The following is a 144,179-nucleotide window of genomic DNA, read 5'->3' on the forward strand; positions in this document are numbered from 1 at the left end:
CCTATACTTAAACCTACCCATCTCCACCCCCTAGATGTGGATCCAATCACGCCCCCTGGATGTTGTTGACTGCAGCGAGCCCTACTTGCACCATCTTGCTAATGACATATGTTTATTAATATACAAATAAACCTTGCAATGACATCCCAACGAACAAATGATCTGAATGACACAGTTGGTGTAGGAATTGTTATTGAGCAGCAGATGGCGCAATAGAGCACTGTGTCAAAAGCTTCGCCTCACTGCTTCAGAAGCTTCGTTCGGCACATCTCTAGATGAAATGGAGCAACATAGTGTTGGCCCAGATCCGGCCCACATCTGGCCCATGTGAAATCCATCTTCTGGGCCGACACTGCTTGCTGTCTGGGTTAAATTGTTACTCTTAATTTGGTTTGGATGTTTTCTGCATTTTCTAGTTCGGGGAACAGACACAGTCTCTATAGTGTGATATCTAGGTGAAGGAGTCTCTATGTGCTGAGAATTAACTGACTTCTGACTTCTGTAAATGTCTTTACTGTCACTTTTGAGCAATTTAAAGTATCCTTGATGAAGAAAATTAATTTCTTAAAAAATAACAAAACAAACAAAAAAACTTTTCAATGATAGTGTGTCACAGTTTCCACAAAAATATTGTGCAGCACAACTGTGTTCAACATTGATAATAATCAGAAATGTTTGTTGAGCAGTAAATCAGTATATTATTATGATTTCTGAAGATCATGTGACACTGAAGACTGGAGTAATGATGCTGAAAATACAGCTGCAGATCACAGAAATACATTACAGTTTAACACATATTCACATAGAAAACAGCTGTTTTACACTGTAATAATATTTCAGTGTTTTAATGTATTTTCCATCAAGTGAATGCAGCCTTGGTGAACAGAAGAGACTTTCAGAAACATTAAAACATCTTAATTTTTCCAAACTTTGACCAGTTGTGTGTGTGTGTGTGTTATCTGTTAAAAGTGAAATCTAAGAGCTAGCATACCGTATTCAACAGAAGAGAGTATATGGTCTTGGGCAATGACGCTAAAATATCAAGCGATTGAAATATCACCTGTCAATAACTGCAGTATTTCTAGGACCCAAAGCAGAAACTGAACACACCTGTGAACAGCCTCGCTCACACTTCTGCACAGAACTGCAAGATTGAACTGAAACAGGAATAAAAGCCTGACACGTGTTCGTCTGAGACGGAGCCCAGCATGCAGATGTGAACGGGTCAGGACCAGAGAAGAGTGTCCGAGAGGATCATGAGCGCCTGTAGATGATCAAGATAATGTCTGACAAGATGAGCTCCACAGAAGAGGAATATTCCAGCAACGATGCACACCACACTGCCAGAATCACCCAAGAGTTTCTGAAGAAGAGAAACGTGAAACCTGGCCAAGTATGTCACCCGACTTCAACCCTTTGGTCTTCTAAAGAGAAAGACAAAACAACAAACCTGTGAATCTGTGCATAATGATGAAATCCTCCACGCTGATGAGTGTCATCCAAATAAACAATATGCTGCTGTTCAGCTGAGAGCTGCAGGTGATATGACATATGAGTGATGTTACACAGCTGCGTCCTCTCTTCTGTGTGTTGGGCAGTAACGCATTACAGTAATAATATTACGTTCCCTGGTAAGTAACTAGTGTAAGTAATTACTAATTCAATTTAAATATTACAGTTACTATCCAAAAAAGGCTAGTTACTTTTTTGTCACAATTGCTAATGATTTAAAATTCCAAAATTCAATCATTTAAATCAAGTTAAATCAAATTCATACAGCCATTAATTTTATTTTTGTAGTGAGAAAGGATGACAAAACCAAACGTCGTGTTAATTTGGTGTGCCAAGAATCCCAAGATGTTTGCTTGGTTCTCCCTGCTGCAGAGTTTACTATGTTGCTGCTCTATTAAATAACAGTTGTTTAAAATATTGTGGCTTGTCATCAGCTTGAGCCAGCTGTAGTTTTATCTGTAACTTTCATGGATTCACAGGCTGCAAAAAAAAAAAAAAAAAAAAAAAAAAAATGCAATGCTCAAATTTTTAGTGTGTAAAGGAAAGTAACGTAACTAGTAGTGTAACTAATTTCTGTTGGCTGGGAGTAATAAATAAAATAATAATATTACATTTGAAAGGAGTAACTAGTAATGAGCAATATATTAAATTGTTTTGCCTTATGGACTACAAGCCATAAAACTTAATTTTTTATTTAATTTGATGAGGTGGCGAGGTACATTTCCTACATTGTGTTACGCGTGCGTGTGTGTGTGTGTGCGTGTCTGTGATTGTGTGCCCGTGTGTGTGTGCATGTGTCTGTGTGTGTGTGTATGTGTGTGTGTGTGTCAGGAAACACTCTTAGAGTCCTAAATTTAGGACTGACACCCATTATTTTAAAGATTTTCTTTCCATTTTGTGAATGCAGGCCCAGGTTTGTAGAAATGTGTCTCTGCATCAGTGTCTCAGCAATGGATGCTCTGCAGTGAATGGGTGCCGTCAGAATGAGAGTCCAAACAGCTGATAAAAACATCACAATAATCCACACCACTCCAGTCCATCAGTTAACATCTGGAGAAGACCAAAGCTGAAACACATCCATCAAGGTGTTTTAACATGCAAACTGAACCAAGAATAAATCCAGCTCTGTTTATTCTGTTCTGGCAGGCCAAATGCTGGAGATCTAGGTCTAGTTTAAATTCTGGTCTCGAGTAACAGGTTTAACAGCATGTTATGATTAGAGTCTGAATCATGTCCACTTTCCGTCCAGTCAAACCGCTGTCCCATTGAACTGGCAGTGAATCAAAACAGCAGAAGGAATTAAACGTTTACTTGTGTCTAGTCTTTAATTAGAGAAGGTGGAGTCTTCTTTTCTGTTGCTGGACAGAGCTGTTGAATCTGGACGCTTGTGATCCTGTGGTCTGTGTTTGGTAGATGGAGGAGCTCGGGAACATCTGGATCGCAGTGTCACCTGGGTCACTACGGAGCTCTGGACCTCATATACACACACACCGTGATGGACATGACAAAGGTGATTGATTAGAGCCGTCCTGCAGCACGTGATCAGAAACTCAAGTCAAGAACATGCTTCTCTGTCTTCAAAGGAATTCATGGTGGAGAAAGCAGACCTGGAGAGGAGAGCCATGAGACTGATGGACAGCAGCACTGCGACGGTCAAGAAGAAGAGCAGGAGCGGAGCGCTGACCGCTCTCCAGACGCATCCATAGATCTCCAGCAGTACACACAGCTCATTAAATCTGCTCACACTAATGCTTCTGATCACACACTCAACTCATCACAAGTGCTCTGGATGAATGAATGAATAAAAGACGCAGCGCATTAAAGAGTTCATCAAACACTCCTGTTCAAATGTTTTTATTCTTCAACATGAAAAATAACCGGTTTATCAGAAACTCTGTGAAATCATTTCAATAATGATGATTTAATAAAGGCAGTGTGATGTTTCAGTTGAATCTACAAGTTTACAAGTCAGCCTTCGACCATCCAGAGAAGAAAATCAAAGGACATGAGAGTAAATGCTTCAGGTGAAATGCCACAAGTAGAAAAATGGACAGATTAACGCAAAACAAGTCATTAAAATGGAGCGAAATAAAGGGGAATGAATTCGCAAATTTCCCTCAAGGAACTGATATTCAATTAAGTTCTAAAGTGAAAAACTTTATCAATGCAACAGTAAAGTTCTTTAGTTCATTATAAATAATCAGGTCTGTGTTTGCACTAAATCTTTAATGGCAATCCTTTACAGATGAACTATGTGTGCTGATAATAGAAACCACTATAGATAAGTCTCTGACATTATAGAAAACTGACATTACATCCATAGAGATATCATTAAATGTGCCATAAAGCAGTGTTTCCCAGCCCTGCCCCTGGAGATACACCAGCAGCACAAGCGTCTGTCAGAGTCTGAGGAGATCAGATCTGAGAAACACTGCCTGCTTTCTGCCACTGCTTTAAACATCCCACCCAAAGCAAAGCTGCATTATCATCACAATGCATTTAAACAGTACTGAAAGGCTGCGGTCAGCGCTGGAGTGTGTCGCGGCTCAGGCTGGCCAGTGCCGTGTCGGCCGGGGCGAGGGGCAGCTGCAGTTTCCCCATCTGTGTGGGGTATTTGGTCTTCATCTGCGCTGTGAACACCGGCTGGGAGATCAGCTGCTTCAGCTGCTTCTTCAGGCTCCTGATGAGCTTCTGCTTCTCCCGGTCCTCCTCCTCCTCACCTCCTCCTGCAACACAGAAGCAGAGCACATGAGCGGGATCCGGCTCGGAGCATGAGGAAGATGAGCGGAGCAGCTCGTACCCATCAGTAGGTCATCATCCACGTCGATCTCCAGCGCCTCGGACGCCTGCCGCACCCACGAGTTGTGCTGCTTCTCCCGGCTGTGGAAGTACTCCATCTTCTCGATCTTCCTGGCCAGAGTCACGCGCTCCTGCAGAGGACAAACACACGCACCGCTGGTCATCATCACAGCTCACGTCATCACGAAAGCTCTTGGACAATACGCTGAGGGGTCATGTGAAGCGGTCTTATCTGTGACCCTAGACCACAATACCAGTCTTAACTCGCTGGGGTATATCTGTAGCAATAGACAACAATACATTGTATGGATCAAAATTATCCATTTCTCTTTTATGACAAAAATCATTAGGATATTAAGATCATGCTCCATGAAGATATTTAGTAAATTTCCTACCGTAAATATATCAAAACTTCATTTTTGATTAGTAATATGCATTGCTAAGAACTTCATTTGAACAACTTTAAAGGAGATTTTCTCAATATTTAGATTTTTTTGCTCCCTCAGATTCCAGATTTTCAGATAGTTGTATCTCAGACAAATATTGTCCCATCATAACAAACCATACATCAATGGAAAGATCATTCAGTCAGCTTTCAGATTATGCATAAATCTCAATTTTGAAACATTGACACTTAAGACTGGTTTTGTGGTCCAGGGTCACACATATTTGAAGGAACGGCGTAAAGAGAACAAGGACCCATGATTTTTAGAAACACATGATGTGCACTGATAAATCAATCAGAATAAACACCGATATTTCATCATTTCAAAGTTGATTTCATGGTGACTTTAGGTGTGCAGAGTTGAACTCCAATAGATCCGTTTCACAACAATCTAGAGAAGTGTTTTATATTGGTATTCTTTAAGTTGACTGTAGATTAGCATCACTGTGCTTTTATCAGACATTAATTAGAAAAGAACTAGAACACACTCCTCTCTTCAGACTGCCGTAATCTATCGTTTACTCTTTTGGAAAGCTGATTTTTTTTTTCATTTGTTGTTGAGGCAAGTGTGAATGTAAATATGATATTTATTATAATGTGATTTCATAGATCTTAGTTTCTCTGCTAATGTGCAATGGCTGATGACAGACGTGTGTAAAAGCATCTTCATATCCTGGCTGGTGTTTTAACATCATGCTATTTTCATGACGAGGAACAAGTTAAAATAGTATTAAAGAGCAGTTTAAAAACCTCAATCAGGTTTCTAAAGTGTGTTTCAGATAAAAACACTGCGGTAAGATCTAATTCCCTAAGAGAACCTAACCAGCACAACTGAATAGAGTAAGGGACGAGGATCTTCATTTGAGCTCGTGTGAGATCCTGGAATATCCCATTCAGCTTTCTGTGTATTTATATGATAACTCTACAGTTTTATCCTGTCACTTTAAATGCTGGAGCTCTGGATTCTGATTGGCTCTCACTAATGCTCAGTGATGTGGCTATGGTTAGAGCTGCGCTGGTACCTTGATGGCGCTCATGCAGTGGCTCTCCACGGGGAACACAGGCAGGTCCTCGCTCTTCCCCAGGGTCCTGCAGATCCTCCTGAAGTTGATCAGGTCCTCGGGGCCGATGAGCAGCAGACTCAGACCCTCTCTGGCGGCGCGGGCGGTGCGTCCGCTGCGGTGGACATACGTCTCAGACGTGCGAGGAACCTGGAGCCCAGACAGAGACACATTCACATTTAGCAGACGCTTTTACCCACACACACTTACAGATGAGGACAATAGAAGCAATCAAAACCAACTAAAGAGCAATGCTACACAAGTGCTGTGACACGTCTCCGTTAGCCCAACACAGCACATACAGCAGGGGGTTTTCATATACATATATAACACATCTATATATATATATATATATATATATATATATATATATACACACACTCACATACACACACAATTATCTCTTTATTCTCTATTTAACGCCATGCCAGCATCAAAGCTCTTTTCATGGTGATCTCTGAATAAATTATACAAAGTATACAATTAACAAAAGGTTATAAAAGACATTTCAGATGTACACTAGACAAAAATTCTACAATACATTCAGCTAATACATAACTAAACCAGTTAGACACACCTCTGAATAAAACCGCTGTCTATTCACATTAAAAGCAGGACTATCCAATAAAATGTGTTTCATGTATACAAAGAAAACAAGTAGATAGAATAGAAAAAGAGTAGAGCACGCTAGTGTTAGAGTTTTTTTAAAGAAAACAAGTAGTTAGTAAATGAATAGAGTGAAAGTCTAAAAGGGGCAAGTTTATTTTTTTAAGAATAGAGTTAGAATAGAGAGTGCTAGAGTTCGAGGGGCAAGTATAGATGGAAGAGATGTGTTTAGCAGATTCTTGAAGATCGGGTCATTCCACCAGCAGGGAAGAGTTCATGAAAAACACCAAAGAGCAGGATGTGATCAGAGCGGAGCGGGGGTGTACCTGATAGTGAATGACGTGCTGGACGCCGGGGATGTCCAGGCCTCGAGCAGCGACGTCTGTGGTGAGCAGCACACAGCTGAGAGAGGACAGAAACACACAAACCTCATCAGATCCAGATCACCCATGATCCCATCTGCACACTAACTCCTGCCTCTACAAGGAATACCAGTTATACTTGACCAATATTATACGACAGACTTTATGTAAACAGTTCTGTTGTGCAGCGTCTTATTTGACAAAAAAGAAAAAAATGCAATGTTTTGTTGTAGATCATTAGATTTTCATTTGAGTACACTTTAATAGTTGATTAAATTGTTAAACGTTTTATTAATTCATTCCAGTAGACGACATTTTTTAATGATAAATTTGGTTTTAGTCATAAAACACAGAATCCAGAAAAATTAAATTTCCAAAATTGATCACAGATTTTATAGAACGATTCTCAATCCAGCAGCGGAGTCCTTATTCATCTTCAAGAATCTGCTAAAACACATCTCTTCCATCGTTACTTGCCCCTCTAGCACTCTCTATTCTAATCTCGTTTTCTTTATTTATTTTTAATAAAACACATTTGATCCTTTAAAACTTGCACTCTTTACAATGCTTGCTTTCGTTTGAAAAAAGAGACCCTCAAACACCGTAGTTCTGTAGTCTGTTTCTATTCCATCTACTTGTTTTCTTGTATTAAACCCCTGCTGCGTGTGCTGTGTTGGGCTAACGGAGACGTGTCACAGCACTTGTGTATCGTTGCTCTTTAGATGGTTCTGATTGCTTCTATTGCCTCATCTGTAAGTCACTTTGGATAAAAGCGTCTAAATATAAACACATTTCACGGGCGCTAAATGAAAGAGCATCTTACCCTGTGGCGTAGGCCTAACAGTCGACTACAAGATTTAGTCAGTTATTGGCAGAAACACTCAAGCGTGAATAGGCTACTTCCTCAGACATGAAACATGTAAATATCTACAGGAAGCTAGAAACATCTCCTTGATTACAAATACTCTCTGAAGGTGCAGTCATGCTGAGTCTGCATCATCTCTGCGGCTGACCATGACTCAGAAAACTACTTCAATAATTTAATTAACTTCACGGGGAAGTCGTGGCCTAATGGTTAGAGAGTTGGACTCGTAATCCAAAGGTTGTGGGTTCGAGTCTCGGGCCGGCAGGGATTGTAGGTGGGGGGAGTGAATGTCCAGCGCTCTCTCCACCCTCAATACCACGACTGAGGTGCCCTTGAGCAAGGCACCGAACCCCCAACTGCTCCCCGGGCGCTGCAGCATAAATGCTGCCCACTGCTCCGGGTGTGTGTTCACGGTGTGTGTGTGTGTGTGTGTGGATTTGTTCACTACTCACTGCTGTGTGTGTGCACTTGGATGGGTTAAACGCAGAGCACCAATTTCGAGTATGGGTCACCATACTTGACAATACGTCACGACTTTACTTTACTTTACTTTAAATATCTCCTGGCTATTTTCCAAACACACAGTCATTTCTCATGTCTCAAGTAATCACACGTTTAGTCAACTACTAGTCGACCAGATGAATCTTTCGTCAGGAGCAGCCCTACTGTGGGATTTATTGTGAATAAACAAGTTACATTTTACATTTCCCTCCCTATTAATAGTAAAAACAGTGGTGGCCAAAATGATTCAAACACTAGTATCTTCAGCAGCTAAAAGTGGTGTTAAGTCAGTTATTTCTATCTTTTCCTGTAGTGTGTCAGAAGGAAATATCTGTTTTTTGCCATTAATAGTAATAATCCAGTGAGATCTGATCTGATCATCATCAGTCTGTCTGCAATGACATGAAGAAACAGAACAAACTGAGACAGACTTTGCAGGAGGTTTCTTGAAGCGTCTCGGAGACTCAGTTCTTCTGGATTTAGTCTCAGTTTGTTCTGTTTCTTCATGTCACTCCAGACAGACTGATGATGATCAGATCAGATCTCTAAAATCACTGGATTATTACAGTTAATGGCAAAAACAGATATTTCCTTCTGACACACTACAGGAAAAGATAGAAATAACTGACTTTAACACCATTTTAGCTGCTGGAGATACTATTGTTCTGATCATTTTGGCCTCCACTGTAATGATCATGACTAATACTGATATGGAAAAACAGATCACGCTAGTGTTTTGGACTGATGATGGCTGTTTTTGAGTTCCCTCACCTGTCCTTCTCAGCGAAGCGCTCCAGGTTCTTCAGCCGCTGCTTCTGGTGCATGTTAGCGTGCAGCGGCAGAGGAGCACAGTCCAGGATCAGCAGCAGCGCGCTCAGACGCTTGATGCAGTCGATGCTGTTGGCGAACACCATGCTGCGGCCGGGATACTGCAGCAGGAAGTAGTACAGCAACAGGTCCTTCTCCTCCTTGGTGCAGCTGATGCGTGTCTCCGTCAGCGTCTCCACCGTGGCCTGCTTGCGAGTCAGGTCGATGACTTTGGGCTTGTCTTTGATGCCCACCTTCTCCATGAGGAGCTGCAGTCTGCTGTGCTCGCTGCTCTTGCGCTTCTTCTGCTGCAGACGCATCGGCAGGCCGTGCTCCAGCGTCAGCGTGGCCGAGAACACAAACGTCTGCCTGCTGGGGTTAAACTGGGAGGTGTTGAGCATCTCCAGCAGGTTCTGCAGCTCTGCGAAGTGGCCCTTCTCCACCATGCGGTCGGCCTCGTCGATCACCAGACACCTGAGGAGATGCACCAGATGCAGACAGCTGAGAACACGGCACAGATCAGGGGATGCGCCACACAGACTTTCTTTTAAAGATATTTGCTTTACATGCTCACTTGTAGTTACTTCAAGGTATTTTTAAAAATATTTTTTATTACCTTATGTCCAAAACTGTCATTTTTTTCACAAAAAAAAAAACAAAACATTTTTTAACATCTTGTTGCAACATTTTACAAAAATCAAGATTGAATATATTTGATCAAAATCCCATGTTATAAAAGATGAAGTGCTATTTAAGACAATACTGGCTGATTAGACCTAAAACGCTAAATATTTGCCCTCTCTCTCTTCACCGTTCCCACATCTGACCTCAAATACATTAAATATTTCCCTTTTTAGACAGTTTTTGAAGTAAAGATAAAGAAAATACTATACAAAACTTAAGATTACAAAATAATGTTATTTCAAACAGAAAACAAGATTATTTAGTTTACCCCATTGGAAGATTATTTAGCCTGTTTCAAGCAAAAACGCATTTAATTTTGACGTTTTTTTCTGAAAACAAGACAATAAGACAAGACGATAAGGATTTTCTAGACAAGTAAAAAATACTTGTCTAGAAAATCCTTATCGATTTAAGAATTGTTAGATATTTTGGCTGGAAACAAGACAAAAGCATTTTTTGCAGTGTACACTCATGAGAGTAAATAACGTTGATATCAACTTTGATGTCTATGGTAGCGAATAAAATACAGCAAATAATAAACCACTGTATTCCACTGAATCATTCATTCAAAACACTTTTTCATATTTCTCAGACACCTTCAACGTTTCTAACATTATATCACAGTTTATTCTCTATAGTTTAGAAATGGTAATAAAATATGAGAAGTCAGAGTTGAACTGCGTCAGAACAAATTCATCTTGATAAAGTCAGATCACTTTGTGGAAAGAGGTTGCATTAGCAATTAAAGAAAAACCTCTTCAGCAAAGCATGCTCTGCTCAAAGTGTCTGAATCATTTTTGATCCTAGATTTTACTGCTAGTCCACTGTATGAAGAATCTTTGGGTATAATATGTCACAGTCTGCTTTATTTAGCTCTCCTCACTTACAGAAATGAGCTATAGAGTCCTGCACACTAGTAAAAATATCAAAAAATATATCTGCTGTCTGAATCATTTTGGTTTGACTGTATATATATTGTGTGTGTTTAATAATGAATTGATAAACACTTAAATAGACAGCAGCAATAATATTTAGTCAAGCATGATTTAGTTTGGTTGGGAATGGTGGTGTTTATCTGGTGACGGAGCGGAGCGTACCGCAGCTGGCGCAGGTTCTGCAGGTGCGGCTGCTTCTCTCGGATCATCTCCCACAGACGACCCGGTGTAGCGATCACGATCTCCGGCCGGCGCATCAGAACCCGCTGCTGCTTCTGCGGAGCCATCCCTCCGACCACGACTGCCGTCCTGACCCCTGCTCAAACACATGACCATCAGCTCAGAACCAGACCACGCCTAATGCACATAACCTGCTTTCGGACACTTCTCACTGGCTGTGTTTACATGCACAAGCTGTGTTTCAGTCAGACTGAATTCATTTCGACTGATGAATCTGAATGTAGTGTTCACATGAACGCTAGATAAAGTGATCAGGTTCATGATTGTGTTTACGTCACATGCTTCATATCATGCGCACAAATATAGTTTCCCCCACTGTTTGCACATAATAACCACTCAACTACATGGTCTCTTTATTTGTTTTAAACAGCAGAATTAAGATCTATCCATTTCTGGATAAATATGACATATAAACCGTTGTGCGTGCTGCTCATATTTATGACGCAGTCGTCTGAGGAAGAGAATCTGAAACAAGGACTGGTGGGAGGTTGTCCTGCTCCACTTCACAGACGCCGAGTGAAAGGAGAGCTTTATAAGACAGGACGTTCATTTATACAGCTCTTTATTCGAACAGCTCGTTCTGCATACGTCATTATGCTATTTCTCCATACGCTAGTGCATCCTTTCAGCTTCGGGTTTCAATCCGATCGAGTGTTTACATGCGCTCCCGATCTTATTAGAAAAGGAATCAACCACCCCTTTCAACCGGATCGATTAAGGTGTTCACATGAAGGCTTTTCAGTCCGATTGAGCCGTCAATCTGATTACTGACGGATTATTTGGTTGCATGTAAATGTAGCCAATGATTGGGGTTTCTACTGTATTTAGTATTTACGTTAGCTGTTCAGGTAATATCAATGTTAAGACTCATTTGTGGTCAAAATTAGATTTCAAATTCAGCCAGAGCTATAGAAATGTCTTATTTAAGGGGATCAAGAGGAGACGTGAGTCAGGACGCTCTTATAAAAGAAGCATCATCATTATATTCGTGTTTATCAGTGCACACTGACCGGCGAAGCGGGCCACAGCGTCGATGTGGTGTTGGACCTGAACGGCCAGCTCTCTGGTGGGAGTGAGGATGAGGCCGAGCAGCGGCGGCTGCTGTGTGTTCCTCTGTGTTTGACCTGCTCCTTCCTTCTCCTTCTCCTCTTCTTCCTCAGCAGATGCAGCTCCGCTCTCCTCCTGCGGCTCCTCACCGTCTCGCAGATACAGGCTCTCCACACGCGTCTCTGTGTCATCGGCTCCGGTCGTCTGCTCGCTGGAGGATGCTTTCCTCCACTCCAGGATGCTGTGGATCATGGGAATCCCGAAACACAGCGTCTTCCCGCTGCCTGCAGACAACACACACACAAGCTGAGAATCACTGCCAGGGCTAAAAAAGGATATTAAGATAGACATCTTTAACACTTTTTGGTTTACAGGCATGCAAGCTTTGTGGGGAAATACAGGGAAAAAAGCAGTAATTATTTAAACTGTTCCCATTAATGCACAATGCATGCTGCATATAACGCAAGTCAACAGATTTGACTAATAGAGCTATCAATCTCTGTAGAAATAACAATGATGCTGTCATCTTTCTGAAGTCATTTCCACCCTCCTGTAATTTGGCTCTGAATCTCAGGTGAAAACTGTTATTTTGACACCTCAGTTTCTCAGTTTGTTCTGTTTCTTCATGTCATTCAGACAGACTCTAACATCTCACTGGATTATTACTATTAATGGCTGAATGAATGTTTCCTACTGACACACTCCAGCAGAAGACTTCAAACCAGTTTTAGCTGCTGATATACTAGTGTTCTGATCATTCTGGTTGTATTCATGCATTTAATAATCTAGTGTTTTCTGAAGTGAAGGCTCAGTAAACAGACAGCAGAGAGCGAGTGTGCTGGTGTCGGTCAGCGATCTCTCACCGGTCTCGGCCGCTCCCAGGATGTCCAGTCGGTCTCTGATGGCCGCCGGCAGCGTCAGGGCCTGGATCGGAGTCGGGGCTGAAAACCCCAGAGCGCTCAGGGCAGTTAACACCGGCGCAGGTACGAACAGGTCCTTCCAGGCCGACACGTCTGCGCTCGCACCCTCGGCTGACCGGCTCCAGTTCCTGCTCTTCTTCTGAGACGGAGGTGGCCCGCCGGGCTCGGACACAGCTTCTGCTGCATCTGCAAGCGCTTTCTTCTTCTTCTTCTTACGTGGCTTCTTCTTCTTCTTCTTGGACGGTGTGTGTTGTGTGTCTGGAGTCAGATCAGGACTCTCGTCCTCTGAATCCCGCTCGGCTTCCACCATCTCCTCCAGAACAGACATGTCCTGAGGTTCCTCGTCCGCATTGTGTCTCTTCTGCTTCTTTTTCTTCTTTCTTTCAGGTTTTTGTTCAATATCTTCCTCTACAGGCTGCAGCTGCTCTTCAGCAGCTTTTCTCTTCTTCTTGGCTTTGCTGGTGGTGTTTGCGGGACCCTGCGTGGTGTTGGTCTTCTCCGGCTCCACCAGCGAGTACTCGGTCAGCTCCTCGAAGCACACCAGACCGTCCAGACCATCATCAGAGAACAGACTGGGGTCCACATTCACCGCCTTCCACTGGCCCTGCACCACCACCCCTCTCTTGGAGGAGATCAAGCGAGGCTTCTTCACCTTCATCTTCACCTTCATCTTCTCCTGAAGAGACAGAAACAGATGCGTTCTCATTTCACATCTATGACACTGATTCTGTTGTTGTTTGACCCCGGGTGTATTTGCTATCCTGGACCACAAAACCAGTCATAAGGGTCAGTTTTTTCAAAATTGAGATTTATGCATCATCTGAAGCTGAATAAATAATCTCTCCATTGATGTATGGTTTGTTATGATAGCACAATATCTGGCTGAGATACAACTATTTGAAAATCTGGAATCTGAGGGAGCAAAAAAATCTAAATATTGAGAAAATCTCCTTTAAAGTTGTTCAAATGAAGTTCTTAGCAATGCATATTACTAATCAAAAATTAAGTTTTGATATATTTATGGTAGGACATTTACTAAATATCTTCATGGAACATGATCTTAATATCCTAATGATTTTTGTCATAAAAGAGAAATGTATAATTTTGATCCATACAATGTATTGTTGTCTATTGCTGCAGATATACCTGTGTTACTCATGACTGCTTTTGTGCTGCAGGGTCATATATATATATTGTAATGTGTTGATGTTTGTTTGTATTTATTAATAATTGATGTTGATCACTGAAGAAATGCCACAGAAACAAATTGCGAAAGGACAATAAACTTACTAACATGGTTCAGTGATGATAATACGATACATAATGCACAGCATAATTATTTACACCGGTTTCTATATCTCAGCATAAAGATCAAAGAACCGAATTCTGCGCAAAACCCAGGTTACATCAGTGTATTTACATCAATCAACAACATGCGCAAACTATTACATTAGACTAACCCCACTCTGATAACACGTGACTCATATCAACACGAGTATTTTACAATATTAATAGTGTAAATAAAGCTAAAGCTTACGTTACGTTAAACAGCAGCAGCCGCTCACACACACGCACAGCACGAGGAGGCGGCCATGATGGACATGACGTCAGAGAGAAACACCAATCACAGAGACTGTCCTGAGCACGTGGTAGTGACGGCCGCTTTCGAATCACTGCTTCGTGAAGCTTCGACACTTTAGTGAGTCATTTGTTCGGAGCGCGTCCAAGGTCACGTGATTTCAGTAAACGAGGCTTCATTACTGACCTCGGATCAGTTTCATCAGTTTTAGACATTTTTATGAGACGTTCGTTTAATTAAAAGGATGAGAAGTAGTTAGTTTCTTACTGGCCTCTATATACAAGCTGTCCATAAAACAAAGCAAGCCCTTCAAATTAATATCAAATATTTTAAAAACCACATGTATAACGTTACACTTCATATTTAATGGTATTTCATTATTATTTTTATTGCATTTTATGTATTATACTTTCAATAAAACATTTGCCATGGGGTTTTAAAAGCCGTTTTTATGCATGTTTTAGCCTGAGTTCTGACCAGCAGTCGTGCTTCGAATCACTGAATCATTTCCTAAGTATTTGATTCAATAGATTCGAAGCTTCGAAAAGGTCCGTTTCTCCCATCACTACCACGTGGAAGCACTCTGATGTTTTCCAGTCCTATTTTATGTACAATTATTTACTTGGAGAGAAAAAAGAAACAATTTAACTAAAAATAACAAACTAAAATAAATACAATAAATGGGATAAAGTGTAATGCTAGGGAGCGCACACTGTATCTTCAAGTTTATTAGTTTAAATCTAACCTAAATCCTTATAATGAAATCACATACGACTATAATAGCTCTAGCACTTACGAAAATTGACCATGGTTTTATTATAGTAAAGTTGTAATAACCATGTTTTTTGGCATATTGATTACCATTTAACCACAGTATCAGTTTTACTAACAATGGTTAGAGAAAAACCATGAGGCTACCTTGGTTTAACAATAGCAACCATGTTCTTTTTTATTTCTGTGGTAAATGCATGGTTAATTATGGGATAAGGAATATCTTTAACAGCAATGGGTGAAAGAACAGCGCAGATTGTTATCCTGAATCCTTATTGGGATTACATTTTTCCATATTTAAATCTATTACATTCACCGTTTTCTATCTAAAATATAAGCGGAAAGTGTTCATGAAAGACTGAATATTATTCGTCATCCTGTAATAAGTCGACTGTGATTGGTCCCTCTGAAGAGCGATGAGAAAAGTAACACCAGACAGTAAAATAAAAATACACCGAGATGGAATCTGCAGTGATTAACCTACACTAATGCTACACTACACATGCTCAGGCTTTATAGTGTTTTATTTTATTATTATATAGCAATTCAAGTGACTGTGTTCCAAAAACAACAATCTCACTTTGATAAGTTCCTACTTTAGCTGCAATACAGGCTTCAAATCTGACTAAAATATGACTGTTCAGACTGAAGTCTCATTGCAAAGCATTGCAGCTGTATCTGATTTAGGACCACATGTGTAATCAGATCAGATTGCAAAAGATAAGACTACATGTGGTTTGTGCTGAACACACAAAAACTCAGAGTTATTGTCACTTCAGGGCCACTTGTGCGGGCCGCTCCAGAGTCCGGTCTCTGCTGCTTTACTCTCGGCGTTACTCTTGGTTCATGCAGTCGCTCGCCCATGAAACACATTTATGAAGCTCCTAACTATATTAATGCCAGCTCTGAAATCAGCAGATTGTTGGGGACTTTTGAAAGCACTTTCACTCTCCAATCACATCACTTATAGTTGACTGAAAGATCTAGTAGGGATGACCGATTGCAAAGGTGGCATCCTATCACAGTGCCAAGCTCTTCACAATTACCCCTTTTTTCCCCACAGTTGTTAAAATATAAATGCAGACTGCATGGCCAGTGATTGATTTTTTTACACCTGTGGCAATGGGTCTGATTGAAACACCTGAATTCAATAAACAGCTGTGTTTCAGTACTTTTGTTCATAGTGTACAGTTGAGGTCAAAAGTTTGCATCCCCCTTTCAGAATCTGCAAAATGTTATTTTACTAAGAAAGATCAGACAAAATGCATGTTATTGTTTATTTAGTACTGACCTGAATAAGATATTTCACGTAAAATATTTTTGCATATAGTCCACAAGAGAAAATAGTAGTTGAAAATGAGCCCGTTCAAAAGTTTACATCCCCTTGGTTCTTAATACTGTGTTGTTAGCTGAATGATCCACAGCTGTGTTGTTGTTCAGTGATAGTTGTTCATGAGTCCCTTGTTTGGCCTGAACAGTTCAACTACCTGCTGTTCTTTAGAAAAATCCTTCAGCTCCCACAAATTCTTTGATTTTCCAGCATTTTTGTGTATTTGAACCCTTTCCAACATTGACTGTATGATTTAGAGATCCATCTTTCCACACTGAGGACAACTGAGAGACTCATATGCAGCTATTACTCAGTGATGCTCCAGAAGGAAAAACCATGCATTAAGAGCCGGGGGGGGGGGGGGGGATATCTTCTGTAGCTTCTGAAGGGCAGTACTAAACGAAAAAATACAATATTTAGGCAAAATAAGAAAAATGTACACATCTTCATTCTGTTCAAAAGTTTTCAACCCCCAGCTCTTCAGGTCAGTACTAAACAAACAATAACATGCATTTTGTATGATCCCTCTTATTTTGGTAAAATAGTAAACATTTTGCAGATTCTGAGAGGGGGATGCAAACTTTTGACCTCAACTGTATATATGATTGAAAACCACATTTGGAAGTGGCTCAGAATGGATGCACAAAATTAAGTGTGTGTATATGAGGATATTACCACTGACAGGATGATTGATAGGTTGGTTTATGGCGACAGACTGCATGTAACTATTAACTCATTTTATGATGTGGTAGTATGTCCCAAAGCCTCTTTGCTCCTCAATTTCAAACTCAAAAGTATCCACCTTTTTCTTCTTTTTATTGCATAGTGTATACAGGCGGATTGTGAGGCAGCCTGAATGCAGGCCACGTGATTCTGACACAGTGTTGAGTTTGCTGATGACAGCGCTGTTAACGTCTAAACACTAAGAAGATGCTGACTGATTCAGTAGAGGCATGCGAGCCCTTCTCACCTGTGACCGTCAGCGGAAATAAAGTAGACAGACTGCAAACATCACTATTTCCTCACTTTATTTCTTACAATACAATGTGCTTATCCACACAGTGTTTACCCAGTGCACAATGTGTGTGTGCCTGGTAATGTTTTCTGTCTGAAGTATCACTCTGTGCTGCTGTGCTGGGTGTTTCTGTGCGTCTCCAGTCAGTGTTTGTGTGCTTCTTCACAGCTCAGTTCTGTGTGGGGTCAATCACTCTGCCCATGAACAACAGGCTAGAAGTAGCTTCATGGTACAGAAAGAAGAAGAAGGGCCTGTTGACGATGAAGGTGGCTGGCAGAGAGTAAGCTGTGATTCCCACTGATGTGGCCGAGGCCGCAGTCGTGCCCTTCTCATCCACCTCGACAACGGCTTTATGCAGCACCTGCACACACACACACACACACACACACACACACCAGATGAGACCTCTGCACAATCTGACTTGGCTGCAGCAGAACAAACTAATGGTTTCGACTGGCCAGAGGAGAACTGGTTTCTCCCAAGGTGTTTTTCTTCATTCTGTCACCGATGGGAGTTTTGGTTCCTCTGGCTTGCTTAGTTGGGGACATTTAATTTCCAGCGATATCGTCAACTTGATCGCACAGATACTATTAGAACTGAACTGAGCTGCATGATGACATCACTGAATTCAACGATGAACTGCCTTTAACTGAAAATTGAGTGTTTACTATCTTCCTTCTGCATTATTGACGCACTATTTTCTTATTTGATACTGTAAAGCTGCTTTGACTTTAAAAGCACTATATAAATAAAGGTGACCACACACACACACACACACACACACACACACACAGAGCCGTCAGCGGCTGTAATGCAGTCACCTGTGAGACTCTCAGATGCTCGTCTTTGCTCAAACCCGTCAGGTTGGCTGAATGGAGGAAAACGCTGCTGATGCCCAGATGTGGCAGGATCTCATGCAAGTCATACGACTGCTCCATCTTGAACTTGGGCAGATGAACCTCCGTTTTGCTGAGAGACAGTACAACATGTATAAAAGTAAATCATGATGTTTGAACTAGAGGTTAAATAAAGAGTTCCACCAAATATGAGCTTTCATTTATTCTCCCATAGGTCTTTCCTGATAACAGAAACAGCTCATAGTGTGATGTTTGAGTCTTGCACCACCGTCTAATGATGCTTTGACTCTTTGAGATGACCTTATCTCATCAGTTTCATTCACAGATATGATACTGATGTGGTGAAAATGGTCTTTGTTTTGTGTTTATCAGGGTTTTGGAGGAACGTAAGGGAGAGTAAATGCTGACACACACACTAATAGAGTGCAAAGTAAAAAGAAGCAGCTCTTCAGCCAGAAGCACGCTGTATGATTTCTAACAGTCCTTCATGATTATTGCTTGTCAGACTGTTTGAACATGATCCTCGTCACACTGTGGGATCTCAGTCGTCATCAGTGTGACTGTACGACAGTAAAAGCATGTATGCAAGAAGACTCGTTCTGAGTTTTAAGTGTTTCCATGTCGCGTCCAATGATGGCGAGCCACATCCACACGCAGAACTGAAATGGTGGCTAGCAAATGAAAACAATCTCTAGTGTTCATTTTAATCATGGCATAACGAAGACGATGTGTGTGGAGCAAATATTTTGTTGTCGTTGCACTAATTGCATCATTAGTTGAATTAGCACATATGTCTGCAAGATGTCTGTTAAAGACTGCTTTATCTAGAAAGCATCTGCTCTGCACAAACATCTGAAAACATCTTTAAGATGTCAGGTTTACATACATTCTAAATCATAAACATCTTAAAGACATTTTCTAAACATCTATTTGCCATCTGATTGGAAAGTTGTATTTGAAATATATTGCAGATGAGCAAACACTCTAAAAATACATCTTGCAGATGTAAATGCAGACATCAAATAGACGGTAAATAGGACATAAAATTAGTGAACAAAAGGGGCTTTCGTACCATGTAGTTCTAGGACCTAGCCAGCAGGGTGGCTCTTAGAGAACCAATTTCTCTCTCGGGCCGTTTTCTTGCTTTCATTCGCACCGGCAGCAGGAAATCTCAAGCGACCGACAACGATGTCTTTATTCACGGCATTTACAAACATCAACAACCAGTGAATGGAGAACGCTGAGATCGGAGCTGTTGTTGTTGTGTGTCGTGGGTTTCATTGTGATAACGGAGATGGAATGTAAACGCACAGTTTCCGTGATTGAAAGAGTATATCAAAATTTGATTAAATCTCCTATGACAACTTGCAGTGTTACATATCATCGAGGCTGAGAAAAGAACACAATGCCACAGACAACAGGTAAATGCTGTTATCACAGTTTTCATGATCGTAGAGTACATATTATTACACTGCTTTTTAAAAATGCCAGGTAGCCGGTGTTTCGTATGTGTTTGGAGCGTTTCATCAGCGTACATTTACTCCACTGATAGTTCCTATTGACATTATTGTCCAGCGAAACAAGCACTCTTTAGAATAGTCTTTGAGAACTTCTGTTAGCTCTGTATGTTTCTATGGCATCGCTGTCTATGAGTAATTTAGCTGGTAAAGTGGATTTATGTATTGTAGAGTTAACAAAAGTTATCGTGAGCACTGTAATGTTTAAAGCAAATGTCTTAACAAATGTCAGTAAACCAGTAAGATTTTACAATCTTAAATCTGTGAGGTCACTGTGGAAATTCAACTGGAAGACAGAAGACTACAAACGCAGCGCTAAAAAGGGCTACATGAGGTCAATAGGACTGTTTTAGACCCTACTCTGAGGTAGGAGCTAATTTAATTCCCCCAAACGGAGTTCCTAGAACTAAATATGTTCCTAGTTCCTGCGGTGCGAACACGCCAAAAAAGCGGGAACTTCCACAAATAGTTCTAGGAGCTCTGAAAAAGGTTCCTCCGGTGCGAAAGCCCCTAAAGACTCCAGATTTTGGACTAATATCTTTCAGGATTTGCGAATGGAGGCCAGTATCATACAGCGTGCACCGGCTGAAGGCTGCGGCTCACATGCGTCTCATGTTTTTGATCCAGCGGTGGAATCGCTCGGCACTGATCTCGTCGTCGATGGCGGTGTAGTCGGCCGCGGCGTCAGGAAGGACGATGAGCAGCGCCACCCCGCCGCGGTACGACAGACGCAGCACTCGAGCGCGCAGCTCGCTGTCTTCAGCCGTGGAGAATCTGTCCTCCTTCACCATCATGGGAACTTGAACGATGTTGTACTTGTCCACATAGAAGCGACTCATTTCTGTGCTGTTGGGGTCGAAGGGACGATCCCAGTCACCTTGAGAACAAAGAGTTTTACATCAAATCCCAGTTGTTTAAAGCAGTGTTTCCACATGCATAGAAACCAGGGCTGTGTTCTCTCTGGAATCAATTCTGAGCATAGATTTTAACAGCAGATGGCGCTCTATTCTAGTTTTTATCCGCACACTCAAATGCTGATGAAGAAGAGCGCTGAAGAGCGTTTGTGTGTTCGGCTGAGTCTCTAATCTCACCTCAACTCAGAATGCTTTTATGACGCCAGATTAATGTAAACGCAGCCCACAGTGAACACTCTTCTAATTCGCTTCAACCTTTTTGAATTTTATGAATGATTATTTTAGGTTCAAGTGTGTGTAAGGATTTGGAAGCAAGCAGAGTACAGCTGTTTCTAAAGCATGCAGCCCCATCTGCTGTCCACAACTAAGCTCAGAATCGACTCGAGAAAGAATCGCCATGCATTCGGAAAATCTCAAAACCGATGCAGTCATTTCTCGATTCGCGATGCATCGACTTATTTTCCCAGGCCTAATAGAAACTCACCCTGAAAGAAAATGGTGTTGAGGAGCATCATGTGTGTCAGCGGCTCGATGCTCGTCACCATTTCGTTCACTTTGCCGCCAGTCTTTCTGCTCACATACTCGTTGATGGTTCTCTTGCTGAGCTCTGTCTTACTGAAATCCACATTGTTCACATCGGCACCGAAGAACGTCTTGATCTGATCGCTGAAGGCTCTCTCGACGTTAAAGCGCTCGTCTACGAAGAGTGCCGTGCCCTGCTCCATGTGCAGTTTTCCGTCCTGCGAGATGTTCTTCTGTAGCTGCTCAAAGAGCCTCGGGATGAGCGTTGCGTCTCCAGTCCTGTCTAGAGAGTCCAGATTCAGTCCCTTCATCATCTGACTGCGCGTCGAGCCCTTGGCGGCCAGTAAGAGCGTGGCGAAAGATGTGGAAATGCTCAGCGGCGAGAAGATGATGTTTTTGTCGTGATAACTTGATATCTTGCGATAGAGGTTCATGGCAAAGTCAATATTTTTGAAGGCCAGATCCGTGACATCAGGAGTTTTGGTCTCTTGACTTTTAAGAACGCACAGAAAACCAGAGGAATAAATGAGGGTAAACAGCACCCTTAACTCCATTTCCTAATCGTTTTTCAAAAATACTTTGACCTGAAGATACAAAAAAACAACAGCTTATATTGAGTTTGAATTATTCTAGAGAAACATTGCTTCATATTAAGAAACACAAGGACCTGCAATTCATCACTCTTCCCTCTGTTCTTTACTGAAGGATTTCCATAAGTACCAACAGCAACAAACATGGTGGCAAAACACTGAACAATAAAATGAGCCCTAACATCTGAAAATGTAAACTATAAACACACACATAAAGTAACATGCATACTCACTGACAGGCTGCAGTGGAAGATCTTTTCCCGTCTGTTGTGTTCTGACTGTTTGCAGAGACAAAGTTCAGTGTGCATTAGAGATTATCTATTAACAATGAAACAATTTGAGACCTGCCTGAAACAGAACAGTGATGGCAGATCACCAGGTTAATCGCACTTGATTGAGTTTCAGTTTTGATGAAATCTTAAGTACTTTATTGAAAGAATGATTGTGGATCAAGATTAGGATGAGTTTGTTTCTTCATGGGAACAGAAATGTTGGAGAAATGTATCACTCCATCACTTGCTCACCAATGGATCAGGTTTGAATTTAAAAGGTCTCAATAATGTACAGTATTTGTTTCTTACAAACGCAGCGTTTGTCTTCTCCAGATGTTAACTGATGGACTGGAGTGGTGTGGATTATTGTGATGTTTTTATCAGCTGGACTCTCATTCTGACGGCACCCATTCACTGCAGAGGGATCCATTACTGAGCATTTTCAGCAAATTAGTTCATTACAGTTATCTACAGGTCATCAACTTAATAGAACAGTTCAGCCAAAAATGATTCCGTTATCATTTACTCGCCCTCAATTTTACATAGTCAGGACAAATCACAGAGAAAAGAAAATGTTTGACTTTGTACATTGTGTATTCTTTTTTCTTTAAATATTTTTTTGTATATTGTTATTTCATATTTACTTATCCTATTTTTATTCTTTTTATTATCTGTGTCTTGTCACGGTCATTCAGTTTGTACTGTGGAAGCTTCTGTCACTAAAACAAATTCCACATATGTGTAAACATACCTGGCAATAAAGCTCTTTCTGATTCTTTCAGTTGGATATGATTTTAATGTGGGAATGTTTCATAGTTTTGACTGGTTTCTGGGAGTATAATTTTGACAGTACATCTCTCCGTCATGTTTACTTGTACACTGCCGCATCTGTATGACGGCATTCAGACATATTCATTCTTCTTCTTTCCATCGTGAATGAAACTCCAGCGCTAAATGCTGAAGGAACATCTGATGTCTTCAAGAGACTCACAGAATCAGAATATTCCACAGAGAAGAAACAAACAACATCCACTCAGGGGAAAAATAAATGTTTTTATTTAAGAAACAATAAGTGTATATAGGAGTGCAAGAATAACCAGTCACTTAAAAACTATTGCTGAATGTGAAACGAGTTCAGAAACGCTGCTGTGCCACCAAAAGTATGAAATTATAGAAAAGAATGTGAAAACCAAAATCACAACATAGATCCAAAAGAGCTGCTGCCTGCCAACAAATGAGGGACGACTGATGAACAACTAAAGCAAGTGAAGGTCTGAATCTGTACGATGACTGAACTCCACATCAGCATCTGCCCTCACTGTGCCATCTACCTAGGGCGCGTCACACGCCGCTCACCAGTGATCAGCAGAAGTTCTTCACTACAGTCCACAGAGAAGAAGAGCAGAGAGATCCAGTAACCCCAGTGAAGCCCAATGGTCCCAGAATACAGGAGTATTCGCTGTAGCGCTGACAGCTCCCTCCTCACGCCGTAGTCTCGCTCGTGAGTTCGTCTGAGCCGCGGTCTGAGGAAGAGGAATGAACCGGGGAAACGCTTCCCTTTCACCTCGTTCAACTCAAAGAGGAGAAGCGAAGCTAAACGAATGTCCCTTTATTACACAGCAGGACCCGATCGGTCCAGGGCAGTTCTGAGAGGAGATGTGAGTCCTATCATTCCCAAAGAGAGGTCGGGTCGAGGGCATTCAGGGCGTCTGTCACCGGCGCTGATGGACCGTCACTGGTTGGGTTTGGTCCCGCTGTCCTTCCCTCCATCTGCAAAACAACATCATCTGCTGAGCAGCGCAGATCCCAGACAGATTCATAAAGCACTTCTCCACAGCAGTCGTCTGTAATCAGGATGATGATGACAGACAGAATCTCTCTTACCGGCGGAGCTCCTGTCGTGAGCGGCGGACTGAGCTTGCTGCCTGTGAGGAGATCAGACCGTCATCATTACTCAGAATACAGTAACGCTCTGGCACTAATTACTTTTCCTGATAATGCAGTAATGCAATGTGCTACACTTTAAATTGATGTCATTTGATTACAGTTCCTAATGTCAATAAATTTACGTTACTTAAGTTACAAATGTAAAACATGTAAATATCATGTTTTGTGCATCAGTATCCCCTTTAATAAATCAGAACGCGAGCTAAAATGCAGACGAGTCCTACAACATTTAGATGCAATGAAAGGTTTCCTATCATATTTCAAAATGTTGCAATCAATTTCACATATTTTAGTCTGGCATTATAGATTGGGAAAAGTTCAACTATTAAATGTGTACAAGTTTGTCACAGTAACACTAATATAAGTTTAAAAAAATGACTCATCAGAATCCGCTGGATTAAGCCACGTCGCATCGCATTCTTCTTCTCAGGTAAATACAAGGCATAATTCCTCACAGCGCTTCTTGTTCCAAAAAAACGAAAAGCAGCCAAGATGAACTTAATGAATCTTAATGCTTCGTTTACGGAGGTGATGTGGGAGTTTACATGTTCACGCGTCTCAAGCCTGGTTTCGCGTGGATGATTATCTTATAGAGCAAGATGCGCATGGGCGTGACCACATTATAGGTGAGCTAAGACGGGAAAGACTGTACCTCACGTTGCTTTTAAACAAATTACTTTATAAGAGAATTTTTGTTTTGAACATTACTTCATTTAAAAGTAGACACTTCAAGCTTTCTTTAGATATAATTCTCATTTCTGTGTGTCAAGTATTCGCTGAGTTTTTGTTCATTTTAGTGATGCATTTCCGAAAGATATTCGCAGAGACTGAGAATGCAGAAAGCGCATCCTATTTGTTTTCTTTATTTTACAAAAGCACAATATTTTGTTGGTATTGTGAGTGTACACAAATAAAATAACTTTTACAGTTTCAAATGATGTAGTACTCTTATCTGCATGATCAAAAATTACAAAACATATGTTTATTCTTTTTGCTGTTATCAGGAAAAAAATGCAAGTGATCGTTCAAGTTGCTGTTTTGAAAATTAAGTAATTCTTCAGTCAATATTAAATTACTGAAAGAACTGAGTTTCACTTTGCAGTGTATTTTTTAGGTTTGAAAAGTAAACATGAAAGTAACTTGAATGGAATTAGTAATCTGATTACTTTTTTAAAAGCAATGATCAGTAATGTAATCAAATTACAAGTTAAAAGAATTAATTAGTAATTTGCAGTCGATTACTTTTTTTGAGTAACTTGCCCAACACTGCTCAGCACTGACTGATCACACACCATCACAAACACACAGCGCTCACCTGTCGAAGTAAGCCTGTCTCCTCCTGCGCAGCTCTTCCGCTGTCAGTGCCTCCTTCTCGCTGCTTCCCGATTCGTGAGACGAGCCGGCCGTCACAGTGGCGCTGGGGCTTCTATGATCACTGCCACCTACAGCCGTTAAAGAGCGAAAGAACAGCAGATCAGAAAACGGCTCTATTCTGACCTGAAGCACGGGAGAGGATTGTGAGCTTTAGATCTGCACTGTTTCTAGTGGTGTGAACGAATAAGTGTTTTTCAACACATCTCACGAAAACACAAAACACTAAACTAGATATTCTGAGATTTTAATGAAGGGGTCATTCCGTGTAAACTCAACACAGCCACACCGAGGAGCACAAGCCTGAGCCCACCGCTTACGGAAAGCACACGCCCGCCACGCCCAGCGAGCCATCGCGAGAAAGAGTAACAGAGCCGAGGGATGCCCCGGAGCCAGAGCCTGACATGTCAGACCAGGTGCGAGAGCCGGCAACTGTGCACGCTACGGGGGATGAGACAGTGGAGAGCGAGGGCACGGAGGAGATACTTAAAATACTTTTTTTCTGATGTACCCAGTCTTCCATCAACATCTGCCTGTCTTGTTACGGCCATGGAGGCCATTTATGAGCTCCCTGTCTGTCCTGAACTGTCAGCCTGTCATGAATTACCTGTCAGTCCCGTCATGACCCACACACCATCTTTAACCCCCTGAACATCCTGAACTCCCGAACATGCCTCCCTTTCCCACCACCTCGGCTCCAGTCCTCACCATCGCCTCCGCTGTCTCCTGGCAGCCCCTCTGCTCACCCTAAGCCCACCATCTGTGTGGTGGGATCACCGTGGGTCTGCCAGTCACCATCGGCATTGTGGCTGGAGGATCCCTTGTCTCCGCCTCCAGCCTCTGAGTCCTGGACTATGCATCTGCCCATCGACCCAGCCGTTCCACCATGGCTCCTAGCTTCTTCCTCTCTGCTGTGGCCCATCAGTCCACCAGCTCCACCGGGCTCCCTTGGTCAGTCGTCGACCATTCGCCACCTAGGGACTCCACTCCTCCGGCTACACCTCGTCCCTCCAAATCTGTCAGGCTCCTCCTTCCCTCCGGCTCCACCACAGCCTTACAGATCCCCGCATCCGCCTCGGTCACTGGAGCCATCTGCTCTGCCTTGGCCCTCTGGAACCTCCTCGTCACCCTGGCTCATCGGCTCTCCGTCTCCGCCTCAGGCTCCACTGACTGACTGCTCCGCCGTCGTCGGTCGGCCCCCTGGAGTCGGCTTCACCGTGGGTTGCCTTCATGGCTGCGGCTTGGGTCCCTCCTGTTTCCTCCATGGCTCCTCCCTCTGTTGTCACCATCCTGCCCCCTGTTCGTCGTCCTCCACCAGAATTTTCTGCCTGCGTTCCTACCAGCCCTGTGCCGTCCCCTGTCACCATCCGTTTGCCCTTCTCCTAAGTCCCCTCCATCCCTTCTTTTGTCTCTGCGGCGCGAGGTCACGCCTTCCGAGAGGGGGGACGAACTGTGGTGTTTTGTAATGTTTTTTTCTCTCATGTTCTCCGTGACCTAGTTTTCCCTCATGTTTGATTGTGTCATTACATTCAGGTGTGCCTCTTCATTTGCTTTAGTATTTAAAGTGTAGTCTGTCCTGTGCTCTGTCGTCCAGTATTGTGAATGTTGCCCCTACATGTGTCTCCTGCCTGCCTTCTGTGAATTACCCTTCTGTGGATTTATTAAAGAATATTTGACTTTATCTTCATCTTTGTGCATGTTTTATAAACCACATTACGTGACAATAATAAAATAAAAATAATAATACTAAATAAAAAAAATATGAATATAATAAAAATTCAAAAATGCAATTAGATGTGTTTCCCCAGAGTCTTCTGTCTATTTTTGTAATGAAAGAATGCACACACCTGACGTGTGTTTCTCACCCTGCATGCTGAGCTGAATGGCTCTGCGTAGGTCGGCCTCCTCGTCCTCCACCTCCATGTCCTGTCTGCTGAGAGCCAGAGCCTTCCTCAGCTCCTCCTCATCCTCATCCAGCAGCACTTCATCTGCGGTGTGTCCGGGGTCTGATGCCTGCTGCACTGACATCCTGATCAATGGCACATGCTCAAACCCATCAGTGACAGCCGGACGTGAGCGGGGCTGTGTGTGCATCACATGCTTCTCTTCCTCTGTGTCATGCATTGAAATCATTTGATGCACACACAGCCGTGGATTACTGCTCACATATTCAACCCTCCTACTGTGCTGAAATTATGTATACTACATTTGTGTTGTGGGTCACATTGACATTTCCATGCAATTTTCCAAAAAACAACACTACGAAAAACACAAAAGTCATGTTTTTACATAAAACCCCTATTGTTGCTTGTCAGAGACTAAAATATAAAATATGAAAAATTATGAACTGCTATTTTGTTAAAATGATCTGCACAGCCACAAATTAAAAACTTTATGACTACTGAGGTGCAAATGACTACATATAGAGTATAAATCATATCTAACATTTGTAATTGGTGTAAATAGTACTTACTGCTATTTGTAGTTTGTGTAAATAACCTCTACATTTTCTTATGTCTGCTTCTCAAACCCTTGTGAAGGGAAAATGGGTTTATCACACTTATTTTAAACATCTGCAACAGACTAGTGACTCAGATCTGAAAACGTCCTTTCACAGACTTTTTGACAGTGAAACTCAAAACAGCGAATTCTCCATTTACTGTACGAGTCTTCCAATTCAAGTAAACTTTGAGTGTTAAGTTTAATGAGTTCTCATTCATTTCATATTTTAATGTTTTACAAGCTACAATAAACTCTTAGCTGTTTTTTTAAAGTGTTGATTTCTGGTGAATTGTATGGAAAATGATGGGGCTCAATTTGACCTCTAACATCATCATAGTCACCAAAATTTGTTCAGCCTTTCAAACATATATCTGTTGCAACTCTGCATGCACATTCATGAGCAAGAAGAAATAAATACTTTAACGAGTGTTTCAAGCTGTTTACAATTTGAACTGCTAATTATTTTTGTCCCTCTTTTGTAAAGGTAACTGAATGTGGGTCATACTGACCCACCACACAAGAGGAGGGTGAAGATTCTTGTCTTGTTCTGTATGTTGTGTGATGATGGTCAGTGCACCTCTGGGCCTCGTCCTCTCCGATCAGCTTGGGCCGCTGCTGCTGCTCAACTCGCATGATCCGCAAAATCTGATCGGCTTCACACTCCGGCAGGCTTCCCCGGATCACAAATATGGAATAACCTGCAGAGACGTTCAGCTGAGCTCAATTTCCAGCATCATCACTGCGAAATTCATGTGGATACACCATGAAAAGTGTTTTACCTTCCTGCTGTAGCTGCGCTAAGAAAAGAGCCAAGTAAGTGTCTGATATGAGCTCCGGTCCGGTCAGCAGAGAGTTTAGATTAAACCACTAGATGAAGAGGGAGAAACAGTTCATAAACTCGAACATCATCTCACACCGACTCAGACTAATACTGTGGGTAAAACATGTACCTGTTGTCCCAGCTTACGCACCGTAAACCAGTGCTCCTTATAGTTACATATAAAGGCCTTCTCATGTCTGAAAGCAAACATGAAGAGAATGAACGGTCACACAATCATTGGATAACAGGACTAAAGATAAATCTCTCAAAAAGACTCACATGGGATCGATCTGTAACTGCTGGTACTCTCTGCTGTTGAAGAGAACGATCTCTAAACCCCAAACCCCTAGAGCATTACTGATCACCTGCAAAACACAGCACATCCAATCAAAACACCATCAAAACACAGCGCATCCGCTCAAAACACCATCAAAACACAGCGCATCCAATCAAAACACCATCAAAACAAAGCACATCCATTCAAAACACCATCAAAACACAGCGCATCCAATCAAAACACCATCAAAACAAAGCACATCCATTCAAAACACCATCAAAACACAGCACATCCAATCAAAACACCATCAAAACACAGCACATCCGCTCGAAACACCATCAAAACACAGCGCATCCACTCAAAACACCATCAAAACACAGCACATCCACTCAAAACACCAACAAAACACAGTACATCCACTCAAAACACCATCAAAACACAGCGCATCCATTCAAAACACCATCAAAACACAGCACATCCACTCAAAACACCATCAAAACACAGCGCATCCATTCAAAACACCATCAAAACACAGCACATCCACTCAAAACACCATCAAAACACAGCACATCCAACTCAAAACACCATCAAAACACAGCACATCCACTCAAAACACCAACAAAACACAGCGCATCCAATCAAAACACCATCAAAACACAGCGCATCCGCTCAAAACACCATCAAAACACAGCACATCCATTCAAAACACCATCAAAATACAGCACATCCACTCAAAACACCATCAAAACACAGCACATCCACTCAAAACACCATCAAAACACAGCACATCCACTCAAAACACCATCAAAACACACTACATCCATTCAAAACACCATCAAAACACAGCACATCCAATCAAAACACCATCAAAACACAGTGCATCCATTCAAAACACCATCAAAACACAGCACATCCACTCAAAACACCATCAAAACACAGTGCATCCATTCAAAACACCATCAAAACACACCATCAAAACACAGCACATCCATTCAAAACACCATCAAAACACAGCACATCCAATCAAAACACCATCAAAACACAGTGCATCCATTCAAAACACCATCAAAACACACCATCAAAACACTGTACATCCATTCAAAACACCATCAAAACACAGCACATCCAATCAAAACACAGTGCATCCATTCAAAACACCATCAAAACACACCATCAAAACACTGTACATCCATTCAAAACACCATCAAAACACAGCACATCCAATCAAAACACCATCAAAACACACCATCAAAACACAGCACATCCACTCAAAACACCATCAAAACACAGCACATCCACTCAAAACACCATCAAAACACAGTACATCCATTCAGAACACCATCAAAACACAGCACATCCGCTCAAAACACCATCAAAACACAGCACATCCAATCAAAACACCATCAAAACACAGTACATCCATTCAGAACACCATCAAAACACAGCACATCCGCTCAAAACACCATCAAAACACAGCACATCCGCTCAAAACACCATCAAAACACAGCGCATCCAATCAAAACACCATCAAAACACAGTACATCCATTCAGAACACCATCAAAACACAGCACATCCGCTCAAAACACCATCAAAACACAGCACATCCGCTCAAAACACCATCAAAACACAGCACATCCGCTCAAAACACCATCAAAACACAGCACATCCAATCAAAACACCATCAAAACACAGCACATCCACTCAAAACACCATCAAAACAGCACATCCGCTCAAAACACCATCAAAACACAGCACATCCGCTCAAAACACCATCAAAACACAGTACATCCATTCAGAACACCATCAAAACACAGCACATCCGCTCAAAACACCATCAAAACACAGTGCATCCATTCAAAACACCATCAAAACACACCATCAAAACACACCATGAAAACACAGCACATCCAATTAAAACACCATCAAAACACTGCACATCCAATCAAAACACCATCAAAACACAGCACATCCACTCAAAACACCATCAAAACACCGCACATCCGCTCAAAACACCATCAAAACAGCACATCCGCTCAAAACACCATCAAAACAGCACATCCACTCAAAACACCATCAAAACACAGCAAATCCACTCAAAACACCATCAAAACAGAGCACATCCAATCAAAACACCATCAAAACACACCATCAAAACACAGCACATCCACTCAAAACACCATCAAAACACAGCACATCCAATCAAAACACCATCAAAACACAGTGCATCCATTCAAAACACCATCAAAACACACCATCAAAACACAGCACATCCAATCAAAACACCATCAAAACACTGCACATCCAATCAAAACACCATCAAAACACAGCACATCCACTCAAAACACCATCAAAACACAGCACATCCGCTCAAAACACCATCAAAACACAGTGCATCCATTCAAAACACCATCAAAACACACCATCAAAACACAGCACATCCAATCAAAACACCATCAAAACACAGCACATCCGCTCAAAACACCATCAAAACACAGCAAATCCACTCAAAACACCATCAAAACACAGCACATCCAATCAAAACACCATCAAAACACACCATCAAAACACAGCACATCCACTCAAAACACCATCAAAACACAGCACATCCACTCAAAACACCATCAAAACACAGTACATCCATTCAAAACACACCATCAAAACACAGCACATCCACTCAAAAAACCATCAAAACACAGCACATCCACTCAAAACACCATCAAAACACAGCACATCCACTCAAAACACCATCAAAACACAGCGCATCCACTCAAAACACCATCAAAACACAGCGCATCCACTCAAAACACCATCAAAACACAGCGCATCCATTCAAAACACCATCAAAACACACCATCAAAACACAGCACATCCAATCAAAACACCATCAAAACACACCATCAAAACACAGCGCATCCACTCAAAACACCATCAAAACACAGTACATCCATTCAAAACACCAACAAAACACAGCACATCCAGTCAAAACACCATCAAAACACAGTACATCCATTCAAAACACCATCAAAACACAGCGCATCCACTCAAAACACCATCAAAACACAGCGCATCCATTCAAAACACCATCAAAACACACCATCAAAACACAGCACATCCACTCAAAACACCATCAAAACACAGCGCATCCACTCAAAACACCATCAAAACACAGCGCATCCATTCAAAACACCATCAAAACACACCATCAAAACACAGCACATCCAATCAAAACACCATCAAAACACAGCACATCCACTCAAAACACCATCAAAACACAGTACATCCATTCAAAACACCATCAAAACACAGCACATCCGCTCAAAACACCAACAAAACACAGTGCATCCATTCAAAACACCATCAAAACACAGCACATCCGCTCAAAACACAGCACATCCATTCAAAACACCATCAAAACAGCGCATCCATTCAAAACACCATCAAAACACAGTGCATCCATTCAAAACACCATCAAAACACAGCACATCCGCTCAAAACACCATCAAAACACAGCACATCCACTCAAAACACCATCAAAACACAGCACATCCACTCAAAACACCATCAAAACACAGTGCATCCATTCAAAACACCATCAAAACACAGCACATCCGCTCAAAACACCATCAAAACACAGCACATCCGCTCAAAACACCATCAAAACACAGCACATCCGCTCAAAACACCATCAAAACACAGCACATCCGCTCAAAACACCATCAAAACACAGTGCATCCATTCAAAACAACATCAAAACACACCATCAAAACACAGCACATCCAATCAAAACACCATCAAAACACAGTGTATCCATTCAAAACACCATCAAAACACACCATCAAAACACAGCACATCCACTCAAAACACCATCAAAAGAGCGCATCCACTCAAAACACCATCAAAACACAGCGCATACGCTCAAAACACCATCAAAACACAGTACATCCATTCAAAACACAGCACATCCACTCAAAACACCATCAAAACACAGCACATCCGCTCAAAACACCATCAAAACACAGCACATCCGCTCAAAACACCATCAAAACACTGTACATCCATTCAAAACACCATCAAAACAGCGAATCCGCTCAAAACACCATCAAAACAGCACATCCACTCAAAACACCATCAAAAGAGCGCATCCACTCAACACACCATCAAAACACAGCACATCCACTCAAAACACCATCAAAACACAGCACATCCGCTCAAAACACCATCAAAACACTGTACATCCATTCAAAACACCATCAAAACAGCGAATCCGCTCAAAACACCATCAAAACAGCGCATACGCTCAAAACACCATCAAAACACAGTACATCCATTCAAAACACAGCACATCCACTCAAAACACCATCAAAACACAGCACATCCACTCAAAACACCATCAAAACACAGCACATCCGCTCAAAACACCATCAAAACACAGCACATCCACTCAAAACACCATCAAAACACAGCACATCCAATCAAAACACCATCAAAACAGCGCATCCACTCAAAACACCATCAAAACACAGCACATCCGCTCAAAACACCATCAAAACACTGTACATCCACTCAAAACACCATCAAAACAGCGCATCCACTCAAAACACCATCAAAACACAGCACATCCGCTCAAAACACCATCAAAACACTGTACATCCATTCAAAACACCATCAAAACAGCGAATCCGCTCAAAACACCATCAAAACACAGCACATCCACTCAAAACACCATCAAAAGAGCGCATCCACTCAACACACCATCAAAACACAGCACATCCACTCAAAACACCATCAAAACACAGCACATCCGCTCAAAACACCATCAAAACAGCACATCCGCTCAAAACACCATCAAAACACCGTACATCCATTCAAACCACCATCAAAACATAGCGCATCCAATCAAAACACCATCAAAACACAGCGCATCCATTCAAAACACCATCAAAACAGAGCATCCGCTCAAAACACCATCAAAACACAGCACATCCGCTCAAAACACAGCACATCCGCTCAAAACACCATCAAAAGAGCGCATCCGCTCAAAACACCATCAAAACACAGCACATCCGCTCAAAACACCATCAAAAGAGCGCATCCGCTCAAAACACCATCAAAACACAGCACATCCACTCAAAACACCATCAAAACACAGCACATCCGCTCAAAACACCATCAAAAGAGCGCATCCGCTCAAAACACCATCAAAACACAGCACATCCATTCAAAACACCATCAAAACACAGCACATCCACTCAAAACACCATCAAAACACAGCACATCCGCTCAAAACACCATCAAAACAGCACATCCGCTCAAAACACCATCAAAACACTGTACATCCATTCAAAACACCATCAAAACAGCGCATCCGCTCAAAACACCATCAAAATACAGCACATCCGCTCAAAACACCATCAAAACACTGTACATCCATTCAAAACACCATCAAAACAGCGCATCCACTCAAAACACCATCAAAACACAGCACATCCACTCAAAACACCATCAAAAGAGCGCATCCACTCAAAACACCATCAAAAGAGCGCATCCACTCAAAACACCATCAAAACACAGCGCATCCACTCAACACACCATCAAAAGAGCGCATCCACTCAAAACACCATCAAAACACTGTACATCCATTCAAAACACCATCAAAACAGCGCATCCACTCAACACACCATCAAAACACAGTACATCCACTCAAAACACCATCAAAAGAGCGCATCCACTCAAAACACCATCAAAAGAGCGCATCCACTCAAAACACCATCAAAACACAGCGCATCCACTCAACACACCATCAAAAGAGCGCATCCACTCAAAACACCATCAAAACACTGTACATCCATTCAAAACACCATCAAAACACTGTACATCCATTCAAAACACCATCAAAACAGCGCATCCACTCAACACACCATCAAAACACAGTACATCCATTCAAAACACCATCAAAACACAGCACATCCACTCAACACACCATCAAAACACAGCACATCCACTCAAAACACCATCAAAAGAGCGCATCCACTCAACACACCATCAAAACACAGCGCATCCACTCAACACACCATCAAAAGAGCGCATCCACTCAAAACACCATCAAAACACAGCACACTCAAAACACCATCAAAACACAGTACATCCAATCAAAACACCATCAAAACACAGCGCATCCGCTCAAAACACCATCAAAACACAGCACATCCACTCAAAACACCATCAAAACACAGCACATCCACTCAAAACACCATCAAAACAGCACATCCGCTCAAAACACCATCAAAACAGCACATCCACTCAAAACACCATCAAAACACAGCACATCCACTCAAAACACCATCAAAACACAGCACATCCGCTCAAAACACCATCAAAACACAGCACATCCACTCAAAACACCATCAAAACACAGCACATCCACTCAAAACACCATCAAAACACAGCACATCCACTCAAAACACCATCAAAACAGCGCATCCGCTCAAAACACCATCAAAACAGCACATCCGCTCAAAACACCATCAAAACACAGCACATCCGCTCAAAACACCATCAAAACACAGCACATCCGCTCAAAACACCATCAAAACACAGCATATCCACTCAAAACACCATCAAAACACAGTACATCCATTCAAAACACCATCAAAACACAGCACATCCAATCAAAACACCATCAAAACACAGTGCATCCATTCAAAACACCATCAAAACACACCATCAAAACACTGTACATCCATTCAAAACACCATCAAAACACAGCACATCCAATCAAAACACCATCAAAACACACCATCAAAACACAGCACATCCACTCAAAACACCATCAAAACACAGCACATCCACTCAAAACACCATCAAAACACAGTACATCCATTCAGAACACCATCAAAACACAGCACATCCGCTCAAAACACCATCAAAACACAGCACATCCAATCAAAACACCATCAAAACACAGTACATCCATTCAGAACACCATCAAAACACAGCACATCCGCTCAAAACACCATCAAAACACAGCACATCCGCTCAAAACACCATCAAAACACAGCGCATCCAATCAAAACACCATCACAACACAGTACATCCATTCAGAACACCATCAAAACACAGCACATCCGCTCAAAACACCATCAAAACACAGCACATCCGCTCAAAACACCATCAAAACACAGCACATCCGCTCAAAACACCATCAAAACACAGCACATCCAATCAAAACACCATCAAAACACAGCACATCCACTCAAAACACCATCAAAACAGCACATCCGCTCAAAACACCATCAAAACACAGCACATCCGCTCAAAACAGCATCAAAACACAGTACATCCATTCAGAACACCATCAAAACACAGCACATCCGCTCAAAACACCATCAAAACACAGTGCATCCATTCAAAACACCATCAAAACACACCATCAAAACACACCATGAAAACACAGCACATCCAATTAAAACACCATCAAAACACTGCACATCCAATCAAAACACCATCAAAACACAGCACATCCACTCAAAACACCATCAAAACACCGCACATCCGCTCAAAACACCATCAAAACAGCACATCCGCTCAAAACACCATCAAAACAGCACATCCACTCAAAACAGCATCAAAACACAGCAAATCCACTCAAAACACCATCAAAACACAGCACATCCAATCAAAACACCATCAAAACACACCATCAAAACACAGCACATCCACTCAAAACACCATCAAAACACAGCACATCCAATCAAAACACCATCAAAACACAGTGCATCCATTCAAAACACCATCAAAACACACCATCAAAACACAGCACATCCAATCAAAACACCATCAAAACACTGCACATCCAATCAAAACACCATCAAAACACAGCACATCCACTCAAAACACCATCAAAACACTGCACATCCAATCAAAACACCATCAAAACACAGCACATCCGCTCAAAACACCATCAAAACACAGTGCATCCATTCAAAACACCATCAAAACACACCATCAAAACACAGCACATCCAATCAAAACACCATCAAAACACAGCACATCCGCTCAAAACACCATCAAAACACAGCAAATCCACTCAAAACACCATCAAAACACAGCACATCCAATCAAAACACCATCAAAACACACCATCAAAACACAGCACATCCACACAAAACACCATCAAAACACAGCACATCCAATCAAAACACCATCAAAACACAGTGCATCCATTCAAAACACCATCAAAACACACCATCAAAACACAGCACATCCAATCAAAACACCATCAAAACACTGCACATCCAATCAAAACACCATCAAAACACAGCACATCCACTCAAAACACCATCAAAACACAGCACATCCACTCAAAACACCATCAAAACACAGTGCATCCATTCAAAACACCATCAAAACACACCATCAAAACACACCATCAAAACACAGCACATCCAATCAAAACACCATCAAAACACTGCACATCCAATCAAAACACCATCAAAACACAGCACATCCACTCAAAACACCATCAAAACACAGCACATCCGCTCAAAACACCATCAAAACAGCACATCCGCTCAAAACACCATCAAAACACAGCAAATCCACTCAAAACACCATCAAAACACAGCACATCCAATCAAAACACCATCAAAACACAGCACATCCACTCAAAACACCATCAAAACACAGCACATCCAATCAAAACACCATCAAAACACAGCACATCCACTCAAAACACCATCAAAACACAGCACATCCAATCAAAACACCATCAAAACACACCATCAAAACACAGCACATCCACTCAAAACACCATCAAAACACAGCGCATCCATTCAAAACACCATCAAAACACAGCTCATCCATTCAAAACACCATCAAAACACAGTACATCCACTCAAAACACCATCAAAACACAGCACATCCACTCAAAACACCATCAAAACACAGCGCATCCATTCAAAACACCATCAAAACAGCGCATCCATTCAAAACACCATCAAAACACACCATCAAAACACAGCACATCCAATCAAAACACCATCAAAGCACACCATCAAAACACAGCACATCCACTCAAAACACCATCAAAACACAGCACATCCACTCAAAACACCATCAAAACACAGTACATCCACTCAAAACACCATCAAAACACCATCAAAAAACAGCACATCCACTCAAAACACCATCAAAACACAGCGCATCCATTCAAAACACCATCAAAACACAGCGCATCCATTCAAAACACCATCAAAACACACCATCAAAACACATCACATCCACTCAAAACACCATCAAAACACAGCACATCCACTCAAAACACCATCAAAACACAGTACATCCACTCAAAACACCATCAAAACACAGTACATCCGCTCAAAACACCAACAAAACACAGTGCATCCATTCAAAACACCATCAAAACACAGCACATCCAATCAAAACACCATCAAAACACACCATAAAAACACAGCACATCCACTCAAAACACCATCAAAACACAGCACATCCACTCAAAACACCATCGAAACAGTACATCCACTCAAAACACCATCAAAACACAGTACATCCGCTCAAAACACCAACAAAACACAGTGCATCCATTCAAAACACCATCAAAACACAGCACATCCACTCAAAACACCATCAAAACACACCATCAAAACACAGTACATCCATTCAAAACACCATCAAAACACACCATCAAAACACAGCACATCCACTCAAAACACCATCAAAACACAGTACATCCATTCAAAACACCATCAAAACACACCATCAAAACACAGCACATCCACTCAAAACACCATCAAAACACAGCACATCCACTCAAAACACCATCAAAACACAGCACATCCACTCAAAACACCATCAAAACACAGCGCATCCACTCAAAACACCATCAAAACACAGCGCATCCACTCAAAACACCATCAAAACACAGCGCATCCATTCAAAACACCATCAAAACACACCATCAAAACACAGCACATCCAATCAAAACACCATCAAAACACACCATCAAAACACAGCACATCCACTCAAAACACCATCAAAACACAGCACATCCATTCAAAACACCATCAAAACACACCATCAAAACACAGCACATCCAATCAAAACACCATCAAAACACTGCACATCCAATCAAAACACCATCAAAACACAGCACACCCACTCAAAACACCATCAAAACACAGCACATCCACTCAAAACACCATCAAAACAGTGCATCCATTCAAAACACCATCAAAACACACCATCAAAACACACCATCAAAACACAGCACATCCAATCAAAACACCATCAAAACACTGCACATCCAATCAAAACACCATCAAAACACAGCACATCCACTCAAAACACCATCAAAACACAGCACATCCGCTCAAAACACCATCAAAACAGCACATCCGCTCAAAACACCATCAAAACACAGCAAATCCACTCAAAACACCATCAAAACACAGCACATCCAATCAAAACACCATCAAAACACAGCACATCCACTCAAAACACCATCAAAACACAGCACATCCAATCAAAACACCATCAAAACACAGCAAATCCACTCAAAACACCATCAAAACACAGCACATCCAATCAAAACACCATCAAAACACAGCACATCCACTCAAAACACCATCAAAACACAGCACATCCAATCAAAACACCATCAAAACACACCATCAAAACACAGCACATCCACTCAAAACACCATCAAAACACAGCGCATCCATTCAAAACACCATCAAAACACAGCTCATCCATTCAAAACACCATCAAAACACAGTACATCCACTCAAAACACCATCAAAACACCATCAAAACACAGCACATCCACTCAAAACACCATCAAAACACAGCGCATCCATTCAAAACACCATCAAAACACAGCGCATCCATTCAAAACACCATCAAAACACACCATCAAAACACAGCACATCCAATCAAAACACCATCAAAGCACACCATCAAAACACAGCACATCCATTCAAAACACCATCAAAACACAGCACATCCAATCAAAACACCATCAAAACACACCATAAAAACACAGCACATCCACTCAAAACACCATCAAAACACAGCACATCCACTCAAAACACCATCGAAACAGTACATCCACTCAAAACACCATCAAAACACAGTGCATCCATTCAAAACACCATCAAAACACAGCACATCCACTCAAAACACCATCAAAACACAGTACATCCATTCAAAACACCATCAAAACACACCATCAAAACATAGCACATCCACTCAAAACACCATCAAAACACAGTACATCCATTCAAAACACCATCAAAACACACCATCAAAACACAGCACATCCACTCAAAACACCATCAAAACACAGCACATCCACTCAAAACACCATCAAAACACAGCGCATCCACTCAAAACACCATCAAAACACAGCGCATCCACTCAAAACACCATCAAAACACAGCGCATCCATTCAAAACACCATCAAAACACACCATCAAAACACAGCACATCCAATCAAAACACCATCAAAACACACCATCAAAACACAGCGCATCCACTCAAAACACCATCAAAACACAGTACATCCATTCAAAACACCAACAAAACACAGCACATCCAGTCAAAACACCATCAAAACACAGTACATCCATTCAAAACACCATCAAAACACAGCACATCCGCTCAAAACACCATCAAAACACAGCGCATCCACTCAAAACACCATCAAAACACAGCGCATCCATTCAAAACACCATCAAAACACACCATCAAAACACAGCACATCCACTCAAAACACCATCAAAACACAGCGCATCCACTCAAAACACCATCAAAACACAGCGCATCCATTCAAAACACCATCAAAACACACCATCAAAACACAGCACATCCAATCAAAACACCATCAAAACACACCATCAAAACACAGCACATCCACTCAAAACACCATCAAAACACAGTACATCCATTCAAAACACCATCAAAACACAGCACATCCAGTCAAAACACCATCAAAACACAGCACATCCAGTCAAAACACCATCAAAACACAGCACATCCACTCAAAACACCATCAAAACACAGTACATCCATTCAAAACACCATCAAAACACAGCAAATCCAATCAAAACACCAACAAAACACAGTGCATCCATTCAAAACACCATCAAAACACAGCACATCCGCTCAAAACACAGCACATCCATTCAAAACACCATCAAAACACAGTGCATCCATTCAAAACACCATCAAAACATAGCACATCCGCTCAAAACACCATCAAAACACAGCACATCCGCTCAAAACACAGCACATCCATTCAAAACACCATCAAAACACAGTGCATCCATTCAAAACACCATCAAAACACACCATCAAAACACAGCACATCCAATCAAAACACCATCAAAACACAGTGCATCCATTCAAAACACCATCAAAACACACCATCAAAACACAGCACATCCACTCAAAACACCATCAAAAGAGCGCATCCACTCAAAACACCATCAAAACACAGCGCATCCGCTCAAAACACCATCAAAACACAGTACATCCATTCAAAACACAGCACATCCACTCAAAACACCATCAAAACACAGCACATCCGCTCAAAACACCATCAAAACACAGCGCATCCGCTCAAAACACCATCAAAACACAGCACATCCACTCAAAACACCATCAAAAGAGCGCATCCACTCAACACACCATCAAAACACAGCACATCCACTCAAAACACCATCAAAACATAGCGCATCCAATCAAAACACCATCAAAACACAGCGCATCCATTCAAAACACCATCAAAACAGCGCATCCGCTCAAAACACCATCAAAACACAGCACATCCACTCAAAACACCATCAAAACACAGCACATCCGCTCAAAACACCATCAAAAGAGCGCATCCGCTCAAAACACCATCAAAACACAGCACATCCGCTCAAAACACCATCAAAAGAGCGCATCCGCTCAAAACACCATCAAAACACAGCACATCCACTCAAAACACCATCAAAACACAGCACATCCGCTCAAAACACCATCAAAAGAGCGCATCCGCTCAAAACACCATCAAAAGAGCGCATCCGCTCAAAACACCATCAAAACACAGCACATCCATTCAAAACACCATCAAAACACAGCACATCCACTCAAAACACCATCAAAACACAGCACATCCGCTCAAAACACCATCAAAACAGCACATCCGCTCAAAACACCATCAAAACACTGTACATCCATTCAAAACACCATCAAAACAGCGCATCCGCTCAAAACACCATCAAAATACAGCACATCCGCTCAAAACACCATCAAAACACTGTACATCCATTCAAAACACCATCAAAACAGCGCATCCACTCAAAACACCATCAAAACACAGCACATCCACTCAAAACACCATCAAAACACAGCACATCCGCTCAAAACACCATCAAAAGAGCGCATCCACTCAAAACACCATCAAAACACAGCGCATCCACTCAACACACCATCAAAAGAGCGCATCCACTCAAAACACCATCAAAACACTGTACATCCATTCAAAACACCATCAAAACACTGTACATCCATTCAAAACACCATCAAAACAGCGCATCCACTCAACACACCATCAAAACACAGTACATCCACTCAACACACCATCAAAACACAGCACATCCACTCAACACCATCAAAACAGCACATCCGCTCAAAACACCATCAAAACAGCACATCCACTCAAAACACCATCAAAACACAGCACATCCGCTCAAAACACCATCAAAACACAGCACATCCGCTCAAAACACCATCAAAACACAGCACATCCACTCAAAACACCATCAAAACACAGCACATCCACTCAAAACACCATCAAAACACAGCACATCCACTCAAAACACCATCAAAACACAGCACATCCACTCAAAACACCATCAAAAGAGCGCATCCACTCAAAACACCATCAAAAGAGCGCATCCACTCAAAACACCATCAAAACACAGCGCATCCACTCAACACACCATCAAAAGAGCGCATCCACTCAAAACACCATCAAAACACTGTACATCCATTCAAAACACCATCAAAACACTGTACATCCATTCAAAACACCATCAAAACAGCGCATCCACTCAACACACCATCAAAACACAGTACATCCATTCAAAACACCATCAAAACACAGCACATCCACTCAACACACCATCAAAACACAGCACATCCACTCAAAACACCATCAAAAGAGCGCATCCACTCAACACACCATCAAAACACAGCGCATCCACTCAACACACCATCAAAAGAGCGCATCCACTCAAAACACCATCAAAACACAGCACACTCAAAACACCATCAAAACACAGTACATCCAATCAAAACACCATCAAAACACAGCGCATCCGCTCAAAACACCATCAAAACACAGCACATCCACTCAAAACACCATCAAAACACAGCACATCCACTCAAAACACCATCAAAACAGCATATCCGCTCAAAACACCATCAAAACAGCACATCCACTCAAAACACCATCAAAACACAGCACATCCGCTCAAAACACCATCAAAACACAGCACATCCACTCAAAACACCATCAAAACACAGCACATCCACTCAAAACACAGCACATCCACTCAAAACACCATCAAAACACCATCAAAACAGCACATCCGCTCAAAACACCATCAAAACAGCACATCCACTCAAAACACCATCAAAACACAGCACATCCACTCAAAACACCATCAAAACACAGCACATCCACTCAAAACACCATCAAAACACAGCGCATCCATTCAAAACACCATCAAAACACACCATCAAAACACAGCACATCCAATCAAAACACCATCAAAACACACCATCAAAACACAGCGCATCCACTCAAAACACCATCAAAACACAGTACATCCATTCAAAACACCAACAAAACACAGCACATCCAGTCAAAACACCATCAAAACACAGTACATCCATTCAAAACACCATCAAAACACAGCACATCCGCTCAAAACACCATCAAAACACAGCGCATCCACTCAAAACACCATCAAAACACAGCGCATCCATTCAAAACACCATCAAAACACACCATCAAAACACAGCACATCCACTCAAAACACCATCAAAACACAGCGCATCCACTCAAAACACCATCAAAACACAGCGCATCCATTCAAAACACCATCAAAACACACCATCAAAACACAGCACATCCAATCAAAACACCATCAAAACACACCATCAAAACACAGCACATCCACTCAAAACACCATCAAAACACAGTACATCCATTCAAAACACCATCAAAACACAGCACATCCGCTCAAAACACCAACAAAACACAGTGCATCCATTCAAAACACCATCAAAACACAGCACATCCGCTCAAAACACAGCACATCCATTCAAAACACCATCAAAACACAGTGCATCCATTCAAAACACCATCAAAACACAGCACATCCGCTCAAAACACCATCAAAACACAGCACATCCGCTCAAAACACAGCACATCCATTCAAAACACCATCAAAACACAGTGCATCCATTCAAAACACCATCAAAACACACCATCAAAACACAGCACATCCAATCAAAACACCATCAAAACACAGTGCATCCATTCAAAACACCATCAAAACACACCATCAAAACACAGCACATCCACTCAAAACACCATCAAAAGAGCGCATCCACTCAAAACACCATCAAAACACAGCGCATCCGCTCAAAACACCATCAAAACACAGTACATCCATTCAAAACACAGCACATCCACTCAAAACACCATCAAAACACAGCACATCCGCTCAAAACACCATCAAAACACAGCGCATCCGCTCAAAACACCATCAAAACACTGTACATCCATTCAAAACACCATCAAAACAGCGCATCCGCTCAAAACACCATCAAAACACAGCACATCCACTCAAAACACCATCAAAAGAGCGCATCCACTCAACACACCATCAAAACACAGCACATCCACTCAAAACACCATCAAAACATAGCGCATCCAATCAAAACACCATCAAAACACAGCGCATCCATTCAAAACACCATCAAAACAGCGCATCCGCTCAAAACACCATCAAAACACAGCACATCCACTCAAAACACCATCAAAACACAGCACATCCGCTCAAAACACCATCAAAAGAGCGCATCCGCTCAAAACACCATCAAAACACAGCACATCCGCTCAAAACACCATCAAAAGAGCGCATCCGCTCAAAACACCATCAAAACACAGCACATCCACTCAAAACACCATCAAAACACAGCACATCCGCTCAAAACACCATCAAAAGAGCGCATCCGCTCAAAACACCATCAAAACACAGCACATCCATTCAAAACACCATCAAAACACAGCACATCCACTCAAAACACCATCAAAACACAGCACATCCGCTCAAAACACCATCAAAACAGCACATCCGCTCAAAACACCATCAAAACACTGTACATCCATTCAAAACACCATCAAAACAGCGCATCCGCTCAAAACACCATCAAAATACAGCACATCCGCTCAAAAGACCATCAAAACACTGTACATCCATTCAAAACACCATCAAAACAGCGCATCCACTCAAAACACCATCAAAACACAGTGCATCCATTCAAAACACCATCAAAACACACCATCAAAACACAGCACATCCACTCAAAACACCATCAAAACACAGCACATCCACTCAAAACACCATCGAAACACAGTACATCCAATCAAAACACCATCAAAAGAGCGCATCCGCTCAAAACACCATCAAAACACAGCACATCCACTCAAAACACCATCAAAACACAGCACATCCACTCAAAACACCATCAAAACACAGCACATCCGCTCAAAACACCATCAAAAGAGCGCATCCGCTCAAAACACCATCAAAACACAGCACATCCGCTCAAAACACCATCAAAACAGCACATCCGCTCAAAACACCATCAAAACACAGCACATCCAATCAAAACACCATCAAAACACAGTGCATCCATTCAAAACACCATCAAAACACACCATCAAAACACAGCACATCCACTCAAAACACCATCAAAAGAGCGCATCCACTCAAAACACCATCAAAACACAGCGCATCCGCTCAAAACACCATCAAAACACAGTACATCCATTCAAAACACAGCACATCCACTCAAAACACCATCAAAACACAGCACATCCGCTCAAAACACCATCAAAACACAGCGCATCCGCTCAAAACACCATCAAAACACTGTACATCCATTCAAAACACCATCAAAACAGCGCATCCGCTCAAAACACCATCAAAACACAGCACATCCACTCAAAACACCATCAAAAGAGCGCATCCACTCAACACACCATCAAAACACAGCACATCCACTCAAAACACCATCAAAACATAGCGCATCCAATCAAAACACCATCAAAACACAGCGCATCCATTCAAAACACCATCAAAACAGCGCATCCGCTCAAAACACCATCAAAACACAGCACATCCACTCAAAACACCATCAAAACACAGCACATCCGCTCAAAACACCATCAAAAGAGCGCATCCGCTCAAAACACCATCAAAACACAGCACATCCGCTCAAAACACCATCAAAAGAGCGCATCCGCTCAAAACACCATCAAAACACAGCACATCCACTCAAAACACCATCAAAACACAGCACATCCGCTCAAAACACCATCAAAAGAGCGCATCCGCTCAAAACACCATCAAAACACAGCACATCCATTCAAAACACCATCAAAACACAGCACATCCACTCAAAACACCATCAAAACACAGCACATCCGCTCAAAACACCATCAAAACAGCACATCCGCTCAAAACACCATCAAAACACTGTACATCCATTCAAAACACCATCAAAACAGCGCATCCGCTCAAAACACCATCAAAATACAGCACATCCGCTCAAAAGACCATCAAAACACTGTACATCCATTCAAAACACCATCAAAACAGCGCATCCACTCAAAACACCATCAAAACACAGCACATCCACTCAAAACACCATCAAAAGAGCGCATCCACTCAAAACACCATCAAAACACAGCGCATCCACTCAACACACCATCAAAAGAGCGCATCCACTCAAAACACCATCAAAACACTGTACATCCATTCAAAACACCATCAAAACACTGTACATCCATTCAAAACACCATCAAACTAGCGCATCCACTCAACACACCATCAAAACACAGTACATCCACTCAACACACCATCAAAACACAGCACATCCACTCAAAACACCATCAAAAGAGCGCATCCACTCAACACACCATCAAAACACAGCGCATCCACTCAACACACCATCAAAACACAGCGCATCCGCTCAAAACACCATCAAAATACAGCACATCCACTCAAAACACCATCAAAACACAGCACACTCAAAACACCATCAAAACACAGCACATCCGCTCAAAACACCATCAAAACACACCATCAAAACACAGCACATCCAATCAAAACACCATCAAAACACACCATCAAAACACAGTACATCCATTCAAAACACAGCACATCCACTCAAAACACCATCAAAACACAGCACATCCGCTCAAAACACCATCAAAACACAGCGCATCCGCTCAAAACACCATCAAAACACAGCACATCCACTCAAAACACCATCAAAAGAGCGCATCCACTCAACACACCATCAAAACACAGCACATCCACTCAAAACACCATCAAAACATAGCGCATCCAATCAAAACACCATCAAAACACAGCGCATCCATTCAAAACACCATCAAAACAGCGCATCCGCTCAAAACACCATCAAAACACAGCACATCCACTCAAAACACCATCAAAACACAGCACATCCGCTCAAAACACCATCAAAAGAGCGCATCCGCTCAAAACACCATCAAAACACAGCACATCCGCTCAAAACACCATCAAAAGAGCGCATCCGCTCAAAACACCATCAAAACACAGCACATCCACTCAAAACACCATCAAAACACAGCACATCCGCTCAAAACACCATCAAAAGAGCGCATCCGCTCAAAACACCATCAAAACACAGCACATCCATTCAAAACACCATCAAAACACAGCACATCCACTCAAAACACCATCAAAACACAGCACATCCGCTCAAAACACCATCAAAACAGCACATCCGCTCAAAACACCATCAAAACACTGTACATCCATTCAAAACACCATCAAAACAGCGCATCCGCTCAAAACACCATCAAAATACAGCACATCCGCTCAAAACACCATCAAAACACTGTACATCCATTCAAAACACCATCAAAACAGCGCATCCACTCAAAACACCATCAAAACACAGCACATCCACTCAAAACACCATCAAAACACAGCACATCCGCTCAAAACACCATCAAAAGAGCGCATCCACTCAAAACACCATCAAAACACAGCGCATCCACTCAACACACCATCAAAAGAGCGCATCCACTCAAAACACCATCAAAACACTGTACATCCATTCAAAACACCATCAAAACACTGAACATCCATTCAAAACACCATCAAAACAGCGCATCCACTCAACACACCATCAAAACACAGTACATCCACTCAACACACCATCAAAACACAGCACATCCACTCAACACCATCAAAACAGCACATCCGCTCAAAACACCATCAAAACAGCACATCCACTCAAAACACCATCAAAACACAGCACATCCGCTCAAAACACCATCAAAACACAGCACATCCGCTCAAAACACCATCAAAACACAGCACATCCACTCAAAACACCATCAAAACACAGCACATCCACTCAAAACACCATCAAAACACAGCACATCCACTCAAAACACCATCAAAACACAGCACATCCACTCAAAACACCATCAAAAGAGCGCATCCACTCAAAACACCATCAAAAGAGCGCATCCACTCAAAACACCATCAAAACACAGCGCATCCACTCAACACACCATCAAAAGAGCGCATCCACTCAAAACACCATCAAAACACTGTACATCCATTCAAAACACCATCAAAACACTGTACATCCATTCAAAACACCATCAAAACAGCGCATCCACTCAACACACCATCAAAACACAGTACATCCATTCAAAACACCATCAAAACACAGCACATCCACTCAACACACCATCAAAACACAGCACATCCACTCAAAACACCATCAAAAGAGCGCATCCACTCAACACACCATCAAAACACAGCGCATCCACTCAACACACCATCAAAAGAGCGCATCCACTCAAAACACCATCAAAACACAGCACACTCAAAACACCATCAAAACACAGTACATCCAATCAAAACACCATCAAAACACAGCGCATCCGCTCAAAACACCATCAAAACACAGCACATCCACTCAAAACACCATCAAAACACAGCACATCCACTCAAAACACCATCAAAACAGCACATCCGCTCAAAACACCATCAAAACAGCACATCCACTCAAAACACCATCAAAACACAGCACATCCGCTCAAAACACCATCAAAACACAGCACATCCACTCAAAACACCATCAAAACACAGCACATCCACTCAAAACACAGCACATCCACTCAAAACACCATCAAAACACCATCAAAACAGCACATCCGCTCAAAACACCATCAAAACAGCACATCCACTCAAAACACCATCAAAACACAGCACATCCACTCAAAACACCATCAAAACACAGCACATCCACTCAAAACACCATCAAAACACAGCGCATCCATTCAAAACACCATCAAAACACACCATCAAAACACAGCACATCCAATCAAAACACCATCAAAACACACCATCAAAACACAGCGCATCCACTCAAAACACCATCAAAACACAGTACATCCATTCAAAACACCAACAAAACACAGCACATCCAGTCAAAACACCATCAAAACACAGTACATCCATTCAAAACACCATCAAAACACAGCACATCCGCTCAAAACACCATCAAAACACAGCGCATCCACTCAAAACACCATCAAAACACAGCGCATCCATTCAAAACACCATCAAAACACACCATCAAAACACAGCACATCCACTCAAAACACCATCAAAACACAGCGCATCCACTCAAAACACCATCAAAACACAGCGCATCCATTCAAAACACCATCAAAACACACCATCAAAACACAGCACATCCAATCAAAACACCATCAAAACACACCATCAAAACACAGCACATCCACTCAAAACACCATCAAAACACAGTACATCCATTCAAAACACCATCAAAACACAGCACATCCGCTCAAAACACCAACAAAACACAGTGCATCCATTCAAAACACCATCAAAACACAGCACATCCGCTCAAAACACAGCACATCCATTCAAAACACCATCAAAACACAGTGCATCCATTCAAAACACCATCAAAACACAGCACATCCGCTCAAAACACCATCAAAACACAGCACATCCGCTCAAAACACAGCACATCCATTCAAAACACCATCAAAACACAGTGCATCCATTCAAAACACCATCAAAACACACCATCAAAACACAGCACATCCAATCAAAACACCATCAAAACACAGTGCATCCATTCAAAACACCATCAAAACACACCATCAAAACACAGCACATCCACTCAAAACACCATCAAAAGAGCGCATCCACTCAAAACACCATCAAAACACAGCGCATCCGCTCAAAACACCATCAAAACACAGTACATCCATTCAAAACACAGCACATCCACTCAAAACACCATCAAAACACAGCACATCCGCTCAAAACACCATCAAAACACAGCGCATCCGCTCAAAACACCATCAAAACACTGTACATCCATTCAAAACACCATCAAAACAGCGCATCCGCTCAAAACACCATCAAAACACAGCACATCCACTCAAAACACCATCAAAAGAGCGCATCCACTCAACACACCATCAAAACACAGCACATCCACTCAAAACACCATCAAAACATAGCGCATCCAATCAAAACACCATCAAAACACAGCGCATCCATTCAAAACACCATCAAAACAGCGCATCCGCTCAAAACACCATCAAAACACAGCACATCCACTCAAAACACCATCAAAACACAGCACATCCGCTCAAAACACCATCAAAAGAGCGCATCCGCTCAAAACACCATCAAAACACAGCACATCCGCTCAAAACACCATCAAAAGAGCGCATCCGCTCAAAACACCATCAAAACACAGCACATCCACTCAAAACACCATCAAAACACAGCACATCCGCTCAAAACACCATCAAAAGAGCGCATCCGCTCAAAACACCATCAAAACACAGCACATCCATTCAAAACACCATCAAAACACAGCACATCCACTCAAAACACCATCAAAACACAGCACATCCGCTCAAAACACCATCAAAACAGCACATCCGCTCAAAACACCATCAAAACACTGTACATCCATTCAAAACACCATCAAAACAGCGCATCCGCTCAAAACACCATCAAAATACAGCACATCCGCTCAAAAGACCATCAAAACACTGTACATCCATTCAAAACACCATCAAAACAGCGCATCCACTCAAAACACCATCAAAACACAGCACATCCACTCAAAACACCATCAAAAGAGCGCATCCACTCAAAACACCATCAAAACACAGCGCATCCACTCAACACACCATCAAAAGAGCGCATCCACTCAAAACACCATCAAAACACTGTACATCCATTCAAAACACCATCAAAACACTGTACATCCATTCAAAACACCATCAAACTAGCGCATCCACTCAACACACCATCAAAACACAGCACATCCGCTCAAAACACCATCAAAACAGCACATCCGCTCAAAACACCATCAAAACACAGCACATCCAATCAAAACACCATCAAAACACAGTGCATCCATTCAAAACACCATCAAAACACACCATCAAAACACAGCACATCCACTCAAAACACCATCAAAAGAGCGCATCCACTCAAAACACCATCAAAACACAGCGCATCCGCTCAAAACACCATCAAAACACAGTACATCCATTCAAAACACAGCACATCCACTCAAAACACCATCAAAACACAGCACATCCGCTCAAAACACCATCAAAACACAGCGCATCCGCTCAAAACACCATCAAAACACTGTACATCCATTCAAAACACCATCAAAACAGCGCATCCGCTCAAAACACCATCAAAACACAGCACATCCACTCAAAACACCATCAAAAGAGCGCATCCACTCAACACACCATCAAAACACAGCACATCCACTCAAAACACCATCAAAACATAGCGCATCCAATCAAAACACCATCAAAACACAGCGCATCCATTCAAAACACCATCAAAACAGCGCATCCGCTCAAAACACCATCAAAACACAGCACATCCACTCAAAACACCATCAAAACACAGCACATCCGCTCAAAACACCATCAAAAGAGCGCATCCGCTCAAAACACCATCAAAACACAGCACATCCGCTCAAAACACCATCAAAAGAGCGCATCCGCTCAAAACACCATCAAAACACAGCACATCCACTCAAAACACCATCAAAACACAGCACATCCGCTCAAAACACCATCAAAAGAGCGCATCCGCTCAAAACACCATCAAAACACAGCACATCCATTCAAAACACCATCAAAACACAGCACATCCACTCAAAACACCATCAAAACACAGCACATCCGCTCAAAACACCATCAAAACAGCACATCCGCTCAAAACACCATCAAAACACTGTACATCCATTCAAAACACCATCAAAACAGCGCATCCGCTCAAAACACCATCAAAATACAGCACATCCGCTCAAAAGACCATCAAAACACTGTACATCCATTCAAAACACCATCAAAACAGCGCATCCACTCAAAACACCATCAAAACACAGCACATCCACTCAAAACACCATCAAAAGAGCGCATCCACTCAAAACACCATCAAAACACAGCGCATCCACTCAACACACCATCAAAAGAGCGCATCCACTCAAAACACCATCAAAACACTGTACATCCATTCAAAACACCATCAAAACACTGTACATCCATTCAAAACACCATCAAACTAGCGCATCCACTCAACACACCATCAAAACACAGTACATCCACTCAACACACCATCAAAACACAGCACATCCACTCAAAACACCATCAAAAGAGCGCATCCACTCAACACACCATCAAAACACAGCGCATCCACTCAACACACCATCAAAACACAGCGCATCCGCTCAAAACACCATCAAAATACAGCACATCCACTCAAAACACCATCAAAACACAGCACACTCAAAACACCATCAAAACACAGCACATCCGCTCAAAACACCATCAAAACACACCATCAAAACACAGCACATCCAATCAAAACACCATCAAAACACACCATCAAAACACAGTACATCCATTCAAAACACAGCACATCCACTCAAAACACCATCAAAACACAGCACATCCGCTCAAAACACCATCAAAACACAGCGCATCCGCTCAAAACACCATCAAAACACAGCACATCCACTCAAAACACCATCAAAAGAGCGCATCCACTCAACACACCATCAAAACACAGCACATCCACTCAAAACACCATCAAAACATAGCGCATCCAATCAAAACACCATCAAAACACAGCGCATCCATTCAAAACACCATCAAAACAGCGCATCCGCTCAAAACACCATCAAAACACAGCACATCCACTCAAAACACCATCAAAACACAGCACATCCGCTCAAAACACCATCAAAAGAGCGCATCCGCTCAAAACACCATCAAAACACAGCACATCCGCTCAAAACACCATCAAAAGAGCGCATCCGCTCAAAACACCATCAAAACACAGCACATCCACTCAAAACACCATCAAAACACAGCACATCCGCTCAAAACACCATCAAAAGAGCGCATCCGCTCAAAACACCATCAAAACACAGCACATCCATTCAAAACACCATCAAAACACAGCACATCCACTCAAAACACCATCAAAACACAGCACATCCGCTCAAAACACCATCAAAACAGCACATCCGCTCAAAACACCATCAAAACACTGTACATCCATTCAAAACACCATCAAAACAGCGCATCCGCTCAAAACACCATCAAAATACAGCACATCCGCTCAAAACACCATCAAAACACTGTACATCCATTCAAAACACCATCAAAACAGCGCATCCACTCAAAACACCATCAAAACACAGCACATCCACTCAAAACACCATCAAAACACAGCACATCCGCTCAAAACACCATCAAAAGAGCGCATCCACTCAAAACACCATCAAAACACAGCGCATCCACTCAACACACCATCAAAAGAGCGCATCCACTCAAAACACCATCAAAACACTGTACATCCATTCAAAACACCATCAAAACACTGAACATCCATTCAAAACACCATCAAAACAGCGCATCCACTCAACACACCATCAAAACACAGTACATCCACTCAACACACCATCAAAACACAGCACATCCACTCAACACCATCAAAACAGCACATCCGCTCAAAACACCATCAAAACAGCACATCCACTCAAAACACCATCAAAACACAGCACATCCGCTCAAAACACCATCAAAACACAGCACATCCGCTCAAAACACCATCAAAACACAGCACATCCACTCAAAACACCATCAAAACACAGCACATCCACTCAAAACACCATCAAAACACAGCACATCCACTCAAAACACCATCAAAACACAGCACATCCACTCAAAACACCATCAAAAGAGCGCATCCACTCAAAACACCATCAAAAGAGCGCATCCACTCAAAACACCATCAAAACACAGCGCATCCACTCAACACACCATCAAAAGAGCGCATCCACTCAAAACACCATCAAAACACTGTACATCCATTCAAAACACCATCAAAACACTGTACATCCATTCAAAACACCATCAAAACAGCGCATCCACTCAACACACCATCAAAACACAGTACATCCATTCAAAACACCATCAAAACACAGCACATCCACTCAACACACCATCAAAACACAGCACATCCACTCAAAACACCATCAAAAGAGCGCATCCACTCAACACACCATCAAAACACAGCGCATCCACTCAACACACCATCAAAAGAGCGCATCCACTCAAAACACCATCAAAACACAGCACACTCAAAACACCATCAAAACACAGTACATCCAATCAAAACACCATCAAAACACAGCGCATCCGCTCAAAACACCATCAAAACACAGCACATCCACTCAAAACACCATCAAAACACAGCACATCCACTCAAAACACCATCAAAACAGCACATCCGCTCAAAACACCATCAAAACAGCACATCCACTCAAAACACCATCAAAACACAGCACATCCGCTCAAAACACCATCAAAACACAGCACATCCACTCAAAACACCATCAAAACACAGCACATCCACTCAAAACACAGCACATCCACTCAAAACACCATCAAAACACCATCAAAACAGCACATCCGCTCAAAACACCATCAAAACAGCACATCCACTCAAAACACCATCAAAACACAGCACATCCACTCAAAACACCATCAAAACACAGCACATCCACTCAAAACACCATCAAAACACAGCGCATCCATTCAAAACACCATCAAAACACACCATCAAAACACAGCACATCCAATCAAAACACCATCAAAACACACCATCAAAACACAGCGCATCCACTCAAAACACCATCAAAACACAGTACATCCATTCAAAACACCAACAAAACACAGCACATCCAGTCAAAACACCATCAAAACACAGTACATCCATTCAAAACACCATCAAAACACAGCACATCCGCTCAAAACACCATCAAAACACAGCGCATCCACTCAAAACACCATCAAAACACAGCGCATCCATTCAAAACACCATCAAAACACACCATCAAAACACAGCACATCCACTCAAAACACCATCAAAACACAGCGCATCCACTCAAAACACCATCAAAACACAGCGCATCCATTCAAAACACCATCAAAACACACCATCAAAACACAGCACATCCAATCAAAACACCATCAAAACACACCATCAAAACACAGCACATCCACTCAAAACACCATCAAAACACAGTACATCCATTCAAAACACCATCAAAACACAGCACATCCGCTCAAAACACCAACAAAACACAGTGCATCCATTCAAAACACCATCAAAACACAGCACATCCGCTCAAAACACAGCACATCCATTCAAAACACCATCAAAACACAGTGCATCCATTCAAAACACCATCAAAACACAGCACATCCGCTCAAAACACCATCAAAACACAGCACATCCGCTCAAAACACAGCACATCCATTCAAAACACCATCAAAACACAGTGCATCCATTCAAAACACCATCAAAACACACCATCAAAACACAGCACATCCAATCAAAACACCATCAAAACACAGTGCATCCATTCAAAACACCATCAAAACACACCATCAAAACACAGCACATCCACTCAAAACACCATCAAAAGAGCGCATCCACTCAAAACACCATCAAAACACAGCGCATCCGCTCAAAACACCATCAAAACACAGTACATCCATTCAAAACACAGCACATCCACTCAAAACACCATCAAAACACAGCACATCCGCTCAAAACACCATCAAAACACAGCGCATCCGCTCAAAACACCATCAAAACACTGTACATCCATTCAAAACACCATCAAAACAGCGCATCCGCTCAAAACACCATCAAAACACAGCACATCCACTCAAAACACCATCAAAAGAGCGCATCCACTCAACACACCATCAAAACACAGCACATCCACTCAAAACACCATCAAAACATAGCGCATCCAATCAAAACACCATCAAAACACAGCGCATCCATTCAAAACACCATCAAAACAGCGCATCCGCTCAAAACACCATCAAAACACAGCACATCCACTCAAAACACCATCAAAACACAGCACATCCGCTCAAAACACCATCAAAAGAGCGCATCCGCTCAAAACACCATCAAAACACAGCACATCCGCTCAAAACACCATCAAAAGAGCGCATCCGCTCAAAACACCATCAAAACACAGCACATCCACTCAAAACACCATCAAAACACAGCACATCCGCTCAAAACACCATCAAAAGAGCGCATCCGCTCAAAACACCATCAAAACACAGCACATCCATTCAAAACACCATCAAAACACAGCACATCCACTCAAAACACCATCAAAACACAGCACATCCGCTCAAAACACCATCAAAACAGCACATCCGCTCAAAACACCATCAAAACACTGTACATCCATTCAAAACACCATCAAAACAGCGCATCCGCTCAAAACACCATCAAAATACAGCACATCCGCTCAAAAGACCATCAAAACACTGTACATCCATTCAAAACACCATCAAAACAGCGCATCCACTCAAAACACCATCAAAACACAGCACATCCACTCAAAACACCATCAAAAGAGCGCATCCACTCAAAACACCATCAAAACACAGCGCATCCACTCAACACACCATCAAAAGAGCGCATCCACTCAAAACACCATCAAAACACTGTACATCCATTCAAAACACCATCAAAACACTGTACATCCATTCAAAACACCATCAAACTAGCGCATCCACTCAACACACCATCAAAACACAGTACATCCACTCAACACACCATCAAAACACAGCACATCCACTCAAAACACCATCAAAAGAGCGCATCCACTCAACACACCATCAAAACACAGCGCATCCACTCAACACACCATCAAAAGAGCGCATCCACTCAAAACACCATCAAAACACAGCACACTCAAAACACCATCAAAACACAGTACATCCAATCAAAACACCATCAAAACACAGCACATCCACTCAAAACACCATCAAAACAGCACATCCGCTCAAAACACCATCAAAACAGCACATCCACTCAAAACACCATCAAAACACAGCACATCCGCTCAAAACACCATCAAAACACAGCACATCCGCTCAAAACACCATCAAAACACAGCACATCCACTCAAAACACCATCAAAACACAGCACATCCACTCAAAACACCATCAAAACACAGCACATCCACTCAAAACACCATCAAAAGAGCGCATCCACTCAAAACACCATCAAAAGAGCGCATCCACTCAAAACACCATCAAAACACAGCGCATCCACTCAACACACCATCAAAAGAGCGCATCCACTCAAAACACCATCAAAACACTGTACATCCATTCAAAACACCATCAAAACACTGTACATCCATTCAAAACACCATCAAAACAGCGCATCCACTCAACACACCATCAAAACACAGTACATCCATTCAAAACATCATCAAAACACAGCACATCCACTCAACACACCATCAAAACACAGCACATCCACTCAAAACACCATCAAAAGAGCGCATCCACTCAACACACCATCAAAACACAGCGCATCCACTCAACACACCATCAAAAGAGCGCATCCACTCAAAACACCATCAAAACACAGCGCATCCGCTCAAAACACCATCAAAACACAGCGCATCCGCTCAAAACACCATCAAAACACAGCACATCCGCTCAAAACACCATCAAAACACAGCACATCCGCTCAAAACACCATCAAAACACAGCACATCCACTCAAAACACCATCAAAACACAGCACATCCGCTCAAAACACCATCAAAACACAGCACATCCACTCAAAACACCAACAAAACACAGCGCATCCAATCAAAACACCATCAACACACAGCACATCCGCTCAAAACACCATCAAAACACAGCACATCCACTCAAAACACCATCAAAACACAGCGCATCCAATCAAAACACCATCAAAACACAGCGCATCCAATCAAAACACCATCAAAACACAGTACATCCACTCAAAACACCATCAAAAGAGCGCATCCACTCAAAACACCATCAAAACACAGCACATCCACTCAAAACACCATCAAAACACAGCACATCCACTCAAAACACCATCGAAACACAGTACATCCAATCAAAACACCATCAAAAGAGCGCATCCGCTCAAAACACCATCAAAACACAGCACATCCACTCAAAACACCATCAAAACACAGCACATCCACTCAAAACACCATCAAAACAGCACATCCGCTCAAAACACCATCAAAACACAGCACATCCACTCAAAACACCATCAAAAGAGCGCATCCACTCAAAACACCATCAAAACACAGCACATCCACTCAAAACACCATCGAAACACAGTACATCCAATCAAAACACCATCAAAAGAGCGCATCCGCTCAAAACACCATCAAAACACAGCACATCCACTCAAAACACCATCAAAACACAGCACATCCACTCAAAACACCATCAAAAGAGCGCATCCGCTCAAAACACCATCAAAACACAGCACATCCACTCAAAACACCATCAAAACACAGCACATCCACTCAAAACACCATCAAAACACAGCGCATCCGCTCAAAACACCATCAAAACACAGCACATCCGCTCAAAACACCATCAAAACACAGCACATCCACTCAAAACACCATCAAAACACAGTGCATCCAATCAAAACACCATCAAAACACAGTACATCCACTCAAAACACCATCAAAAGAGCGCATCCACTCAAAACACCATCAAAACACAGCACATCCACTCAAAACACCATCAAAACACAGCACATCCACTCAAAACACCATCGAAACACAGTACATCCAATCAAAACACCATCAAAAGAGCGCATCCGCTCAAAACACCATCAAAACACAGCACATCCACTCAAAACACCATCAAAACACAGCACATCCACTCAAAACACCATCAAAACAGCACATCCGCTCAAAACACCATCAAAACAGCACATCCACTCAAAACACCATCAAAACACAGCACATCCACTCAAAACACCATCAAAAGAGCGCATCCACTCAAAACACCATCAAAACACAGCGCATCCGCTCAAAACACCATCAAAACACAGCACATCCACTCAAAACACCATCAAAACACAGCACATCCGCTCAAAACACCATCAAAACACAGTACATCCAATCAAAACACCATCAAAACACAGTACATCCACTCAAAACACCATCAAAACACAGCAAATCCACTCAAAACACCATCAAAACAGTACATCCAATCAAAACACCATCAAAAGAGCGCATCCGCTCAAAACACCATCAAAACACAGCACATCCGCTCAAAACACCATCAAAACACAGCGCATCCGCTCAAAACACCATCAAAACACAGCGCATCCGCTCAAAACACCATCAAAACACAGCGCAGCCGCTCAAAACACCATCAAAACACAGCACATCCGCTCAAAACACAGCACATCCATTCAAAACACCATCAAAACACACCATCAAAACACAGCACATCCAATCAAAACACCATCAAAACACAGTGCATCCATTCAAAACACCATCAAAACACACCATCAAAACACAGCACATCCACTCAAAACACCATCAAAAGAGCGCATCCACTCAAAACACCATCAAAACACAGCGCATCCGCTCAAAACACCATCAAAACACAGTACATCCATTCAAAACACAGCACATCCACTCAAAACACCATCAAAACACAGCACATCCGCTCAAAACACCATCAAAACACAGCGCATCCGCTCAAAACACCATCAAAACACTGTACATCCATTCAAAACACCATCAAAACAGCGCATCCGCTCAAAACACCATCAAAACACAGCACATCCACTCAAAACACCATCAAAAGAGCGCATCCACTCAACACACCATCAAAACACAGCACATCCACTCAAAACACCATCAAAACATAGCGCATCCAATCAAAACACCATCAAAACACAGCGCATCCATTCAAAACACCATCAAAACAGCGCATCCGCTCAAAACACCATCAAAACACAGCACATCCACTCAAAACACCATCAAAACACAGCACATCCGCTCAAAACACCATCAAAAGAGCGCATCCGCTCAAAACACCATCAAAACACAGCACATCCGCTCAAAACACCATCAAAAGAGCGCATCCGCTCAAAACACCATCAAAACACAGCACATCCACTCAAAACACCATCAAAACACAGCACATCCGCTCAAAACACCATCAAAAGAGCGCATCCGCTCAAAACACCATCAAAACACAGCACATCCATTCAAAACACCATCAAAACACAGCACATCCACTCAAAACACCATCAAAACACAGCACATCCGCTCAAAACACCATCAAAACAGCACATCCGCTCAAAACACCATCAAAACACTGTACATCCATTCAAAACACCATCAAAACAGCGCATCCGCTCAAAACACCATCAAAATACAGCACATCCGCTCAAAACACCATCAAAACACTGTACATCCATTCAAAACACCATCAAAACAGCGCATCCACTCAAAACACCATCAAAACACAGCACATCCACTCAAAACACCATCAAAAGAGCGCATCCACTCAAAACACCATCAAAACACAGCGCATCCACTCAACACACCATCAAAAGAGCGCATCCACTCAAAACACCATCAAAACACTGTACATCCATTCAAAACACCATCAAAACACTGTACATCCATTCAAAACACCATCAAAACAGCGCATCCACTCAACACACCATCAAAACACAGTACATCCACTCAACACACCATCAAAACACAGCACATCCACTCAAAACACCATCAAAAGAGCGCATCCACTCAACACACCATCAAAACACAGCGCATCCACTCAACACACCATCAAAAGAGCGCATCCACTCAAAACACCATCAAAACACAGTACATCCAATCAAAACACCATCAAAACACAGCACATCCACTCAAAACACCATCAAAACAGCACATCCGCTCAAAACACCATCAAAACAGCACATCCACTCAAAACACCATCAAAACACAGCACATCCGCTCAAAACACCATCAAAACACAGCACATCCGCTCAAAACACCATCAAAACACAGCACATCCACTCAAAACACCATCAAAACACAGCACATCCACTCAAAACACCATCAAAACACAGCACATCCACTCAAAACACCATCAAAACACAGCACATCCACTCAAAACACCATCAAAAGAGCGCATCCACTCAAAACACCATCAAAAGAGCGCATCCACTCAAAACACCATCAAAACACAGCGCATCCACTCAACACACCATCAAAAGAGCGCATCCACTCAAAACACCATCAAAACACTGTACATCCATTCAAAACACCATCAAAACACTGTACATCCATTCAAAACACCATCAAAACAGCGCATCCACTCAACACACCATCAAAACACAGTAGATCCATTCAAAACACCATCAAAACACAGCACATCCACTCAACACACCATCAAAACACAGCACATCCACTCAAAACACCATCAAAAGAGCGCATCCACTCAACACACCATCAAAACACAGCGCATCCACTCAACACACCATCAAAAGAGCGCATCCACTCAAAACACCATCAAAACACAGCACATCCGCTCAAAACACCATCAAAACAGCACATCCGCTCAAAACACCATCAAAACACAGCACATCCGCTCAAAACACCATCAAAACACAGCACATCCACTCAAAACATCAACAAAACACAGCGCATCCAATCAAAACACCATCAAAACACAGCGCATCCGCTCAAAACACCATCAAAACACAGCGCATCCGCTCAAAACACCATCAAAACACAGCACATCCGCTCAAAACACCATCAAAACACAGCAAATCCGCTCAAAACACCATCAAAACACAGCACATCCACTCAAAACACCATCAAAACACAGCACATCCGCTCAAAACACCATCAAAACACAGCACATCCACTCAAAACACCAACAAAACACAGCGCATCCAATCAAAACACCATCAACACACAGCACATCCGCTCAAAACACCATCAAAACACAGCACATCCACTCAAAACACCATCAAAACACAGCGCATCCAATCAAAACACCATCAAAACACAGCGCATCCAATCAAAACACCATCAAAACACAGTACATCCACTCAAAACACCATCAAAAGAGCGCATCCACTCAAAACACCATCAAAACACAGCACATCCACTCAAAACACCATCAAAACACAGCACATCCACTCAAAACACCATCAAAACAGCACATCCACTCAAAACACCATCAAAACACAGCACATCCACTCAAAACACCATCAAAAGAGCGCATCCACTCAAAACACCATCAAAACACAGCACATCCACTCAAAACACCATCGAAACACAGTACATCCAATCAAAACACCATCAAAAGAGCGCATCCGCTCAAAACACCATCAAAACACAGCACATCCACTCAAAACACCATCAAAACACAGCACATCCACTCAAAACACCATCAAAAGAGCGCATCCGCTCAAAACACCATCAAAACACAGCACATCCACTCAAAACACCATCAAAACACAGTGCATCCAATCAAAACACCATCAAAACACAGTACATCCACTCAAAACATCATCAAAAGAGCGCATCCACTCAAAACACCATCAAAACACAGCACATCCACTCAAAACACCATCAAAACACAGCACATCCACTCAAAACACCATCGAAACACAGTACATCCAATCAAAACACCATCAAAAGAGCGCATCCGCTCAAAACACCATCAAAACACAGCACATCCACTCAAAACACCATCAAAACACAGCACATCCGCTCAAAACACCATCAAAACACAGCACATCCACTCAAAACACCATCAAAACACAGCACATCCACTCAAAACACCATCAAAACAGCACATCCGCTCAAAACACCATCAAAACAGCACATCCACTCAAAACACCATCAAAACACAGCACATCCACTCAAAACACCATCAAAAGAGCGCATCCACTCAAAACACCATCAAAACACAGCGCATCCGCTCAAAACACCATCAAAACACAGCACATCCACTCAAAACACCATCAAAACACAGCACATCCGCTCAAAACACCATCAAAACACAGTACATCCAATCAAAACACCATCAAAACACAGTACATCCACTCAAAACACCATCAAAACACAGCAAATCCACTCAAAACACCATCAAAACAGTACATCCAATCAAAACACCATCAAAAGAGCGCATCCGCTCAAAACACCATCAAAACACAGCACATCCGCTCAAAACACCATCAAAACACAGCGCATTCGCTCAAAACACCATCAAAACACAGCACATCCACTCAAAACACCATCAAAAGAGCGCATCCACTCAAAACACCATCAAAAGAGCGCATCCACTCAAAACACCATCAAAACACAGCGCATCCACTCAACACACCATCAAAAGAGCGCATCCACTCAAAACACCATCAAAACACTGTACATCCATTCAAAACACCATCAAAACACTGTACATCCATTCAAAACACCATCAAAACAGCGCATCCACTCAACACACCATCAAAACACAGTACATCCATTCAAAACACCATCAAAACACAGCACATCCACTCAACACACCATCAAAACACAGCACATCCACTCAAAACACCATCAAAAGAGCGCATCCACTCAACACACCATCAAAACACAGCGCATCCACTCAACACACCATCAAAAGAGCGCATCCACTCAAAACACCATCAAAACACAGCACATCCGCTCAAAACACCATCAAAACAGCACATCCGCTCAAAACACCATCAAAACACAGCACATCCGCTCAAAACACCATCAAAACACAGCACATCCGCTCAAAACACCATCAAAACACAGCACATCCACTCAAAACATCAACAAAACACAGCGCATCCAATCAAAACACCATCAAAACACAGCGCATCCGCTCAAAACACCATCAAAACACAGCGCATCCGCTCAAAACACCATCAAAACACAGCACATCCGCTCAAAACACCATCAAAACACAGCAAATCCGCTCAAAACACCATCAAAACACAGCACATCCACTCAAAACACCATCAAAACACAGCACATCCGCTCAAAACACCATCAAAACACAGCACATCCACTCAAAACACCAACAAAACACAGCGCATCCAATCAAAACACCATCAACACACAGCACATCCGCTCAAAACACCATCAAAACACAGCACATCCACTCAAAACACCATCAAAACACAGCGCATCCAATCAAAACACCATCAAAACACAGCGCATCCAATCAAAACACCATCAAAACACAGCGCATCCAATCAAAACACCATCAAAAGAGCGCATCCACTCAAAACACCATCAAAACACAGCACATCCACTCAAAACACCATCAAAACACAGCACATCCACTCAAAACACCATCGAAACACAGTACATCCAATCAAAACACCATCAAAAGAGCGCATCCGCTCAAAACACCATCAAAACACAGCACATCCACTCAAAACACCATCAAAACACAGCACATCCACTCAAAACACCATCAAAACAGCACATCCGCTCAAAACACCATCAAAACAGCACATCCACTCAAAACACAGCACATCCACTCAAAACACCATCAAAAGAGCGCATCCACTCAAAACACCATCAAAACACAGCACATCCACTCAAAACACCATCGAAACACAGTACATCCAATCAAAACACCATCAAAAGAGCGCATCCGCTCAAAACACCATCAAAACACAGCACATCCACTCAAAACACCATCAAAACACAGCACATCCACTCAAAACACCATCAAAAGAGCGCATCCGCTCAAAACACCATCAAAACACAGCACATCCACTCAAAACACCATCAAAACACAGTGCATCCAATCAAAACACCATCAAAACACAGTACATCCACTCAAAACATCATCAAAAGAGCGCATCCACTCAAAACACCATCAAAACACAGCACATCCACTCAAAACACCATCAAAACACAGCACATCCACTCAAAACACCATCGAAACACAGTACATCCAATCAAAACACCATCAAAAGAGCGCATCCGCTCAAAACACCATCAAAACACAGCACATCCACTCAAAACACCATCAAAACACAGCACATCCGCTCAAAACACCATCAAAACACAGCACATCCACTCAAAACACCATCAAAACACAGCACATCCACTCAAAACACCATCAAAACACAGCACATCCGCTCAAAACACCATCAAAACACAGCGCATCCGCTCAAAACACCATCAAAACACAGCGCATCCGCTCAAAACACCATCAAAACACAGCGCAGCCGCTCAAAACACCATCAAAACACAGCACATCCGCTCAAAACACCATCAAAACACAGCACATCCGCTCAAAACACCATCAAAACACAGCGCATCCGCTCAAAACACCATCAAAACACAGCGCATCCGCTCAAAACACCATCAAAAGAGCGCATCCGCTCAACACACCATCAAAACACAGTACATCCACTCAACACACCATCAAAACACAGCACATCCACTCAAAACACCATCAAAAGAGCGCATCCACTCAACACACCATCAAAACACAGCGCATCCACTCAACACACCATCAAAAGAGCGCATCCACTCAAAACACCATCAAAACACAGTACATCCAATCAAAACACCATCAAAACACAGCACATCACTCAAAACACCATCAAAACAGCACATCCGCTCAAAACACCATCAAAACAGCACATCCACTCAAAACACCATCAAAACACAGCACATCCGCTCAAAACACCATCAAAACACAGCACATCCGCTCAAAACACCATCAAAACACAGCACATCCGCTCAAAACACCATCAAAACACAGCACATCCACTCAAAACACCATCAAAACACAGCACATCCACTCAAAACACCATCAAAACACAGCACATCCACTCAAAACACCATCAAAAGAGCGCATCCACTCAAAACACCATCAAAAGAGCGCATCCACTCAAAACACCATCAAAACACAGCGCATCCACTCAACACACCATCAAAAGAGCGCATCCACTCAAAACACCATCAAAACACTGTACATCCATTCAAAACACCATCAAAACACTGTACATCCATTCAAAACACCATCAAAACAGCGCATCCACTCAACACACCATCAAAACACAGTACATCCATTCAAAACACCATCAAAACACAGCACATCCACTCAACACACCATCAAAACACAGCACATCCACTCAAAACACCATCAAAAGAGCGCATCCACTCAACACACCATCAAAACACAGCGCATCCACTCAACACACCATCAAAAGAGCGCATCCACTCAAAACACCATCAAAACACAGCACATCCGCTCAAAACACCATCAAAACAGCACATCCGCTCAAAACACCATCAAAACACAGCACATCCGCTCAAAACACCATCAAAACACAGCACATCCGCTCAAAACACCATCAAAACACAGCGCATCCACTCAAAACATCAACAAAACACAGCGCATCCAATCAAAACACCATCAAAACACAGCGCATCCGCTCAAAACACCATCAAAACACAGCGCATCCGCTCAAAACACCATCAAAACACAGCACATCCGCTCAAAACACCATCAAAACACAGCACATCCACTCAAAACACCATCAAAACACAGCACATCCGCTCAAAACACCATCAAAACACAGCACATCCACTCAAAACACCAACAAAACACAGCGCATCCAATCAAAACACCATCAACACACAGCACATCCGCTCAAAACACCATCAAAACACAGCACATCCACTCAAAACACCATCAAAACACAGCGCATCCAATCAAAACACCATCAAAACACAGCGCATCCAATCAAAACACCATCAAAACACAGTACATCCACTCAAAACACCATCAAAAGAGCGCATCCACTCAAAACACCATCAAAACAGCACATCCGCTCAAAACACCATCAAAACACAGCACATCCGCTCAAAACACCATCAAAACACAGCACATCCACTCAAAACATCAACAAAACACAGCGCATCCAATCAAAACACCATCAAAACACAGCGCATCCGCTCAAAACACCATCAAAACACAGCGCATCCGCTCAAAACACCATCAAAACACAGCACATCCGCTCAAAACACCATCAAAACACAGCAAATCCGCTCAAAACACCATCAAAACACAGCACATCCACTCAAAACACCATCAAAACACAGCACATCCGCTCAAAACACCATCAAAACACAGCACATCCACTCAAAACACCAACAAAACACAGCGCATCCAATCAAAACACCATCAACACACAGCACATCCGCTCAAAACACCATCAAAACACAGCACATCCACTCAAAACACCATCAAAACACAGCGCATCCAATCAAAACACCATCAAAACACAGCGCATCCAATCAAAACACCATCAAAACACAGTACATCCACTCAAAACACCATCAAAAGAGCGCATCCACTCAAAACACCATCAAAACACAGCACATCCACTCAAAACACCATCAAAACACAGCACATCCACTCAAAACACCATCAAAACAGCACATCCACTCAAAACACCATCAAAACACAGCACATCCACTCAAAACACCATCAAAAGAGCGCATCCACTCAAAACACCATCAAAACACAGCACATCCACTCAAAACACCATCGAAACACAGTACATCCAATCAAAACACCATCAAAAGAGCGCATCCGCTCAAAACACCATCAAAACACAGCACATCCACTCAAAACACCATCAAAACACAGCACATCCACTCAAAACACCATCAAAAGAGCGCATCCGCTCAAAACACCATCAAAACACAGCACATCCACTCAAAACACCATCAAAACACAGTGCATCCAATCAAAACACCATCAAAACACAGTACATCCACTCAAAACATCATCAAAAGAGCGCATCCACTCAAAACACCATCAAAACACAGCACATCCACTCAAAACACCATCAAAACACAGCACATCCACTCAAAACACCATCGAAACACAGTACATCCAATCAAAACACCATCAAAAGAGCGCATCCGCTCAAAACACCATCAAAACACAGCACATCCACTCAAAACACCATCAAAACACAGCACATCCGCTCAAAACACCATCAAAACACAGCACATCCACTCAAAACACCATCAAAACACAGCACATCCACTCAAAACACCATCAAAACAGCACATCCGCTCAAAACACCATCAAAACAGCACATCCACTCAAAACACCATCAAAACACAGCACATCCACTCAAAACACCATCAAAAGAGCGCATCCACTCAAAACACCATCAAAACACAGCGCATCCGCTCAAAACACCATCAAAACACAGCACATCCACTCAAAACACCATCAAAACACAGCACATCCGCTCAAAACACCATCAAAACACAGTACATCCAATCAAAACACCATCAAAACACAGTACATCCACTCAAAACACCATCAAAACACAGCAAATCCACTCAAAACACCATCAAAACAGTACATCCAATCAAAACACCATCAAAAGAGCGCATCCGCTCAAAACACCATCAAAACACAGCACATCCGCTCAAAACACCATCAAAACACAGCGCATTCGCTCAAAACACCATCAAAACACAGCACATCCACTCAAAACACCATCAAAAGAGCGCATCCACTCAAAACACCATCAAAAGAGCGCATCCACTCAAAACACCATCAAAACACAGCGCATCCACTCAACACACCATCAAAAGAGCGCATCCACTCAAAACACCATCAAAACACTGTACATCCATTCAAAACACCATCAAAACACTGTACATCCATTCAAAACACCATCAAAACAGCGCATCCACTCAACACACCATCAAAACACAGTACATCCATTCAAAACACCATCAAAACACAGCACATCCACTCAACACACCATCAAAACACAGCACATCCACTCAAAACACCATCAAAAGAGCGCATCCACTCAACACACCATCAAAACACAGCGCATCCACTCAACACACCATCAAAAGAGCGCATCCACTCAAAACACCATCAAAACACAGCACATCCGCTCAAAACACCATCAAAACAGCACATCCGCTCAAAACACCATCAAAACACAGCACATCCGCTCAAAACACCATCAAAACACAGCACATCCGCTCAAAACACCATCAAAACACAGCACATCCACTCAAAACATCAACAAAACACAGCGCATCCAATCAAAACACCATCAAAACACAGCGCATCCGCTCAAAACACCATCAAAACACAGCGCATCCGCTCAAAACACCATCAAAACACAGCACATCCGCTCAAAACACCATCAAAACACAGCAAATCCGCTCAAAACACCATCAAAACACAGCACATCCACTCAAAACACCATCAAAACACAGCACATCCGCTCAAAACACCATCAAAACACAGCACATCCACTCAAAACACCAACAAAACACAGCGCATCCAATCAAAACACCATCAACACACAGCACATCCGCTCAAAACACCATCAAAACACAGCACATCCACTCAAAACACCATCAAAACACAGCGCATCCAATCAAAACACCATCAAAACACAGCGCATCCAATCAAAACACCATCAAAACACAGCGCATCCAATCAAAACACCATCAAAAGAGCGCATCCACTCAAAACACCATCAAAACACAGCACATCCACTCAAAACACCATCAAAACACAGCACATCCACTCAAAACACCATCGAAACACAGTACATCCAATCAAAACACCATCAAAAGAGCGCATCCGCTCAAAACACCATCAAAACACAGCACATCCACTCAAAACACCATCAAAACACAGCACATCCACTCAAAACACCATCAAAACAGCACATCCGCTCAAAACACCATCAAAACAGCACATCCACTCAAAACACAGCACATCCACTCAAAACACCATCAAAAGAGCGCATCCACTCAAAACACCATCAAAACACAGCACATCCACTCAAAACACCATCGAAACACAGTACATCCAATCAAAACACCATCAAAAGAGCGCATCCGCTCAAAACACCATCAAAACACAGCACATCCACTCAAAACACCATCAAAACACAGCACATCCACTCAAAACACCATCAAAAGAGCGCATCCGCTCAAAACACCATCAAAACACAGCACATCCACTCAAAACACCATCAAAACACAGTGCATCCAATCAAAACACCATCAAAACACAGTACATCCACTCAAAACATCATCAAAAGAGCGCATCCACTCAAAACACCATCAAAACACAGCACATCCACTCAAAACACCATCAAAACACAGCACATCCACTCAAAACACCATCGAAACACAGTACATCCAATCAAAACACCATCAAAAGAGCGCATCCGCTCAAAACACCATCAAAACACAGCACATCCACTCAAAACACCATCAAAACACAGCACATCCGCTCAAAACACCATCAAAACACAGCACATCCACTCAAAACACCATCAAAACACAGCACATCCACTCAAAACACCATCAAAACACAGCACATCCGCTCAAAACACCATCAAAACACAGCGCATCCGCTCAAAACACCATCAAAACACAGCGCATCCGCTCAAAACACCATCAAAACACAGCGCAGCCGCTCAAAACACCATCAAAACACAGCACATCCGCTCAAAACACCATCAAAACACAGCACATCCGCTCAAAACACCATCAAAACACAGCGCATCCGCTCAAAACACCATCAAAACACAGCGCATCCGCTCAAAACACCATCAAAAGAGCGCATCCGCTCAACACACCATCAAAACACAGTACATCCACTCAACACACCATCAAAACACAGCACATCCACTCAAAACACCATCAAAAGAGCGCATCCACTCAACACACCATCAAAACACAGCGCATCCACTCAACACACCATCAAAAGAGCGCATCCACTCAAAACACCATCAAAACACAGTACATCCAATCAAAACACCATCAAAACACAGCACATCCACTCAAAACACCATCAAAACAGCACATCCGCTCAAAACACCATCAAAACAGCACATCCACTCAAAACACCATCAAAACACAGCACATCCGCTCAAAACACCATCAAAACACAGCACATCCGCTCAAAACACCATCAAAACACAGCACATCCGCTCAAAACACCATCAAAACACAGCACATCCACTCAAAACACCATCAAAACACAGCACATCCACTCAAAACACCATCAAAACACAGCACATCCACTCAAAACACCATCAAAAGAGCGCATCCACTCAAAACACCATCAAAAGAGCGCATCCACTCAAAACACCATCAAAACACAGCGCATCCACTCAACACACCATCAAAAGAGCGCATCCACTCAAAACACCATCAAAACACTGTACATCCATTCAAAACACCATCAAAACACTGTACATCCATTCAAAACACCATCAAAACAGCGCATCCACTCAACACACCATCAAAACACAGTACATCCATTCAAAACACCATCAAAACACAGCACATCCACTCAACACACCATCAAAACACAGCACATCCACTCAAAACACCATCAAAAGAGCGCATCCACTCAACACACCATCAAAACACAGCGCATCCACTCAACACACCATCAAAAGAGCGCATCCACTCAAAACACCATCAAAACACAGCACATCCGCTCAAAACACCATCAAAACAGCACATCCGCTCAAAACACCATCAAAACACAGCACATCCGCTCAAAACACCATCAAAACACAGCACATCCGCTCAAAACACCATCAAAACACAGCGCATCCACTCAAAACATCAACAAAACACAGCGCATCCAATCAAAACACCATCAAAACACAGCGCATCCGCTCAAAACACCATCAAAACACAGCGCATCCGCTCAAAACACCATCAAAACACAGCACATCCGCTCAAAACACCATCAAAACACAGCACATCCACTCAAAACACCATCAAAACACAGCACATCCGCTCAAAACACCATCAAAACACAGCACATCCACTCAAAACACCAACAAAACACAGCGCATCCAATCAAAACACCATCAACACACAGCACATCCGCTCAAAACACCATCAAAACACAGCACATCCACTCAAAACACCATCAAAACACAGCGCATCCAATCAAAACACCATCAAAACACAGCGCATCCAATCAAAACACCATCAAAACACAGTACATCCACTCAAAACACCATCAAAAGAGCGCATCCACTCAAAACACCATCAAAACACAGCACATCCACTCAAAACACCATCAAAACACAGCACATCCACTCAAAACACCATCGAAACACAGTACATCCAATCAAAACACCATCAAAAGAGCGCATCCGCTCAAAACACCATCAAAACACAGCACATCCACTCAAAACACCATCAAAACACAGCACATCCACTCAAAACACCATCAAAACAGCACATCCGCTCAAAACACCATCAAAACAGCACATCCACTCAAAACACCATCAAAACACAGCACATCCACTCAAAACACCATCAAAAGAGCGCATCCACTCAAAACACCATCAAAACACAGCACATCCACTCAAAACACCATCGAAACACAGTACATCCAATCAAAACACCATCAAAAGAGCGCATCCGCTCAAAACACCATCAAAACACAGCACATCCACTCAAAAAACCATCAAAACACAGCACATCCACTCAAAACACCATCAAAAGAGCGCATCCGCTCAAAACACCATCAAAACACAGCACATCCACTCAAAACACCATCAAAACACAGTGCATCCAATCAAAACACCATCAAAACACAGTACATCCACTCAAAACATCATCAAAAGAGCGCATCCACTCAAAACACCATCAAAACACAGCACATCCACTCAAAACACCATCAAAACACAGCACATCCACTCAAAACACCATCGAAACACAGTACATCCAATCAAAACACCATCAAAAGAGCGCATCCGCTCAAAACACCATCAAAACACAGCACATCCACTCAAAACACCATCAAAACACAGCACATCCGCTCAAAACACCATCAAAACACAGCACATCCACTCAAAACACCATCAAAACACAGCACATCCACTCAAAACACCATCAAAACAGCACATCCGCTCAAAACACCATCAAAACAGCACATCCACTCAAAACACCATCAAAACACAGCACATCCACTCAAAACACCATCAAAAGAGCGCATCCACTCAAAACACCATCAAAACACAGCGCATCCGCTCAAAACACCATCAAAACACAGCACATCCACTCAAAACACCATCAAAACACAGCACATCCGCTCAAAACACCATCAAAACACAGTACATCCAATCAAAACACCATCAAAACACAGTACATCCACTCAAAACACCATCAAAACACAGCAAATCCACTCAAAACACCATCAAAACAGTACATCCAATCAAAACACCATCAAAAGAGCGCATCCGCTCAAAACACCATCAAAACACAGCGCATCCGCTCAAAACACCATCAAAACACAGCGCATCCGCTCAAAACACCATCAAAACACAGCGCATCCGCTCAAAACACCATCAAAACACAGCACATCCGCTCAAAACACCATCAAAACACAGCGTATCCGCTCAAAACACCATCAAAACACAGCACATCCGCTCAAAACACCATCAAAACACAGCGCATCCGCTCAAAACACCATCAAAACACAGCGCATCCGCTCAAAACACCATCAAAACACAGCACATCCGCTCAAAACACCATCAAAACACAGCGCATCCGCTCAAAACACCATCAAAACACAGCGCATCCGCTCAAAACACCATCAAAACACAGCGCAGCCGCTCAAAACACCATCAAAACACAGCACATCCGCTCAAAACACCATCAAAACACAGCACATCCGCTCAAAACACCATCAAAACACAGCGCATCCGCTCAAAACACCATCAAAACACAGCACATCCGCTCAAAACACCATCAAAACACAGCGCATCCGCTCAAAACACCATCAAAACACAGCACATCCACTCAAAACACAGCACATCCACTCAAAACACCAACAAAACACAGCAGACTCAGACCATCAGATGGGGAAATGATGAAAAGGAAGCTGTCTCAGTGGTAGAGCGAGTCTTAACAGTAAGATGAAAGACAAACATGTTTTCATTCTTTGGAAAATCATGCACAAAAAGACCAGTATCATGAATTAAGAAGGATTGCATCTGCAGTGCTCTCTCATGAACACATGGTTGCCTTGTCCAAATACCCACACTTTCGGTCTTGTCCACTTGAGAGTGTGCGCGCAAGACTGTCCCAGGTCTTTAAAACGCCGAAGCGCAATGCCCTTAACACACACTAAAAAACACTAAATTCGCTCCGGAGTGCTATTCAAGGTTTAGGGTATCCCATCATGCATCACGTTTTGGAAAAAATCGTGAGATTTTTGCCGAGATCTCACGAGAGTTCACGGAAAACTTTCCAATGCAAGTTAAATATTCATATAATTAGTTATTACTTATCATTTGGTAGAAAAACAAAGTGTTGCACATTTTATTTGTGCAAAGATGAGTAGTGGTGATATTTATTTTTACATTTGCAACTGTTTTTCATCACTTAATCAGAAGCACCACAAATTAAATTGTGTCATGTTATAGGGACTACTGAACAGACATTTAGAAGTTGATTTCAATTAAAAATAAAGCTATTGGATTTTTATAACACTATAAGTGTGTCCCATCAGGTAAAGAAAAGTTCGAGACACTTGTGGTCTTCATCCTCACTTGGACACTCAGGCCAAACACAGGAAATACGTCATCTAAGCAGTCGAGTGCTCAAGTGACCGCACGTGTGGGTATTTGGATGAACTGCTTTACTGTGAATGAAACGTGACTCACCTGAATGGAGAAGAAGCCGCTGTCATCCATGTTTCCCGACGGTTGCTAAAGATGGTAGAACACAAGCGTATTATGATGTGATCTCGTATAACAGTGACACTTGTTCTTTGAACCGAGCCGTGAGTGGAGCACCTGCAGAAAGGTCCTGTACTCCTCCGTCTGGACGCCTCCTTCAGCCATGCGCATGCGCTCCTCCTCATCCAGCTGGTGCGCGATGGACGACAGCTCCACCGGACTGAAGTACTCTCCCTGCAGGAGGTTGTTCAAGCAGTGCTGCGCACACAGAGAGCCCTCTTGCTGGAAGACACACACACACAGCAACACTTGTTCAGAAACAAATCATCAAATAACCTTGCAACATTGACTTTCTTATATGCACATAATAAACAAACATAAAACCCCTTCCCCGGCCTGTTAATAGACAATACAGTGACATTCAAAATCAACTTTTAAGTTACAATACATTGCACTAAGGATTGGGAATAACTCCTTTTGAGGGAACAGAGGAAAGGGTGACACTTTTAAGAGATATCTGGTTCGTTTCAGTGTAGATATGAGTTCTCAAGCCAGGGTTTGGCAGCTTTAACAGCTTCTTATCTGTTATCAAACAATACCCAAGCAGTTTCTGTTGAGCACTGTTCATATAATTAGAATATCCTAATATAGGTCTGGTTACAAGTTTACAACATCACTTTCTTACAGTATTAATCGTATTCATTTCAGCTCACTGCAGTATTCATTCAGTGCTACTGATTATAATAAAGCAGCATGGTGCATGTTTGTAAAGGTAGTTACTGTGATGTTTATGGAAACAGAACATGAGAATAATGAAAGTGACAGCAAACAAACACATAAAAGATCTTCAGTCCATGTCTGATAGCTGACAGTCCAACAAACATTCATATATAAACCCCTTCGTGTAAAGATACGCTGACGAATCTCTCATTTATGGGTGATGCACATGTGACAAATATAAATATGTGTCATAAATATAATTCGCTAAAACCCGATCCTTACTTTTTCGTGGAAAATAGACTCCATGTTTGAAAGTGTGACTGCCGGAATAGCCGGAAACAACCACGCGTCCGAACATGTCAAAATAAGAGTCGCCCCAAACACAAACACGTCGAATGAAACAACTGAGACCAAGTAAAACGTACAGATTAGGATTACACAGCACTTCTTAAATGGTCGTTTTTTATTGCATATTAAATAATCACAAAATTATAACTGATTATATTTGACTGTAATTGACAGTTAGAAGGTGTTTTCAACCCGTTCTGGAGCCTCGCTAGAGATCATGAACGATTCCTTTTATTGTGTTTGTCACGTGACAAATGAACGAAATTGAGAGCATTTGTGTTTAAATTGTAATTACGACGTCAGGTGCGTTCAAATAATTTTTTTTCGGAGCAATATGGGACCTTTATTGCATGAAATGTAAAATTTTTTCTACAAAATGATGAATAAAGAATTCACATCAGGTGTCCTTTTTTATGTTTTTTATACATTTTATGAAGATGCTGTAAATTGAATCACTATTTATTTTATTGTAATAGAAGAAAAACTGGGGTTTTTTTGTACATGCAACTTTAAATTTTATTAAATGTAAAGGTTTAAATCATTGACAGTGTCATTAATGTATAATAATAAGGTTAAACACTCAATTTTCAGTTAAAGGCATTTCATTATTGAATTCAGAGATGTCATTGTCTAGCTCAGTTTAGTTTAAATAGTATCTGTGAAATCAAATTGACGATAATCGCTAGAAATTAAGTGTCCCCAGCTGAGCAAGCCAGAGGAGACAGCGGCAAGGAACCAAAACTCCCTCTGAGACAGAATGGAGGAAAACCCTTGGGAGAAACCAGGATCAGTCCGGAGACCAGTTCTCCTCTGGCCAGGATATTATTGTTTATTTATTGATTTAATTAAAATTTTAAATGTATAAATGTATTATATTTCTATTTTTATTTTGTTGCAATTTCTAACAATAATAGTATTATGTAGTTAGGTATTTTATTATATTTTTAGTTATTTTGTTTTATTTTTATTGTATTTTCAGTGGAGGTCTTCACTGGGGATATGTCACCGGGGCTAATCCAGGTGTCCGGCCTCCGCCGACGATCATCATCTCCCGGCACCGATCCACCATCTGATCCGGACACGGACTGAGAAACAGAATAAGAAAGAAACAGACAAATATTAGCGTAGATGCCATTCTTCTTATGATGTAATGAGTACATCATGTGTTATGGGGAGTGTTCCCGGTTCCGGTTGATCTAATTAATGCAGCCTAACAATCCTTTAACGGATTTGAATAATAGAAGTGTATTAGTGTGTAAGCCAGGTTAAAGAGATGGGTCTTTAATCTAGATTTAAACTGACAGAGTGTGTCTGCCTTCAGAACAGTGTTAGGTAGATTGTTCCAGAGTTTGGGTGCTAAATATGAAAAGGATCTGCCGCCCGCAGTTGATTTTGATATTCTAGGTATTATCAAATGGCCAGAGTTTTGAGAACGTAGCGGACGTGGAGGACTATAGTGTGATAAGAGCTCGCTCAAGTACTGAGGAGCTAAGCCATTCAGGGCTTTATAAGTAATTAACAAGATTTTAAAATCTATACAATGTTTGATAGGGAGCCAATGCAGTGTTGACAGAACCAGACTAATATGGTCGTATTTCCTGGTTCTAGTAAGGACTCTAGCTGCTGCATTTTGGACAAACTGTAGTTTGTTGATCAAGCGTGCAGAACAACCACCCAATAAAGCATTACAATAGTCTAACCTTGAGTTCATAAACGCATGAATTAGCATTTCTGCATTTGACATTGAGAGCATAGGTCACAATTTAGATATGTTTTTGAGATGGAAAATGCAGTTTTACAGATGCTAGAAACATGTTTTTGGAATGAAAGATTGCTATCAAACAGCACACCTAGGTTCCTAACTGATGAAGAAGAATTGACAGAGCAGCCATCAAGTGTTAGATAGTGTTCTAGGTTAATACATGTGGGGTTTTTAGGTCCGATAAATAACACCTCTGTTTTTTCAGAATTTAGCAGTAAGAAGTTACTCGTCATCCAGTTTTTTATATCGACTATGCATTCCATTAGTTTCTCAATTTAATGTGTTTCACCGGGCCGCAAAGAAATATAGAGCTGAGTATCATCAGCATAACAGTGAAAGCTAACACCATGTCTCCTGATAATATCTCCCAAGGGTAACATGTAAAGCGTGAAAAGTAACGGCCCTAGTACTGAGCCTTGAGGAACTCCATCCTGCACTTGTGATCGATATGATACCTCTTCATTCACTGCTACAAACTGATGGCGTTCAGATAAGTACGATTTGAACCATGCTAATGCACTTCCACTAATGCCAACAAAGTGTTCTAGTCTATTCAAAAGAATGTTGTCGTCGATAGTGTCGAATGCAGCGCTAAGATCCAGTAGAACTAATAAAGAGATACAACCACGATCAGATGATAGAAGCAGGTCATTTGTAACTCTAATGAGAGCAGTCTCAGTACTACGATACGGTCTAAATCCTGACTGGAATTCCTCACAGAATTCTATAGTGCATCTGATGCAATATTGTAGCTGACGGCTGCATGATTACAATTTTATCTCTGATAGTATCGATCTTGGATGTAAAGTTTATAAAGTCATTACTGCTGTGCTCCTGGGAAATGCCGACACCTGTTGATACTTTATTTTTCGTTAAATTAGTGACTGTATTGAATAAATACCGGGGGTTATGTTTGTTTTCTTCTAGAAGAGACGAAAAGTAATCAGATCTAGCAGCTTTTAATGCTTTTCTGTAGGATAGGGTACTTTCCCGCCAAGCTATACAAAATACCTCTAGTTTTGTTTTCCTCCAGCTGCGCTCCATTTTCTGGGCTGCTCTCTTTAAGGTGCGAGTGTGCTCATTATATCACGGAGTCAGACTCTTTTCTTTGATCTTCCTTAAGCGTAAAGGAGCAACTGTATCTAAAGTGCTAGAAAAGAGAGAGTCCATAGTTTCTGTTACATTATCAAGTTTTTCTGCACTGTTGGATATGCTGAGGAATTGAGATAAATCAGGAAGATTACTTACTACTAGTCACACATCATCATCGAAAGGTGGCTAGCAGACGGGCAGGAAGCAGTCTGTCTGCTTCCTGACCTGGGCCCCAGTTAGTCAAGTACGAACTCTAAGACTATGTGCCATATTTCTAGAGAGAAGAGCGGCACCACTCCAGGAGGAATGAACACTATCTCTTTTCAACAGGTCAGGTCTGCCCCAAAAATTCCTCCAATTGTCTATGAAACCTATGTTATTCTGCGGGCACCACTTAGACATCCAGCCTTTGAGTGACAGCAGTCTGCTATGAATCTCATCACAGGGAGGGGACCAGAGCATATTAGTGTCTGACATCGTACTTGCAAGTTCACACACCTCTTTAACATTATTTAGATGATAATCAAAAACAGATTTGTTTGTTTTTTGCTGTAGTAACTGAGGCAGAAGTAGTAAAAGCAAAGCCCTCTTCTCAAATTAGGGACGGGGAGCAGCTGCTCATTTGCATTTAAAAAGACACACACAAAAACATCATGTTAAAGCAAGCAAAGGGTTTGAGCTGAAACTTCACAGACACGTGATTCTGGGGACACTTCATGTGCACTGTAAACTAGCATTTAGGTAGTTCACCATATAACCATTATAGATGAGCTCCAGAAGCCTTTTTGAGCCTATGTTTCTAGCCTATATACCCTTACCCAGGCGGACATGAGACTTCATTGACAACTGCTACTCTGGCAATTGATGCTTCTCTATAACTTTGAAAGCGGTGTTCCAGGGACTCGTTTGTGGGATCTCTAGCCCACATACCCTCACTCCGGCAGACATAAGACTTTTGGATGACTGCTACTCTGCGAATTGACCGTTCCCTATTACCAAGAAGGCTGACCTCCAGGGACTCTTTAGAGGGGTGCTTAGACAACGTGCTCTCAACCTGGCCGGCCTGGGTGCCACTGGTGTAAAGTCTGGGGACAGAAGTGGGAGTTTGACAAGCCCCAGGCTCACCCAAGCACTCTTCTTCAGACTCAGTTTGAAATGTGGGCTCAGGCCATACCTCTACCCCCTTCTGAACCACTCAGGCATACTGGGGAGGGTACACCGTCCCCAGGTATGATTTATATTCACCCAGGGATGGATTAATGCACGTGCCCAGGGCACTGGACCAGAGGGGGGCCCAGCCGAAATACCGCTACTCCCGGACTGCGATTTCCCACTCAGATTTTTGAGGCAAGTGGATTTTGAATGCAGCTTCCAAAAGACAAAAAAATAGCCGACTAATATTTTTTATATTTAATAAACGATCACACCGGTGTGATTAGATCATTCAGCGCAGCACATCATCAGCTGCTAAATTAAAATCTGCGCTTGCTCAGCTGTTGAGTTTATGAGTACAATGACCAATAAGAGGCGTGCAGATGAGTCATCGCTGAAACAGCTGTTTTGTTCAGTGCGTGCGCTTCCTGAATGAATTCTGCTCTCTGGCGATTTCTCTCAGCAGAAACAACAAAGTGCAGAAGTGCATACGATGTAAGCAAGATATTAATTTCACAATGTAAGCAACTTCAGTGATTAATAGGAGTTTTTGAGATTGCTTTAATTCTGCCAATGATGATTTTCATTGATAATGTAAATGAAGTCTACTTACACTTAGTGCAAGTAGCCCGCCTTGTTGGCAAAGATGCTCATTCAGTATCAGTTGCAGTGGCTTAAATGGTGAAATGTGTGCTTTTTGACGCAATTGACCCGTGTTCAAACCAGCCTTTTGCCAAACTTTTTTCTCCCTTTTCAAATCTCATATCGCATCAGAAAGGCATATTGTCCATAAAAATAAAGGAAATAATCAAAAAGCTGAAAATAAAGTATCGGGTAGGGTTAGGGTAGGTGTAGGGAGGGCTTTATTGTCCCAATAAGGTGGCATCCATTTAATAATTTGAATTAAAACTATAATTTACACTCAATACATTATCATTGCGTACTGTTTTATAATGTACTACAATACTGAGGTGCAGATAAATGCCAATATTTGCAATAAGTAATATAAATAGCAGAAAATCTTGCTATTTTAACAGTGTAAATAGAATCTATAGCTGTTTGCACTTAGTGCAAATAGTCGCTGCCTAAATTTAAATGCATTTACAAGGCAGGAATAAACACTTCTGCAGAAGCAAAAGTTTGAGAAGGCAGCTGAAAGAAAATATATGACTATGCAAAGAAATCAACTAAATTTAATCATTTGTATATTGTCTCACTGTCACAAACAGAGGCATAAACAACAGGTAAGTGATACAACAGGATGATTTATTGACAGGCAAAGCAGATCGTGAAGAGCGTGATGAGCAGGGGAGTCTCTTGATGCTTAGCCCAATTCCGAATGTCTTGGTGAGAACTGATATGTGTCTCGTTCACAGGGGAGTGGAGACCGTAGGCTCAGGAGAGCTAGAGTCGACGCTGGAGAATCGCTGGAGAAACTGGGATCCTGGAATCTACGCTGGAGAATCGCGGGGAAGTCTATAAGGTAGGTAAACACAGGTAAGTGCATACGGAGTCAGGTTACTGTTCGAGATAGTGAACCGTAGACTGGACGATGAGTGTCAGAGAGAGAGTAGTGTTTATAGCAGTGCTGCAGGTGCGGGTGATGAGAACTCAGGTCACTGTGATCTGGTGACTGCTGTTGACGGCGGTGACTGAGACTGTGACCCTCTGACACACCCAGAGCTCAAAAGGAAAACATTTATTTTAAATATATATATTATATATATATATATATTAAAGCTTATCTATATGTATCTATATTTAATTTAAATGCAAAGCTTAAAATTAATTGCCACTTCATATAGGCTAATAATTATATGAATATATCATATGAATATAATTATAATCATCTGTTCCATCTTTACTTGACCCTCTAACTCTAGCACTCTCTATTCTAATTTTATTTTATCTATATGTCTTTTTATTTAAAAAATAAAAAAAGATAAATAAAAAAATAATAATTATCTGTACTGCGTTAGGCTAACCAAGACTTGTAATAGCACTTGCACGTTGTTGCTCTTTTGTTGGTTTTGATTGCTTCTTATGTCCTCATTTGTAAGTCGCTTTGGATAAAAGCGTCTGCTAAATGACTAAATAAATAAATGAATTATAAACAATTCTAATAATTCTAATATAAATATAATAAATATGTAGCCACTAAAGTCGGGCATTTTTGTCTTTAAGATTCGAACTGCTTTAATTTGGAGCAGAAATGCGGGGAGTGGCTTCATTGCATCAGAATATGTCACTTTGCTCACAGCTGATTGGTCCAGTTTGGGTTTGCGATCTCTAAACCAGAATAAAACCCGTGGCCTGATTCATAAAACAGGTTTACCAAACAAACCAGGTTTATTTCAGTTCGTCTGACTTATTTTGAACTTAATTATTTTCAGACTTATTTTCTGACTGAAATAAACCTGGCTTATTTGGTAAACCTGTTTTATGAAACAGGCCCCTGCTCTGGAGCAGGGTAGCCGTAACTAAGTTACTATGGTGATTAAACCCGCTCAAAACCAACCCATCTTCTTGAGCCTGAAAACTCAGAGTTTGCTCAAACTAAAACGTGAACGTACCTGGGTAAAAAATGAAACCGGCTTCATGCTACAGGCCACTGATTTTGTGGACTTAGGTTTTGAATGATTGGGAAGCTAAGCCCTAGGGCAGTGGTTTCAAACCCAATTCCTGGAGGACCACAGCTCTGCACATTTTGTGTGCATCTCTTATCACTTCAGACCTTTGTTCTATTCGACCTTAAGTGCCCTGCGAAGTGGATATCACAGGATATTCCGCCATGATTCCAGTTTGAAGCGAGCGTACATGTTCCATTCAAAGGGCATTGAAGTGTGTGAGACATGAATTGAAATTGTATTTATTTACAGAGGTATTTTACGTCACACTTCACACTTCTCTAGTAAGTTTCATCTGTGTGTGACGATGTTGGCGCTGGTGTAGCGCAAATCCGTGAATGAATGTTCAGAAGTGTAAACCTCAATGGATTTCTCGTGCTCAGGGAGTAGGGAGCAATGAACACTATGTAGGGAGCATGTCAATCGGAACACAGTTCATTCATGGAACTCTCTTCTAACGAGCTGATGATCTGAATCAGGTGTGTTAAACAACAGAGACATGCAAAATATGCAGAAAGGGGGGGGGGGGGGGCGTGAGGACTGGAGTTAAAAACCACTGCCCTACAGGAATTGAGTTTGAGGCCTCTGCTCTAGGGCCCTCTGAGGGAAGTCTAGCCCACATACAGTCACCCTGACTGCTTCGCTAGGAATTGACGGTTTTTATTTGCCACGAAAGCTGAGCTCCAGGGTCTCTTTTTAGGGGTATCTAGCCGTCATTCCCTCACCCTGGCGGGAACCCTAGCCAAAGTGGTCGTCTTCAGCCTTGTGGTGCAGGGCAGAGATTCTGGAGGAATTCCCTGTCGGAAAAACTTGCACTTAGTTCGGACTTCTATCCCCGGACACACTTCGGATTCACCTGCAACCCTGGACAGCAGGGGTGGGAGAAGAATTCTTTCCCCAACTAGTCTTCATTGCATGATCCTGCTACTTTTTTAATCAACCTCATCTACAGAATATAGCCGCCTTTACACTATCTCCGACAAGCGACAGTCATTCGTAACACTTTATAATAACGTTCAGTTGTAAGTGATTTTTAAGTGATTAGTTAATGATGAACTAATAATTTACAAAACATGATATGCGTTCATAGATGATTAATAAGTGATATGTTAATATTTGTATCTATGTTTTGTAGATTAAGTTATAAATCATATACAAGTGATTAGATGATGATGAACTAATCATTTACAAAACATTCATAAGCAATTAATAAGTGATATACTAATAATTTGTTTATGTTTTGTTCATTCATTTACAAGTCATTTAAACGTAATTAGTTTATGATGAACTAATCATTTACAAAACATGACTATACATTCACAAATGATGAAGTAATATGCTAACGATTTACAAATCTGTCATAAGTTATCTTTAAAAAATAGCATCATGAAATAATCAGACAGATCCTTAATGGTTAATAGTTACTAGTTCATATATTATTAATCACTTGTAAACTACTCATCAGTTGTAAATGTGTTACACATCATTTGTAGATCTTCGTTACCTGTAACAAACGATCTGTAGGTGTATACTAGGCATTTACAACACTTTCTGCATCCCCTAATCTAAAGTGTAAACTACTCATCAGTTGTAATGTGTTACAAACGTTATGGTTTCCAGTTGTGTGTGCGTAAATATATATATACACACACAAACAACCTGCAACCGGAAGGTTTGTAACACATTTACAACTGATGAGTAGTTTACAAGTGATTAATAATATATGAACTAGTGACTATTAACCATTAAGGATCTGTCTGATTATTTCATGATGCTATTTATAAAGATAACTTATGACAGATCGTTAGCATATTACTTCATCATTTGTGAATGTATAGTCATGTTTTGGAAATGATTAGTTCATCATCATCTAATCACTTGTATATGATTTATAACTTAATCTACAAAACATAGATACAAATATTAACATATCACTTATTAATCATCTATGAACGCATATCATGTTTTGTAAATTATTAGTTCATCATTAACTAATCACTTATAATGAGCGGAAACTTAGAATTACCAAAATGTTGTTCACTTTAACATTATTCTTTAAACACTATTTCTGTAAAATGTTGCTTTAGAATACTTATGGCAGAAATATTTATTTTATAATTATTAAATAATTGTTTACATTGATTAGCCCCATAAAACCTACTATGTTTTTATTTTGGGAGTCATTTGTTTGTGATAATACACTCACACATTAATTATATTTATTCAAATGATTAATTTGACCATGGTGAATATGTGAGGTAAGGTTGCTGCACGACCACTTTGACAGTTCTGTGCGACTGCCACTCAGGGGAGAGATGATGCGACAGCTGTTACTCGCGCTTACATTCACGCCTATTATTGTTTTCTTTTTTCTCTCGCTCCGTTTTTCACAAGTTCATCAAACAACAGTGGTAAGTTAAGTCTGTATCATTCATCAGTCACGGTGAGTAATGGCTTCTTCTCCTGCTATTGTTGTTTGCACTGTTTGTCACATGTGAATGTGAGGGCTGTAGATACTGCTTTGGATGCGACTAGCTCAGGGAGTCCCGTACATTGTTTCTAGCTAAGGGAGTCCTGTACATTGTTTCTAGCTCAGGGCGTCCTGTACATTGTTTCTAGCTCAGGGCGTCCTGTACATTGTTTCTAGCTCAGGGAGTCCTGTACATTGTTTCTAGCTCAGGGCGTCCTGTACATTGTTTCTAGCTCAGGGCGTCCTGTACATTGTTTCTAGCTCAGGGCGTCCTGTACATTGTTTCTAGCTCAGGGAGTCCTGTACATTGTTTCTAGCTCAGGGAGTCCTGTACATTGTTCGGTTTCGGTATTAGAGCCCTTTCAGCAGGGCACCTAGTCACCCAGTGAACAAAACAAGGGCAACCGACACTAGATAATGAATCATTGAGTAAGGACAGTCACTTGGCACAGGCTGTGATTGTACTCGTCAGATACATAGTTGGAGCATCAGAACATCCGACTGGACTGAGTCTGGATCCCGAAGGGACCGGGGCCAGAATCACACAGGTGAGAAAGAAAACATAAAGACTAACATTAGCGTACATCCCACTGGTTTCCTAATTTAGTGATACTGTTATAAAATGTTTCTCAGCTCATGAAATGGCTTTGTTGAGGAAGAGGAGCCACTCGGTCGACTTAACGGTTAAAGGGTTAATGTACTGTAAACGTCTACTCATTGACTCTTCTCTTACTTTTCTCTGTGATGATGCTCAGGTTTATCACATGCTTTTTCATTTCATAATTCCACAGCAACTGCTCTGCCATTATTTCTATTTCTTCTGCCTGCCATGCATCAGTCCTTGCCATTGCTAGATGTAAATTATTGTAGTAGTGATGTTCAGTTTAATGACAAAAATATGCTTCCTTCCTTTTATCAGAAAACTGTGTTTTACTGGAGACACACAGTCTCTGTGGAGGGAATGTCTCAGCTGTGTTTTCAGAGGCAGATGAAGGCGCTCAAGCATCTCTCCCATCAGCAGCGTCTGTCTGTCTGTGCGCAGCATCCTCACGACTGACCTCGCCAGAGAAATGCAGAGCACAGTATCATTAGGAGAATTGGTTTGGGGCGGCGCATCACGAGCAGAGCGCATCCACCACTGGAGGGATCAAATCTGTGCCATCTGACGCTCAAGGATTTATGGGTTTAGTTGAAATTGCTTTTCCCAGTGTGGAGATTAAGCTGTGTGTGATGTTAACAGGACAGACGTCCGTGTTCGTTCCGGCTGCACCACTAAAGAAAGGATGAGGCTCGTTTGGGCTGCAGAGCGTTGAGGATGTGAACACTGCCCAGGGATATGTGCACCATGCAGCTGGATACTGTGTTTGTGTTCATCTGCGTCTGTCTGGTGGGCGCCGCCGGAAGATCGGCCCACAAAAGAGGTCACAAACTGGAGCCCTACAAGCAAAGCAGGTAATAATCCTGTTGTGAACGTGGCCTGTCGAGTGCAAAGGAAAGAAATCAACTCTGATGGGAAACGATGGCTCGCTTTTCTAATAGAGTTGTATACTTTCAAAGCGTTTGCCTGCATTCAATTGAAAAAAATTAGATTGTCACTCACTGGTTCTTTAAGGACTTTTGACAAGATTTTTAGATTATTTGCTGGCTAACTCTCTAAACACTTAACCTGAAGAACCCCCTCCCCCCTTTTTTTCTTTTCTTTTCTTGTAAAGTGTGCTTTGTTTGTTAGAATTTTAAGATTGTGTTTTCTTAGTTAATTGATTGAGGGAGGTGTTTACTGGGTTATAATAGCATGGAATGCTAATTTAATAAAATCTGTGTCGTTATCTGTTGATTTGATGGTCCATACAGGAAAACTTAATAAAGAAATGTGGAGGAACACACACACACACAAAAAGAGCTGTACTTTCTCCCATCACGAAACAGTGCATAGAACATAGAAAACAGATAATCTTTCGGATGAGACGTTAAACCGAGGTCCTGACTGTCTGTGGTCATTAAAAATCCCATGGCACTTCTCGTAAAGAGTAGGGGTGTAACCCCGGTGTCCTGGCCAAATTCCATCTACTGGCCCTTATCTATCATGGCCTCCTAACAATCCCCATCCACTTGATTTGCTCAATGACACTCTCTCCTCTCCACCTGGAGCTGGTGTGTGGTGAGCGTACTGGCGCCGTTGTCCTGTGGCTGCCGTCGCATCATCCAAGTGGATGCTGCACACTGGTGGTGGTTGAGGAGAGACCCCCCCTCATGATTGTAAAGTGCTTTGGGTGTACAGCAATACACAATAAAGCGCTATATAAATGCATCATTCATTCATTCATTCATTCATTCATTCATTCATAATGATGAAATGAACAAGTCTGAAAATGAGGATGTTTTGTTGTCTGTTTAAATCTGATGATATTCTGTCTGCCTGCTTGTTTAATGTAGGATTCCAGATCAGTGTCAGAAGCTTCACTTTATCTCTTCTGAGTCTTACCCTTCTCGTGTGTCCAGAAGGCACTAGAAAGGCATCATCTCTTAAGAGTTGGTATATAGACATTTCCTGGGAGTTTCTCAAACATATAAAACTACTAAATTGTGCTTAATCACAATGTTTATTCGCAAGATATAATCATTGCAGTTAATAGTGTTCACCGTCTGTTTGATTATGTGTCATTTGCATGATTTTTACTGTACATTTCTGCCATAGTCACCTACTCCTAAATATAATGTAGAAACTTAAAGTTTTCTGTAAAGCTGCTTTGCAACAATTTGTATCATGAAAAGCACTATACAAATAAACTTAATTTTTTTTTAATGTATCTTATTAACGATCCTCATCTAGTTCAGAGGCTGCAAACATTTTAACTCGGTTTGATGGAAAAGCAGCATTCATCGTTACCAAAACTTCAAGCAGTTTCTTTTAAAACATCCTCATCTCAGTCAAACATGTCTCAGTGTACACAGACTCCTAAAAATAACGGTTCCAAAAGGGGGTTTTGCAGTGATGCCATAGTAAACCCATTTTTAGTCCCCCCCCAAAAACGCTTCAGTGAACAGTTGTTAAAAGACGCATAGTTTTCTTCATGTGAAGAACATCTAAAAAAAGTTTTTCCACTATAAAGATCCTTTTGTGCAATGGAAGGCTTCCATGGATGTTTATGGACCCATCGATGCCAATAACCAAACTTTATTTGTAAGAGTGTATGATCTCCCTGTGATTGTCATGATGTCAGACGAGTGTTGTGTCTGTCACGACAAGAAGGAGGAAGCAGAGATGCAGGTGAAACAATGGTAAGTATTTATTGATAGTCACATGACACGAACACAGCACAGTCTCTCGGATGCATTGGTGGCGCAGGGACACGATGAACAGCGTGCTGGTGACGAGTGACGACGGTGAATCCAGTGCCGGTGAATATCCAACGAGTGATGACGGTGAATCCAGTGCCGGTGAACAGCCAGACGAGACGAAACCCACGAAGACTCCAGACAGACGATGACCAGGAACACTGAAGCAGACGGCACACGGGGAATGACACAGAGGACATCAACAACGATCTGACAAGGAGAGGAAAGTGCGGTGAGACTTTATAGGTGAATAGATTGGCAGCAGCTGGTGCGGGAATTGAGATCAGCTGGCGCGCTGATGACTGGAGTGAGCGGTCACGCCCACTCACACACACACACACACACACACACAGAGAACAACAATACACGAGACATGAAGAAACCAGTGAATTCATGAACCGTGACAGTACCCTCCCTCCTAGGAACGCCTCCTGGTGTTCCCAGACTCCCTTACCTGTCGATTGTAATCATCAATAAGGGAGTGATCCAGAATGTCTCTAGCAGGCACCCATCTTCTCTCCTCCGGACCGTAACCTTCCCAGTCCACCAAGTACTGAAATCCGCGTCCCCTCCGCCTAGAGTCCAGAATACGATTGACCGAATAAGCGGGTTCCCCTTCTACGAGTCGCGGCGGTGGGGGAACCGGGGCTGGCGGATTTATGCGTGCATAAAACACGGGTTTAATTTTGGACACATGGAAAACGGGATGAATCCTCCTGTACACTGGAGGGAGATTGAGGCGGACTGTCACCGGACTAATGATCTTGGTGACAGCAAACGGGCCAATGAATTTAGGAGCAAGTTTATTAGACACGGAGCAGAGAGGAATGTTCTTAGTAGAAAGCCACACTTTGGAACCGACGACGTATACGGGAGGTCTAGACCGGTGGCGATCGGCCTTGGCCTTGGTGCGCGCTCCCACCTGGAGTAGAGTCTTGCGGGCTCTAGTGCGATGACACCTCTGGACAAAGGCGTGGGCGGAGGGAACTGCGACTTCGGATTCCAGACTAGGAAAAATTGGTGGCTGGTAACCTATACTGCATTCAAACGGAGACAGGCCCGTAGATGACACTGGTAACGAATTGTGGGCGTACTCCACCATTGACAGTTGTTGGCTCCATGAGGAAGGATTCTTGGAGACCAGACATCGCAACGTTCTCTCCAAATCCTGGTTGGCTCTCTCAGTTTGACCATTGCTCTGGGGATGAAACCCTGAGGACAGACTAACAGTAGCACCCAGCAATTTACAAAACTCTCGCCAAAATTTGGACACAAATTGGGGTCCTCTGTCGGAAACCACGTCCGTCGGGAGGCCATGTAACCGAAAGACGTGGTCAACGACTGTTACCGCTGTCTCCTTGGCTGAGGGTAATTTGGGCAAGGGAATAAAGTGGGCCGCCTTCGAGAATCGGTCCACCACGGTCAAAACTACCGTGTTACCCTGAGAGGGTGGGAGGGTGGTGACAAAATCTAGAGCAATATCGGACCAGGGTCTCGAAGGGACCGGCAGCGGTTGAAGGAGCCCATCTGGGGGTCTATTGGAAGTCTTACCAGTGGCACAAACTGAGCAAGCCAAAACAAAACTGTGAACATCACGAGCCATAAGCGGCCACCAAAATCGTTGCTTGACTAAAGATGTAGTGCGACTGACTCCTGGATGACAAGCCACATTGGAACAATGACCCCACTGAATAACGTCGGACCGTAATCCCTCCGGCACAAATAACCGGTTCGGTGGGCAGCCGACCGGAGGCGTTACCCCTTGTAAGGCTGTTTTGACCTTCGATTCGACCTCCCATGTGAGTGTGGAGACAATTAGTGTCTCTGGAAAAATGCACTCGGGAGTAGACGGGTGATCGGAACGGTCAAAAATACGTGATAAGGAATCGGGTTTGATGTTCTTGGAACCTGGGCGGTACGAGAGAGTGAAATCAAAACGTCCGAAAAAAAGTGCCCACCGAGCCTGCCTGGAGTTCAATCTTTTGGCAGTTCTGATGTATTCCAAGTTCTTATGATCGGTCCATACGATAAAAGGTACCCCCGACCCTTCTAACCAGTGACGCCATTCCTCCAATGCTAACTTGACTGCCAACAACTCTCGGTTACCAATGTCATAATTACTCTCGGCAGGGGACAAACGATGGGACAAAAACGCGCATGGATGCATTCTGTCGTCCGCCGGAGAGCGCTGGGATAGCACTGCACCTACCCCCACCTCTGACGCATCGACCTCCACCACGAACTGACGTGATGGATCAGGGGTGACTAAGATGGGGGCTGAAACGAAGCGGCCCTTCAGTTTGGCAAACGCAGCCTCAGCTGCGTCTGACCACCTGAACGTAGTCCTGGGGGAGGTCAAGGCGGTCAGAGGCGCGGCTAGTTGGCTGAAATTGCGAATAAAACGCCGGTAGAAGTTGGCGAAGCCCAGAAACCTCTGTAGGGCCTTACGGGAATCTGGACTTGGCCACTCCACCACAGCCTTAACCTTGTCAGGATCCATGCGCACTCCCTCGGACGACACAATGTACCCTAGAAAAGGAACCGACTGTGCATGAAAAGCGCATTTCTCCGCCTTGACAAAAAGCCCATTCTCTAGCAACCTCTGAAGCACTCGCCGGACGTGCTGCACATGTTCCTGGAGAGATGAAGAAAAAATCAGTATGTCATCCAGGTAAACATATATGAACTGATCTACCATATCTCGCAGCACGTCATTGACGAGTGCCTGGAAGACCGCTGGGGAGTTGGACAGCCCGAAGGGCATGACCAAGTATTCAAAGTGCCCCCTAGGGGTGTTAAAAGCAGTCTTCCACTCATCCCCCTTCCTAATGCGGACCAAATGATAAGCATTACGTAAATCCAATTTTGTGAAAATAGACGCTCCCTGCAATCTCTCGAAGGCTGAAGACATTAACGGCAAAGGATAAGTATTCTTTACCGTGATGTTGTTCAGTCTCCGGTAATCAATACAAGGTCGCAGGGATCCGTCCTTCTTCCCCACAAAAAAGAACCCCGCCCCCGCTGGAGAAGAGGAGGGCCGGATGAACCCCGCTGCTAGAGAATCAGAAATATATTTCTCCATAGCCTCTCTCTCTGGAACAGAAAGTGAATATAACTTGCCCTTAGGCGGAGACGTACCTGGCAGTAACTCTATAGCACAGTCATAGGGACGATGTGGAGGGAGAGAAGCAGCACGAGACTTACTGAACACCTCCTTCAGGTCGTGATACTCCGTGGGCACGTTTGACCAATCCACTGCCTCCTTCTGAAACGTAAAAACAGAAACAGACGGACAAGCAGACATAAGACAAGACTCATAACATTTACTGCTCCACTCCGATACTGTTCTCTGATGCCAATCGATTTTGGGGTTGTGCTTGGTGAGCCAGGGGTGACCTAAAACAATGGGTGTGAGGGGGGAGTCCAGAATGTAGAAGGAGATGGTTTCAGAGTGGTTGCCAGATACAATGAGTGTGACGGGTCCGGTGGTGAAGGAAATTATGGGAAGGGCTTGGCCATTGAGGGTGTGAACTGCGATGGTCTGTGTGAGGGGTCGAAGGGGAACTTGAGTCCTATGTGCAAAAGCAGAGTCCATGAAATTACCCTCAGCCCCAGAATCCAGCAGTGCGTGACAGTCCTGAGTGTGGGCTGACCATCGTAGTCTTACCGGGAGGAGTGTAGATGTCGATGAGGTCTTCTCAGCGGAGATCCCACCCGACAGTAGCCTCAGACTTACTGCCGGGCTTGCCCCTTTTACTGGACAGTTGTAGGCGAAATGTCCTGCCGTGCCACAGTACAGGCACAAGCCCTGGGATCTCCACCTCTCCTTCTCCTCCCGGGAAAGCCGAGCTCGCCCGACTTGCATGGGCTCGTGATCGTAGACGGGACTGACCGCGTCCCTGCCGCTGGCTCGTGGTGTAGACATCTCCCCAGGAAGCCGAGCGGGTAACCTCCGCCGCTCGACTCGAGAGAGTCGGGAGTCTACACGCAACGCCAGATCGACAAGCCCATTGAGTGTGGGGGGTAGGTCCAGGGCATAGATCTCCTTCTGGACGCGATCAGCCAGCCCATGCAGGAACATATCCCACTGCGCCTCCTCGTTCCACTGACACTCTGCCGCCAAGGTCCTGAACTCGATGGAGTAGTCAGAGACGGATCTCTCCCCCTGTTTGAGATCCGCCAGAATCCGCGCGGCTTCTCTCCCAGTGACCGCGCAGTCAAACACTCTCTTCATCTCGGCGGAGAGTGTCTGAAACGAGGCGCAGCATGGATCCTGGTTCTCCCACACCGCTGTTCCCCATAGTGCTGCTCTCCCAGTCAGCAGCGTGAGCACGAACGCCACCTTGGTCTGCTCGCTGGCAAAGGTCTTGGGCTGCAGGGAGAAATGCATAGCACAGCGAGTCAGAAAGGCACGGCAAAAGTTCGGCTCACCGCTGTAAAGTTCCGGAGTTGGTAGGCGGGCTCTGACTGGGAGACGCTCTCCGGTGGTACGAAGGGAGCTGGCGGTGTGGGTGGCGCAGCGGGATTTGGCAGATGTTGCATTTGCTGAGTGAGCTCAGACACCTGCGCCACAAGAGCACGAATCGCCTGTCCCGACTCCTTTATGCTCCTTTCCTGGGCATCCATCCGAGAAACGCTGGATCTTAGAAAATCCTCCCGCGAAGAAGTAGTTCCACCTGCTGCTTCCATTGTAGGTCAGATCGTTCTGTCACGATAAGAAGGAGGAAGCAGAGATGCAGGTGAAACAATGGTAAGTATTTATTGATAGTCACATGACACGAACACAGCACAGTCTCTCGGATGGGTTGGTGGCGCAGGGACACGATGAACAGCGTGCTGGTGACGAGTGAAGACGGTGAATCCAGTGCCAGTGAACATCCAGACGAGACGAAACCCACGAAGACTCCAGACAGACGATGACCAGGAACACTGAAGCAGACGGCACATGGGGAATGACACAGAGGACATCAACAACGATCTGACAAGGAGAGGAAAGTGCGGTGAGACTTTATAGGTGAGTAGATTGGCAGCAGCTGGTGCGGGAATTGAGATCAGCTGGCGCGCTGATGACTGGAGTGAGTGGTCACGCGCACTCACACACACACACACACACACACACACACACACAGAGAGAACAACAATACACGAGACATGAAGAAACCAGTGAATTCATGAACCGTGACAGTGTCATGGCAGTGGAGGAGATGCACTGCTGGTTTGTTCTGGAGAACAGAGAGGATTTCTACTGAGCGGATTATTAACCAGCTGCCTGTGAGCGGCCGCAACCAGTAACATCACCTCAAACATCCCTTCACACTCACAGCTTCATTTGCACATAATGAAGAGTGTGATGTGTTTGATCTGAGCTGAAGATCAAAGATGCTTTAAAACAGCTCAGATGAATGTAATGCACAGTCGGGAATTATGCTGTACAACACAAGCTGGAAATTATCAAAAAGTACAAATGTCTGCTGCATTAAAGCAAACACTGAAGAAACGGCCTCACAAATGTGCAATAGTACAGATGAAGCGCAGCACTCGTCAAACATCCCTCTCTGTTTGTGTGCTCGTTTGTTAAAGGGCTAGTTCACCCAAAATTGAAAATTAGCCCATGTTTTATTCACCCTCAGGGCATCCTAGGTGTATATGACTTTCTTCTTTCACACAAATGCAGTCGGAGTTATATTAGAATTTTAATATAACAACATAACAACATTTGTAACATAACAAAATGTGGAAAAAGTGAAGCGCTGTGAATACTTTCCGGATGCACTGTACGCAGAGCTAGAACGGCTTGCACGTATGACAGTCAGCAGAAGTGACAGAAAAGTATTTATAACATTGTAAATATGGGTATTTTTCTTACAAAAACGCATGAATTCGCTACAGGAGGCCTTTATTCACCCCTCGGAGCCGTGTGAGGCACGTTTTATTATGGATGCATGCGCTTTATTTGACTACTTTTGGACTGTTGAACAAAACCTCCCATCTACTCCCATTCTAACGCTTGAAGGAGCAAGGGAAAATTCTAATATAACTCATTGGATTCGTCTGAAAGAAGAAAGTCATATACACCTAGGATGCTTTGAGGGTGAGTAAAACATGGGATAATTTTCATTTTTGGGTGAACTAACCCTTTAAATATTTTGTCAAATGTGAGCAATACGAGCGCAGTACAATCAGCTCCATTGAAAACGTGCAATCATGTTTACATCCACTCCACCGAATCAGTGCAGAAATGCAGGAGAAAGGTATGCAGATCCTGTTAATTGCTTAAATTTCATTTAATTCTCTTTATCTCGTACATTCAGGAGAGAAACGACACGAGTGGATGGACGAACCCACAAGTCTGGCAGGTACAAAATAATTTAATTTGGATCTTTATACGGAGCTCACAGTCTTTTGTTAATATTTCTATTAAAAAACTTTATGGTTTTATGGTGTACATTGGGATTTTAAATATATTTTTTTCTGTGGAGAAGAAAAAAAATCTAACTTCTAAGATCATAATCTATGATAGTCATACTCTGTTGGATGTAGCTTTTGAAGCGTCTCATTGAGTCCCTCGTCCACACAGAGCTTTAGCTGACAGCTTTATCTAATAGTTCTACTCTCATTGTCATTTTAGCCCAATCTTCAGAAGAAGTCCAGACATGACAAAGTCTCCTATGACCAAATCTGAGCAGCTGTTGAGGATAGATGACCATGATTTTACAATGAGACCAGCATTCGGAGGTGAGCACGAGCCACATATAATATCCAGAGATACACAATATCTGCAGTGATTGTCGAGTCCCGCATGGACTTGTGTTGTTTATGGTTTCATGGCTAACACACTGCAGATGTTTGATGCAACACATCTCAGAATGTTTGTCTTGTCAATATCTTTTGTATTTATGGATGCTTTTAATTGCTTAGTTCATGTTATGCTGTCCAACTCTACCTAAAACAATAGACACACACTTACTGTATGCATTTGTCAGGCTCTTTAGTTCAAAGGTGTGCATTTTTATCAGGAATCAAACCCACTGTGAAGCTGCATGTTAAAAACACCCTCTTAATCCAGCTTCACAAGGCATTTCTACTGCAGAGAAGAGCACCTATTCCTTTATGACAGAGGCATCATAACTGGCCGCTGATAACATTACAACACTCTTTTCATGAGCTCTCCTGCTTTGGCTTGTCGTGTGCGCGTAGGAAAAGAAAAACAGAGCCGGGTGTCCAGATGTGAGACGGCAGCACTTTGATTGGTCGTGACCCACTTGTGTTTGAGCGCTTGTGTCACAGACGATAGTGAGTCTGAGCTAAAGTAGGCCACAGATACTGCAACGTTTAATCCCGTCTGCTCACAGAAAGAGAGCGCTGCTCTACTGTAATATCTCCTGATAATGATATATACTTTCTGTTTTATGTATAAAAATATAACCGACACAAGTGAGGAGCAAAGACAATTTTTGCCTTTGACTGTCCACTTACAGGACCTCCGATTCCAGTAGGTGTGGATGTTCAGGTTGAAAGTCTCGACACCATCTCTGAGGCTGACATGGTGAGTGCTTGATTAAGAGCATGCCATTATTATTGTTATTGTGAGTCTTCTGTCAATCATTTGAATTGACAGACATATTCACTGAAAAGAATGGGCTCCTTCACTACATCATTATCACTGTGTGTTGGTTTCTACAGTTTAAAATAGCAAGGATTGATATGGTTTTATGAAATGTAGTAGTACAAATACTACGTTACTTTCTGCCACTGGTCAAATAAAATTCTTGGGATTGTAACTACCGTATATTTTGGGACTCTTGTTTTTACTAAAGAAAATAGTGATGCAATCAAATCAGTTGCGAGTCATGTTTAAAGTCCTATTTCCTATAGTGCTGTGTTGTTTAGTAGTTATTAATCATTGAATGTAACATTGATTTCATAATAGTTTACGTCATGCCTCACCTGTGGTAAAACCACTGCGACGCACGACCTCAAATGACTCTAACATCTGCTGCTTTAACTCCTTTCGGTTCGCTTTTAATAGTTTTTACCATCTGGTATTTCTCCTCAGGATTTTACCATGACACTGTATTTGAGACATTACTGGAAAGACGAGCGTTTGTCCTTCCCGAGCACCAATAATCAAAGCATGACGTTCGACAGCCGGCTGGTGAAGAAGATCTGGGTGCCTGACATGTTCTTTGTTCATTCCAAAAGATCTTTCATCCATGACACGACAACAGACAACTTGATGTTACGAGTGTATCCCGACGGAAACGTCCTCTACAGTCTGAGGTGAACGCTTCATATGAACCTGACGGAAACAGTCACAGATGTTAATGATCTCAGTCAATGAAGAGACTCTCTAATCATCTAATTCCTTCTCAACCGATTCAACCGTTCCAAATGTGACCCAGGACCACAAAAGCAGTCATAAGGGTCAATTTCTTGAAATTAAGATTTATACATAATCTGTAAGATGAATAAATAAGCTTTCCATTGATGTATGGTTTGTTAAGATAGGACAATATTTGGCAGATATAAAACGTTTTGAATATCTGGAATCTGAGAAAATGATATATCTAAATATTGAGAAAATCATCTTTAAAATTGTCCAAATTAAGTTCCCTTTTAGGAACTCAAGCTGCATCGCAAAACGCTTTGGGAACGCCCCTGTGTTCCCACGCTCTGAAACACATGTGTAATCAGTCCAACAGAATGGAGAAAAATTATTTTTTCTCTCTCTTCCCCAAACACGTGCAAATGTATAAATGCGTTTGCAGGCTGTTATTCGTCATTCTTTTATATTGCATCAAATATTATAATCAGACCGGGCTCCCCTTTCTCCTCCCTCACTCTCTAATACAGCGCTCTCTTGGGATATAAAATTCTCGAGTGATAGCACAGTGTTTACCTTTCTTCCTCCGAGGAGGTTGATGTGGTCAGCATGTTATTACAAGACTTATGAGCAGGTGGTGGAGGTTGTAACTAGAAAAAGTGTGCCGTAGCATTCTATCACAACCTCCATTTCGGGACCTCTGGTTTTCTTGTTTCCACACCAAGTTGTTGAGAGCATGGGTTTAACCATTTTTCATTCCATCTCTTTTGCCCTTATTTGAATTTTTCTATTTAGGGGGCTGAATGGGTAGTTTAGGGCGATGTCTAAGGTGGGACAGATGCTTGCGGGCTATATGTTCCATTGCAGCATCACCCCTAAGGCCCCGACATTTTCCGATTCTCATTTTCCAGTTGTGTCCGATTCTAGATCTGCGTCTGTTGAACCGCTCAGTCATAAGACTCAAGTTCCAAATGCTCACGCTCAAACATGTCGTGTCTCAAATCAGGTCCGAGGACTGGTTGTCACGATAGATCTTCAAGATGCATTCTTTCACATCCATCCTTCCTCAGCCCGTGAAGTTCCTGAGGTTTGCTTTCGGGGGCAAAGCTTACCAATATCGGGTTCTTCCTTTCGGTCTTGTACTCTCACCCTGCATGTTTACCAAGTTAGACATGTGGAATAAACCATGGTTCCTGTCACAAGGCACCGTGTTGGGGGCTCCTTGTCGATGTGTAATGCTAACAACGGATGCCTCCCTCATGAGCTGGGGGGCAGTCATGAGCGCTTCGCCCTAGGTCTGTGGGAGGGTCCTCATCTCATGTGGCACATTAATTGCCTGGAAATGCTGGCCGTGTTTCTAGCATTGAAACATTTTCTCCCAGACCTGAGAGGCCATCATGTGGTAGTTCGCACAGACAACACATCGGTGATCTCTTATAAAAACCAGCAGAGGGGTCTGCGGTCGCTCCCCCTTTACAGGCTGGCATACCAGATCCTTCTGTGGGCAGTCTACATCCCGGGGCACCTCAATTAGGAAGCAGACATCCTGTCGAGACAGGGGCAGAGGCCCGGGGAATGGAAACTCCACCCAGAGGTGAAAGAGATTTTGCACTTTCCCCTCTGGTTTTCCTTCACTCCCCCAGGTCCTCTTGGACTGGACGCTATGGTACAGGTAACTGTGGCCCCTGAAAGGGCACAACTCATAGCTTCTGGTCTCTCAACTGAGGTTGTTGAGACCGTACTCCAGTTTAGAGCTCCCTCAAAGAGGAAAATCTTCTTGAAGTGGATTGTGTTCACTTCATGGTGCGGATATCATCAGCTGCTCCCAGTTAACTGCCCGGTTGGTTAAGTTCTGGAGTTCCTGCAGGAACGATTCTCCGCAGGTTGGACCTTCTCCACCATTAGAGTGTTCGTGGTAGCCATAGCTGCTTACCACGTCCCTTTGGGTGGTCAGTCATTAGGGGTGATACAAGTTTCTTTTGTTGTGCTTGAGGCCAAGCTTTGCTCGCCATGACATGCATTTGTCAGTATGGTGGCATGGGCATACTCGTTCCCAAAGAGTTTTGCGACGCAGCTCGAGTTCCTGAAGGGGAACGTCTCTAGGTTACGTCTGTAACCCTAGTTCCCCGAGGGAACAAGATGCTGCGTCATGCTGCCATACTTCTTGCATCCCTGTGAGCGACTTGCTTCATCTTTTCAGAAACTAACGTTGCTTGTTTCGGATGCGCTTGTAAGCTCTCTGGTCTCTACGTCATCCCGCCCGTGACGTTTCGCCATTCCATTGGACTGATTAGACACGTATTTCAGAGCGTGGGAACACAGGGGCTTTCCCAAAGCATTTTGCGACGCAGCGTCTTGTTCCCTCTGGGAACTAGGGTTACAGATGTAACCTAAAGACATTCTTAGCAATGCATATTACTAATCAAAAATTTAATTTAGATATATTTATGGAAGGAAATTTACAAAATATCTTCATGGAACATGTATCTTCATATCATGTACATATCTTCATCTTTACTGGATCCAACCCTTAAATGATCTGAGATGACCGAACACCTGAGAAAAGATGATGCCAACCCCTCAGAGGACCTCAGAGGATGCCAACACTCAGACAACATACAGAATTACCAAATTTTGCCAAAAGTTAAATATATTAAGTTTCTGCAATATATAAATATATTGTGGAAATTTAATTTCCTGTAGAGCTGCTTTGCAACAATTTGTATCGTAAAAAGCGCTAAACAAATAAACTTGAACTTAATATCCTAATGATTTTTGGCATAAAAGAAAAATTTATAATTTTGACCCATACAATGTATTGTTGGCTTTTGCTACAAACATACCTGTGTTACTGATGACTGCTTTCGTGCTCCAGGGACACATATAGTCTGAGCAGGGGCTAAATTAACACTTGCCAAGCACCAAATGAGGGTAACAACTGCTGTTGGTGAGTTTATGAAACAGTGTTGCTCGTTAGGCCGGTTTTAACTTTTTTATGTTAATTCTAACAATGTCTGAGATGTGGTTTAGCGTGATTATCAAACTGCAAAGACTGCACTGTAATTCTATAAATATGTAATCTGATTTCAAAGTAAAGTGCTGTAGTGTTTTCACATGAGCCGCTTGTGATAACAGTGTTTCAGTGTCACGTTCGCAGTAAATGCAAACACTGTGAATCTGAGTCATTTATAATGTACCTTAAAACCTACATGAAAATTTAACACAATCTTCCCAAACTAGTACTGAGATGTGTTTATAAATCTGATATCAACAAAAGAGAAGCATTTAAAAACAGAAGTTTCTCTGCATTTTTTCTGCCTTTACAATAAAAGCTATGGTTTAACACTTGAATTCAAAGGGGAAAAAGTTTCTTAACATTCTTAAATTGTTTTTCTGTTTTTAGTTTTTATTATTATTATTATTTAAATAAAAAATACAGTTCAACAGTATTAGAGAGATATTTCTTTATTGATTAAATTTTTAAATAATAATAATAATAATTTTTATTATTATTAATACAAATAATAATGACAAAAATTGAACAGTGCTAATAAAATTTGCAATTAGATGTTTTTTCCCCAATTGTTTTGCCTGTTTTTAAATGAAATAATGCACATACTGTTTCATGGTTGGTAAAAAAACAAACAAAAAAAACAAATTATTGCTGGTAAATTTTCTCAAGTCACCGGATATTGGCAGGTGTGGTAAAATATTAGATTTAGGCCCTGGTCTGAACTGTCAATCAACAAAGACATAAACAGCGCAAAATAGACTTCTCCACTTTTCACATCTCTTATAATACAACGATTACATCTCTTGCTCCTGCTTCTTTAAAGAAGAAAAAGGTAAAACATGTAAATCCAACACAGGTGAGACTCTTAAATATTGAAAATATCAATATATATAAAAATATTAAAATACTGAATGTAGCAATATTGATTTTTGCACTCTTCTGATGTGTGTCAGCATGTGTTGAATCATCTGTCTGTTGTGTTGTTGTAGAGTGACCGTCACTGCCATGTGTAACATGGACCTGAGTCGATTTCCTCTGGACACACAGACGTGCTCACTGGAGATCGAGAGCTGTACGTACACAAACACAGCACACATTTATCCATGTCGCATTCTCTGACATCCACGATGCAGGTTAAATGTGTTATTATTTCAGATGCGTACACTGACGATGACCTTATGCTTTACTGGAAGAAGGGCAACGAGTCGCTGAACACCGATGACAAGATTTCTCTGTCCCAGTTTCTCATCCAGAAGTTCCACACCACGACTAAGCTTGCGTTCTACAGCAGCACAGGTAACGATGCAGCGCTCTCAGATGTGTGTCTGATAGGTTTGTGGAATAAGAATGTTTAGCGCAGGTCCTTCAGCTTGACAAATAAAACCACCAAATCCTGTGAAATAGTCGCAGTGACTCTGGACATGTGTCTTAAAGCTCAGATGTTCTTGATTTTCATCACTGGACAAAGGCTAAACAAAAGCTCATCTCCAGTGTGAATTGCTTCTGTTCTTGTTCTGCCTGAATACTGAGGTTTGCCAGGAAAGGCCCTGGTGAATGTCTATGATGGAGAGTGAAGGTTGTTGGTCTGAAGGCCACTGTGAAGGTGTCACTCATTCACTGACCGACACACAGCATTTATGTACGAGGGTGCAGACCCAGAGATTCAGGCCGCCGGAGAGCGAGAGGACTGACTGAAGAACAGATGGGCTCGGGATCATCTGTAGCCTACAGCTGGAGCCTGGAGCAGGAGCTGAGCATCTGGCTTCAGTTCATATTAGTCTGGGTTATTTTCACTCGAATACACAACGAACACACACTGCTGCTACAGAAGGGCTTTTTCAAGCTTTAACTAGTTTAAATTAAAAAATTCAAATTAGCTGTTAATCTTTTGATAACTACAATACGGGTGCACAAATATGCATTAATTCATGCTTAACTGATGCACAGATAATCACAAGTTAATATGTGATCCTGGAGCACAAAACCAGTCATTTTTAAAAATTGAAATTTATACATCATCTGAAGCTGAATAAATAATCTCTCCATTGATGTATGGTTTGTTATGATCGGACAGTATTTGTCTGAGATACAACTATTAGAAAATCTGGAATCTGAGGGAGCAAACAAATCTAAATATTGAGAAAATCTCCTTTAAAGTTGTTCAAATGAAGTTCTTAGCAATGCATATTACTAATCAAAAATTAAGTTTTGATATATTTACGGTAGGAAACTTACAAAACATCTTCATGGAACATGATCATTACTTAATATCCTAATGATTTTTGTCATAAAAGAGAAATGTATAATTTTGACCCATACAGTGTATTGTTGGCTATTGCTACAAATATACCTGTGCTACTCATGAATGCTTTTGTGCTGCAGGGACATATACAGATATATAACTCATGAAGAAACAAACCATTTATTAATGATTACTACATCAGCAACTAATGAACATTCTATATGAATCATAGATGAAGTAATACATAAATTGTTATTAGTTAAATGTGTCATAATGTATTAGTTCCCTAACAACATATAATATTAGCTAATGATGTAAATTCATACGTAAATTATCACAGTGGTCGAAGCCATGCTTATCAACTTGCAGTTGTCTGCTTTAATTAATCATTATCTAAGGATTTGCAAAGATATCATTATGTTATGACTTTACTTGTTGAGGCACATAACTATTAACTAATTGTTAAGTATTATATCATTGTGGTTATGGATTTTGAATTAGTTAATTAGTCATGTAAACAAGTAAAGTCATAACATAATGATATCTTTGCAAATCATTAGCTAATGATTTGCAAAGATTAGCATTTCCCTAATCATTAGGGGAAGTCGTGGCCTAATGGTTAGAGAGTCGGACTTGTAATCCAAAGGTTGTGGGTTCGAGTCTCGGGCCGGCAGGGATTGTAGGTGGGGGGAGTGAATGTCCAGCGCTCTCTCCACCCTCAATACCACGACTGAGGTGCCCTTGAGCAAGGCACCGAACCCCCAACTGCTCCCCGGGTGCGTGTTCACGGTGTGTGTGTGTGTTCACTGCTGTGTGTGTGTTCACTGCTGTGTGTGTGTTCACTGCTGTGTGTGTGTTCACTGCTGTGTGTGTGTGTGTGTGTTCACTGCTGTGTGTGTGTGTGTGTGTGTTCACTGCTGTGTGTGTGTTCACTGCTGTGTGTGTGTGTGTGTGTGTGTGTGTGTGTGTGTGTGTGTGTGTGTGTGTGCACGTTGGATGGGTTAAATGCAGAGCACAAATTCCGAGTATGGGTCACCATACTTGGCTGAATGTCACTTCACTAATGATTAATTAAAGCAGACAACTGCAAGCTGAAATGCATGGCTTCGACCCTTTGTGGTAATTAATACAAGAATTTACACTATTAGTTAATATAACATGTTATTAGGGAATTAATACATTATGACACATTTAACTAATAAAAATGTTGCCAGAGTTTTTGCTTTGTAATGTTATATTTTGGCCACTAGAGGTCCCTATGGTACTCATGTCAAACTTGTGCCTCGTGTAATCAGTGCCATTGTTATCACATGTGCCTCCTTCTGGGGTGTGTATTTAGGCTGATCACTTCCTTTGCTTCTTTGCTTGGTTATTGTTGTTGCTGACTTACGGCAGTTGCTCAGTCTGCTCTAGCTCTAGCTCTAAGTACTAAATTTTGAAAGCCTTATTGGATTGTTTTCCTGTGTTTATTCTTGCTGTTTTTTGGTGTCTTTTTCCTGAGTTGTTGTTTTTGGAGATTATTTTTCTACTTTTGGATCCTTTTTGGACTGAAGATTTTTCTGTTTTGTGGTTTTCATTACGAAAAGGAGTTTTGTACCCTTTTTGCTGTTTTTTGTTAATAAACTCTTCTGAGTTATTAAGGATGTGTCTGACTATTGGGTTTAACTCCCTTTTGTGGCTCAGTGGTGGAAACTAAGACTCTTGCACCAGAGACCCAAGTTCGAATCCCGGCTCTGACAGAATAACCAAGCCAAATTATGAACCCAGAGACGTCTAATTCTCGAGAACTCCTTGCCACAGTTGCTCAGCATGAGTCAGCACTAGTTCAGCAGGAGACTTTGATGGCTAAACACTCAGAAGTGCTGTCGGATTTCATGACTTCTGTCCATATGCTCTTTGACCGGCATCCCTCTCCTTCAGCTACTACTACTACTACTGCCTCTGTATCCCTTCCGAATTCCCGAGTGCTCTCTCCTCTGACTGAACCTCGCCTACCCCCACCACAACGTTTCTCAGGTGATCCCAGTGCATGTGATGGGTTCCTGACTCAATGTTCCCTCACATTTGAATTACAACCATCTTCCTTCCCCTTAGATCGGGCCAAGATCGCATATGTTATCACCCTCCTTTCTGGCAAGGCTCTTTCTTGGAGAAAAGTGGTCTGGAAGGCACAGGCACCCTTCTGTTCAAGTTATTCTGTGTTTGAAAATGAGTTAAAGTGAGTCTTTGATCAACCCTCAGTGGCCGGCAAGCCTCTAAGAGACTTCTCACCCTCCGACAAGGTAATGGCAGTGCGTCTGAGTATGCCATACAGTTTCGGATAGTTGCAGCAGGGAGTGGCTAGAACGACAGGGCCCTCATGGTGTGTTTCCTGAATGGTCTGTCTGAGGCAATCAAGGATGATATGGCCCAGTCCCGTGTAGGCAAGGAAGGACTGTAATGGGAGTTACACGCACAGCTTCACCTTCCAACTCTAGGTTGTTCCTTCCCATCACACTCACTTGGGGAGATCAAAAACACCAACTCCAGGCATTGATTGATTCTGGTACTGCCAGGAATTTCATGGATATTTCCCTTGCCAAAAGTCTCCAGATCCCTGTTAATTCCCTTCCTGCCCCCCTAACTGTGACAGCCTTGGATGGAAGACCGTTAACTTCAGGGAAAATAACCCACCTCACCTCTTTCCTTTGTCTTGTCACTTACCAGCACCAGGACAGAATGTGCTTTCACCTTATACAGTCTCCAGAGTTCCCTGTTATCCCCGGTCAGCCCTGGCTCCTGGCTCCATAATCCACACTTTAATTGGTCCACTGGCACTGTTCTTAGTTGGGGTCCCACCTGTCAGACTACATACTTGGCCCAGAACTCCTTTGATCCTTTTCTCGAGTCCCAAGAACCCCTAAATCTGTCTCAAGTCCCTGCTCAGTACCACCACCTCAATGCAGTGTTCAGCAAAAGGAAGGCCACCTCCTTGCCAGAGGTCGTATGTTCTCTTTGTCTCCCCCCGAACGAACTGCTATGGACAAATACATTAACGAATCCCTTGCGGCAGGTATCATCCAACCATCCACTTCCCCTGCTGGAGCTGGATTCTTTTACGTTGGGAAGAAGAATGGCAAACTTTCAATCAATCAATCAATGCCTAGAGTTGGTGTTTTTGATCTCTCCAAGTGAGTGTGATGGGAAGGCACAACCCAGAGTTGGAAGGTGAAGCTGTGCGTGTAACTCCCGTTACAGCTTGCACGGGACTGAGCATTTCCCGAAAACTCGGGTCAGGCGGAACGAAAGTGACCATACAAGCCACAATATAGACAACAGCGCTCTCTCATACGATAGTCTTGTTCTGATGGGGAAAGCCTAGTCCTACCCAATTGCATGGGTTCCGAAGAATCTTGGGGCACTGGTAGCATTTGAGCAAGAGCTGGACTGGCAGACAATGTGGAAACCGACAGTCGGTTCAGGCTACTCTCCCTCAGGCGATTATCTAGCTGGACTGCTTTTGGGACAAACAAACAGTGGGTTGGCCCCCCTCTTGGGTCAGGTTCTTGGGCTTGGGCTTGTTTTACAGTATTTTCCAGATCCCACCCGATAGGAGCTATTATCTTGGAACTGGGGATAATCGATACAATAGAATCTTCCTGAGGAGTGTTTACATATACTCGGGATAACGCATCAGGTTTTAGATTCTTAGAGCCAGGTCGGTAGGATAAGATTAACTGGAATCGGTTGAAGAATAAGGACCAACGTGCCTGGCGGGGGTTGAGTCGCTTTGCGCTAGAATCCCTTCGGACTCACTAATGCTCCTGCAGTATTTCAAGCTCTCATCAATGATGTTCTCAGAGACATGCTCAACCAATTTGTGTTTGTCTACTTAGATGATATCCTCATCTTCTCAAGTTCCCTCCAAGAGCATGTTAAACACGTCAGTAAAGTTCTCAGACGCCTTCTTGATAACCATCTTTATGTTAAAACTGAGAAATGTGAGTTCCATGTGACCGAAGTTCAGTTCCTGGGGTTCATCATCAAGCCTGACCAGATACAAATGGACCCACAGAAGGTTCAAGAAGTTGTGGATTGGCCCTCCCCCTCGTCGGTAAAAGAAATACAGTGTTTCCTTGGCTTTGCCAATTTTTATCGCAAGTTCATCCTGAACTTCAGTACTGTGGCGGACACAATCAGCTTTCATTGGGGACCTGAAGCAGAGTTGGCCTTCAGCAAACTCAAAAGCCATTTTACCTCTGCACCGATTCTCATTCTCCCTAACCCAGATAAACCCTTCATTGTGGAGGTCGATGCTTCGGACGTAGGGGTTGGAGCTGTGCTGTCCCAAAGGGGGGAGGACAACAAGCATCCATGTGCATTCCTTTCCCACCGCCTTACACCGACTGAGAGGAACTATCATGTAGGGGATCGAGAGTTACTGGCAGTTCAGCTAGTGCTTGAAGAGTGGAGGCATTGGTTTGAGGGGGCCAAACACCCATTCCAAGTACAGACCACAAAACTCTGGAGTACATTCAGCAGGCAAAGCGACTGTCCGCCAGGCACGTTGGTCCTTATTCTTCAACCGAATCCAGTTAATCTTATCCTGCCGTCCCGGCTCTAAGAATCTAAAACCTGATGCGTTATCTCGAGTATATGTAAACACTCCTCAGGAAGATTCTATTGCATCGATTATCCCCAGTTCCAAGATAATAGCTCCTATCAGGTGGGATCTGGAAAATACTGTAAAACAAGCCCAAGCACGAGGACCTGACCCAGGAGGGGGGCCGACCCACTGTCTGTTTGTCCCAAAAGCGGTCTGCTCCCAGGTCCTCCAGTGGAGACACTCCTCTCGTCTCACTTGTCATCCTGGTACTTCTCGCACTCTTGAGTTCCTCCAAAGACGCTTTTGGTGGCCAACTATCAAGGAGGATGTGACAACATTTGTAAACGCATGTCCCGCATGCAACCAAAGTAAGGTCTCTCACCGTTCTCCTCAGGGGCTATTGCACCCTTTCGCCATACCTCATAGACCTTGGTCTCATCTTTCCATGGATTTTATCACTGGACTTCCACTATCACAAGGCAACACCACCATGGTCATAGTTGACAGATTGTCCAAGGCCGGCCGATTTATTCCTCTGCCCAAACTACCCATTGGTTATAAACCACGTCTTTCGAGTCTTTGGCATCCCACAAGACATCGTCTCTGATCGAGGACCCCAATTTTCCTCCCGATTCTGGTGGGCATTTTGTCAGTCTCTGGGAGCTACAGTGAGTCTATCCTCTGGGTTCCACCCGGAGTTCAATGGGCAAACGGAGAGGCTTAGTGGAGGCTTCCCTCTGCTCAACAGTTTGTTAAATGCTGCCGCCAGACATGGAAAAAGGCCCGACTCAAGCTCCTTAAGGTCTCTCAGCAGTACCAGCACCAGGCTAATCGCAGACGCAGACCTGCCCCCACTCTGCGCCCCGGCCAAAGAGTCTGGCTCTCCACTAAGAACATTCTCTTGTGGGTGGAATCCTGTAAACTTTCCCAGAGGTTCTTTGGCCCCTTCAAGATTATCGTTTATACTTGCCTAAGTCTTTGAAGATAAATCCCACTTTTCATGTCTCACTGTTAAAACCTGTTTTGTTTTGTCTTCTCCTTTTCTTGTGACAGGTAAACCTCCCCCTCCTCGTATCATTGGTGGCCAGCCAGCTTATACAGTCCACAGAATACTGGATGTCCGTCGAGTACATGGGTCCCGGCAGTATCTTGTGGACTCGGAAGGCTATGTCCCTGAGGAGTGTTCCTGGGTTCCTGCCAAGGACAACTTGGACCCCAAACTAATTCAAGAATTTAATGCTTGCAAGCCCAGTCTTCCTGGAGGGAATGTCAGGAGCCGTTCCTAGATGGAGGGGTCCTGACAGAGCTTTTGCTTTGTAATGTTATATTTGGCCACTAGAGGCCCCTATGGTACTCTCATGTCAAACTTGTGCCTCTTGTAATCAGTGTCATTGTTTTCACATGTGCCTTCTTCTGGGCTGTGTATTTTAGCTGATCACTTCCTTTGTTTCTTTGCTTGGTTATTGTTATTCCTAGCCTGTTGCTGCCGTAAGTCTGCTCTAGCTCTAGCTCTAAGTACTAAACTTCGAAAGTCTTTTTGGATTATTTTTCTGTGTTTATTCTTGCTGTTTTTTGGTGTCTTTTTCCTGAGTTTTTGTTTTAGAGATTATTTTTCTCCTTTTGGATCCTTTTTGGACTGAAAATTATTCTGTTTTGTGGCTTTCATTAAGAAAAGTATTTTTTTACCCTTTTTGCTGTTTTTTGTTAATAAACTCTGAGTTATTAAAAACGCGTCTGACTATTCAACCTCCTTCTGTGGCTCAGTGGTGGAAACTAAGACTCTTGCACAAGAGACCCAAGTTCAAATTCCAGCTCTGACAAATGTATTGATTACTTAATCTATGAATCATATAGAATGTTTATTTGTTGCTGATGTAGTAAATGGTTTAGTTCTTCATGAGTTATCTATTAACTCATGATTATCTGTACACATGTTAAGCATGAATTAATGCGTATTAGTGCCCCTGTATTGTAAAGTGTTACAAATTTCTCACTCTCAGGACATCCAAGATGTTGGTGACTTCTTCAGTAGAACAGTAAATATTTTTTTTTAGCTGAAATTGTGCTCCTTGGTGATAAATAAAATGCAAGTCTGCAAACACTTTGAGAGTAAAAAAAAGAGCATATGATATGCCTTTATCCCTGGGTCATTCTAAACACAGGTCAAGGGAATCCTGGGTTATCCTGGGCACATGGCTTATTAATTACCCGGGGTTAATAATTATATCAGCAATATATGCCAATATAAAATATGGTAAAACCACATCAACATGGTGGGCTGTGCACATTAATCCAGATTTGTGTTTTCCAGGCTGGTACAATCGTCTCTACATACACTTCACTCTTCGGCGTCACGTCTTCTTCTTCCTGCTGCAGACGTATTTCCCAGCCACACTGATGGTCATGCTGTCCTGGGTGTCGTTCTGGATCGACCGCAGAGCCGTGCCGGCGAGAGTTCCTCTCGGTAGGATAAAACCTCTCCACATGCACATAAACAAATATAATTAAACATGTACTAATTACTGTCATGTAAGTGAACATTTATTTAGTGCATTTTCAGTTTGAAAGGTGCAAGCAATGCTGAGATAATGCGTTTGATTCCCAGGAAACACATGAACGTAATTAAATGTATACGTTGAATGCAATGTAAATTGATCTGAATAAATATTTAATTTGGACAAAAACCCTCTTAAAAACTGTCCTGTTTGTTCAGCTGTAACAGTCCTCAAAATCACGTACATGCACATTCACTCACAGGCATCACGACAGTTCTCACGATGTCCACCATCATCACCGGAGTCAACGCCTCCATGCCCAGAGTCTCCTACATCAAAGCCGTGGACATTTACCTGTGGGTCAGCTTCGTCTTCGTCTTCCTCTCTGTCATCGAGTACGCGGCCGTCAATTACCTGACCACCGTGCAGGAGCGCCGAGAAAGGAAGCTCAGGAATCAAGTAAGGCCACTGTTTGCTTGTCCCTGATGCTGGTAAATTAAGACGACGAGAAGAGAGTGATGCCGCTGTTTCATATCTGTCTCTTCTGTGTTTTCCCGTTGCAGTTGCCTTGCACATGTGGAATAGCAAACCCAGACGAGGACATGATGATGACCACGTGCTACAGCGACGTGGATCCCAGCGCAGCAGGGACGTATGGGATGCCTGAGAACGGCACGAGGCAGGAGCGGATCCTGGCCCAGCTGACCCTCGCTGACAGCCAGAGGACGAGTCGTGTGAAGACGGCACGGGGATACGTCAACATCTGGATAGACACTCATGCCATAGACAAGTACTCACGAGTGATCTTTCCTGCCGCTTACACGCTCTTCAACATCATCTACTGGTCCATCTACACTTAACGCCACAGCGGATCTGTACCAGAACAATTATCCACAGGGTCTCTCTGCCTTCTTGATCCAGAATCTTGAACTCTTCATATTTTTAAGTGTTGCACGTTTTTATTATTTATCAAAAGCAACTACTTGAGTTGAAATATGTGTTTGAATAATCTGTTATTTCTCACTAATACAAACAAAAAGCCATTGGTGTGAAATGTCTCAGAATCAGAGGACTCATCTGGAAAAGGTGCCGTTTAGAGGCCACACACATGACTCAATTTGTCCTTCAAGAATGAGTAAACATTAGTTATTTTAATGCATGTATTTTTCAGGGACGTCAATCAGTGAAATTCTTTTAATTATTATTTGCAAAATGTTGTTGTGATCACACATTAAGAAAACTAAATGGTGTTCTTAATGGGTTTGTCATTTTGTGTGTGAATGTACAGCAGTGGCTCTTCACTCGTCTCTCACAAAACAACTACGCAACATATAAAACAAATTTCCTTACACTTCATGGACAAACCGTAACCTTACATGCGGTGTGTGAAGATGCAGTCATCCACTGGCGTTCACATAAACCTTTCTGCACAATATTGATATTTTCTTTCGATATGTTGAGGAAACAATCTTTATAAACAACATCTAGACTGTATTTACTAAATTAAGTTCCTTAATAAATGCTTTTATAATGTAATTTTTCATGTTTAATATTACAAACTGTGCTGTGTTTTAATAAAATACATGTTAGGTATGATTAAAAAAGCAATAGTTTTTTTTTTATTCAACAGAGGGAAAAACAGACAATGCATATTGCATGATTTGGCATTGTGCATTACTCATCTGAACATATGGATCATTTTAAACCTTTAATCCCTCTGAAATATACATGACCTTTGTTCTTTTCTTCTGCGGTTTAGTAATCTCTGGTAATCTACAGTGGCCTGCTAATGGATCGTGCCATTTGTGACATGAACGCTGGGCTGGGAGAAACCTGCATGATGAGCCTCCTGTCCGTGCATCAGACTTTCTCTGGACTGTACGAGTGTTATGAGCTAGCAGATATTCATTACTTGTCCCTGCTGAAAGAATAAACCAGCATGGATTCCAAACTGGTTTATGCTGGTTAGTTCAGGTCCAGACTGGTTTATGCTGGTTAGTTCAGGTATAGTGCTGGTTTAGGCTGGTTAGTGCTGGTCCAGGCTTGTTTATGCTGGTTAGTTCTGGTATACTGCTGGTTTAGGCTGGTTAGTGCTAGTCCAGGCTGGTTTATGCTGGTATTGTGCTGGTCTAGATGGTAGACCAGCATATCCATGCTGTTCTCAAGCAAAAGGAAGCTGGTGATGCTGGTTCACCAGCATGGGCTTTGTAGGGTTGAGCAATTGGCCAACTGTCCGTATGCAAGTAGTGTTTTGGGACATACATCGTTTTTGCTTGCATATTTCTCTATTTAACACATTAAGGATGTAAAGGAAAAACAATATAAGAGTAAAACATATGATTTATTAAATTATATGACAACTTTGTAATTTCCTTTGCTCTCTCTGCTGAAAGTAGAACTGAAAATTTGCTAACATTGATTACATTATTAATCAATGCCACTGGTAAACTGGTAAAACTTTTCAAAGCATCAAATTAATTGTCTCCTGTTTCATAAGACATGTGCATAAATCAGTTAAAAATAGTTTGTGTACATTGGATAACAGGGGTTATGAGAAGAGCTCTTTCCATGGGACAGTTAATAACAATTTCGTAATCAAAAAGTTCAAACTGAAAGTTGTTTTTAAAGACTTTCATACTTATATGGGAAGTCACATATGTCCAAATCTAGTCATTCACTGATTTCAAAAAGTACACATAGTAAAACGTATGTCAGTGCAGTCAGGACCATGACATATTATTGAAAATAATGATAGCGTGCACTTTTAACAATTGCTGAAAGAAGAGTTTCAAAGTCAATGGCCAAGTGCCCAACAAAAAGGAACACTAATCATCATAACAGTAACAAACTTTAGCAACCTTTGTGCATGTACCATATAAAATAAATAAAGCCAAAGTTGTTTGCAATAAGTGAATATGGTAATTCTGTTTTTGGTTACACTTTTTTTTCGATAGTCCACTTTAGACATGCTACTAACTATAAGTAACTTTTTAACTACATGTCAACTAATTCTCATTAAATTGCAACTACATGTCTACGAACTCTCAGAGTAGACAGTTAGGTTAGGTTTAGGGTTAGTAGAATAAGTTGACATATAATTGCAAAGTTTCTGATAGTTAGTATATTGCATGTTGTGGACCCATAAATATAAATTGTTAGAAGATATTAAACAGACAGGCTACTTATACTCTAATGATTACTTGTTGACATGTAGTTGCAAAATTACTTACTGTTAGTAGAATGTCTAAAGTGGACTATCGAAATAAAGTGTTACCCTGTTTTTTGCAGTTGTATGATCCTCTGGTGAGATACTGATTTTATCTAAGGCTTTGTGGCTATAAGTAGTTGTTGTGTTTCTGCTCACCTCTTCACTTTTTTCTGTTCTTGCTGTTCCTCTTATCCCCAGTGATTCTGCTTGTTAACTGCAGGTGTCGTCACTAATGCTCAGTCATCACTTGTAGAGTGAATCTACTTTATTTCACTAACTACAACACTGCTTCAGTGTTACTTTTAGTCTCTATAGATCAGGATCATATGAAAACTGAGCAGTGTTTGTTTAATTTTACAGTGTAAACGTAACCAGCAATGTGTTTTTTTATTAAGTAATTTATTAAAATTTATTTGGAAAATTGTCTTGGTCTTTAACTACAAACACTAGGTACTCAGCTCTATATTTCTTCACGACCTGATGAATCTTACCAATTTGCAAAACTAACGGAATGTGTAGTTGATATCAAAAACTGGATGACTAGCAATTTCTTACTGCTAAATTCAGAAAAAAACAGAGGTGTTAATTATTGGACCAAAAACTTTTGCTAACACTGCACTGGCTCCCTATAAAACATCGTATACATTTTAAGATCTTACTAATTACCTATAAGGGCCTGAATGGTTTGGTGCCTTAGTATTTGAGTGAGTTCTTATCACACTATAGTCCTTCACGTCCGCTGCGATCTCAAAACAGTGGCCATTGGATAATACCTAGAATATCTAAATCAACTGCGGGCAGCAGAAACTTTTCCTATTTCGTGCCCAAACTCTGGAACAATCTACCTAACACTGTTCGGGAAGCAGACACACTCTGTCAGCTTAAATCTAGATTAAGTCAAGTTCAAGTTCAAGTTGAGCTTTATTGTCATTCTGCTACATGTGGGGACATACAGTGGAACGAGATGTCATGCCTCGCAGGACCACGGTGCTACATAAATACAGACATACAACAATGAAGTAAAAAACACTATAAACCTATACACAACTAACTTACTGACAGATTTAACTAGAAGTATACTATATATAAATATTTACCCTATACAAACTAAAAAATAGAAGATAAAAAATACAAACTATACGAATGCTTCACAAATACTGTACGTGTGCAAAGAGAGACATTTTGAGTCAGCAGCTGGTTGGGGAACAGAGCAGGATGATTTGTAGTGCATGAGCATGTAAACATATATTGCTGAGTCTTTTGTGGGATTGTGTACACGCAGCAGTGTGTGTAAAGTGTCTAGTGCTCATAGAGGAGAGTGTGTTACTACAGGTGGTTTGTACAGGCCCACTCACCTGTGTGTAGCACACTTCCAATTGCACAAAAAAGTTCCATACAGTTTTTTCTTTGGTGTGGTAAGGTTGGGGGGGGGGGGGGGGGGGGGTGTGTTTGGGGTGGGGGTGATCCATGTTTCAGGAGGTAGGTGTTTGCATGGGGTTTCAGAGGGGGGGGGGGGGGGGGGGGTGATTTGAGTTCAGGGCTCTCACAGCCTGGGGGAAAAAGCTCTTGAGCAGTCTGGCGGAGCGGGCTCTGATGCTCCAGTACCGTCTTCCTGATGGTATGAGCTGGAAGAGACTGTGGGAGGGATGGGTGGAGTCCTTCACAATGCTGTTGGTTTTGCTGGAGCATCGTGTAAGGAAGATGTCCAGGATGGAGGGGAGAGGGGCACCGATGATCTTTGCAGCTGTGTTCACTGTCCGCTGGAGGGTCTTGCGGTCAGCAGCACCGCAGTTCCCGTACCAGACAGTGATGCAGCTGGTCAGCACACTCTCAATGGTGCCTCTGTAGAATGTGGTGAGGGTGGGTGGAGGGAGACTTGCTCTTTTCAGCCGGCGGAGAAAGTGTAGGCGCTGTTGTGGCTTTTTGGAGAGTGACATGGTGTTGGTGGTCCAGGTGAGATCCTCTGTGATGTGCACCCCCAGGAATTTAGTGCTGCTGACTCTCTCCACAGTCGAGCTGTCGATGGTCAGTGGGGGTGGTCAACGGAGTTTCTCCTGAAGTCCATCACAACTTTCTTTGTCTTCCCCACATTGAGGGACAGATTGTTTGTGCCACACCATTCAGCCAGCTGTGCCACTTCCTCTCTGTAGTGCGTTTCATCGTTGTTGCTGATGAGACCTACCACTGTTGTGTCATCAGTAAACTTGATGATGTGGTTGGAGCTGAACTTGGCAGTGCAGTCGTGGGTCAGCAGTGTGAAGAGCAGCGGGCTGAGCACACAGCCTTGTGGGGCACCTGTGCTTAGTGGGGTAGAGCTCGAGATGTTGTGGCCAACACGGACTGACTGAGGTCTTCCGGTTAGAAAGTCCAGGATCCAATTACAAAGGGAATTGTTAAGGCCCAGCAGGTTTAGTTTATTTATGAGCTGTTGTGGGATTATTGTGTTGAATGCCGAGCTGAAGTTAATGAACAGCATTCTAACATAGGAGTCTTTATCTTCTAGATGGGTAAGAGCCAGGTGGAGGGTGGAGGAAATTGCATCGTCCGTAGAACGGTTTGGACGGTGTGCAAACTGGAGCGGGTCGAGTGTGTTGGGGAGGCTGGTTTTGATGTTGTGCATGACTAGCCTCTCAAAGCACTTCATCATGATTGGAGTCAGTGCTATGGGACGGTAGTCATTTAGACAGGACACAGGTGATTTCTTTGGTACCAGTATGATTGTTGTGGATTTGAGACATGTGGGGACGACTGCCTGACTCAGCGAGGTGTTGAAGATATCTGTTAGGACATCTGTCAGCTGTGCAGCACAGTCTCTCAGAACACGGCCAGGTATGTTGTCAGGACCCGCAGCCTTGCGTGGGTTAATCCTAGATAGGGTCTTCCTTACGTCGGCTGGAGACAGACAGAGCGCCCGGTCATTGGGAGGTGTGGCCAGTTTTTGTGCAGGTGTGTCATTCTGCATTTCAAACCGTGAATAAAAATGGTTGATGTAAGCAGTCACAGTTTCAGTGTACTCCTGGAGGTCTGTGTGGTTGTTGTAGGTGGCTGCCTCTTTAAACATGTTCCAGTCTGTGTCCTGGAAGCAGTCCTGCAGTGCTGAGGTGGCATTGTCTGGCCATACGGTGAACTGCTTTTGAACCGGTTTGGCGAGTTTGGTCTATATGCTGGGATTAGCATAACAGTGATGTGGTCGGAGTACCCGAGGTGGGGCGGGGTACAGCCTTGTAAGAGTTCTTAACTGTTGTGTAAACAAAGTCCAGTGTGTTGTTTCCCCTTGTTGCAAAGTTCACATGTTGGTAGAACTTTGGTAAAACTGTCTTTAAGTTTGCATGGTTGAAGTCACCGGCTATGATGAAAAAGCTGTCGGGGTTAATTGTTTGTTGTTCACTGATGGCGCTATACAGTTCATGAAGCGCGTCCTTAGCATTTGCACACGGGGGGATGTAAACCGCAACAATAACAATGACCGTTAACTCCAGCGACAGATAGAACGGTCAACACTTCACAAACAGAAACTCCACCAGCGATGAACAATGTTTTGATAATACCGCAGCATTGTTACACCAGTCTTTGTTGATATACACACACAAGCCACCTCCGCGTGTCTTACCAGACAGTGATGAATCTCTATCCGCTCGGTAGCTGGTTAGCCCGTGCTGCTGAATGGCAGAGTCCGGGATGTTGTCGTTTAGCCATGTTTTGGTGAAAACAAACACACAAGAATCCCTTGCCTCATGCTGTGTAGACCGACTGAGTTGAATTAAGTCCAGTTTGTTTTCCAGAGAGCGGACGTTTGAGAGCATGAGTGTTGGAAGAGCCGGTCTTGTGGGGTTAGCTCTTAGCCTAGCTCGTATACCTCCGCGCTTACCGCGCTTCCGTCCTCTCTCACACCGTTTGCGACGCTGCGTTGTGCGGGTAGCGTCAGTAGGCGAGGCCGCGGTCTCGAGGTCCGGCTCCAGCAGTAAACAAAGGCCGCGTAGCTTCTCAGTAGCCGCCAGCGAGAGTTGGTGTTTGTATACGTTGCCGATATCCAAAAGACTTTGGCGATCATAGATGAGTTTTGGGGTGATTTCCTTATGAGTTAGCGGTAAACTGACACTATTTGGAGACGAACAGACGACATTAAAAGACATAAAAGCACCGTCTTTGGGACCCGGAGCAGTCGCTGCGTCTGATCGTGCCGCCATCTTGGATCTTTTTAAAAGACCCATCTCTTTAACCTGGTTTACACATAATACACTATCACATTTCTATAATTCTAATCCATTAAAGAATTGTTAGGCTGCATTAATTAGGTCAACCGGAACCGGGAACACTTCCCAAAACACCCGATGTACTTGTTACATCATTATTTCTTTCTTATTACGAGGTCTAAATACTGTAAAGCTGATATAAAGCCACCCAGCTCTATATCAAGCTGATGTAAAGCTGCTTTGACACAGTCTGCATTGTTAAAAGCGCTATACAAATAATAGTGACTTGACTTGACTTGACTTGACTTGAACACTAACCAATTTCAAAAGAAATGTGATTTGTAACACATACACAAGTTTTCTTGCGGTCTTGTTGGGATCATACCAACACCCAAAAGAAAACAGATCGGGACGCGGAATCAACGGAGATGATGTGATTTCAAGTGTTCCTTTCTCTTTGGAGTGTTACAAGATGATTGTGCATAGATAAGATCCCTGAAGTTGCAAAGACTAAAGTCTCAAAACCAAAGAGATATATATTCTTTATCAAAATTAAGACTCTGTCACGCCCCCTAAAATGGCTCATTCAAACACGCCCCCACATGTCTACGTCACGATGTGGAAATATTTGCATAAATGTTCACGCAAAGAAAGAAGACGTGGTTTCAGTAACCGCAGTAGTGTAGTTGTTCTCCTCTGGCCAGGAGATTATTGTTTATTTATTGATTTAATTACAATTTTAAATGTATAAATGTATTATATTTCTATTTTTATGTTGTTGCAATTTCTAACAATAATAGTATTATGTAGATAGGTATTTTATTATATTTTTAGTTATTTTGTTTTATTTTTAGTTGAGGTCTTCATTGGGGATATGTCCCCGGGGCTTTCTTTTCTCTGTTTGAAAGTGTTGCTGATGATCGGGATTGGAATGATGCCAAACGCATTCTTTTATTACAAAGTGTTCTGGAGGGTAAAGCTCAAGAAGCATTTATTTCATCCTCACCAGTAGATCGAAGGGATTATAAGATTGTGAAAGACGAAATTTTAAAAGCTTATGAACTTTCCCTGAAGCTTACCATCGGGGATGGAGAAAGGGAGAAAGACAAACTCATGTGGAAGTTGCGTGAGAGCTTAAAGTCACTTAAATCGTTGGTGTACTTTGTTAGGAGTAGATTCTTTTGACAGTCTTTGCGACTTAATTTTAGAGCAGTTAAAAAATATTGTTCCTGAATGAATCGTGACATACATAAATGAACCAAAGGTGAAAACAGCGGCTCAAGTGGCAGTTTTAGCGGACAAGTTTGCGTTGATTCATAACAATTCCAGTGGTTATCAAAAAGAGCGTAACTATTAAAATCAAGACCAACCGATGACAAAGGTAGAGTATTGGCCTATTATAAAAATAGATCCAAATGCCAAATGGATTTAGTTAACTGTCCTGTTAAAGTACCTGTTAAGATTTTGCACGACACAGGGTCTTCAGAATCCTTTATTTTGGACTCAAAATTGAATTTCTCTTCTGAATCTATTACAGATAATAGCGTTCTGATCCAAGGAATAGGGTTAGAAATATTCTCTGCTCCTTTGCACAGAATTCAGTTGAAGTCTGAACTTGTGCATGGAGAAGTTGAGATTGCATTACGACCTTCGTTACCCGTGGAAGTCGTGGATTTAATTTTAGGAAATAATTTGGCATGCTGTTGTACCTCCTGTTGTGAAAACAACCCCAAATTTGTCTGCAGAGGCAGATAAGAGTGTCCAATATTTTCCTGATGTTTTCATCTCCTGTGCGGTAACTCGAGCCATGAGTACTGGAAAAAATGTGTCCCAGAATAAAGGTGAAGTAGAAAAATCTCCCTTTGATCCTTTGGCCAACAATTTCGTGTGAGGAGTTAATTTTGGCTCAGGGAAAAACGCTGAGTTAACAGCATTGTTCGAGGCTATTAAGTCCAATGATGAAATTGAAAGTGTGGCTTCTGGTTATTTTCTGAATAAAGGTGTTTTAGCTCGTAAATGGACGCCTTGTAACGATCGTACTATGGGTGAACCCATATTGTGATTCCACAAGTGTTGCGTGATTTGGTGTTGAAAACGGCTCATGGTGACATAGCTGGGCATTTAGGGGTAAAGAAAACCTACAATAGCGCAATGCGCTATTTTTTCTGTCCTCGATTAAAAAGAGATGTGTCGAGATTCATAAAAACGTGCCACATTTGTCAACTGGTCGGTAAACCTAATGATGTCTTGACGCCTACAACGTTGTATCCCATTCCTGCTGTGAGCAACCCTTTTGAATATCTAACTATTGATTGTGTTGTCCCCTTACGTTCATCCAAAATGGGTTCTACCTATAGCCTATTTTAACTGTCATGTTTCAGTCGACTCATCCCGCTGCATATCCCTTGCGAACAATCTCCACTAAGTCTGTGGTAAAAGCCTTGTCCCAGTTTATTTCAATTTTTGGCATCCCAAAACTTATTCAAACTGACAGAGGAACAAACTTCACGTCTCATATGTTTGCTCAAGTTTTACAACAGCTGCATATGAATCATCATAAAAGCAGCCCATATCATCCTGAGAGCCAGGGAGCGTTTTCATCAAATGTTAAAGCAGTTATTGAGTGCATACTGTAACGAACTGAGTAAATACTATGAAGAGGGACTCCTGTGGTTGATGCTAGCAGCACGCGAGGTTGTTCAAGAGAGCCTTGGTTTCAGCCCTAACGACTCAGTGTTTGGTCATAAGGTAAGAGGCCCCTTGTTCCTTTTGATGGATAACGTGATTGAGCCTGAAACGCCTGTAAATCTCTTGGATTATGTTAACGGATTTCCATGTAGATTATATTTGGCAGGCAAACTGGCTGGTGAAAATCTAGATAAAGCACAGTTGAAAATGAAGAGCTGGTATGAGCGTCAGGAATTTAGTCCCGGAGATCAAGTTATAATTTTGCTTCTTGTCGCTGGTCGTCCTTCTTGGCAAGGTTTGCAGGGCCTTACAAGTGTAGTTAAACGGGTATCGGAAAATAAAACTATATCGTTTCGGCCCCGACAGAAGAAAATCTTGCCAACTCTGTCACGTGAACTTGTTAAAACCATATTTCATTTAGAGCATGCTAGTGTGAAAAACAGTGCATTTTTTCTTCTTTTTTTTTGTTAAATATTGACAAAATTATCCACAGATAATGTTTTTTTTTCACTCAAAAACTGAGGTACTTAGACTCAGAATAATGAGGCCTACAAAAAATTCAGTTCCAAAAATAAACACAAAACCAGTCCTAATTGAAAGAAAACAAGCTGACAAAAAGATTGATACCAATATTTAGTGATAATATTGCATAACAATAGATTTAGAAGCTATTTTTTTGTGGGAACACCACAAGTGATTTTTTTTATTTATTTTTTTGTTCAAAAAAGCTTTTCAAAACAAATTTCCTGGTTAAACATTAGAGCATACTAGTGTGATAAATTGCAAATGTTTATCATATTTTAGTTAATATTGACAAAATTATCCACAAATAATGTTTTTTTTCACTCAAAAACGCTCAGATTAATGAGGCCTACAATAAATCAGTTCCAAAGATAATCACAAAACCAGTCCTAATTGAAAGAAAACAAGCTGAAAAAAAGATTGATACCAATATTAGGTGATAATATTGCATAACAAGGTAATTTTTGACTGGGAACACCACAAGTGTAACCCGGTTGAATAACATAAAAGATGTTTAACGAAAATTTCATCGAGCAGCCTTAAAGCCCAGGGCCCCTCCCGGCTCCTGGAAGTCAAGGGCCCCTGGGCACTGGCCCGGTCAGTAATCCATCCTGGTTTAATTTGATGTTACATTTACATTTAGTCATTTAGCAGACGCTTTTATCCGAAGCGACTTACAAAGGAGGACAATGGAAGCAATCAAAACCAACAAAAGAGCAATGAAATGCAAGTGCTATTACAAGTCTCGGTTACACTTTAGAATAAGAATACAGAATAAGGAACACTTGTTCACTATTAACTATGATTTCTCTTTCAATAAATTCTTAATTTACAGCTTATTAATAGTTAGTAAGGTAGTTGTTAAGATTAGGTATTGGGTAGGATTAGGGATGTATAATAAGGTCATGTAGAATAAGGCATTAATATGTGCTTAATTAGTACCAGTGGCGTAACTTTGCTTTGAAAAAAGTAGTGGGGACACCGCACAACTCTTTTGCTATTTGTTTATTTAATAACCCAATTTACTTGCGGACTGAGTTCAGAGTTGGAAATGCACTTAATTTTCACTTTGATGTGCACATGCATCACATTCACAAATATGTCTATAAACATCCGTGAATGTTACGTTTTGCTTATCACAACACATCCAGGGTAGCTAATATCAATCAAAATACGCAAGATAAATATGGTGAATTTACCATTTCATGGTCAGCTCAGCTGCAGCGTATTCATTAATTGCACAATTGTGTGTGTGTGTGTGTGTGTGTGTATTACGATTCATTCTACTTTGAATTACTTGCATATTTTCTCTTAATACCAGCCGGACAACTTGCTTAAAGCAGGTGTGATGGATGCACGCGCTGAACATGGAAGAGCACACAAAGCACACAAAATGTTCCTCATCCAATCAAATAATTTAACCAATCCTGAACTACACAAAACCTTGTGTAAAATATGAGTGAGAGTTAATTTGTGTTTAAAATGGTTAAACTACCTTTATTAATTAAATAATTAAATAAATGAAATTGTTTTAACTAATCTTTTTTTTTATGACGTTTTTATAAAAGCTCTATTTTTTCCTTCCCCACCGCACATGTAAACGCTAGTTAATGGTAAATGTTGCTACCTATAGCATAAATGTTAAAACATCAACAAAATGTCCAAAAGAAAGTGTGGAAGTGATATAAGAAGCTTTTTAGTGAAGCAGCCACGCACAGTAAGTTACTTTGCTTAACACGAAAACATTATATTTAACTTACGTGAATATAGACATACTGTCGCTAATCATGTTTTCTGGCGGCCACTGGAGCGCGCTGGGATTTAATACAAAACTGAATTAAAGGACTATGAACTAAAGTCATAACATAGAATTGTCCTGTTGCCTAAACGTGCTTTAACTATTATTCAGCCTTCAATGATGGACAAATGCCAATATTGCTTATGATTGCAAATGTAAACATTTAGATCCTGGGTTGAACTAGTAATTTTTTCCCCAGAATCAGACAAATGTGCCTACTGACAAAGAACAAGAACAGGGAGCAGAAAATGTAGAGGTAAGAGTAAGACTCAAATACAGTATTAACATTGTGGACTACAAATACATTTAAAAAAAGGTACAGGATCTGTAGACTAATTATAGGGAAAGGAAACTACATATCCCATGACGCATATCGCGTATCTCGCGATAGTTTCACAACGAGACTTAATATTCATCTTTGAGGACGTTGAAAAGCTTCTGACCGGCGGAAAAACGTGTTAAATGAATGAATTAGATTATGAAGAGTGACGATTTGTAGATGGTGCTTTTCCTTTAATACATACCTTACGCAATCTATTTTTCAGTTACTTTTTAAAAGTGGTGGGGACAATATCGAGCCTGGTAAAAAGTGGTGGGGACATGTCCCACCCGTAAATTACGCCTATGATTAGTACTAATAAATAATATTCTAGTAATATGCATGCTAATAAGCAACTAATTAAGAGACCCTAAAATAAATTGTTACCCGAGTCTCAGTTAGCTTAACGCTCATTAAAAATTAATCTTGCTACTGCGTTCTGGATTAATTGTAAAGGTTTGATAGAACTGGCTGGAAGACCTGCCAAGAGAGCATTGCAATAGTCCAGCCTGGACAGAACAAGAGCTTGAACCAGGAGTTGTGTTGCATGTTCCGAGAGAAAGGGCCTGATCTTCTTGATGTTGAATAATGCAAATCTGCAGGACCGGGCAGTTTTAGCAATGTGGTCTGAGAAAGTCAGCTGATCACAACTCCAAGGTTTCTGGCTGTTTTTGAAGGAGTTATGGTAGATGAGCCTAACTGGAAGGTGAGATTGTGATGAAGAGATGGGTTAGCTGAAACTACAAGCAGTTCTGTCTTAGCTAGGTTAAGTTGAAGGTGATGGTCCATCATCCAGCAAGAAATGTCTGTTAGACACGCAGAGATGCGAGCAGCTATCGTCGGATCATCAGGATGGAATGAGAGGTAGAGTTGAGTGTCATCAGCATAGCAGTGATATGAAAAGCCATGTTTCTGAATGACAGAACCTAGTGATGCCATGTAGACAGAAAAGAGAATCGGTCCAAGAACTGAGCCCTGAGGCACCCCAGTAGCTAGATGTTGCAGCTTGGACATCTCACTTCTCCAAGATACCTTGAAGGACCTATCAGAGAGGTAAGACTCAAACCACTGGAGTGCGGTTCCTGAGATGCCCTTTCTCAATAGGGTTGACAAGAGGATCTGGTGGTTAATCGTGTCAAAAGCAGGGAACAGGTCCAGCAAGATAAATATTGAAGATTTGGACTCTGCTCTTGCCAGTGTTAGGGCTTCAACAACAGAGAGCAAGGCAGTTTCGGTTGAATGTCCACTTCTGAAACCAGACTAGTTGCTGTCGAGGAGGTTGTTCTGTGTGAGAAAGACAGAGACTTGCTGAACACAGCTTGCTCAAGTGTTTTTGCAATGAAAGGAAGAAGGCAAACCGGTCTGTAGCTCTCTAAAAGAGGTGGGTTAAGGGTTGGTTTCTTAAGTAAAGATGTGTACATGTTCTCTAATCTCAGAACTGTTCGTTTATGGGCACCTCTCAGCTATTTTCGGTGACACACCGGCACGAGAATTAGCACTATTTTGGTGATTACAGAGAACGGATGAATACACTTAAATTAAAATGCTACTTTTAAATGTTACATTTTTATTTCTAATATATTTGTTAAATGAGTTTAAATGTATGTAATATTGTAAACTATGCTGTATTCACCCAAATAAATCAAATTTGTCTTGTATTTTGTCCATGGGTGTTCTTGCTTAATAATAAATGTTCATCTTTTGATTACTGGTGTCTGCCTCTAGTAATTGTGTGTGTAATTTTTAATACTTTTTAAACAATAGTTGATTTAAATAAACCCAGCATGGTGGGTAAAAACATTTAACCCAGCATGTGTTCTGTCCAATATTTACCCAGCGCTGGGTTGCCAAATAACTGAAGTTGGGTTGTTTTTAACCCAGCTTTTTTTAGAGTATAGTTATGAGCAGAAATGATCAGAACACACCTCGCCGCACACGAGGCCCATTTTCTGTGTTCACGAACGTGACATAACCACACAAACACAAATGAAACCACATTTCCCGTGAAATCTGACCTGACAGCTCAAATTATACAATATAATAATCTTCCACCGGTCAATCGGGATGAGTTAAGCAGAATTTTTTAAGCAGTTTTTAAAGTATTCGATCAAAATTTATTTGGCTAAAAAGAAAATCTTCCACACTGCAGATTAACTCATTTAAGGCCTACAAAGAAAAACACAAATATATTTAATTATAGCTTAAAAGGCTGAAAAACAACATTACAATGACAATCTGATTTTGTTGATCTCATATTTCTCTGTGCAGTGTGCTTTAATGTGAAGCAGCAGAGAGTGAGTGATATCTCTATAAGGAATCATTCGTGATCCCCAGCTCTCTATACAGCACATAATGGGAACCTACAAACACGTTCTTGAATCAGGACCTTGGGAACACACAAACTCAGAGAGGATCCAGGATTGGCTCACTTACCTGGGGAGCGTTTCCCAAAACCATCGTTAGCTACCTATAGTCGTGAGTTCCATTGAACTCTATTGGTAATGACGGAACTTGTGACCATAGTTGCTTTTGGGAAACGCAGCCCAGGTTAGCCACTAAACCTGCTTCATGCCACACTTTAGTGAAACGGAAACATCCAGAACACCACAAATAAAGGCAAACCTTCAGAAGAACCGGATTCAGTTAGAGCAAAGACTTGTGATCCAACAGGACCACAATGCAATGCAATTGGCCAAGAACACTGATTTGTCTCAATTCATAAAAAAAAAAAAAAAGACATTTCATAAAAAAACTTTTTAATGGCTTTATTCTTCATTGTTTTCAGCATGCTTTTGAAGCAATGCATGATGCCTTCACGATTTCATGTAGAAGTTAAAAAGCTCAATGAAACAAACAACTGGCTTACTAAACAGGCTTATTAAAAATTAATTTCCTCAAGAGGAAAGACAGTCCGAGTCTCTGATCAGTGATAGTACTGTCCTCCTCGGCCTCCTCTGCTCCATCGGCCTGCTCTCCATCCCCCTTTCCAGCCGCCTGCTCCTCGATTCCCGCCGTGTCCTCGTCCTCCTCCTCCATCAGATCTCTTCTGCCACACGGGCATCTCCGGCAGAGGCGCTTCGATCTCAGACGGCCGTCCTCCGCGGTCAGGAACCCGGCCCATCAGGATCTGAGGATTCACCAATCATCACACGCCAGCCACAAACAAACAGAGAAGCCAAAAGAGGTAGTATAATCTACGCACTCGGTTTATGGCGCAGCTGGTTTTCTCTCGGCACGAGCCGCTGCTGGTCTTCACCATATAGCAGAGGTCCTGTCTCGCAGCGAGCAGATGAGCCGCACTCACCGCCGACCGCAGCGACAGAGAATACCGCATCGGCTGATATGCTCTGGCCATCCGGTCAATCTTCACCTGAACAATAAATAAATAAATACATCTGCTTTTCTTCCAAACACTAAATGACACGTGCGTCTGTCAGTCGCTAATGTAAAGCTCACGGTAGGAACAAAATATGCAGCCAAATTATACATCATCATTAGCGGCTCACTCCTGTAAACTAGTTAATGTTTTGACCAGGAAACTACTGGGGCCAGTTGTTCAAAAGTAATCCGATCGGATTTTGGCCATCAGATGGGATCAAATCTTGACAATGGGTTGAAAAAGAGGATTGTGAATTCGGATTAGATCACAAAATCCAATATTAGTTTTGATCTGGATTAAATCCTCAGTTTGTGTTTAAAACGTTTTAGTAAGATTGGGATACTTCTGATCCAAAAAAACTGGATTATCCTGGTCCCAGCAGAAGAGTGGATTTCAGGAACAAAAATGTAATAAAACTTTAAAACTGGTCCAAAAAGTATAACATTTGTAATGTGATGTTTCTCCAAACATCCGTCAATATCAAACAAAAATATTATAAAGTTGTTTTATCACTGATTGTAAACTATATTGTCAGAAGTACAGTCAGAAGTAGTTATCTGCAGAACATCGACATTTCATTTTTTTCTCCATCATCATGTCCCTTTAGGGCCTCCGTACAGCACTAGTAATCCGGATCTGGAAAAGTGTGTATCTTGATCAGGGTGAGCCAATCTGATTTTGTTTTGAAAAATTGGCACAAAAGTAAGATGGGTTACCCGATCCTGGATAGCAAAACATGTGATTCCCAAACCTAGATCATTCTGATCCAGATTACACTGAACTGAAACCCAGATTGAGTTCAGAAAATCAACTGAACTGAATGTGGTTCACTACTGCTGCTCTCAGTGAGAAACAACTTCACAAGAGCAACAGTGAGAGCTCAGCGGTTAACACCATTCACAGAAGGATGTTTCAAGAGCGATGCTTCTCCGATCTGGGCTAAAAATGTTTTAGTTGCTCCCACACAAATTTAAAAAGTAAAATGTCAAAAGTGAAATCTGCAAGAATGCTCTGGCGGTTCTGTCAGTTTTCATTAACTTGTTAAATATTGACCAAGAAGAAAAGAAAACAGCAGAGAGTGTCTGGCGTGCCTTGGCTCTGTCGGACCAGCTGAAGGACTGTACGGTCAGATCCAGCCGTTTGATCAGCATGCGCCGCCGACACTCGTACTCCACCGACAGAACGCCGCTGATCTTCTCCAGCTCACCCTGAACACACAAAACATCACACTTAATGATGTTCTCTGATCTGAGCTGTTAATAATGTACAGTATGTGGTGAGAGTTAAACTCTTCTCACCCATTGGTCCGGACGGAGGGAGCTCTTGAACGCAGGATCTCCGATGTGCGTTTCTGGAAGCTGCTTGAGTAAAACCTTGACCTGCACCAGAAAATATATCAATCCTTCAATACACAAAAATTAAGTAAATAAAACAACATGAAAAACAGAGCTAAAAGCTAAGATACATGTATGAGAGGTCCCCGTGTTATAAAACATACAGCAGACTTGCTCTTTAGTCTATGATGAGAGTTTATCGTTCCCCATGCAGTCATCATAACGGAGTGCATTTATGAATGGATCAACACGTTAATAAAGTACAAGTAATACAGTGATTAAATCAGAGAAGCGTGATATGACTGCTGTAAACCACTGGCAGAGGATGAGAGTAAACACTCGTTCAGATCAAAACCCCACAGTGTCTGTACTTTTACTCAAGTTCTTGGTTTGTGTAGTTGGTCCAGCACTGAAGGTTTAAAGTGCTTAATCTGCTCTCAATACGGTGCTCAAGCTGACCGTGAATACTCGCTCCTGTGATGACTGTCAGGAGATCTAATGAAACACATGCAGTGAATGACGCACCTGCTGCTCCACAGCAGTGAACGCGTCTCTGGTGTCTCGTCCGGCTGGATCCGGCAGCTTCAGAGCTTCACAGATGACTCTGAGATCCTGGAGAGACACGTCCAGCTCCTCTGCGTCCGCTGCCGGTTTACTGGACACCATCTGCTCCGCTTGAAGCTCCGACGCCAAGAACACTGAACCCAGAGACTCTCGGTCAACACGGAGACCAACATCCACCACAAACCTGAACCTTCAGACCACTCACAGACGATCTTCAGATGCTCCTCGGTGTCCTTCACATCTCCGTCTGCTAATCGCGACGCCAGGCCTTCATACGGACAGCACAGGTCCTTCAGCAGTCTGCCGGTGTCCAGCATGCATCTGTCTGGATCTTCTGCTAGCAAACACAGCCACAAACACATTCAGTTCAGTGTGACTGAAGCTAAAGCATCACAAAACATTTCATCTCACCACTGAGAGTTCTCCTAAATAGCAGTAAAAGAGTTTTCTCTTAAAACCTCTTCACAAAGCTGCGGAGACACACTTGTGCTGAGGAATAGAGAGAAGAGTTCAGCTCAGAGTGAGGGGGCGGGGTTTACCTCGTTGCTATGGGTGATGTACACAGTGCACAGTGATTGGCTGATCAGAGATTTATTCATAGAAATATTGTAGAGTACAATATTATGTTGCCATATTCAAATAAAGGTTAAAAAATTAAATTTAATCATTCAAATAAAGATTTAAAATGCAGGCTGTCACTAATTAAACAAGTATATGTTCAGCTAATTGTCAGCCTCTTACATGTGTGCTTCTCATAATTAGTGAATATGCATATAAACATCCTTTTAATGAACAGTAGAATAATCACAGCTGATAGTAAGACATGCAAACGTAACAGAAAACCAGACTGGACACAAGAACATGTTACTTCTCATCCAGCTGGTTAATAACAAGGATATAATCAAAGGAGAATCTGCAGTTAGGATAACCTCAAAACCAAAGGAGATACTTTATAAAAGCTCATTATCATCAGATGTTTCTAAACTGTTTGTTCTGAGGCAGATTACCGGAAACAGCTATTTTAGGATAGTTTGTGGTTTAGGACTCCTCTTCAGTACTCCTAACATTTCACAGATTTAGGAGCTAGTTTTAGTGCTAAATCACTTTAGGAAACACTCTTAGAGTCCTAAATTTAGGACTGACACCCATTATTTTTAAGATTTTCTCCTAAATCAGCGAGTTATGAGCTACTTTTAGCCTGAAGATGTTTTGTGAACACGGGCCCAGATGTCCAGCAGTGTGTGTGTGTGTGTGTCACCTGTGATGAGCGGCTCCTGTGTGTGTGTGTGTGTGTGTCACCTGTGATGAGCGGCTCCTGTGTGTGTGTGTGTGTCACCTGTGATGAGTGGCTCCTGTGTGTGTGTGTGTGTGTGTGTGTCACCTGTGATGAGCGGCTCCTGTGTGTGTGTGAGTCTGGATGAGAGCCACGTCACCAGACTGACATATTCAGATGAGCTGAAGCCCCGCCCACACGCCTCCAGAAGCCCCGCCTCCTCCACCAGGGGCCCGTTGAACCTGACACACAGATCCAGACTCATGTGTTTCTCAATCATTCACATGAACAGCTGCACACAGGGCTTATGCACCTTTACACTACAACACCTTAAGAAGTAGAGGACATTTAGAATAAATGGAACATTGTTTCTAAATATAAATGTCTTGTATTAGCAACACTTTGAAGCTTGAAAACACAACAGGGTCATACAACCACATTTCAGAAACTTCTCCGGCTCAAATTTGTGATTTTGCTAATATTTATTCTGAAGAAAGATAAACATGTAAGGTGATGAAAGCCAAAATATTAAATGTTGTGGATGAATATTTACGGAGTAATACAGTATTTTGTAGAGGAATCTCACCCGAGATTCGGTGCTTTACATTAAGATGCTTTTACTGGAGAAGCAAACTGATGAAAGACATCTTTAAACATCCTTAATTTGGTTTAATTTCTCAGAAAACAAGACTAACTGTATCTTGATTGAAGGACGTTATCTTGATGATATAGATGTCTTCTGAAACAGCTAAAGCTAATATATTTATCTGTCAAACATTTGAATAAAAAGGCCGTTTTCATCGCATTCTCCATAAACACAACAACACTAGAAAGACACGATGAATAACTTATTCTGTTAAGAAGACATTTATGAAACATAATAAATAAATACATCTGACAATGAATCATTATGATCTGATCCTCAATCAGAAGACTCCTAAATGACCTGCTGCTTACCCGACCTGATCCAGGATGTCCAGTATATCGCTCTCCATCCTAAACGCGTTCACATATGATCAAATAAACCACATTAATCACAGAAATCACATCATATTTGATAGAAATCCGTCTCCGGCGGTGCGTCGCTCAAATGAAGCCGACCGCCAGCAAACAACAACAACACAAGAGTTCCGCTAAACTTCACATTTATACATCACTGCAGATCAAACTCGTCTTATATAATAATTAATATACCACAGCTTCCTATTGCAAGAGCACCGTAGATAATAATCATGGGTACTGTAATCATGTAACACCGTGACAAAGAGACACTTCCTGTCTGTGATGGATTATAAAATGAGATTTCATGTAAACATAAATTAATTTCACTAAATGTCTAAATATAACCCGAGGAAGATCGTATGATAAAGATGTCCAGCATGCTTCATTATTCGCTATAAACACTCATTATATCCTTCATGAAGGAATACTATCTGATTCTGTAGTAAATACTAGTGTTTTTGAACTATACTACAGTAAAGTATTGAATTAATTCTATAGTCTCTGTTGCTGTGGCAGACCTAACTCTAGTAACAGCATATAAACATGACTTTACCCGATACTGGACTGTTTTCTACAACTATAGGGTATTATACTGCACTACAGTTTACTGTAGTAAAAACTAAAGTATACTACAGTATTTATTACAGTGTATCTGTTTAATATACGCTAGATAATACTACAGTAGCATTCATTAACAGTGTTGTAAATACTATAAAATATACAGTAATACACTTTACTATAGCACGGTTCAGAAACACTACAGTATTTACTATAGTACTTTCATGTGGTAATCACAGAGTATATCAAGCGTATTAATGCTTAAATAAGAATAGTGTGGCTAAAAATAAAAATTCAGCCATTATTTTATAACCCCAAGGGTTTTCTGTGGAACACAAATGAGAGAAAGGCTTGCTGTGGAGCCTGAAGAGGAGCAGATCTCCTTCATTCTGAGCTCTTCATGATCCATCAGCTCTGTGTGATTGGACTAATCTTCAGGATTTGAGTGGCACTCGGGGGTTTAACCTATTACACTTTCTTTCAGCTGCTTCACATTAAAAGATTTGTTTAGCTAACAATGAAAATTAGCTGAGAATGTGTTCATCCTCAGTTCATCTGAGATTAGGATGAGTGTGTTTCTTCATCAGGTTTGTAGAAATGTGTCTCTGCATCAGTGTCTCAGCAATGGATGCTCTGCAGTGAATGGGTGCCGTCAGAATGAGATAAATACATGTATAAATAAAACAGAACAAAAATGATAGATATGACTGAATTCACAACAAATGCAACAAACGTAATAATGCATGTTTGTCACATAGAAAAGCACTTGAGAGCAAAGCATTGATTTGAGCTGCTGGAAAGATACTGCTAATACATTCTGACATCGTTTAGAACGACATGAGGGCGAGGAAATGATTTTCTTCTGTTGAACACAGGAGGATTTTGTAGAATGTTACCAAACCATTTTGGTTACCCTTGATTTCTACTGTATGGACAAAAAAATATTGAATTTCTCAAATTATGTTCCACAGAAGAAAGCAATTCATGCAGGTTTGGAACGACATGACGTTGAGTAGCCTAATGGTGACAAATTTCATTTTTGGGTGAATCTCCCTTTAAAAACTTTATTATTTGTAAATAATAAGCACCTTATAAGACACTGATATTTATCTCTAATCTGGCCCTTATTGAATTAACATTGTATTTAAATTCAAATTCATTAGAACTGAACATCATCAGTTGAGCTGACTAGTATTAGTAGGATGGTGGTCACAAAAAGTAAAACCATGGTCCTCATTACCATGCTTCATGGTTTTCAAAATAAATAAGTAATAATAAAAAATAAAAAGTAAAAATAATAAAATATAAAATTTGTAGTTAAAAAAAAACTAAACATGAAGAAACTAGAAAACAACTATGAAATTAAAATATTCCTCAATATGTAATAACAGTAACATTTACAATGCATACATTTCTGGCAGCACAGCCCAGACAGCAACATAGTTTTGGCCCAGATCCAGTCCACATCTGGCCCGTGAGAAACCCATGCGTCTGGGAGGCTACTTGTACAGTTAATAACTTTAATTACTATGGTGCTGAACTGAAGCCTATCGGCGTTTCCCAATATACCTCATAGAACCTTTAATGTTCTCATAGATCACACAATTGTGTAACAATTCTGTTACATCTGAATGGATCAAGCGACTATCTTATAAATCACGGCAGAAGCACGGTGCTGTGCGGGAGACTGATGACATCGAGCAGGTCTCCCTCGTTTCGGCCATCGGCCCACTACTCGAACAGAACGTCCCAGTGCTCCTGATGGCCAGCAGGTGACCGCGGCCCCCAGACCTCTGGGCCCTATGCCGTCACCCACTAGCGACGCCCCTGCCAGACACATATCTGTTTAGAGCTGTTTTGTCTTGTAAACACTGCTTGATCTGTGCAGATTTCTCTCCTGATTCAGACCAGAACACTTTTTCACTGGAAGAAGAGTTATTATGGATTATGGACTTATATTTGAGTTAAAAACGTCTTAATGCTGGATTTGTTTCTTTAAACATGCAGCTTTCTACCATAGAATGTTATTAAATAAAAATAATAAAAGTGACACAGTGGGAGTGGGTTTTGCTCAAGCTCTCTTTAAATCTCCACCAGGTCTCGAGAAACACCTTGTGCTGTGGTGGTGTTCTTGTCTTCATCATGAGCTGCTGTTGCGTGGAAAAGTCATTTCCTTAATTTCACATTGTGTTTTCCATGGAAACGGTTTGAAAAGACATGAACTTAATGACAAGATGTGCATTTTAAGCTTGAATGTCAAACAGATTTGATTCTAGGTGTTGTAGATTACTCAGAAATTGTAGTCCATTACTGATTACAGATTACATGATGAAAACTGTAGTAGTAATGTAATCTAGGTTACTCATTTTAGACTACTTTTGGATTTACTTGATCAAACTTGTTTTAAACTTACCATCAAACGTGCCATATTGATATGAAAAAGCAAAGAGAAACAACATATATTCCATTATTTGATTTCAACTTCATAAACTGCATTAAACATCGCACCCGTTACACCAGTGTTTCCCAAACTGGGCTTCATTGGATTCAACTCACTCTCACTCACACAGAGACACACAGACACACAGACACAGAGACACAGAGACACAGAGACACAGAGACACACAGACACAGAGACACAGAGACACAGAGACACACAGACACACAGACACAGAGACACAGAGACACACAGACACAGAGACACAGAGACACACTTCTGTCAATTGTGGGGACTTTCCAAAGACTTCTATTACTTTTATACTGATCAAACAATATGTTCTATCCCCTAACCCTAAACCTACCCCTCACAGAAAACCTGTTTGCATTCTTACACTTTCAGATAAACATCATTTACTATTTTTAATATTTGTTCCCCTCATGGGAACAGTAGGCCGGTCCCCACAATGTCAAAAATATATGAAACAAGTACACAAACACACAGCACTAATTTAAATTCTCACTTTATTTTCATGGTAATGTTAACTGATGTAATAAGTGTATGGTGTAACAAAAACTGTTACAAACATCTGTATGCATATTTAGATTGTATATTTATGAAAGTAAGAAGCTACATCTGTATACAGAAAATACATCTATGACATGAGTTACTGAACTATAAATATTACATCATATATTTAGTATTTTCAAACCATGATAGAAATACCTCTACATAGATATAAAGCGATAGAAGCGGAGCGTGAGCGTTACGGGCGGATGTGAGGCACTTCTTCAGATGGAGGAGGATGAAGCCGATGGCACTAAAGCTAAACGACTTCACAGGCTCAGAAAACCACTGCTATACTACATCAGCACACGACTACACGACGCAATTCATAACCGCGAGAAGAGCCAACACTGTGAGAAGCACTTCCATGAGTAGAGAAGAACACGAATAAAACAATAGCAGCACATGATTAAACTGGGAGTCACATGAACGCAACGTTACACGCGAAAGCGTTGCATAATCCGCGAGGTCTGTGTGAACCGAAGAAGCCCGATTGGCCTCCAGCCGGTTCTCCACAGACGCCAGCGATTCACCAGAAGCAGCAACACAAAAGCGTGGCGAGGGTTAAACCATACTGAAGAACTAGATTAACAGTCATCCAAATAAATCTTGCGATGCGGTTAGTGATTGTTTCTAGCAGCTTCATAAGACGAGCTTCAAAAACGTTTGTTCGGCGCACTATTTACTGTCCGTCGTTCGGCGATACAAAACTAGAGACTCTCGATTAAAACCTCGGACGTCTTTTCCATCGTCTCCACTACTTTTCAATGTGAAACAATATTAAGATGTGACCTATGTACACAATGCTGTGAAGTCAAACCACGATACGTACCGTCACTGTGGGAATAGTGTCGGTACAGCCGGAGGTCCGAGAGCGTCTCGTGGAAATACTTGCATAGAAAGTAAACCGTTGTTCTTTCCCACAACACTGACAGATCATCTTTGCACAAAACATCTGATTATTAGTCAAAACAAGATTCGGCATCAATATAAACATGCATTTAAAATGAACACTTATATTGTCCTCGATGTTGAACGTCCCTCAGGGTTTTAAACCGTCTGCGGTCAAAGTCTGGATCAGAAGGAGCTTCTGTAGACGAAGCGCTTGTGGGATTATAATAAGTGCCCGCTGGATTGAAAACATCAGCGCTTTAGGAAACCTGCGTCCCGAACACGATGCAGGAGGAAAACAAGAGCACAAGAGTCTGTACCTACGTGCATTTCTCCATCTAGTGCTGATAGCGTCAAAAAGAAAAGGTCACGGTTAATAACTGCATGAAAAAGCGGAAATCCCTTTAGCGTACGTGTTACACCGTGTCCTCGTTACACGCCACACCACACACAATAAAAGGCATCTTTTCCATGTTAATCAGAGTTTCTGTCCTAACTAGCCACAACACGTGAAATTTCTATTTTAGAAACGGTTTGTATTTCTGCAACATCGCGGCTGGAACAACAATTTACAAACTATATAACAGTAGATAATCTCAGGTGATTATGTGCATAATCTATTATTACCTGTCATTTTAATGTTCATATTTTAATTATAATAAATTGAATTGCTTGTGTTTTTGTTCACAATTTAATATTTAATAATGAACCTACAGGATGAGCATATAGGCTTATGCATTTACTTATTTATGAAGAGAACAGATGAACAGAGAGATTGTGTGTCACTTTTCATGTTCAACAACACACCATAACAGCAAAGGCCACTAAAAACAACAAAATATGCTAGAGCTAAAAAAAAAAGAAAAGATTTCTCTATTTTAATAGATTCTCATTTTTATGACCCAATATCGATTCTTAAATCCCAATTGATGCTGTTTTTTAGTTGATGAATGAACCGTGCCGCCTCCAATCCAATAAATCGCAATAGACTAAGCTTTGTGAGTTCTGTCCATTTTATTAGGAAATTGAAGCAATAAATACCATTTTGGCACTCTCTAATGTGGCATGATAGATCGCTGTAGACACCTCAGATCAAGCAAAGCGGCAGCGCACCGATCTGCTCTTTCTCTTTACTAGTCTGTACTCGCCTGTGCGTAATCAAAGGCAAAGCAAAAGACTGGTGACAGTTTTATTATTGTTCTGGAGACGATCGCGTGCTCTGCTGCCTCACTGGAGCGCACTCGCCACCAACTGGACAGGAGTGTGAATTACAGTTATACATTACAATAAATCACCCTCAATGTAATCTGTCAAAGTGGCAGACGACCTTCAGATTTTTCCGTCACTGCTAAACAAATTCCGTCAATTACAAATTTCTATACATTTGATTGATTCTGACAGGTCTGGTGTGGATGGCTACATTGCTTGTCGCGTGGCGTGTAGTTAGGACACTGTGTTAGAGCTCTGTACAAGACATGATAGCATTATTATTTCTTCACACAGTTACACGCAACGTGTGGTTTCGGACGTGCACCTCGGCGTGTGTTTCCGGGCACTCCTCCTGGCGTCAGGAGCTCCTCCGCCCGCACTCCACGAGCGACGCTCCGCCCGTCTTGGGCCAGTGAAAGCAGCGCCGTCCGGTCCGGCTCAGCCCGCAGCCTTGTGCTTCCCTCCGCAGCACCGGCAGGCCTCTCCGCAGCGGTGGCAGGCGCGCAACGGCGGGTAGCAGCACATGCAGGGCGCCAGCAGAGACAGCCCCAGCAGCGCCAGCCAGCGCACACAGAACTGCTCCTCGCTGGCGTCGCAGGAGCAGGGGTCCGAGAAGTCTCCCTCCGAGTCGGACATGCAGTGGTACAGCATGCTCTCGGCACACAGCATGCAGCTCAGCCGGTAGATGCACTGCTTGATGGGGTCGGGTGCATCGGGGCACTGACCCCGCCGGTTGTCCTCGTGGTTGAACATCTCGCGACAGTAGATGCAGCGCGAGCGCTCTCCGTCCTCGCGTCGCCTGCGGCCCGGCGGCTGCTGCGTCTTGACCGAGTCCTTGGCGTCCGGTTTGGAGAAGGTGGCGGAGGCATCGGGCTCCTCGCGCTCCAGGTCCTGCTTCCACAGCACCGGGTGCCGGTAGTCCTCGTAGCCTCGGATGAGGACATCCTTGCGCGGGTTGATGCGGACGATCTCCTCCTCGTCAATGTGAAAGCTCACGTGCCGCATGCCGCTGGAGGAAACCTGAGACAGAAACCAGACAGCCTGAGAAGCTGCAAATACAGGCAGACCAAAATTTATTCAGGCACCTTCAACATTTCCTCACATTGTCACAGGTTATTCGCAATAAGTAATAAAATATGACAAGAACTCAAGAGTTAAACTGTGCCAGAGCAAATCTTGATAATGTCAGATAACTTTGATAGAAAGATATGTAACAAAACATGCTCAGGTCAAAGTGTCAAATCAAATTTTTGGTCCCAAATTTTTATTAATTTTACTGGTAGTCCACTGTAGGAAGAATCTTTGGGTAGAATATACATAGTTTACTTTATTTTGCTATCCACACTTAAATTTATGAACTATAGTGTCCTGCACCCACTAATAAAAAAATTGAGCTGGGCAAGTTTACGGGTTAACACCTTAATTGATTAACGTGGACAATTATTTTATTGCGCATTAACGCAGTTTTTATTATTATGAAAGTCCGTTGCTCACTGGCTCTGAAGGAGGGGTGGGATGTTGATCAGTACTGGTTTGGGATGGGTGTCATCAACTAATGAGAGCATTTGGGCTGGGCCTACGACTGTAGCAGCAATAACATGAAGCGTTCATGACTTAAGTGGGAAATCGGAAGTTCCGCGGTTAGTGCTCACACTACATGTGTACTGTGCCCGAGCCCAACTGAACCGTACTCTGGCCCACCTCTTCCAACCGAGCCAGGGACAGCTAAACAAACCACGCCTGAGCGTGGCACAGAACGATCACACTAGTCAAACGAACTGGGCTTTGGGGGGGTCAAACACGCTCGGGCACGGTTAAGATTGCCTAGTGTGAGACACCCTTATTCTCCCACACACCGCACACACAAGTCTCTACCCGGCCGCACCCGCACTCACCCATCAAGTGTTGTCCCATGATCGTGCAGGTCTCTACTCGGAAGGAGCCTGTTATAATGTTATGATCGAGGCTCTGGACTCTGAGCATAACTTGTTTTTCTATAACAAACTATAAAATATTTTCAAAAAAATTTTAATGCCCTGGCAGTAGCAAATAGCTTTGGTTTAAAAAAAAAAAAAAAAAAAGTAAAGTCGTGACGTATTGTCAAGTATGGGTGTGTACACATACTCGACACACTCGATTGGTGCTCTGCGTTTAACCCATCCAAGTGCACACACACAGCAGTGAGTAGTGAACAAATGCACACACACACGTGAACACACACCCGGAGCAGTGGGCAGCCATGCTGCGGCGCCCGGGGAGCAGTTGGGGGTTCGGTGCCTTGCTCAAGGGCACCTCAGTCGTGGTATTGAGGGTGGAGAGAGCGCTGGACATTCACTCCCCCCACCTACAATTCCTGCCGGCAGTTTTATATTTTAATTTGATTACATTAGTGTTTGAGTTGAGATTTACAATAAATATTTTAACTGCTACTATGTAAAAGGAATACTGCTATAAAAAAAGCACCTTATTTGTTTAAAGTGTTTGCAAACCAAATGCTATTGCACTTTTTTTCATATAGCAGTACTTTTAAATGATAAAAATACACAATACACTATGTTTGAATTCATTATTGAATTTTGTGCATAATGCAATTAATTGCGATTAAACATTTTGATCCCAAAGTATCGATATATCGATACTGATGCCAATATCGAAAGTACTGATACTCAAATAAAAAATATGGATACTAAGGTGTTTTATTTACCAGTGATTTTGTTAATTTAACCAAAATAAATTTGAATGCATTGAATTGGAAATTAGTGAATAATTGTGTAGGATAGAACCATTTACTGCTCATCTGAACGCACACAAATGTTGCAAGACAGAACCAATCAACCACAGAGAGCGTTCACTCACTTCTGACAGTGTATTCAAACAGGGCTGCGTTTCCTAAAAGTATCATAAGAAAGCATTGATGCTTTTGGGAACAGCAGCCCAGAACAATGCTTATCAGAAGACAGAAAAAAACATGTTTGAGTAATTTCACAAAAAAATAAATTGAAATTGTAGCCTACATAGTTTGTGCAATTACATGTTAAAAGTTCATATTGATCATGTTCTATTCTGTAATATTAATATAAATCATACCCTGTCAATGAAAAGGTTGTATTGTTTGCGTGCAACAGCCTGTCACTGGCAGTCCCTTATGAAAATCAACCATGGTTTTACTAAAGTGACCGTATAGTTCAACTATAGTATTTGTAGTTCCCTATCGATACTTCACTCGTACTGCGTCTTGCTTAACCCTCTGGGGCCCGCTGTATCGCCGGCGATACGAACTCGGTTTTTTTACGATAAGTGCAAAAGACACTAAAAGTACTCTGTTGATTTTGGTCACACAAATAAGTGTTATACATCAATCGAAACTGTTAAGTGTCTACTTTTTTTGAGTACACTCACGATTACAACAAAACTTTGTGGTTTTGGAAAAAAAAGAAAACCAACAGGATGCGCTCTCTGTCTTCTCCGTCTCCGCGATATGTTTATAGTAACGCGTCACTAAAATGAAGTGTAACTCAGCGAATACTCAACACAGAAACATTAGAGTTATATCTATAGAAAGCCTAAAGCGTCTGCTTTCAAACGAAGTAAGTGTTATCGAAAACAAATGTTCTGTGATAAAGTAATCAGTATGAAACCGACACCATGTTCAGTCTGTCCAGTCTAACTCATTATTTCTAATGAGATCCCGCCCCCTCGTGTTCACATGTAAATAACCACGTGACGCGCGCGCGCTTGGAGACGCCCAACAACAAACAGTCACGAGACTCTGTTGCTGCTCGTTTCTGGAAGGAGACACGCTGAGTAAAGGCTGGATTTACCTCAGAATAAGTGCAAGACTTCATACAGAAGATCGATCTGAGTAAGTAATGCTTCTTTTTTGCATTAGTTAGCGTGTTATTGTGACAAACTTGAACGCGTTTAGTTGGTTTTCCCAACCGACAACATGATGAATGCTACGCATCTAAGAATGTTTAGGAGAATATTTAATGTTCACAAATAGATTTAATAGCGTGCTAAACAATAACAATTAGTTTCTCAGATATAAAATATCCTTTTTTATGGTACAAAGTACATCCTTTTGTGGTTCACAGCATACGTGAGTCTATGGCTGCAGAATCATAACAGCTAACGTTACTATAAAACCATACATACTAGGCTATATGACTACAAAATCATAGTTGTTTTTTCCCAAACTGTAATTCCAGACTACAGTGTTTGAATATGATGGGCACTTCATTGTATTTAAATTTCTTATGGCACGATGATGTTTTCATGCTCTATATAAAACAATAAAAGTAATATGAGAGTACATTGTAATATGATGAATGCTACGAGTCTAAGTATGTTTACAACATGTTTATTATTAATAACCTACTCTGTTCAAAAATATATTATAATAGCGTGCTAAACAATAATAGTTTCTCTGATATAAAATATAATTTTTTATAGTACAAAGTACATCCTTTTGTAGTCCACAGCATACTTGAGTCTAGTGCTGCAGAATCATAACAGCTTCTATAAAATCATGCATACTAGGCTATATGACTACACAATCATAGTTGTTTTTTTTCCCAAACTGTAATTCCAGACTACAGTGTTTGAATATGATGGACAATTTATTGTATTTAAATTTCTTACGGCACGAGTATGTTTTCATGCTCTATATAAAACAATAAAAGTAATATGAGAGTACATTGTAACATGATGAATGCTACGAGTCTAAGTATGTTTACAACATGTTTATTATTAATAGTCTTCTCTGTTCAAAAATATATTATAATAGCGTGCTAAACAATAATAGTTTCTCTGATATAAAATATAATTTTTTATAGTACAAAGTACATCCTTTTGTAGTCCACAGCATACTTGAGTCTAGTGCTGCAGAATCATAACAGCTGCTATAAAATCATGCATGCTAGGCTATATGACTACACAATTATAGTAGTTTTTCCCCCAAACTGTTGTTTTCATGCTCTGTATAAAACAATACAAGTAATATGAGAGTACATTGTAACATGATGAATACTACGAGTCTGTTTAGAACATGTTTATTATTAATAGCCTACTCTGTTCAAAAATAGATTTTAATAACGTACTAAACAATAATAATTAGTTTCTCAGATATAAAATGTATTTTTTTGTGTATGATAGTACAAAGCATGCATGAGTCTATGCTCACAAATGTTTTTTTTTTTGGTTGTTTGTATTTTTTTGGACCAGGTACCTGAACCACAGATGAATCCTGATGACTTTCTTCAATATCTTTTCCTCTGAGAGCGCTGTACCAACATCAGATGGTCAACTACACTGATATTCTATGGTAAAACAAGATCCTTGGCTACTGGTTGTGTTTTTTTCTTCTTGAATCCATGGAAATAAGTAAATATCAGGTATTTGTTTCACTTGTTGAACAGAATCTGTTGCAGGAATGACTCAAAGTCTGTTCACATCTCTGTGGTTAGATCAGTGTGCACAATAATGTGTCTTTGACCTTCATTATGTATGTTTTGATTATACTGTGTTGTAAATAAAATACAAATCATTTAAAAAACCCATTTTTTCAGTCTCCTCACACTCTCTGTCTTACCTGCCTCAGTCACAGTCACACTGATGGCCCATTAGCAGCTTTAGGGGAGGGCCCTTTGTCTCTCAGGTGAGAACCACTTAATATTCAAGACCATTACCACTCCCTCGCATATTGGCTTTAGATCACAAAACATGTCTTTAAAAATTTAAATCAATATATTGTTTTCTGTGAATGAGTAAGCTGAATGATTTTCACATAATTGTGAAGTAAATGTTCTAGTTTACAAGACTGATTACTCAAAAGTCTTATTCAGGACGATTTAGTGTGGCTTTTATGGCCTTATTTCAGCTACATTATTTTCCCCAAAACTTACTAACCACGCATAATATTTTTTTTCTAAGAAATGCAGACATGTACATCCATCTTGGTCACATATTATTGTAGCACAGTTTGTGCTGAATACAAAAAAAATTACATGTTTGTCAATAGTATGATTTAAGAAGCTGAAATAAGCACAAATATCAGGGCATGTCAACACATCTCAAGGGCCCCAAAATGACCTCAGACCCCAGAGGGTTAAGACGCTAAGGTGAAAACTCCTTTTTCTTCGATGACTGAAGCCTTTTCAATAACGCAGTATAACTGCACGGCCATTGGTTCGTGCAGTGAAATAAAAACAAACTAATGGCTCGGCAGCAGAACTGCACAAGCCTATGGCAACAAAGCCTGCCAGAATGGGCGGGGCCATCTGGCTATATAAGCGGGCATTTCGGCATAGGATCCTCAGATTTCTTCTCCTTCAGCGATGACTGCAAGATCTTCGCTCTACGAGACTTCGCCGTGAACAAGCTTCACAGAGGATCATGACCCCCTTCCTGCTCGGCTGTTTTCGCCGCTCCCCAGCCACCTTCAGCGTCTGCAGCAGCTGCGGTCTTCCGGGGTCCCCTGCCGCCATCCGGTGATTTCTCTATTAGAACAAATTTTCTCAGCGTTGTTTCAAATGCTGCGCCGTTGTCGTCACTTATGCAGGGCTCCCTTGCATGCCGCTGACAAACACGGCAAGTGTGTTTCATGCTTGGGCGTCACCCATGCTGAAACTGCACTCACTGAGACAGTTAGAGACAATGTTAGACAATGAGAATATCCACATTGTGAGGATATGAGTCTCGCCTCTCTGCACTCGCGGTTAGCTTTCTGTTCAGAAAGCGATTCCGCCCCCTCGCGCCCTCCTGCTTTCTTCCTCCTAGGAATCTGTGAGAAAAAAACAGCGGGGCAGAGGAACTCTGCGCTCTGAGACAAGTGAGCCCATGCCGGCTGAGAACCAGTGAGCCCACGCCGGCTGAGAACCAGTGAGCCCACGCCGGCTGCCTCACTCTCTCCTCATAGAGAGGTTTCTCCCGCCATCAGGCCCCTCGTCAACGGGCTTCACCGTTCTTCCCAGAAGTCCTTGACGAGATAACCAGATCTTGGCACGCCCCCTACTCGGCCCGCCTACGTGTCTCTTCTTCGTCCGCCCTCACATCGGTCGATGGCGCCGAAGAAAAAGTGTACGACAGACTGCCTCCCCTGGATGAGTCAGTGGCTGCGCATCTTTGCTCGCCCATGGCCATCGGTTGGAAGGCAAAGGCTGCCCACCCGTCCAAGCAGTGTAGGACAACTTCAGCTCTTGCTGGACGAGCCTATTCGTCAGCTGGACAAGCGGCCTCGGCACTTCACTCCATGGCGGTCCTCCAGGTATTTCAGGCCAAACTTCTCCGCTGCATGGACGAGTCCAACCCGGACCCCACAGCTTTTAAGGAGCTGCGCAGTGAGACCGACCTGGCTTTACATGCCAACAAGATGACGGCTCAGACGATTGGCAGGTCCATGGCCAGTCTAGTGGCATGCCCTTGGGAATGGTCTACAGAAGGAAGGTGGTCCCGACAGACGCTTCCAACACAGGTTAGGGAGCACTGTGCAACAGCAAACCGCCTTTCAGAAACTGATCAAAAGAGGAGGGTCGGCTTCACATCAACTGTCTGGAAATGCAGCCTTCGCACCTTTCCGACAGACCTGAGGGGACACCGCGTCTTAGTCCATTTGGACAGTATGACGGTGGTCCTCTATATAAATCGCCAGAGGGGTCTCTCCTCGAAGCGCCTCTTCATTCTGGTAGAGCACCTCTTGGAAATGGAATCAGCTCAACTTGATTTCACTGATAGCAACGCATGTGCGGGCAGGTTGAACCAGTGAACAGACACGCTATCTCGGAGCAATGTCCCCTTGGATGAGTGGATGCTCCACCCACAAACGGTTCACAGAATCTGGGAGATCTTCGGCAGGGCAGAGGTTGACCTCTTCGCCTCGGGAGACAACTCTCATTGCCCAACTTATTTTTCGAAGGACAAAGATGCGTTGGCCCACAACTGGCCCAACCTCCTCCTTTAAGCTTTTCCCCCGATCTCCCTGATCTCACAGGTAATCAGGCGAATCAGGGAACAGAAACACAGGGTTCTGTTAGTGGCCCTGCTCTGGAGGAACCAACACTGGTTCGCAGAGCTGTCTCCTCTGCTTTCTACAGCCCCGTGGCCCATCCCCCTGAGATGGGACCTCCTCTCTCTGGCGAACAGAACAATATGGCACACCCAGCCAGAGCTGTGGGCTCTGCACCTTTGGTCTCTCGATGGGAGCCTGCGGACCTCCTTGAGAGCTTGCTAAATACAATCTCTCAGGCTAGGGCACCATCTACGAGACGACTCTATGCCCTTAACTGGTCTGTCTTCTCCGCCTGGTGTACAGCCCATGGCACAGACCCAATTTCCTGGGACATATCTCTGATATTGTCATTCCTCCAGGAGCTGTTGGATAAGGTCCGTTCCCATTCCAC

The 144,179-nt window shown here is 42.1% G+C and overlaps 6 protein-coding genes across 11 annotated transcripts in view; 1 reads left to right on the top strand and 5 right to left on the bottom strand.

Annotated features, from left to right (window-relative positions):
* Nucleotides 1-3,332: 3,332 nt before the first annotated feature.
* On the bottom strand, nt 3,333-14,403 carry LOC306850132 (ATP-dependent RNA helicase DDX24-like). Its single transcript, XM_079385586.1, has 9 exons — nt 14,322-14,403; nt 12,728-13,460; nt 11,828-12,148; nt 10,740-10,893; nt 8,923-9,432; nt 6,750-6,825; nt 5,779-5,967; nt 4,313-4,442; nt 3,333-4,238 (listed from the first exon to the last, which is right to left on the bottom strand). The coding sequence occupies exons 2-9, from the start codon at nt 13,452-13,454 to the stop codon at nt 4,036-4,038; spliced, it is 2,310 nt and encodes a 769-aa protein (XP_079241712.1). The 5' UTR covers nt 13,455-13,460; nt 14,322-14,403; the 3' UTR covers nt 3,333-4,035.
* Nucleotides 14,404-17,475: 3,072 nt separating this feature from the next.
* Nucleotides 17,476-22,157, bottom strand: serpina10b (serpin peptidase inhibitor, clade A (alpha-1 antiproteinase, antitrypsin), member 10b). Of its 2 annotated transcripts, none has more exons than XM_079385358.1 (5): nt 22,113-22,157; nt 21,252-21,873; nt 20,457-20,730; nt 18,301-18,448; nt 17,476-17,840 (listed from the first exon to the last, which is right to left on the bottom strand). In XM_079385358.1, exons 2-5 carry the CDS (start codon nt 21,841-21,843, stop codon nt 17,649-17,651), a joined length of 1,206 nt encoding a protein of 401 aa, XP_079241484.1. In that variant the 5' UTR covers nt 21,844-21,873; nt 22,113-22,157; the 3' UTR covers nt 17,476-17,648. The 2 variants fall into 2 exon arrangements, with proteins under 2 accessions (XP_079241484.1, XP_079241485.1); XM_079385359.1 differs by lacking the exon at nt 22,113-22,157 and adding an exon at nt 21,957-22,073.
* A 1,027-nt stretch (nt 22,158-23,184) lies between these two features.
* Nucleotides 23,185-76,746, bottom strand: atxn3 (ataxin 3). Of its 3 annotated transcripts, none has more exons than XM_079385361.1 (11): nt 76,679-76,746; nt 75,794-75,958; nt 75,662-75,706; nt 29,071-29,156; nt 28,922-28,988; nt 28,751-28,838; nt 28,549-28,669; nt 27,335-27,498; nt 25,414-25,540; nt 24,036-24,076; nt 23,185-23,921 (listed from the first exon to the last, which is right to left on the bottom strand). In XM_079385361.1, the coding sequence occupies exons 1-11, from the start codon at nt 76,700-76,702 to the stop codon at nt 23,884-23,886; spliced, it is 966 nt and encodes a 321-aa protein (XP_079241487.1). In that variant the 5' UTR covers nt 76,703-76,746; the 3' UTR covers nt 23,185-23,883. The 3 variants fall into 3 exon arrangements, with proteins under 3 accessions (XP_079241487.1, XP_079241486.1, XP_079241488.1); XM_079385360.1 differs by having other exon boundaries at nt 23,185-23,941; XM_079385362.1 differs by lacking the exon at nt 24,036-24,076.
* Nucleotides 76,747-87,053: 10,307 nt separating this feature from the next.
* LOC306850298 (gamma-aminobutyric acid receptor subunit rho-1) lies at nt 87,054-111,439 on the top strand. The gene is made up of 10 exons (XM_079385859.1): nt 87,054-87,299; nt 95,495-95,539; nt 95,812-95,918; nt 96,662-96,729; nt 97,240-97,463; nt 101,509-101,591; nt 101,675-101,815; nt 109,658-109,810; nt 110,104-110,300; nt 110,405-111,439. Exons 1-10 carry the CDS (start codon nt 87,184-87,186, stop codon nt 110,699-110,701), a joined length of 1,431 nt encoding a protein of 476 aa, XP_079241985.1. The 5' UTR covers nt 87,054-87,183; the 3' UTR covers nt 110,702-111,439.
* Nucleotides 111,440-125,319: 13,880 nt separating this feature from the next.
* On the bottom strand, nt 125,320-130,402 carry fam98b (family with sequence similarity 98 member B). Of its 3 annotated transcripts, none has more exons than XM_079385330.1 (8): nt 130,077-130,402; nt 129,228-129,361; nt 128,052-128,180; nt 127,808-127,980; nt 127,247-127,327; nt 127,040-127,156; nt 125,772-125,939; nt 125,320-125,696 (listed from the first exon to the last, which is right to left on the bottom strand). In XM_079385330.1, exons 1-8 carry the CDS (start codon nt 130,112-130,114, stop codon nt 125,493-125,495), a joined length of 1,044 nt encoding a protein of 347 aa, XP_079241456.1. In that variant the 5' UTR covers nt 130,115-130,402; the 3' UTR covers nt 125,320-125,492. The 3 variants fall into 3 exon arrangements, with proteins under 3 accessions (XP_079241456.1, XP_079241455.1, XP_079241457.1); XM_079385329.1 differs by having other exon boundaries at nt 128,052-128,183; nt 130,077-130,209; XM_079385331.1 differs by lacking the exons at nt 129,228-129,361; nt 130,077-130,402 and adding an exon at nt 129,105-129,125.
* Nucleotides 130,403-133,624: 3,222 nt separating this feature from the next.
* Nucleotides 133,625-144,179, bottom strand: part of spred1 (sprouty related EVH1 domain containing 1) — a 56,448-nt gene continuing 45,893 nt past the window's right edge. The window contains exon 6 of the mRNA XM_079385881.1: nt 133,625-136,803. Within this exon, the coding sequence (XP_079242007.1) occupies nt 136,222-136,803 (582 nt within the window). The 3' untranslated portion in view covers nt 133,625-136,221. The remainder of the gene's footprint in view (nt 136,804-144,179) is intronic.

The sequence above is a fragment of the Barbus barbus genome (assembly GCF_936440315.1).
Source record: "Barbus barbus genome assembly, chromosome: 30".
Lineage (NCBI taxonomy): Eukaryota > Metazoa > Chordata > Actinopteri > Cypriniformes > Cyprinidae > Barbus > Barbus barbus.

What these genes read in the sequence shown, in the direction of transcription:
- LOC306850298 (XM_079385859.1), top strand. Translation starts at nt 87,184, where the DNA reads ATGTGCACCATGCAGCTGGATACTGTGTTTGTGTTCATCTGCGTCTGT. An exon ending in AATGAGACCAGCATTCGGAG is followed by an intron (nt 95,919 to 96,661) that starts GTGAGCACGAGC and finishes GTCCACTTACAG; the next exon opens with GACCTCCGATTCCAGTAGGT. An exon ending in TGCGTTCTACAGCAGCACAG is followed by an intron (nt 101,816 to 109,657) that starts GTAACGATGCAG and finishes TGTGTTTTCCAG; the next exon opens with GCTGGTACAATCGTCTCTAC.
- LOC306850132 (XM_079385586.1), bottom strand. Translation starts at nt 13,454, where the DNA reads ATGAAGGTGAAGATGAAGGTGAAGAAGCCTCGCTTGATCTCCTCCAAG. An exon ending in ACTGCATGAGCGCCATCAAG is followed by an intron (nt 4,443 to 5,778) that starts GTACCAGCGCAG and finishes TGTCCTCTGCAG; the next exon opens with GAGCGCGTGACTCTGGCCAG. An exon ending in GGATGATGACCTACTGATGG is followed by an intron (nt 4,239 to 4,312) that starts GTACGAGCTGCT and finishes TCTGTGTTGCAG; the next exon opens with GAGGAGGTGAGGAGGAGGAG.
- fam98b (XM_079385329.1), bottom strand. Translation starts at nt 130,114, where the DNA reads ATGGAGAGCGATATACTGGACATCCTGGATCAGGTCGG. An exon ending in TCACTGCTGTGGAGCAGCAG is followed by an intron (nt 127,328 to 127,807) that starts GTGCGTCATTCA and finishes TTTCTGGTGCAG; the next exon opens with GTCAAGGTTTTACTCAAGCA. An exon ending in GCTGGTCCGACAGAGCCAAG is followed by an intron (nt 125,940 to 127,039) that starts GCACGCCAGACA and finishes TTTATTGTTCAG; the next exon opens with GTGAAGATTGACCGGATGGC.
- serpina10b (XM_079385358.1), bottom strand. Translation starts at nt 21,843, where the DNA reads ATGGAGTTAAGGGTGCTGTTTACCCTCATTTATTCCTCTGGTTTTCTG. An exon ending in CAACACCATTTTCTTTCAGG is followed by an intron (nt 20,731 to 21,251) that starts GTGAGTTTCTAT and finishes TTTGTTCTCAAG; the next exon opens with GTGACTGGGATCGTCCCTTC. An exon ending in ATCAAAAACATGAGACGCAT is followed by an intron (nt 18,449 to 20,456) that starts GTGAGCCGCAGC and finishes ACTGTCTCTCAG; the next exon opens with CAAAACGGAGGTTCATCTGC.
- atxn3 (XM_079385360.1), bottom strand. Translation starts at nt 76,702, where the DNA reads ATGGAGTCTATTTTCCACGAAAAA. An exon ending in GGAGAGGACGAGGCCCAGAG is followed by an intron (nt 27,499 to 28,548) that starts GTGCACTGACCA and finishes GCCATTGATCAG; the next exon opens with GATGTCAGTGCAGCAGGCAT. An exon ending in TCACGACAGGAGCTCCGCCG is followed by an intron (nt 23,942 to 24,035) that starts GTAAGAGAGATT and finishes TGCGCTGCTCAG; the next exon opens with CAGATGATGTTGTTTTGCAG.